The sequence below is a fragment of the Talpa occidentalis genome, unplaced genomic scaffold (genome assembly GCF_014898055.3).
Source record: "Talpa occidentalis isolate TD23 unplaced genomic scaffold, MPIMG_talOcc4v2.1 talOcc4.4, whole genome shotgun sequence".
NCBI classification, from domain to species: Eukaryota; Metazoa; Chordata; class Mammalia; order Eulipotyphla; family Talpidae; genus Talpa; species Talpa occidentalis.
This window is the reverse complement of record NW_023604295.1, coordinates 143,674,730-143,818,908: the sequence shown is the minus strand read 5'-3', so window position 1 is coordinate 143,818,908 and position 144,179 is coordinate 143,674,730. Positions and strand designations below refer to the sequence as shown.

Below are 144,179 nucleotides of genomic sequence, written 5' to 3'. Positions count from 1 at the left end.
CAGCGTTAGGAATGCACTAAAGGCCACGCAACTGTTCACTTTAAAACGGTTCAGTGAAGCAAATTGTACCTCCATCGAAGATCATTAATGATAATTTCAAAAACCTTTTAAAAGAAGTTAACAATGGCAACACGGATGATAACAAAAATAATTAATAACAGAAAGGTAATGCTTTTTGTTTATTTGCTATTTTTTTCTTTGCCAGAAGGCTGAATGTTGATAGGGCATCACAGTGAAACTGAATGACCACATAAAATAACTCATTTTCATGTGGTAAAAAAAAAAAAAAGGTCAGGAGGTAGTTTTAAGTCAGAAAGGGAGTCTGACTCCGGGACATTCATGGCGACAGACATGTCAGCCTCGTGGCAGGAAGACTGGGCGAGGCGGGCCTCCCGCTGTCTCCTCAGCCTCACAGTTCTCACTGTCTTAGTCTGGAAATTGAGGGGCCAGGGCCAGGGTGGACATGACAGAACTGCCAGGGAGAATTCCAAGGATTCTCAGGCAAAATCTCAGCCCCTTGGCATGTGGGCCACTGGGGGCGGGGCGAGCACAGGCCAGGCCAGCAGCTGATTGGCCACGGCTCTGCTGAAGGTCTGGCTCCCTGCAGAAGGCCAGTTGTTTCAGCCTCATGAAAATCCAGTGGGGAGCCCCAGCCAGGCAGTGTGGGGAATGTTCAGGCGACCAGCGTCTCTAGAGACGCTTTGGCCAGGACAACCAGGCCCTGGATGTGGCAGTTTTCTATAGAGCAAGTGGGGAGCAAACATGTTCCTGGGCCCGCTATCCCGGTCACCTCTGTTCTCAGCAGCCTCTGCAGAGGGCCAGTGGATGGTGACACAGGTGCCACGCCGGGGCTCGGCTGCTCTTCCTGCCCCTGCATAGCTAGAGCCGACCTATTGTGTGGAAAGGCCTGGAATGCAGGGCTGGGCCTTCAGGATCAGCTGTGTCATCCCTCTCTGCTCAGCATCTCCTGAGCCCTTTTCTGGGTGGGTGATGTGGAAGGGCTGTGGCTGACCACCATAAGGAGGGGAGTAGAGGTCTCAGGTGAGCCCCCACGGTTGGAGCTTGGAGAGCTTGACCCGGGGGTGTCAGAGGTCTCCTCCTCCACACACAAGGCCCTACTAGGGCAGGGTGTGCAGAATGCCTACTCCCTCCCAGGAGCTTTTCCATGTGACATGTGGCTAAGCCCTCTGCCCTAGAGGCTTAAAGCCAAGCCAAGCTGCCCCATCAGGGCCTGCCATCGCCCAAGCCGGAGAACCCTCTGCTGTCATCCTGCTAAATACCGGGACTGGGTCTGGGAAGAGCAACCTCATGCACAGGTGCAGGTCAAGGAGCTGATGTGACATCTCTGTGCCGATAGCAGTGAAGGACACCTGCAACCATGGCAGGAGCCGGGCAGGTCCTACATACGCTGCCCGCTAGAGGCACTTATAATTCACCTGCTGAAACGTGCCACCCAGAGTCTCCAGAAAGAGATGCACACAGCAAGCCGCCAGGTTCCTGTTCAGACTTCAAATGACCACAAGTCAGGGTCAGCTCTAATGGGAACAGGGTACCCAGGATCCAGAAAATCTTGAACACTGAACATTACCTTTCTTTCCAGGCCTGATGACCTGGTAACAGGGCGGCAGCTTTTAGATGTGGCTAGATTCAGTCCTTCATTTCCCAATATCCATGTGTCAAGGTTTGGGATGTGCAGATTGGTGGGGGGGGGGTGGGAACACAGAGATGAGGGTCTCCATGGCCTGCCCTGAGAGTGGATCAGAGGGAGTGGCTCCACTGGGGACACAGGGTAGCTGACCCCCGCAGACTGGACAGCACGCAGTAAAGACATGGGTGCAGGCTGCAGCGAGAACATGGGGAAGAAGGATCAAGCCCTTACTGAGTAGGGGAGAAGCAGGGATTCCTATTCCTAGGAAAAGAGACCCCACTTCTGAAGGACCTAACCAGGCACAAGTGGGGAGGTTGACACAGGACCCAGGCCCTGGGGCTAGACAACACTGGCACCAAATGAGGACCCAGCAGTACAGTACCAGGATGCGCAGGGGGTCTGATTAGTTGGGTGGCAGATCTGGGCTGCAGATCTGAATCTTTCCAGAGCTGTGAAGATGGTGAAGCTAAACCTAAATTCAAATCCCATCACAGCCACTTGTCAGCCATGTGAGAAGCTTCCCACACACCCTCAACCCCCCATACACATATTGTGATAACATTAAAAAGTTTTCCTTCTTCACTTAGAATTAAGAGGTCTCAACAGCACCCAAAGGACCCAGGCAGCTTCCTGGGGGCTGGTTTTCATCACAGTGAATGCCCTGACCCACCTCCTTCCAGGTCTTCAAGTGTCACCAAGGAACTGAGTCTTGTGCACTTTTCAAACGCTGTTGTTTGGGTCATTTCACTTCCATGACAAGGTGCTTACTAGGGAATGGTGGGGTGAGGGAGGGAGAGGACAATGTCCGGAGTTGTATTGTTCCTGGAGCTAAGTATATTCCTTTTAAAAAGCTGCCCTAAATTCTAACAGTGTAGGATGACCCCTGGGAGAGAGGTCTGCAGTGCTGCATGTCCTTTCTTTCATGAAATGATTGTAATAGCAGAAGACAGGAATTTTTCAAATGCCTTTTCTTGGAAAAATTATAATTTGGTCACTTCTGTCAAGCTTTCAGTTTTTATTTTGAACTGTTATTAGTTGGTGAAATCTCCAAGACTGGGGCTCTTGCATAGGTCATCTGGAAAAAAAGATGTGAGCTGTTTTTCAACTTTCTCTCTCCCCTGTGTCAGAAGTAGGTGAACCCTGAGGAATCTGAGATACATCCCCATGGGTATTTGCCAGAGTGGCGGAGGCTATGCCAGAGTAACAAGTTATCCTGCTAGGATCTCTATTATTAGGAGAAAAGAGGAGATAACAAATTTGGTGAGAATATGGAGAAAGGGGCACCCTTGTTTCCTGTTGGCGAGAATGTAAACTGGAGCAGTTGGTGTGGGAAAACTGGATGGATGGAGGGCCCCCGAGAAATTTAAAACACAATTACCATATGATCCAGAAATCCAACTTCTGGGTATATACACAAAGGAAATTAATCAGTGTCTCAAAAGATGTCTGCACGCCTACTCACGCAGCGTTAGTCACAATAGCCAAGGTATGGAAAAAGCTGTATGTCCATGGACAGATGGAGAGATAAAGAATGTGTGATGTGTGTTTGTAATTTATGAGTATATTATATATATTACATTGTGTTGTTTATATACATAAACAGACATACACACAGTGGAATATTATTCAGCTTCGAAAAGGAAAGAAATCTTGTCATTTGTAACTGAATGAACCTGGAGGTTACTGTCTCTAGTGAAATAATCCAGAGACAAATGCTGTCTGCTATCACTTAGCAGTTGAATCTTTCAAAAAGTTGAACTCAAGGAAGGTGCCAGGAGTTGGCTGCAAGGGAAATAGGAAGAGGTTGATAAAGGGGTATAAAATTTCTAGTATAAGATGGATAAAGTCTAAGATCTAGTATCTAACATGGTGACTGCAGTTGATAACACTGCGTTATCTAATTGAAACTTGCTGAGAGTAGAACTTAAATGTTCTCACACACACACAAGGTCAATATGCCAGGAGATGGAAGTGTCAGTAGTTCATCAGTGGAGGAATCCTTTCCCAGTGCATATTTACATCAAATCATCACTCAATAAATCCGAAGGGAAAAAATCCAGATCCTACATATTCCTCTACTTGAGAACACTGATTTGGGATGGTCTGAAGCTGGCCACTGATATCTCTCACCTCGTAGTTAACAACTCTAAATGATCAAAAAAAGAACAATTAATCTATTTTAAAAGCTATCGAAAACACAACATCCTCAGATTTTTTTTTTTACAGTAGGAAATGCGATGGACTGCTAACTTCCTGTCATATAAAATAAGAGTATATTATATGCTCAGTGCCCAGAGAGATTTTGAAGCTGTTTTCCATTCTACCCACCTTCACTGAGCTCTGTTTTCCTTCGGCTCCAAAAGAAACATTTGACTTCTTTCCATCTTAAGGGTATGTAGATGCCAAGAAAACTTTTATTTAATAAACTAAAATGAGTTTAGGAATATCTCTAATCCAGTTAAAATCAATATGGGCCATCTCAGAAGGCAGAGACTAGGATGTGATTTAATAAGGGAACATGTAATCAATTGTAAGGTGCCTTGATTAGAAAAAGCCCTTGAACCAAAGCTTGACAGGCGGTGCTAAATAAATATTTTCCTGTGCACGGCTCTGCCACTGGGTGAACACAGAGTCCAGAGGAAGAGGAAAGGCCAAGCAGCCAGGGGTTGACAGGACGGATGGGGCACCATTCGCACAGAAACGAGGCTCCATAAACACATCCAGACAGAAGAGCTGTGAGGTGTGGCCTGCAGACACAAGTAACAGGCCACCTCTGGTTGGGGTGCAACTTCTCCCAAATGATTCGAATCCCTTGACCCTGAATTCTTGCTCATCCTCCTGTGACTCTGTTACTGCAATTCTCAGTTGAAATCCAAACTGGAAAAGAGACAGGGGCAGATGCACTCCGATCCCTGCAAAGGGAGGAGATTTGGGGAAGCGCTGAAAGATTTCACTGTGAAACAACTTCGGAACCGTGACCCAGACGCCTCTGTCTCCCCGTGTTGCTCTTTGCAGCTTTGAGGGCATGTAGGTGCCACATTTGTTTTCATACTCCCTGCAGACAAGTGTTGATTTCCAAACCAGCTCTGAACTCTGGAGGCAATTTGTAGGAAGGTGGACAACAACAAAATCTGACTCACCCTTTTAACCACTTTTGCATCTGGCCTCCCTCCGCAGGTAATCTCTCTTACTCCAACAGAGGATCATGGTTTCTGTTCCCTTTTCAAGAACGGCCTATAACAAACACTTCAGCAGACGTGGCCGTGTGTGAGCTCTGGCCACCTGCTGCGGGACGGAGTTGCTCAGCGCCTCCCACCGCACACTGCGTAGCCACTGCCGCCCCCGTGCACCACATCAGACAAGTGGCGAGTCGGTCCCTACAGATCTAGAACATCGCTGCTCTGGCCCTGCAGTGAGAAAGGCACGTTAATTGCCTTGCTCATGGCCTGGAAAATGACTCAGATGACCCGCACAATGAGGATGTCAAACTGTCTTTTTTAATCTGACACCAGCCCTGGAAATGCTGGGAATCTGTGACACTCACAATTAAATACCTAAGATACCAACACAAGCCCAGACAGGGCTAATTCAGAAATTATTGTCAAGACTCTCTGAGGAACCATCATCATTTGGGAGAAGAAAAATGTTTAAAATAGCAAAACGCGCCACAGAGGGACCGAGGACATGGTTTCCCCATTTAGAGAATCGAAAGTCAAAGACATTCACTTTCTTTAGACTAATAAGTCACAAAATTGAAAGACGTGTGTGGTTAAAAAGAATCTAAGGAACAGGGATGTTTCCAGAGAACTACTATGTCTATGAAGGAAAAGGAGAAAACTAAATACCAAATACTCTGTTTTGATAAAGAACAAAGAATTCACCTCTGACTAATGTTTGGTGTTAAAGTCGACTTTTTGCTTAACACCCATGTCGACAGTTTTTGTGGCCCACACAGAATAAAATTTGAGGCAGGAAGTAAAAGACAAACGTGCCAGGGTGTGGGCTCAGACATGCTCGGAGTGGCAAGAAGCCCCCAGCACATCCCACCTCGTCCTGCAAAAAGCAGAGTCGACAGCCCCAGAGCAGCCTTGCACACCTTCCAGGTGACGGGCACTGATCTCCCCTGCAGCCTCTGGCTTGACCGAGCAAAATCTCAGACTCATTTCAAGGCGATTGTCTGTGTCTGTTGCAATTACTCGTACCCAGAATATGAACCGTATTTCTGAACAAGCCAACACTGATAGGACCGAAAGATCTAATCAAGGCAGAGGGAGGAGGAAGATTAATAACAGAACGTGACATGCCACAACCCCGGAGCGAAACCTGGCTGGGATCAGGGTGGGGTGGGGGAGCAGAGCCGGGCGTTCAACAGCGGAGCTGCGTTTTCAGCTCAGTAGCTCCTGTTTGGACAATGGCAAGTTCAGGCCCATGCGGAAGGCGGGTGTGGCGCTGGAGGAGAAGTCGGAGGGGGGATTAGAACATGAAACCTCTTGGCATGTGTTCAGTCATGATAGCGCCTTAAAGGGGAAGGAGACACTCGCGCGGCTGAGGGAGAGGGAGGCAGACCAGTGTGGGAGGGAACCCGGCTCTTTTTTTTCCCCAGAGATTTACCACAAAATACCAACGAGGAGAAAAAGACCCAGGCCCACTGGGTGTCCAGAAAGGGCCTTCCGTTCCCAGGAGGGGCGCCCTGACCTGGACCCCGGGGCACTCGGAGGTTGGGGTGCCGGCAGCTAGGTTGCCTGTTTCCCCACGAAAACCATTAAAACGGATTTGCTACTTGTTTTTAACATTCCTGTGACCACTTTAAAGCCACGGCGACTCGGTTTCTATCCTCAGAATACCAGCTCAAATATCAAAATGCGGAGCATGCCGGGGGCAGAATCACCCACAGGCCAAGTGAGTTTCTTGGGTGGCCCCAGCTGTCTCTGTCTGAGATGTTTTCATGATGCCTCTCTTCTCTTGACTTTCAAATTTGTTGGAGTCAGCCTGCAGCACCCGGTGGCACTGGAGGACCCCGAAGGCTGAGTGGGGTGCGAGCCTTCGTGTTGCTTCTCTGCTCATGCGCTGTGGTTCTCAATCTTACAGCCGGGCCCCTCTCTGCAGGCCAGGGGCCGGGGGGAAGAGTCGGCCCGGGGAGGGTGTCAATTATGAGGGGAGAGAGCCCAGCGCTCAATTTCAATGTGGCATTTGGAGGGAGAGCCTCACACAGCACAGAGAAAGGGACTCTAGTTCTTTGGGCCACGCTCTTGATGAGTGTGCCTTGTTGGGGGACTGTGTCTTGAGTATGAATATGTCTTGTTGGGTGACTGTGTCCTCCAAAGATAAGCCAAGAGCTGGGACTCAAGGACCCAGACAGGAGGCCTCATTTGTGTGAGGCCATTTGAGCTGGAGCGTGATTAGTTCTGCCTTTCAGAGAAGGGAGACTGCGTGCCGGCCCCAGCCTGCTGGAAAGGGATCACAGGGAAGCCAGTTGGGGTCCAGGCTTGGGCAAGAGCCTTCCAGCCCGTGCACAAGGGCCCTGCCCACCGTGTGCACCAGGGTCAGCAGCAGAGCTCAGGGACACGAGACCCCGCAGAAGTTGAAACTGCAGAGATTCCCCTCTGGGTCACAACCTGGATCCTGAGCTTGAGATTCAGATTCTCAGCTCTGGGTTGGGTTTTATTAGAAGCACCTCCCACCCCTACCCCCTGATATTCCAGGCCCTTTTCCCCCAACTTCCTAACAAAACTCATACCTAAGGGGAAAATACTACACCTATTTAGTCAGCAAACAAGTTGTAGTCAAAGCTGACTGACAAGGCTCTGGGAATGTTCTGGAGTCTCTAACAGTGCTCACTCCTGCAGAGAGGCAGGAGACTCCCAATGGGGGTGCTACCTCCCCAACCCCCTCTGTCAGTTCCTGTCTAGGCCCTTTCTTGGTTGTGAATGAAAGCATTTTGTCCTTCTTTAAAGGAATATCCAATGTCACCAGCATCCGGGGCCAGTGTTCTGGACGCTCAGATCTTTGCAGGCCATTGTGGCCACAGACCCCAGCCGTTCCATTTCCTTGCTCCTCAGCACTCATCAAACGATGGTATTGAGCACGTTACCTGGTGGCTCGTTACCCGTGAGTAATTAACAGGCAGAAACTTGCCACACCCCAATGCCAGGCTCTTGGGTGCAGGAAGTTAAATCTAACAACTGCCAATCTCTTGCCACTAACAGATTGAAAACGACACAGCACAGCACAGCACAGACCTGGGGTGATACCCCGTACTGAATTACAATGACTTTCCTAGCCTTTGTCAGATACACCCCAGCAAAGCTCCATTCTGAAAGACAGGAGCTGAAAAGTAATTGTTTCCAAAAGGCAACACCCAGAAAGGAAGAGAGGGAAAAGGCAGGACTTGAAAGTCAAGAAAACACAAAGGTATCATCGCTAGAGATACACATCGAAAACCAGGACACCCGCCCCCACGTGAAGCCTAGACTTCCGCGCCTCCCGACAGCCTCTGCCCATGACCAGTTCATCAGCGCTGGGGCACCTCAGGCTGGATGCCCGGGCCATGCAGATGCCTCTGCCTACAGAATGCTGAGAAAGTCAAAGAAAAATCCACGGCCATGCAAATACCAAATGAAACTGCACAGCCGAAATTAATTCAGGCCCATTAGATTCCTATTGTATTATTCTGCTAATACCTAACAAGTGCCTCAGATTTGGAGCATGAACACAGAAAATTTTTCTCACAGTTCTGGAGGCTGCCAGTCCAAGATCAGGCGTCAGCAGGGTGGGGTTCTCTGGACCTCTCTCCTGGATGCAGGCTGTGTCCTCCTGGATCTTCCAGGGTCTTCCTGCAGGGGTGCGTCATGCTGAATCAAGGCCCACCCACCTGATCTCATTTTACCTTAATCACCTCTTTAAAGGGTCCATCTCTGAAGAGTCACATTCTGAGACACTGAGGGTTACAACTTCAGCATATGAATTTTGAGGAGACAAAACTCACCCTATAGTATTTACAAAATATATTATGCTCCCATGTTCGTTAAATCTAGAATCCACAAACATTTATTTGAAATACTTGAAGGTTAAAGATCTTACTTTATAAGAATTCCTGGATACTCCCAAAGATTCCTTAAAAATCATACCTAATTAAAAATTAGACGAATTACCCCAGTCAAAGTTTTGCAGGAACGATTTTTATTTCTAGCCCGCACGTCTCTACTAATGTTCCCCAGTCTAATCTCGCTGCCTGTTTGATGTATGAAGCGGAAGTGACGTCTCCACCCCAACAGGTTCGAGCCCTACAACCTGCCCCACCTGCAGCTTCACTCTCAGCGGCACCTGCAGCTGTTTGGCTCAAAAACCACGGCGCTCGAGTCTGGATCTGCAGTTTTCTCTGAACCCAAACCTTATATGTAAGGAAATCCCACCGACTCCAACATCAAAGCATGCTGGCATCTGAGCACTTCTTGCCACCGCCCCCAGGGATGGCTCACGTCCCTTGCCACCCTGCCTGATGGCTGCTTGGGTCTCCTCTGAGTCTCTCTGCTCTCATCTCGTCCCCCTCATTGATTCTCAACACAGCAGAGTCTGTGTCCTCACAAATTAATGGTGGTACAAGGGGTTAAGTCTCAGCACTATGAAGCTACCAGCAGCCACTGCAGCACGAGTGCGAGCCCCGGCAGGGAGCTACCCACATGGCACAGCAGGCCTCTCCTGTCTTCCCTCTGCTCCCCTCAGCAGGGTGTTTCAGTGGATCTGCCTGTTCTGCTCCCCACTCTGTCTCTGATGAGTCCTCTCAACCCCACACCTCTGGCCTGTACCCCAGCTCTAGTATGCATAAATAAATAATCTTTTTTTTTAAAAGCAGGTTAAGTCAGACCAGGTTAAACAGTGCAATGCTTTTCCATTTTACTCAGCATCAGAGCCGACACCCCAGACAGACCTAAGGAGCCCAGGTCCCCTGGCTCCCTGCTCGCCAGTGCCAACTGTCTCCCTTGCCCAGTCACAAAGACCTTGTTTTGCAGCATGTCAAGTGCGCCTGCTTTCACAATTCCTTCTGCTGGGAACATCCTTCCCTCCACAGAGCCAGGGCAATACCCTGATGTCCTTCAAATCTTAGCTCAAATCTATCCTTGTCCAACAGGCTGATCCTGACTGCCATGTTGCTCTGGTAGCCCATCCCCAACACCTCATTGGGCGCCCCAATCCCCCCAACCCTGGGCAACTCTTCCTTCGACTTCCACCTTCCAGCATGATAACCATTTACCAAGTTTATTGCTAGGGCACCTCCACCTACCCACTCCCCACTTGAGGGGGTCCACATTTTGTTCATGAATGTACCCCCTACCCTGACTGAATTCAGCACAGTCAGCACGCAATCAGCATCTGCTGGATGGAAGAGCAGATGAGTGAATAAAAGTAGAAATTCTTTTCCACATTTTGGATATCAGAAAGTGCACTGCTATCCTATTTACTGCAGGACATGAAGGAATTTTAAAACATTTGCAGGAGGGTCTTGCTTCTAACAGCAAGAGGCCTCAGTGTCTGCAGCTTCATCTTAGAATCTGCTCTCTGCTCTGGGGTTTCATCTACCTGGTTCTTTCTATAAAATATTTCCAAATCCTAACAAACTGTAGTATCATCTTCTCATTCCTGAGATAACCAATCACTTTCTCTCTTTCTTCCTATTTCTCTAACTAAATAACTCTAGGGTCCAGGGTCCATCCCTCTTTTTTTTTTTTTTTTAACACCTTTTTGTTGGAAAAAAACAGGTGTTGAAAAAAACAGCTTTGAAACAAAGTTGAAAAAAACAACTTTGCACAAAAAACATCCATCCAGAGTCACACCTCCTGGGTGTGTCCGCTGACTTCACTTTCTCACCCGTACCATGAAAAATATAACAATGATCTTCACATGACTGTGGGATAACATCAGTTAATGCAATTAATTAACATAAATTCCCTAGGATGGTATCTCCCCTCTAAGAGTTCCTAAGCATTGGTTGTGTTTCTTCTCCATATAACTGCATCACGATGAAGTTTGTGTACATTAGACAGCCCCTGCAGTATTCTACATTGGCTTTAAATAGTCTGGATCGACATAACCCAAAATAAAGCAAAACAAAAATAAAATATCTACCTGCCTCACACAAACGATCTAGACAGGATTTCGGGGCTCTGAATTAACTCTAGATTCAGTGGCACGATCAAAATGCATTCTGGGAAAATGCCAAAGGAAAATTCAAAATAACAGGCAGCCTTTGCCCAGAACAGCAGAAACACAAGTACAACAAAAGATTCATAGGTCTGAAAATTGGGAGGGACGTGCTACACATATTAGGATGCCATGATAAAGAAAATCAGACACCTTTGAAATAAGCCCCAAACTGCAAGCCATGGGGTGAATGCTCAGAACTGCAGGCAGTGAGCTGCTTTCCAGCCACTTTGCACACACATCACTCCACGCAGGCTGACCTGGGGGGAGAGGCTTGTTTGATGGCAGGGAATGCTTCTCCAAAGCGACTCCAGAGAGATCATGTAGCAGGTAGACATAAATCAGTCCCTTTAGAAAAAAAAATTTAAATGATTCACTCACCATTAAGTCTGACAGGACTTGCTGAAAATTGGTGAAACCCAGGCATTTGGGATATAAGGTCAACTCACAAGTAGAGGGGTGATTTATAACAGAATTTTTAAAGAAGTGACTAGCAACAATCCTTTTTGCAGCTGAGAAAAATGGAGAGTTAGATCTACAGCAAAAAAAAAAAAATTAGAAATTTCCATCTTGAGACACTACTATAATTAAGGATGATTTTTTAAAAGGTATGTTATTAACCTACAATGTCAGAGAAACTAAAGAGAGGCCATTTGCAGATGAGTGATTTCAGCAGAATTCTGAAAAGCACAAGGTGTGGAGAAGGGAAACGAGGTGGAAGGCAGCGGGGGTGCCTGGCAGGGCTCGGAGGAGCAGGAACTGGCCACTTCCATCTGCTAAAAGCACAAGTGAAACTTGAGGATGCAACCAAGGGGATTTTTTCTAAAGACGAGTAAATTAAGCTCTCAATGTTCATTGATTACATGGAATGTGATTACATGGAAAGCTTCTACCTTGCAAAGCTGACGAAGCTGAGGTTTCCTTTATTGAAAAGTTAAACCAGCGTTGGGCCTTCCTGATGGCACAAGGGGTTAAGCACTGCACTATGAAGCAATCTGCAGCCTCTGCAGCATGAGTTCAATCCCCGGCCGGCCAGGGAGCTACCCACATGGTGCAACAGACCTCTCCTGACTTGCCCACCGCACCCCTCAGCAGTGTGTTTCAGTCAGTCTGCCTGTTCTGCTCCCCACTCTGTCTCTGGTGAATCCTCTCAACCCCCGCATCTCTGGCCTGTACCCCAGCTCTTGTATGCATAAATAAATAAATATTTTAAAAAAAATTAAACCAGCATCTTCCCTCCAAAGATCCACCTGCCGGCACTGGTAGGCCCTCAGCAAACCACGCCCTCCCCCACCCTCCATGGTTCTAAAATTAAACCCAAATGTACAGAATTTCCAAGCGATTTCAGAATCAAACTTTGAAATATGAACGGACTACCTGGAATAAATAAAAATATATTAAAAAGAGAGTTCCCGATAAACAGTAGAAACCACAATCCCAGGAAGGTAGGGTAATATGGAAAACAGGAAAGAACTGAATAAACACAAACTGGCATCTCCAAAAAATTAAAGAATTACATTGTGTGTATAAAGTGGATGTAAGATGTTCTATCAAAGGACAGGTTCATTATACTAATCTTACTTTTGCAATCTTTTTTAAGTTGAAATATTAAAAAATCAAAAATATTTGTAAGAATCACCCAACAAACGACAAAATAATTCCAAGTATATTTAGTTATAAAAGATTACAAAAATCAAACTGGACTCGTCAACTGACTTAGGTTGTTTCTCATTGTTATGTTTTGCACTGTACCAGAAGAAATGAGACAATAATTATAGAAGTTTAGGGTAATATACCCAGTCAAGAAGTTGTTTTTTTTTCTTTTGTGAAGGCATCAGAAAAACTATTTAGTATACTAAAAGATTCAGGAAATAAATCATCTATATGCTCATTTTAAAAATGTATCTGGAGATGCATTGTAATAAGCAGAGACAATTATAATTCGGTTCTAACATCAGTGAGTTATTGAATAAAAGAAACCATTAAAACCATTTGCCATTAAAACCAATTGACAGTATTGGAAACTTCAAGAAGTGCTCACCCATTACAGAAAGATGATCTAGATACAGGCCGAGGCCTAATCGTTCCTGAAGCTCATGTCCTGAGTGACCCGAGCAAGTCACTCATGTGCTAGGTCCACCCCGGCAACCTCGGTCTAGACCCAAGACCTCACGGATAACTCCCCATGACCCAGTGACTCAAGAGGAAAACAGTTCAAGCCAGACTGACAGAGGGCTGTGTGCCATATGCCAGCACCAGACCAGGGAGGACGGCTGTGCCTGCCAGCTGCATCGGGGACAGCCTGGGCATGGAGGGAGGGGAGCCCTCCTGCAGGCTGCTTGTCCCTGTGAGGAGAGCATCTGGAGTGAGGCCCCCGTTGACTCAGGGTGTGTGCCTAAGGCTGGCCATATGGCCAGGGGCTACGCCATGGTTTAAACACACACACGCATACACGTGTGTACGTATACATGCACACACGTGTATATGTAGTAGTAATCTCATTTGATTAAAATACATACTTTTGTGTGCACACCGTTGTAAAATTGAAACTAGCTATGCCGTAATGTTACCATTATGACTGGTCTTTAATTTCTTCTATTTTCCTAGAATTTTTTAAATGGCATATTATTTTCATCAATAGGAGCAACGTTAAGTTTTATTTTAAAAGGACGCCTCCCAAGGCTTGGCATCGGAGGCCACACTGAGCAAGACTCTGGAGCTGATTTTGCTCCAAGTCTACCTCCATCCCCGCCTGGCCAGTGTGTGGGCAGCTTGCCCCCGAGCCCGGGGACCGTGGCCTGGCGGGCTCCACCCCAAAGACAGCACATCCTGACCTTCCCAGTCCAGGCCGTCGTGCAACTAGGACACAAAGTGAGAGGCTTTCTGTTGATGGAAAAACCCAGGCGGCAGCCTGGTGACACCCAGACATGGAGACTTCGGGGTGTGTGGCTGGTGTTTGATGCATAACCCCGCTGTTTATTTTCCACGTGGCTTTGGACCACCGCTGACCTCCAAATCCATATTTCCCCTTCTGGAAAAGGACAGGATGCCCATAGTTGCATGTCCTTAGAGTGTGATCAAAATAATTCAAGTGTGAGTTCAGTGGGATATCAAGACCGGCCCTGGGCAGGCGGCCCTGGGCATTGGCAGGCACACGCACGCGGTAGGGAGCATGGCCAAGCAGGGTTCCAAGAGGCCCCAGGGGAGTCCATGTAGACTCCGCCCTTCTCCCTGGGAAGCCCTGATTCCTCGGTAGGTTACGCCCAGATATGGGTGAGAACAAATCTCCAGTTACCCCTAACACTCCAAAGTGTTTACAGATTTTTTTTTTATTTTATGTATTTTTTACATCATTTTTCATTTCTGCACAATGTATACATTTTCATCTTGGTTATAGTCCCCATACAGTTCCCACCCTGCTTATTTTGACCCTACTCCCTTCTCCCGCCCTCCCCCACTATAAACTCTGGTTTATAGTTGCTTGTTGTAGGGTCAGGAAGAGCACAGTGCGGGTTTTCTGATCCAGCAGACCGGGTGAAGGAGGAGTCAGAGTCCTGGACCCCTCAGTGGTTTTTGCAGGCTTTTATAGGGGTTTACCAGGTACACAGCAGGCAGGGGGGCACATCTTCACTCTATCTGGGCTCTCCGGCCTTCTCTGCTTCTCTCTCGGCTTCTGCTGCTGCTTTCTCGGCTTCTCTTTCAGCTTCTACTTGGCGTCCCTGTGATGCTGCCCTTAAAAGCCCAGGTGAATCCCATCTACCTAGGCCCACACCCTGCTCCAGGTGCCGCCATCAGGCATGCATTCAGGACCGCAGGGTTCCCTCATCTATCCTAATGGTGGGAGGGCAGAAAAGCCAGATACTTTTACCTTACCCACTTGTTGATTCTGATTTTTACTTTATTATAATTAGTCTTTTTCCTGGTCCCTTATTGAGGTTTTCTAGATTCCTGCTATGAGTGAGACCATCCGGTATTTTTCTTTTTCTTTCTGGCTTATTTCGCTGAGCATGATCCCTTCCAGCTCCATAGAGGTTGCTGCAGATTGCATGAGTTTCCAGATTGTCAAGATTAGGAAGCAAGCTCCAAGCAAGCTTCCAACGCAGGAAGCGCTCCACGTGCCTCTTGTTTTCCTATTTGGGAAAGGCTTAATTTGAGAAAGATGCATTGGAGCCTGCCCCTGAGGGTGACGCCTGAGGGCAGTGAGAGAGGGGCTTGCATTTATAGAGGGGCTCTTCTTCACCCTGTGGGTCCACCCTCTCCCCCTCATCACAGGGCGGGGACCCCATGGGCAGGGCAGGTAGCCCCACGGTGGCCCTGGGTGGGTGCACATCTCCCCAACGTCTCAGCGTGGGTGAGTCAGGTGCGCTGGGAGTGCTTCCTAGACAGACCAACAGCTGTGTGCTTCACAGGTAGGCTGGTCTGGATTTGTAGTGAGGACTCAATCTCGTTAGCTTTGACCTTGAGTTAGGACAAGGTATTCCCTTGAATCTTAGGTCCGACATCGATGAAATCAGGGTGATGGATTTCTCTTGAAGGGCATCACCTCTAACCTGGAGCATGCCGAGCACACCACTAGAGGGATAAAGAAAGTTCAAGTATTATGAAGTTCACTTTCCCTAAGGTGTCTTGGAGACTCTGGAATTTTCTAGGGTGTTGTGTAGGCTTTCCGGATGATTTTAAGGCACTGAGGGATAAAGCAAGTAGGAAATAAAATCCACCACAGCTCTTATCTCCAAACTAGAATGGATCACAGGAGGCTCAGGCAGGAGCAAGACAGACATGGCCGCGGCCATTCTCTGCCCATCGGGGTCCCCTCGCATTCCCATGTGACGTCCAGAGTTGTGGCAGCCGGAGTATCTCCTGCCCACCCAAAGCCGTTCTGCCTTCTGCACCAGTTGTGGTTCCTGAAATGTGGGGCCAGTTATTTCATAAAATGAGGTTAACTGGGCAATCTTCACACCCTCTGAGCCCTTTGGAAAAGAAAGGAAAAGAGGGAGTGTGTGTGAGGGGTGTGTGTGTGAGGGAGAGAGGCAGAGGGTGAGGGGCAGGAAAAGGGAGGGAGAATGGAGGGAGAAAGAGGCATGGAAGGAGAGCGAGCCCACGAGCATGATTCTTTCTTGTTGGTTTCCCCGATGTAATCTATCACATCTGGGACTGACAGTCTTACCGAAACATCTGGGACTCATCAGTGCCTTCTGCTGCACCAGCAAAGAGATGATTTCTGGATATTAATCTAACATGGGGGCACTGGCTAAACCTACCAAAGGGAACAGCAGGCTTTTCTTATTTATTGTGCCAGATGAGAGAAGTTAGGGATTTGTGGGTGTGTTTTCATTGTCGTGTCAAGGTGGGCGTCCTCGGGTCTCTCCCGATGCAGAGCAGGCCCAGCCCCATCTGTTCCCGGGAAGACTCCTACTGCGGCAAACACGCTTCTGGTCTGGGGCATCCACTCCAGAGAAGAGGTCAGCTTTCAAGGACTTTGGGCACAGGTCAGCTGGAATAAAAACTAAGCTGCATTTTCTAGACTCAGTCACTAACCGTTCGAAAAGAGTCACCTATTGGGCAGGTTGACAATCAGTTAACCTCGAGGAAAACAAGTTGTTTCAGATAGAAAAGCCTGGAAGGGATAACGAATTTACCTCCCGTTTGATCGCATCTGTCTCAACAGGTCTTGGAAAATTTTGAAATTATATCAGGGATGCCTTGATTTCCTTTCTAAGGAAGGAAGTTGCACATTCAGAAGGCCTCTAGGGATGTGGCCGATCTCATGCATAAGTAGGTGACAATAACGAAACGACATCAGCATAATTACCAGGAACAATAGTCTTTGTTCCTTGTGTAGCTGGAAAAGATGGTTTTAAGTCAAGAAACAGTTGAAAGATTACATCGGTCTTTTCGATGACTTTCAAAAATGAAATATTTATAGGAGTTTTGAAAAACCATCATTTATTTCTTGCCAAGAATTTCACTTGATGGTTACTTTAAATTCGGAATAAAGATCTCCAGCTTTTATGTGTTAAAAACTGTAACTGTTTATTGGGGGCAAGGGACCAAAACTTTTTATTTTATTGAAGCTTATGACATATACTCACTTATTAGCCTTTAACAGTGAAACCCGAGCATTTCTTTCCAGTTCTACAATTCAGTGAGAATCTAAACATTTTCCCCCAGTATTCTTTTATTACAGACAATTTCTGGTTCAATGGAAGTGCAGGGCATTACAAGACAACACTCAAAATACTGGGGAGAAATATTTTTTAAACTATTTATCATTCCGTGGGGTTTTCATTTTCTGCTGACTGTTATAACTTGAGAACAGAGGGCCTCACTCTGGCTGGGGGGAGTGAGAAGAAAGCTATTTATGAATAGTTTGTGATTTGCAGCAGCTGCTCCTAACTATATATCATCCTTTTTTCTGATAACCACACTTGCACAAAAAGCGCCCATTAATAAGCTGGTGCATTCCAAACTAACTGTAGCAGCACTGTTACCTTGAAAGAAAGACGTCAAATAAAAGGCTCCTCCAGACTTAAGAATCCTTGAGTTTCTTGATTACAGGAGAATAATAAATCTGAAGACCTGTTGCATCTTGGGAATCTTATGTTACCAACAGAGAGAAGACTGTCCAGCAGCTTCTATGCAACTTTCTTTCTGTGCTCAAAGGGAAGACATCGTCTAAGAAAGGTTGCATGCTCTGGGGAATTAGAAATGCTTTCATTCAACACATCCGAAGAGGACCAGGATACCTGAATTGTATTGTAAATGTCTCCCTGCGGCACTGGAGACCAAATTGTACTGGCACTGTGCTTGAGTACTTGAAACTGAGAAAATGGAAACAATTTTGGATTGGAATATGTTGTTGCTGGCCAGCAGATGAAAAAGGTATAAAAGCAACATAGTCACTGTGTCTCAAAATATTTATCCTCCAAAAGAACTAACTCAGTTTCCCCTGGTGTCTTCTAGAGGCACAAAACTCAAGAAACCCTTTATCGTAATATCGTTTCATAAAACTTAATTCAGAGATGTGCCATAGCTGACCTGCTAAAGCCTCTACAACAGGCAGAATAACTGTAGATCGGAAACTTGAACCCAACCCTGAAATCCAAATGGGAGAAGAATGAACTCAGTTGCAAAAGCTCCCATATGAAAGTGACCTTTAAATAATGTATTAGAAAGTAATTGTATGATAAATGTTGCAGGAAGCTTGCGAAGGGTCAGCTGACAATGGGCTACCAAAGTCTTCAATGTACCTGTAGCTTCTGAGTAGCAATTCTAATTCCAGGAAACATTCAGATTTCTTCAAGGATGTTCATTGTGGCCTGAAAATTCAACAGCAGAAACATGTTTAAGCCAGTGTCCGTGCATGAGGAACAGAGGGGAAGAGATTCAAGGAAAGAACCTCCATCTTGCTATCGAGAGCCATGCACAGAAGGATAGTTAAAGTCCTGAGAAATGATTCTGAACACGATGGGAAAAGCAGGTTACGAAACAGTTTGAACTGTATGGTAGCAATTTTGTTTAAACACATAAAAACGTGAAGAGGAAATAGGACATATTGAAACACTTGGGATCATCTTTGGATGATATGATGAGGCTGATTCTTGGTGATTCTTTTCTACTTTCCTGTAATTTTCTGATTTCCTGTAATAAACATACTTTACTCTTTAACAAAACAATTATCAATGTTAATATCAGTGGGACCTAAAACCAGAGAGTCCAGTGTTTTCCTGTTCCCCACCTATGAACAGCCCCCCTCCTATTTGTCTAAAATGCCCCCCATTGTCTGTAGGTGTGAACACAGGGATGCCTGTTAAATCTCCTGGTACACACAGTAGTCATCAGGATAAGGGGTCAGCAGTTCAAAGACCTGTAGAGATGGTTTCAGATTTCGATTAGTAGTAGAAGGCTATTCTGACTTGACTCAAAATCGTTATTTTTAAAGCTACAGATACATTCCTTTTGCTTTGTTTTAAAAATACTGATAATAACGCTCCCCTGCGATTACCGATAAAAATGCCCAGTTAAAAATACGTCAGTACCGCAGCCATATGATTTCACTTAGATGTGCCTCGAAAGAATGGATCTCTAGTTCCTAGGCCTTTTCTTTAGCTATCCAAACTTTAAAATGAAAGGAAATGAGTGCCAGGTGACTATTGCAGATCTGCCACCCTGTCAAAGAACATCCCACACCACCACCCCCACCCGGCGCCTGCACCCCCCACCCCTTGGCACATGCACGCGTTCATTTACCGCTCGATAAAACACGAAGTGTGTCCACGGAAAATATACAAAGATGTATTTCCCCTTTTCCTTTTAATGCAGATAAAATTTAAAGATGCACGAGCTGCCTCTCTCAAGAAGCTTACTATCAGCCAATAGGCCAGAAAGACACACAGACCGACAGACAGGGCTTTCCTCAGCTCCACCACATTGAACCTGGGCGTTGGGACAATTTGCTGGCAAGGCTGATGGCACCGCGCCGTGGGCCAGCCTGTTCTCCTGTTGGGCAGAAACCACAGTGCGAAAACCGCCTTCAACAAGGCCATGGAGCCTTCTTCACCATGTCACCTAAGCGCCAGAGAAGGTCGCTGTGCCGTTCAAAACAATTGTCTCCCATATATTTTTGATGAGCATGAGTGACTGCTGCGTCTCTCCCAGACTTATCCTCATCCTGTTCTCGTTTTCCTTTCTGTCTACACTTCTATTGTCCGTCCGTCCATCCATCTGTCCAGCCACCCATTTATCACCCACCTGTCTACACATCTCTGTCTGTCTGGGTGTATCATCCGCTATCCGCCCATCATCTATCATCTATTTTACCTAACCTGCGTTTCCTGAAGTTATTTGTGAATAGAACCCCCTGTTTCATTTTCTAGCGTCGCCACAATTCCTGCTACAAAATGAGTTTGTCCGAGTTGGGACACTTTGGGGGAATAGATGAAAAATGTTACCAAGAAAGCAGAATCAAGGACTTGTTTTAAAAGTGTGTGACAGGGCAGGAGGAGAGAAACGAGCACATTAAAATGAAAAATTGGCTTTAGTCAAAATCACAGATGCAGAAAGAGAAGGGACTAGAGTTTGGAGGGAGAAATGACAAGAAACAGAAAGAAAAACATATGGCTGAGATGGGGGAAACCAAAATCAAGCGAGAAAGTAAATTTCTTGTTATACTTATGTGGAAAGTTCGCATAAACAATAGTCTGCTGCCTTTAGATTTAAGATAGGGCTAAAAGGAAACACACTGTGACCGTGTCATAAATACTCCGACCACTTTGGGGAACCCTCCCCCCAAGTCCTGCAGCACACACAGCCTCTCACCTCCCCCACAGAAGGATGCAGCACATCCTGCTGAGCACAGAGGCCTCAGCACACTCACCTGTGGTGTCTCTGCACCTCACCGGGCCGCCTCCCCGGGGCACCCCACTCTGATGGCTGGGTTTCTCTTGAGATGGGGAAGACGCACCAGGCGAAGGAGCAGCCACAGCTGGCGAGCGCGTCACCAGAAAGCTTCTCAGAGGAGCGAGGACGCAACATTTCTGAAATCTTACTTGGGCATCACAGAGTCCACTCCTTGCAGAGCTGAGGCTACGAAGCTCGCCGGCTCTCACGGGCCATGGAGGAGGAACCACAGGGCAGGGCCCAGCAGAAACCCAGCCCATAGTGAACAGCAGCGTCCATTGTTGGGCTGAGGTCATGCTCTTGGGCAGGGGTCTGGAGGCCTGACTCTCAGGCAGAAAGTGAGAACACGGACCTAGAAACAATGAAGGTTGTCCTGGAAGGGGGCAGAGAGGTCGGGCGGGTGTGGAGCGCAGCCCTTGGGAACAGAGGGCATGTGCTCCCGGCCCCGCAATAGGGTTAACATTCAGAAGGGCAGGAGTGGAAGCGGGGAAGGAAGCAAGGGCTTAGCAGACATATGGCGAAGGGCCATGAAGCCCACATATCACTCTCCTGCCCTGCACTGACAGCGCGACATAAGGAAAGACACAATAAGTAATATCAAGGCTGGCCTCTCCCTCTGAACCTGGAAACAATCTTTAGAACAACCCTATTAGTATGTTTGTGGTCTTCATTGTTCTGCCCGTTACTAGTCACCTACTTAGGCTAAATTCAGAAACATGCATTTTTTTTTTCACTTTCATGTCATATGAACGGCCATCAAATAACGTATCTATTTAAGATTTGTTGACCTGGCACTATCTTGTCAACAATGACAGGTCATGTGAGGCCATGTGGCAGAGCAGAGACACCGACACTTGCAATCCGATGGGATGAAAAAAATGGAGACATGTTACATTTGCAGAAGGTATCAAGAATGAGATTTTAATGCTAGAGCCAAATAGCTGTCAACTTTAAAGAAAGTGCCGCTCAGGGGAGAAACTTTTCCCCACAAAATAGGTTATTGTAAAGAAAGATGGTTGCTGGCTTGAAGCACAGATATGAAAAGGCATAAATGTAATTTATCAAGATAAATTCGCAACACATCATTAAAAGGGCCACACCGAAGTCAAACAATAGTCTTGTGCATAATAGCTCCTTTTGTTTCTTTGGCATATGCAGAGAAGACTGAGGTCTTTTGTCTGTTGCAATTGCCAGCAATCTAGCACCTATCATCTGTCTGTCTATCTACCCTTCTATCTATACCTGTCATCTGCCTATCATCTATCACTTGTCTATCATTTATCTACCATCTATCTATCTATCTATCTATCTATCTATCTATCTATCTATCTCTTTATCTACCTATTTGAATGTTACTAGTGACTTATGAGAATTCTGATGACTCAACTGGTGGTAGATTTCTATACAAGTATTGGAGAATAAGGGTTCTTAATGCAAAGGTGAGTCCAGTGAGACAGAGGGGAGAGAGTGGATGATTGCCAACAATGACAATCATCACTGTCCGGAGTGACGGGGCCCAAAGATAGAGGGTAAGGCAACAGAAAGACAAAATGTAAACTACTTCCAATCAATTGCAGTATCCATAATAGAGACCAGCATGTGTCTAAACATTAATAGACAAGAAAGCATCGAAACCAACCAAACAACAAAAATTCTTGGTTTTGTGTGGAGAAAAGAATAAAGTAAAAAAACCCAAGGTAACAACAACGACAAAGAAGCAGTGCTAAACCATAAAGAGAAACGAAAGCGATGTGAGGACGGTGGTCTGGGAGGAATGTGTTTGACAGAATTTGGGGGCTCTGACCCATCTGCATGGTCACCCAGACACGCCCATGTTGGCCGGAGGTAAGAACATTCACTGACATGGAGACCAGCCCCACAGACCTGGCCCTGAATGGCAGGCAGGAAATCATGCTCCCCGGAACTCCAGTGGTTGTTTGTCCTTTGAATTTCACCTTTGGCCTGACCCCACTTAGCGCATGTTGCCTCTCCTCCCCGCTCTAACGCACACTTCTACTACAATTCTTCTAAGGGGATTCACCGAAGCACCCTACTCAGCCTGTCTGATGCAGATGCCCTGCTTCACCTTGAAATGCCCGCGCATGCTCTGTGAGTGCTCCCCACGCACTGTTCCTCCACGTGTGACATGATTAACTGTTCGCTATGCAGGAAAAGTCTGGAGCGACGGGGCCCGAACAGGGGAAAGAGCCCCAATCCGAGTATTCCCACAGCAGGGTTAGGATTTCACAGTGAAATAAATTATTAAAGTCAGGTGAATAACTTCTTTTTATTCAGTGGCTCTCGGTTTCACAGCTGTAATAGCACAGGAGGCAAATATTGAGGACTTGGCTTGGATTTTCTTTATGGAGGAAAAAAAATCCCGCCATTCTAAACCCTTAAAAATAAGTTGGAACCATACCGTTGCCTTTGGAAGGTAAGGATTTTTATGAACTTTGACCATTCTCTGAAAGGAGCAAGCGTCCTGCTTGCCTTCTGCCTTCGTCTTAAGTCACCTGGTTTCCTCCACAGGCCAAGGTCTAGAGATTCTTCTGAAAGCAGCAGACAGGTACCTTCCCTTCGTGCTGGAGCTGAAACTCACAATAGGCCTCCAGCATTCTTGTTCTTTCCAGCTTCAAGCTTAAAGAATGAAGTGTCTGCAGATTGAGAAACTTTAAAATGATATCGACAAACTTGAACAAGGAAATTACTTGTCCCCCAAAGACATTCCAGGGCTCTGCATGCTGGTCCCCATGACACTGTCATTCTCCACACTGGGCATCTGCTCCGGATCAGATGGATCCACACTGGGCATCTGCTCCGGATCATTGCCTGGATCAGAAAAATCAGCCTCCACTCACTATAGCACTGCATTGTTTTTAAATAAAAAAAGCCATTTCCTCTTTTCAATGAAATTATTCGTTGGATAGAAAACCCCTTTCAGTTTAACAAGTGGAATCCAGTCTCCAAGGACAAAGATTTGCCACCATTAAGGAGAGTCAAACAAACACCTGAAAACTACATATTATAAACCAACGTGACTTCCACCCAAAAAGGGTAAAAGTAACAAATTCTGAAGACAAAGACATGGAGAGACTCTACACTTGTGCAAGCACCCCATTCTAGACTTGTGCAAGCACCCCACTGCAGTGAGCAGCTTCTGAGCGTTACTGGGGGGAGGAGGGGTCGCATTCCTTTTGGGGAAGAAGTTGTGATATGAATGCTCACAAAACACAACTCCCAAACCCACATTATTTTATACTTTCATAGAGGAAATTGAACTCTGTCTACCTCTCAGGCTCATCGGGTTTAAATTTGAATAGCTAGCTAAAAATGCGATTTTCCCAGCCTTCCTGGAAGCAGCTTTTGGTGAGAAATTTCCACGTTTAGCTGTTTTATTGCAAAACCTCTAATAACGATTGCACAATAAAAAGTTGTTATGAAATCATGTTAATGGAGGAGAGAAATAAATTGATCTCATGGACTGCCTCTCAAGTACCAAAAAGAAATCCACTTAGACGTATAACCAAATGTTATTTAATATCTTAAAAAGTAACACAATCCAAAATGGATATTTCACACAACACTACATAAACAACATGAACACAATATTACCGTATGGAGGGACTTTCAAATATAGACTTACAAAGATCCCTGTGCTTTTTTCTTTTAAGTTATTTTACTAAGCATGACAAGTAATCATCATTTACAATGTGGTATACTCACACGATAAAAACCATGTTACAAATGTGCTGTTATAAATCAGTAACATTAGGGAAGACATTTCATGAACTGTAATTATTTCATATGAAATACTATACAATATAAACAGAACATCCATCTTGGATGACCTTTACAGCAACCAGAGACCAAGTAATTTAAATTTTTTTTTCAGTGCAAACACATTTTATTCAAGGCAGTCTCGGCTGCAAAACTCCTTTCTAACATACAGTAAATCCCACTTGCACTTCTTAATTCATTTACCCTAATGCAATAGTCACATTCAGTCACTCAGAGAAAGATACCTGCAGAATTATGATCCCTTTAAACTTAACGTTGAGATTTAATTCTCTTCTAGAAAGTAGTGTCTACGCCAACTACTCTAAGGACCTTAATTTGTCGCTGTCGAATACTTACAGGAAGGTGACCCTAGGGCACAATACCACACACCGGTTTGTCCTTCCAATGTGGAAAACGTGGCAGTGTACTGGTATCGGGGGGGCACGGGAAGGAGGCGGGCAGGGAGGTCCTCGGAGGAACGTACTTCATGATCAATTTCCCGTGTCTGCGGAGACTGACACTGGAGATCTCGGATCTCAAATTTGGTGCTTCTTTTCAGTGGGAGCATCGAATGGGGGCAGGGGGCAGAGGGTGTGTCCAAGGTCAGCCTTAAGGACCAGGAGATAGGCAGGGGATGTGGACCAGCCAAGCTTCTAGCCTTCTATTTGCTTCCAGAGTCTTAGCTGCCTCACTTGGGGAACACCCCCCTCCCCGAGTGACAGGGTGCATTCACATTGGAGCCAACGAGGCTCGATAACAGCCCTGTAACTGATAACAGACAATCGTACGAAGAAGACTAAGTGCCCCTTGAGCCTTGCAGAATTCAGAACCTTGCAAATCAGCAACTGTAAGTCATAGGATGAGTGTAAAGACAGGATTGTGTTGGAGGAGCAATCACTGGAGAATCTCTCTCTGGGCGGCTGCTGCGAAAGACACAGGGATTAGCTCAGTTAGGGAGCTGCCGATGTGCGATGCGAACACACCAGGAGTTTAATGACGTGCTCCTATATGCGTGTGTGTATATATATATATATATACACACACACACACACACACATATATATATATATATCATTGATGAAATGTCTCCTAAATAAAAATCTACAGGCAAATATTGGGTGGCTCCTTAACACCATGAAGACTCCTGGGAGTGTGGAGAGACAGCTGATTCTTCTATCTTGCTTGGCCAAGATCAGCCTGACAGTCATCTCTTTCCTGTTCAAATTACACTAATGCAAAGCCAGCCGATGTTTTCTGAGGTGTCTGCACTCAACTTTCCTGTGCTCTAGTTTCCCCGAGCCCCAAACACTTGCAGTAAGTGACTTGGGAAGAGCAGGGGCCTGGGTGTCTGGGCAATGGGTGGGTCCGTAAGCACTGGGGAGGGGTGGGGGGAGCAAAGGGTCATTTCTGCTGGGGTTCCACTGTCTCCTGACAGCAGGGCTGCCGAGCTGGTTCTGGGACTGGCCTGTGGCAACAGAGAAGGTTCCCCTGGAAGCTCTTGCATCTCAAAGTTTGAGACAACACTTAAAGCTAGTTAGCTCCCTGGGAAGTCCAGACTCTTCGAAGTCGGGCTCAACCTATTGTACCGAATTTCTGTGGTGCTAAGGAGCACTATGAAAGGTACTTAAAATTTTTGATTCAGATTTCTGTGTCAGCACCTTTCCACTGCCAGGAGCAGCCATATTCCTGAAAGATGGTGTTTTAGCACAGGAATTCGAGAAGCCCAAGATGGAGCTGTAAACAGGGTGTGTGGGGACCACCTGGGCGGCCATGGCGTCGGGTGGCTGGCTCACCTCCCGTCAGGCAGTCCACGCCTGGAGACGTGCTGAGGTCTGAACTTTTTCAATGAAAATGGACAAAAGTGTCAAGTTGCATTTGTTTTCTTTGACTTTATTAGCACACATCAGAAAAATAGCATTGTATTTCGTGATTTCCATGATGCTCTATCAAACAGATAGAAAATAGATCGATAGCTGCCACTGTTTCTGGGTAACGTGGAGTCGCTCCTCCTGTTTGTTATGGGGCCTGCTTTCGTAACGGGTTGTGAATCTGAGCACTTGGGAAGCACTTTGAGATCCCAAAGGACCTTGCAAAGTCAGTATTGGTAGCAGTTGGGTTTTTGAATCAAGCCCCACTACTGCCCATGTTACCAACGGTGAGATTTTTCCAACCATGGTCACGATGGCATTGTGAGCAAGACGCTTATCACTTACAAGCTTTATTTTTCAAGCACACCTGGTGGTTTACCCTAGGGAGAATTTTACCAAGCCGCGCTTCCGTTTTCATTGAATAGGGTTTTGTGTTTTTTCCCCCTCCCCGGGGTAACGATGAGATAATTGAAATTGACATTTGAGAAATGCTGGTTGGGTGATGAAAAAGGGAGGTTTGGGAACAGCTGGTGTTCAGATCCTCATTACTCCAGATTAACTCTCACTTTCTGCTTCCTGAACTTGGGCTTGGCCACAGCAGAGAAGCAGTCATTTGGTATTTTTATCCAGCTAGTCCCTTTCGGCTCTTCTCTGGAAGGCACCTCCCCTTTTCCTATGCTCATTAAGGTCCCCTGAGAAATGCAAAATCTGTAAAATGCAATACAAGTGATTTAGCAGAAGTTGCAAATACACAGCCCAGCTCTCAATCAAAACGGAGCTGGGGCCACCTCAGCCCCGGCAGCAAGTGCGTGAAGGCAGAGGCCCAGGCGCTTCCAAGCTACAGTCCCAATGTCTGTGTGTCCTCAGCTCCTGAAAACCTAGAATTCAAACCAAGATTTTCATTGGGGTCAACCGCTTGCTAAATTACGTTTACCCACTTTCGGCCAGAGAGAACTTTCAGCGGGAAGGCTGGGAGGGGTAAGAGGAGGGGACACGAAATTTCAGCTTCCGTCCATTCGGAACAAAATCAAGTACTTTTGGTGGGGACGAGAGGAGAGACAGGTTTACATCAGAACATGAAATCATGCGTCAAAGGAAACTATGGCAACGCAAAAGTCTCGAGTCCGCACAGGCTACCACCGACACACACACGCGCGCACGCACACTCACACATACGCACACACAACACAGTGGCCTGATGTTTAAAGGCTTCCACTTCGCTTTTCTGAACAATACACTTGAACGCACTGCTGTGGCTTCATCACATTTATGGAGGTAGTTATATGTAAAAATAAAAATTACCATAAAGTAATATGCTGTATCATAATACATACGTGTGCAAAATGCCGACAGATGGGTTGACCCTTTGGAGTTGAAAGCTACACAGAGATTCAACCAGATTCAGTTTTACAAGCCCTTCTGCTGATAAATGGAGACAGGTCTGGAGCCCGGTACCCAGAGCTATCTATCCTCTCCCCGGGAGGAAAGGCGGCTGGGAAGCTTGCAGAGGGCCTGCGCCATCACCAGGTGTGACCTTCTTAGATCACCTTGGTTCTGCTTCCCGCCACCACGTCTCCCCCTATTCAGGAATCCCCATTCGGTTGAGATGGGGACTCTTCTACCTAGAACTCCGCTCACCAGGAATCCTCCATAAAGTCTACCACTAGGGAGTTATTTATTTTTTCTTATCATCGTGCACCCCGTAGCATCAGGCAGAGTTTACACATTTTATTTGTCTTCTGTAAACCTATGTCTTGTGAACTACTGATAAATTCATATTTTAAAGCTTCTCTTAAAGGTAACGCTTCCCTATCCTGTTCACACAGCATTTGATCATTGTAATGGCTACTTTCAGAGAATCAACTGGGTGGAGGCTGATGGATCGTTTCAAGGGCTATATTATGTATGAACTGATGGAAGGATTAATGCTTGAGAATGGGGCAGGGTGGAGGGGGATTTAGACCGAAAATTTAACTCCCCAAGTAAACGGTCTACATAGATAGTTTACGAGCTGCATGACCCTTCCTTCTGGACATATTTAAGCAAGAAACAAATAGTGCATTTTGGAGCAGTCGAGGCATGCCTGGGAATTAAGGCATGAGACTGGAAGCCACTGACTAAAGCATTTTCAGGACGTGGGGGTTTACCACGTAGAGCGCTTACGTTTCACTGTAAGCACCAAAAAAGGAATCTTCATTACACTTGACGAGTCCAGTTTGACCCAATACAACTTCCAAATATCTGAAAAAGCAGGAGGAAGTATCACAATGTTTGGAGAATTAGGTCAACTATGTAGATGACTGATTGAACCTAAACTGAAGCAGACGTGTTTTTGCACATTTGATGCCAATGGATGAACTCGGAGATGAAAACATTTTGGATTTATTTTGGGATGGACATTCTATGGCATATGGCTCCAAGTATGACACACCACTAAACTAAATAAAATGACATCAGACCTTGGACTGGGGTCGTATGCAACCTTTTTGTAAATAATTGTCCATTTTCTATAGGTTTATTCCACTGTTCTCATTTAAAAAAAAATAATATGGGAACGATGAGATATCTCTTTCCTGTGAGGTTGAATGGAGCTGATTATTTGTAATCCCTTTGCTGCTGAGAGTTTTCTTTGTATTCAACAGACATTATAAAGCAAAGTAAAATGTTAAGAAATCATTTTGAAATCAGTTGGGCTAATAACTATACATCCACCTAAAAATGCCTCCTGAAATTGGTTACAAAGTATCTGTAAACATTACTCTGGCATAGTTCATGTATGCATAATTGTTATTTTGATAAATTTTAGGGGAGTACAAGTTAGGATTATACCATACTTGCTGACTGAGCATATTCTGTTGTTAATTACATGGGCACACATATATTTCTAATCAAAAATTCTTTTAAAGTTTTCTCTATAGATATCTCCCCAGGAATAAAAGGCCTGAAGTTCAACTCTCCCTAAATTTGCTCTTTCCTATAACCACTAAAAATTATTTCCCATAGCCTAATTTAGGCATTCTATTTAAAACTACATAAAATAGATTTATGTCCTTCCATTAGAAAGAATAACATCCGCAGGCCATACTCTTCATTTGTATCACAAAGAACATTTTGCTTTTAAACAAACTAATTATCATATCTATTAGGGTAAGATAGGTTCATCATAAGTATTACAAGGAGGAAACTATCTTCCTTAAATATTTGACTCACACCTTTTCCAAGTCCTCATTACCTCTTCCATCACTTAGGGCCACGGCCGGCCAGGCTGGGTATTCCCTTCTCTGTCCACTTCAGATTCAAAGGCCTATATTCCTGTTTGTGATTATGGGAGGTTAGAAATCAGACAAGCATCTGTTACACTTAAAAGCAAAATCCTGAAAACAAACACTCCCAAGATTTCAATGAGGACCCTTCTGACACACTCCCATGGGCTCCTGCAAAATCACAAAAACTCACAGTGAAAAATGACTGGTGCAAAAACCACGGACACACAAAGGCCTGGGGTCCTTTCTGCTCGGTTTGGCATTGATCTCCCTCAAGGTGGACCCTCGCATTTGACATTTTGGGGTGGCTTAGGTGTTTTTGTTTTCCTTTTGTTTTGTTTTGGGGGGGAAGTGTCAAGGATCAGTTCTGCGGCACCATTTGCCCACAGACTGGGAGCAACACGCATCTGTGGCATTTGAAAATGGAATTGGCAACTGCATGACATTGAAAATGCATATCACACTGACAGTGTCTAGACTTCCCTATGTGTGCTCAGTTACAATTAGTGAAGCACAAGTGTACAGATCACCCTACTGCTAGTCTGTTGCTACAGAGCCATAAATGTGAAAAGCAATACTCTGAACTCAAGATTTTTGTTGTGTTTTTTGTTTTGTTTTTTTTTTTTTGTTTTGTTTTGTTTTTGCCCTAGCTTACTTAGCAGCACAGTTTAAGTCAACACAAAAACTGTGATCGAGATGCTTGTCTTTCCAAAGATGTAAACATCAGTCCCAGTGTCGTAAACTTGGCTGTAGCGCGCGAGACAGGAGATCCGAGGCCGCGGGACGTCACACACTAGTCACAGAAGCTTGCAAGCAGCTGGAAGGTTTCTGTGGTTTCTCAGCTTCGTTGGTGGGGGGGTCCGTGCTGGCTCGGAAGTTGAAGGCCGGGCCGGCTCCTCCGTGGGCCGGGCTCAAGGCAGGGTTCTGACGACGGTTACTTTCAACAATGCTTGACGTGTTGGAAGCCAGGCTCTCCCTAGTGCTAAAAGAGTAAAAAGGTTTTGTTTTGTTTCGTTTTGAACATAAATAATTACAGATCGAGCCCCAGAGGAAGAGCAAATGATGTAGTTAATGGATTTCCTCTGTTGGCTCATAATGTCATATATACCATCTTATACTGATTATTCACACATGTTCCTCTGCCGTGCACTCCCCAAAGCGGTCACGAGACATCTCACAAGAGCAGCGAGCTGAATAAAGGGGTTGTCTACAGCAAAAGGCACTTCCCCTTCCCCTCCTGTTCAAGGAGACTGCTCCGGACTTCGAGATCTATCACATTCATTGGCTAAACGAATTTGCAAATACACATAGGGAATTTCTTCAGTTCAGGCTGGAAATGCATGGGTATAACTGAGTTTGAACAAACTCAATCATTCAATCCTAACATTCTGTTTTTATTCTCGATTAGCAGATTTTGACTTTGGACACGCTACTAGCTGGCATTTGGCACAGTGAGAATAACCTCTTTTTAAAAACACATCACACCTCTGCTTCAAATCGTAACACTTTAGTTAATAAACATTATCATTTCAGAGAGGGAATCTTAGTCCCCTCCACCCTGCCTTCATTTGTAAAGTCTACATTTATCTGTTTTCCCTACACACACACTTTGGATAGAAACATTTTACTTTTAAAAGAGTCATATAGAAAGGTGATTTGAAAGCGTTGGCTTTCACTTTCCATTTCTCTTTTAATTTTGCTAAGTTAGAAATGTTTGAATCGGAAAAAAAAAAAAAACACAAATACTTGAATCTGTTATTGGTCCACGAGGTCTAGATCATTCAACATTTTAAATTGTGTTGGGCAATACCAGAAGTGAGCTTACTCGGCCTGACTGATGGGAGCTGAATGGGTTTCACACACAAGGTCCTTAAAATAGTAATAAGAAATCTATCAGCTTGCAGGGATCGAAGAAATCACAATGGCGCACAAAACATTCACTTTTCTGGAGACATCCAGGTTTGTAAAATAGTCTCAGAGCTGGTCCTGGGTGACTGACAGAAGCCTGCAAGATGGGCCTGCAGGCCTTCTCTGATGCCTTTTTCACTCCACCCCAAGACCTCAGCAGCCCTAACCGGTTAGCTCAACCCTGTGGGGCCCTGAGCTGACTTCTCATCACGGGGCCAAGAGTTAATGGTTTAAAAGGAAGTTTGTCCATTGACTGTGAAAAAGTAACCTGATCTTTTTTGAATGCACAGAGCACCTTCAGAAGATTGATAAATTTATAGACATAAGTCAAGTGCTCTCCTACCTGTGGCCAGCCGGGCAGGCCTCAACATCACCATGAAAAGGATGGAAAGAGCTAGACTTACCGACTTACCTGGCTCTTCCCCTAAGCAAACACATCAGTGGCTTGTCAGCAGGGCAATGGAAGCACAGAGCCAGGAGGTGGGAGGAAGCAAGGCAATAAACAGGAGACCCACAGATCTCATGACATGATCCCCAGCGTCATTCTTAATCAAGACAGGGACTTTTTACCAAGTCTGCCTTCCTCATCTCTAAAATGCAGACAGTCAGAAGATTTACCTATTCTCAGAGTGATGGTGAAGAAGAAACAGGCATCACTGAGGAAGCTGTACAGCACAAAAGCTAGGACAATGTGAATTATTTCTGTTTTACCCTGGCCTATGATGAGCTCAGTAGCTATTGTGGGTTTGTCGGGTGGGGGGCGTGGATTGCTCTATTACTAATGACATTTTTTTTCTATGGGAAAATGCATTTTCAGGTCGAAAGGACCCACTTTTAAACCAGCTTTTAAGGTGGAGGCTTAGCATTTCTCAAGCACCTGCTATAAGGCAGGTACCGCGCAGGAAAGGTCACCACCAGCATGGTCGTGGCATTCCCACGGGCACTGCCTGTGCCCAGGGTCCCTCGCCACGGTGACCACCGCCAACTTGTTACAGTGTTAAACACACACAAAGCGCCAGTGTCTCCAAAGCGTGCATCTCACGATTGTTGTTATAACGAGTACCACGTGCGACACTCGCATCGCGGGCTCTGGGCAGCATGATGATAAATGAGTGGGGATGGAGTGTTAGCGGTAGGAAAATCGCCCAAAAGTCAAAGTTCTGACTCCTTTTAAAAGAAAGCTACTAGAGTACAAACTTAAACATGACATTTCCAGGATGGGTACAGGGCAGGGCAGGGGTGACGGATGGGAAGTAGACTCTGGGGGTAGACAGGCGTCGAATTATAACGCCATACACCTGGAACTTGTAGAATGGTGTAAACCAATGCTACCTCAATAAAAAGTTAATAAAAATTTAAAAAAGATTCCAGATTTTACAGGCAGAAGACCTGGACCAGGCTGCTCTGTGGCCGTCTTCTGCAGAAAGCGCCCCCGGGCGCCACTCACACAGCGCGGGGTCATGTGGTCCACGAGGCTGACCACCCCAGGCAGCCTTGGTCCCTCATGATCATACCGGGTTTATCAACTAGTTTGTGGCCTCAGATCTGTCATGTCAGGTTTGCTCATTTTCAGTGTGGGTCTCCTTGCACAGTGGAGTCTGACTTTTCTCTTTCTCATACTCCTCAGTGCCCAACACCAGGGACGAAGGGATTCTGGAAATGTGGCTGAGCCAGCACTGAAGCCTGAGCTTGGGAGAAGATCACCCTTTTGAGTTTTATTGTTATTTGGTCCTTGTTCCTCAGTGAATTGTTTAACATCTGAATAAATAGCCCCAGCCCACTTCAGATACTTGGGTTCACGGGACTGTGGGATTTGGCTAAAATAATTCCTCATGCTGAAGAGTAAAAACTCCCTGTAAAAACTCAAATATTCTCCTCTGTAGACCACCCTCATGCATCAGAAGGCAGCACAGTGAATTTATCGAGGAGTACAGAAACTGGAGTTTAGAAATGCGTATAGAAAGTAAGTCTCTCACCTAGCTCCTAACCAAAGGCTATCAGACAGTAACAGGGTAAAATCAGGGATTGTTCCATAGAGTCTATAACTGCATGAAAGTGATGTGTGGCCAGTGAATTACTGCTACAGAGAAAATTCGACCATAACAACAGTGGGAGTCACCCCCGTAATGCGTGAAGGGTGTCTCCTTCTAACACCTGTCACCTCTACCACGACATTTAAACAATTAAGTACAGGGTTAAAGAAATGCCAATAAACTTATTTCAAGAAATAATCTCATCCCAAATTCTGTATTCTACACCCCAACTTTAGAGATAGTCAATATATTCCACGGAGATACTGGATCAACTACGTCACAAATATTTTCAGGAATAAAAGTCTTGCAATATTACACAGTGGTAGGTTTTCAGTCAGAACCCATTAAATGACACCGAGTGTCCTCTTTGCCACTGTCTGGGACTACAGCATCCTTGGTGGAGGACAGGTGCCTCAGGGAACAATATGAAGGGCTGGGATCTGTGGTGTGAAGGGCATCAGGCAGGCAGAGTCTATGTGCTAAGAAACAGTAAGGCACAAAGGCAGAGGCAAATACCCACACCTCCTGTAAGTGATGGTTTTAAGTTTCTACCAGGATTCTAGACCTTCAGTTATGCTTATCTGGTATCCACAGCTAGGACTTCAAGAGGGGGAGAAAAAGAGTAGCAGGGGGAAATAGAAAGAAAAGAAAATATAAAATAATTGGCCAATAAATTATGACTTGATTTGGGATAGGAAAATAATAAGCAGAAATTATTTCTTAGAAAAAATGACTGTGGGTCATTTGTTTTCAGACTGAGTGGCTCTCTGAGGCCTCTGAGGGCTCCCTCAGAGACAGGCCAAGGAGATCTGGGGCTCCCAGCCTCTCACCCACCGTGACAAGAGTGCCATCTCTGTGGTCGGTTTAGACATAGGACTTGTGCATGTGTTAACTTGGAACAGACATTAAGTGACCACTGTTATCATCAAGAGCCAGTCCTTCACGAAGCAACAGGGGCCTGATATCGGACAAGCAGAGTAACGATTCCCAATTCTGGTTTTGGGATGGTCCGTCCCCAAATCATCCAGAGATACAGTGAAATGATCACGAAAGAATTCATTTTAGATGTAATAATTAAATATACAAAGTACAAAATCACATCTAGGTACTGGTAAAAAATGATGAATATTGTAAAATGTCGGGAATCACAGCTAATGAGAAATATCAAGTTCTCACGAGTATTTCTGCATCTCAGAGTCACCAATCTGGAGTAGAATTCAGAAGCAGAATTAGGTCCCAAGTTGCTCTTTGAGGAGAAAGAAGAGTTAAGGAGAGGAGAAGGAAGATGCATAGACTGTCTCTGGCTTTCTTAACCCTGACCTCTTGAGGGCTCTGGACATAACCATCAGGTATCATACTGTGTACTGTCAATCCTCTGCTGAGTTACTGGACAAAGCAGCAGCTCCAATGAGAATGCCTACATGGGCTGTATTAATTCTGCAGGAAGGGAAAGAAAAGAGTTGCTCCAGGCTTTGATGGAGCAGAGCCCGGGCCACAGCTCCTTCTGAGAGAGGAACTAGGTTCCATTCTCTTTAGACATGAAAGGGGGGCGAGACAGTGTATGAGCCAGGGGGCGGACAGCACAGAAAGTCTGCATTAAGGTGGCACCAAGCTTCTGGTTCCACTGGGAAGGTTTTGCAATCTGCTACAGCATTCTCACTAGAGACACCTGTCTTAGACTCAATTTATTTCCAATCCCTGCCCCCACCCCGCTTCTGACCACTCATTCTACTCAAACAGTCGCTCTTTTTAAAGGGCCTAAAAAACCCTTCCCTGACAGCAGTGTGGCGCTACAAAAACACAGAAGAGAACTGGGCGATGTTGGTCTTAGTTTGATTGGACTGATGCAAGTTTGAGGGAAGGAGCCAACCCACCAGTCCAGATTGGTGATCTCTACAGCTGCAGAAACATTTTTTTCAATTCCTGAAAAAGAAGTCAGAAACAGGTCGTTAACAAAACAACTCGTGTGACTTTCAACCCGCATCCACAGAAGTGAGACCGTGAAGTCAGAAGCCTTTCAAATCATTTGCAAAAAGCCCCAGGCCCTGGCAGGTGCATGTGTGTGCCCACAGACGCCTCTCCCTACCGTGGGGAGTTGAATCCACTGTCCACAGTGATGCTGCTGCTGTCCATGCTGTCCAGGCGCGCTGAATGCGTGGCTCTCTGGTTGCTGCTGCTGTCAGTTTCTTTTGGGGCCAGGAGGGTGAGGTTTTTCTCAAATCTCCTCTGCAAGTCTCTTTCCTTTTCCCTCTCCAGGAGCCACTGCATGGTGCCAACATCCTCTCTGTTTTTTTCCTCCTCCGTGTTTTTGTTTGCCCCTTCCTCGGAGTCGTCGTCATCAGAGACGTTGTAATAGTCAAAAGAGGCTTCCTGGTTGGCCCCGGACTCCTGCTGACGCTGGGACGCAGGCATGGCCTGAGCCACCGAGGTCCCCAGGGATGGTTCCAACTTCTCGCATCGTCCTGGCAGTGCGTCCGCAGGCGTCTTCGGGTGAGCTTTGAGGAGGGACAGGCTGGATTTGTGATAGCTGTTTACAGACAAGGTGCTGTGGAGAGGTTTGAACAGTGTGTCTTTGCTGAATATCTCTTTCCTCTTGTCCAGGCTGCTGGGCTCAGCGCTGTGGTGCTGGACGAGGCGGCCATTGGCCATCCCTTCGGCCATGGCGCCCGAAGGGGCTGGGATCCCACCCGGCCCTTTGGGGGACTCCTCCTTGTGCCCCGCAGGCTCCCTGGAGGAATGTGGGGTCTGCCTATCACACAGGGGCAGCTTTTTCACCCCTTCCGCCAGGGTCAGCGTGTCGTGGTCCTCCTTATTCTTCCCCAGAGGCGAAGGCGCGGTGAGCACCGTCTCGCTGGAGGTGTTGCACTGGAAATAGTCATCCGTAGCTGCTTTTGTTGGACAGGAGCTGAGTTCCCCGTAAGATGGCAAACTCTCGGGCGGCTTGCCTGGCTCCAAAAGGCTACAGGCGCTGGAAGGTTCCTTGCCGCCACCGACGATTTCCGGAATACACACCTCCTTGTAGCTCGTGGCCGAAATGTGAGCCCTTGGATGCCCGAGCGTCTGTGCAGGCCGTAAAGTGCTGTCGTCGATGTAGGGCTGGCTGGGGGCTTGGTCGTCCTGGCTGCAGCCTTCGGCCAGGTCTTCGGGGGTCCCCAGCGAGGACGCCCCCAGGGGGCCCTTGGAGTTGTCCATGGACCTGGACCTCTCCTTGGCTTTGTTGGACCGCTCATTCCTGGACCGTCGGTCCTGGGTATGGCTGTGGCTTCGGTGCACTTTTGAGTGGGAGCTGCCCCTGGAAGGCTCCGGAAAAGGCATCTCAGTCCTCCTCTTGGCCAGCTCCCCGGACACATCCCACTCCGGCGTCATGGGGAAGTGGGACTCGATCACGCTGGGGTTGCTGTGCATGATGAAGTTGTCCCCCTTGTGCTCGATGATGAAGCAGCCCTCGCGGGGGGCGCGGGTCAGCGGGTCGCAGAAGTCGTACTCCCGCTCCCCGGCCAGCTCCCGGTGCGAGCCGTCGGAGGGCTCGCCCTTGGACACGCGCGTCTTGCTGTGCGAGCGCGACTTCCCGTGGGGCTTGCGGTGCGTCCTGCTCTTCTTGCTCCTGCCACTGTGGTGCGCGGACGAGCCCGCCTTGCTGCGGTGCGCCTTCTCCTCCTCCAGCTTCTTCATCAGCGCCGTGTGCCTCGTGACGTTCTCCACCGTGAGGTCCGGGTTGATGCGCCGGATGATCTCCATCTCCACGTCCCGCGGGATGGCCGTGGGGGCGTCCTCGTCCCGCAGGGGCCACTCCTCGGGGGGGAACTGCGCGGAGAAGTTGGCCAGCTGCTTGGTCTTGTCTTTCTTGAAACTCAACCGGAATAACTTGAGCCCGAACTTTTTGGACTGCTTTTCACTGTCTTTAGGCTTGGAGAGAGTTTCTGTCTTGTAGGAAAAGTTGACAGTACTTTTGCTCTTCTCTGTGGGGGGCACCTGGCACAGCGGCGGGGGGCAGTAGGGGTCCTTGCCGTCCTTGGGCTTGCGCTGCAGGGTGGACGCGTGCGTGCTGTGCAGGTCCTCCCGGCAGCAGTGGCAGGAGTCGCAGTGGTTTCTGGGCAAAGTCCTTTCCCTGATGCAGCCTGAGGCGGACGGCGTGATGGTGCCGGGTTGCGGGGAGGCGCACTGGGACCGCTCGGGCACCCTCTCGTCCAGGTGGTACCATTTACTGTTAGTTCTTATGAGGGAAGGCGTGATGAAGTAAGTCTGAGGGGTCACGATGAAGTAGCCGTCCGGGGTGGGGTAGATCTTCCGCTCCCGGACCAGCGTGTTCAGCGTGTGCCGGAGAATTTCTTGGCTGGGGGTGGGAACACCTGAAAGCAAGAGAAACAGCAGGTTCGTGAGGATGAGGAGGGAGCAGGCAGCCCCTTCCCGCTGCTTCTCAACCTGCTACGGACTGCGTGTCCGTGACCCCCCAGATGCTGAGGTCCAAGCCCTGCTCCCCGCGGGAGCTGATTTAGGAGGTGGGGGTCTTTAGGAGGTGGTTTGGATTCCATGCAGTCATGAGGGTGGACCCTCCAGGAGCTGCTTCCTAAAAAGAGGGGGAGACCAGAGCCCCCCTGTCTCCACCCTGGGGGATACCAAGGTCTGTAGGCCAGAAGAGGACCCTCACCAGACACCAGATGGGCTGGGGCCTTGATCTTGTCTTCCCCGCCTCCAGCATTGAGGGCGATAAGCACTGCTTACTTAGGCCCCCCAGGTTGTGAATTTTTTTTCAAATATTTATTTATTTATGCATACAAGAGCTGGGGTACAGGCTAGAGGTGCAGGGGGTGAGAGGATTCACCAGAGACAAAGTGGGGAACAGAACAGGCAGATGACCGAAATACACTGCTGAGGGGAGCAGCAGGCGAGACAGGAGAGGTCTGCTGTGCCATGTGGGCTGCTCCCTGCCTGGGGATCGAATTCACACTGCAGTGGCTGCGGACCGCTTCATAGGTTGTGTCTTAACCCCTTGTGCCACCAGAGAGGCCCAGATTGTGATATTTTGGACAAAGACAAAGTCCTATTAATTCTGCCAAGCTTCAAAGCATTATCGCATGGCAAGTAAACAGGACTTAAAGGTGCTCATTTAGTTAGCGGGATTCCTAGATTTTTCCGATCGCTCTTAGGAATATTGTTACCTATAGAATGGGAAAACTTAAAGGGTAGAAGTTAGACGGCTGCTATGTGACAAAATCTATACTGAGCCAAAAGGACGGGACATTTTTAAGGGGTAGGAAATGAGAAATGTTTTACACGATGGGGTATGAATTGATATAAAAGGAAAAAGAACCCAGGAAATAGTCAAAACAGCTACCTTGTTCTTGAAAACCAAACCTACCTCAGACAGAAGCAGGATCCCCTTGGAGCTACTCTGCAATGCTCGCTTTTAAAGATTAAGTTTATTGGTTACACTTAATTTTATAAGTTATATAAAACAGCAGATAGACTTAGTCACTATTTATGATACATCCTCCAATTGTGAACTGTCACCTTTAATCTTAAAAGAGACCTCACCGGGTGAGATTCAGGTGAGAGCTTCCTCCCCGTGGGCAGAAGTCAGCAGAAGGAGATGGTTTTGCTAATCTGTAACCAGAGGTCTCAGAGCTCAGCCGTACATGTCTGGTCATGGAGTCCAAAATTGCCGAATTTGTGAGAACAGAAATTCCATAAGGAAACCAGCGATACTTTATACAGTAACTGCTGGTGTTTGCGAGGGGCTTTGTGTGTGTATGTATGCCTTTTCACCTTGAGAGACTGTACTAAGAAGATCGTGGAAGACCTTAGGAACAGAACATCTTTTCCACACTGAAGAGGCCTGGGTGTTCTCCACGACTGAGCAGGCACCGTGAGGGTGATTACACGTATAAGACCGGTCGGAATGACATCATTTGGAAATAGACCAGGTTGACTTGCACTGTCACTATTCAATAGTGTCTGACCCACAAAAATGGGCAGTTTTAGTGGAGAACAAACACTTGGGCTTCAGGACCAGACTCTGGATTCAAATCCCAGCTCCACTGCTGTTAGCTGCTGTTATTTGGTTGAATTATGCACCACCAACATCTCCTTCACCCCAGCCCCAATTCAAATCTTGAAGTCCTGAGCCCCCACACCTCAGAAGGTGGCCTTATTTGGAAACAGGGTCTTTACGGAGATAATCATTTTAAAAGGAGGTCAGGGGGTGGCCCTTAATCTAGTGTGATGGTGCCTCTCTGGGAAATCTGGGCCTGGAGACACACATGGAGAAAAGATGGTGTGAAGATGGCATCTGCCAGCAGAGAGAGGCTGGAACCAGTTCCCCCCTCCCAGCGCTTACAAGGAACAAACCACTCCTTTGACCCGGGATGCCCAGCCTCCAGAGCTGCAAGACGACACGCTGCTGTTGAGGCCGACTGCTTCCTTAGGGCTGCCCGAGAAAGCTGGCACAGCTATCCCCTTGGGAACTTAACCTCTCTGGGCCTCCGTTTTCGTCAAAACTCGGGTAATGACAGTTCCTACCCGAGCTGTGTGAGTTTAAGTGAGCGTAATGTGTGTGGGCAGTGCCTGATGCATGGTGAGCGCTCAGTAAGTTTTGGCTATCAGGGTCCCAAGTCTGGGTCATGACCCCTGCAAACTCAGATGACCCCCAAGGAACGTTGTGCAGCCACCCAGAGCAGCTGGCTGAGCTGCCCTGTTCTTCTCAAATGACTCGAGAGGGATAGGAAAGCATGAGCAGGGCCTGGAGTGCTCCGGGGGGGAGAGTTTCTGAATATGATGTAAGATGCCCCCCACTGTGATGCTGGCTTCAGAGGGCATCCGTGGTCCCCAAAGAGGGAGAGAGATGGCGTTTGCAGAAAATGGGTGGTGTGATAGAATTCATTTTTCAGTCACACGGCTGCCTTCTAGTCTGGTGCCCTCTCTTGAGAAAAGCACATTTTCTATGCAAATGACCCCAAAGCTGGTATACTGACAAAAAATGGTTCTCTTTAACTTTACGATCAATTCTGCATAAAATTTTAGGAGTTTCTGCACAAAATTAGAAATGAACGCCAACTGAGTTAGTCATATAACTCCAAAAATAATCTGCAATTCGCAAGCGCTGCTGTGAAACAAAGGTGCTTGCATCTGAAAGAACTTCCACAGCTTCCATGCCCGTGAGCAACCGGCCCTCCTGCTGAACTGTCAGGCACGAGTCCCAGGGAAGACAAGGCCAGGGGAGACACACTGTGGTCTCGTGAAAGGGCCCCTTGGAGTGAGGTGAGAAGGAGCCAGCCGATGACCCCATCTTAAAAACCACCTGTTTCTTATACAGGGCCCCCTTTCAGGAGGATTTTCTGAAAAACAGTGAGGCTGATTTACAAGAATTCATGCTTGAGGAGTCTACGACACTGTGGTAATGAAAGACAGCAGAGGCAAACTCATAAAAGTAGCTGTTACTCTAAAACAAAATGCAAGTATTCTAGAATCTGCTGAATGTAGGCCTTCCCGATGTGATCTCCCTACACCCGCCATACTACAGACCTATGGCTATGATGGCATCGCGGTCACTTGCACCAGTAAGAACAAACTCTCGGCCCCCAAATGAGGGAACAAGGATTGCACAGAGAACGGACACCTAGTAGCTCGATGTTCTGAATTTTCAAGAATATCCATCCAATAATGTGTGATTATTGGATCACAATAATCACGGGCCTCCCCTGGTGGCGCAGCAGTTGAGCACTAGGTTGCAAGGCTGCCCGCAGCCTCTGCAGCGCCAGTTCGATCCCCGGCCACCAGCGAGGGTCCCACAAAAAATAAACAAAAAAACAAAAAAATAAAAAAACAAATCCTAGCAGTCTCCCCAGTCCGCTTCCCATTCTTCTCCCTGAGAGGTTTCAACGCTTTAACTGAAATCATGCTATTTATCACTGTTATGTTATCATCATGCTCTGGGGTGATGACTGATATTTTCCGCTGTCTCTGGCAGCTGGGATTCCACCAGGATCTGCCAAGCCAACTTGAAAAAGAGATGATGGTGATGGGCATTGTGAATGTTTGCACACTCCATCACTTCTAGATTCCGCTCCCAAAGTTCATCATAAATTTGGATTTTGAGGACTTTCAAAAGCAAAGACAAGCTTGGCACCCAACAGGTCGGGTGGCCCTGGCCTCAAACTTTTCCACAAACTTTTGTCTTCCAGAGCAAAACTCGATCTTTCAAGTAGTGCGCGACAATGTGACATTACTGGGCGCATTTTGGCTTTCATCCCGCGATCTAACAATTGTGGGAACAGACAGCACATGTTCTGTATGTTTGAAAAAATAGATGGAAAACGTTTAATGGGCTTCTTTCAACCATCGCTTCTTGTTTGCGAAGAACACTGGCTCAGGGAGAATTCAGCGAGAACTAATGTAAGTGGATAAGTCGGAGACAGAATACGTAAATGATGTTAACGTTCTCTAGCAAATTCTACAGTCAACTTCAGCCCCATAAGCAGCCTTCTAGGTCTAGCTCTGACCTTTCCTTCCAGAAAGATCCATCAGTAGCCACTTAACAAGCACTAGTTCAATTAAATGATGGTGATGGATGGAAGGAAGAAGGGAAGGAGGGTTGAGTAGTTATTTAGAAACCTGAAAAACGAAAACTTACTTTTAAACCTTTGAAAAATTATTCTTGTTTCTAGAATGGAAACTGAAACAGACTTTTCAGCAGAGGATTTTTCACACATACACACACACACACACACACACACACACACACACACACACACAAAGCTTTCATTAGAGTGAGGATATCCAAAATAGGGAGAGATCCCAAAATCTAGACCATTGTTTTTATTTGTAACATAGGCACATTACACATGAGAGTTCAAATGTCTTAGTGATATTCTGTTAGTTTATAGTCTGTTTGGCCAGATGAATGTACTAATAACTCAGTGGGTAGAACAGACATACTCTCTGTAAGTCTCTATGTCCTTAAGTTTAAATTTCTGCCTTTCCTGAAAAGTCTCTGTGCTGTTTCTTGTTTTTAAAAACTATTGAAAAGAAAGTAATAAGAATTTTGAAGATTAAGTAAATCAAAGCTATTGCAACGAGAGCAAACTACCCGGTATCAAAAGAGGTTTACACATTTGAATGAATGAATGAATGAATGAATAAAAATAATTCTGATTAGCAAAACAAAATCGTTTAAACTTCAAAACTTTGGTTTTCAAATAGTAAGATATAAACAATAGACTTTTACCTTCCAGAGTTTGGAATTGTCATGAAAAGTACATTTTTCAGACATAACTCAAGCAGGGCTAAGTTTCTAAAGCCTTGTTCTCACGGGCTGGACAGGCTGGTGCACTGGCCAGCATGGGTCTGGCTCAGCTGTCCCCTGGGGACCCACACACACATGTGAACTAAGATGTGTTGCTGTGTTGTGCTGTGCAAAAGCTAATGGATGCAGCCAAGAGTGTATATTTACTAAGATTTCTCCTAGGTCAAATGAAAATATGCCAACCATTGGTTTTTAAAGCAAGCCTCATGTCAACCTGGGTGTGGGCTGAGTCTAAACCAAGCTGGCAAAACGATGGTTCCAGAGTGTTTTCCTTGATGTTGCTGTCACAGGCATGTGAATTAAAATGTGCACACGCAGATGCCAACATTTATGGAAACAGAGATATCACGTAGAACTGAATTCCAGCATCTCTTGAAAATTTAGAAAATTCGAGCACTCGGGCTAGGTTCTACATGGTTGTTTTTCTAGGGGGGAGGGCAATATACTGGGACTGACTGGTGAGCTGCCTCTCTCGAGATGGGGAATTAATTCTTGGGCTTCTCACCAACCTGCTTCTGGCATTGGAAATATCGAGCTGCAGGGCTATGTCTTCTTTTTATAATACAGAGAAAAGGAAACACTGGTTTGATTTTTCTTTTAAAAAGAGATCTTCACTAATTTATCAACTATCATATTTTTAAAAGCCAACCAGACATGCCACAGCACGCAAGCCAGGGTTAGTTCTGACACGACGCTCTGTCCCTGCTCCCTCGGGACCAACATTCTCCCACAGGCTCCCAGGAATAGTTATGTTGATGGGTTTAAAGAAGGTAGAGCTGCAACAGCTGGATGGCATCTTGGTAGTCTTTGCCAGAATTCTCCATGATCCTGACTGAATTTCTTTTTCTCGGTGCCAATTAAAAAAGTGTCACAGCGGAAGGAGGCAAGTTATTTTTGAAGCAACACAGGTGCTTCATTTCTGACCAGAGCACTAAGACAAACTTCTGGTTGGTTCTGGTCAAGAACTGGTTTCTGTCCTATCTTAAGCATGGGAGAACTGTGCATTTGAGCCCCAGTGCCGCGAGCAGCCGACATTTGGAAAGTTCTAGCTCCGGTTACCTGGGAAACACGTGGTCAGGTGCTCCATCAGCGCCTCCTGGGTGACAGGCTTTCTCGCCGAGTTCATTGCTGAGATGGCCAAGCACAGGATCTCCCCGAGTGGAATAAACTGGGACTGACTGATGGGAGACATACTGATGGGTGATACATCACCTGCCGAAAGACAATTTCCAAGTGAGCAGCTCATTAAAAGACGCAGCCATCGGTCTCACACACCTTCAGGCATGCGCACCCCGCCCCACCCTCACCGAGTCCCCATGAGGAAGGCAACACCCCGACGTCAGTCACTATCGGGCCAAGTCCCCTCGGTGGAAAGACGCCCCAGTGATGCCCAAAAGGCTTGTAACCACGCGGCTTTCGAAAATGGTTTCTGTGATTATCAACTCGGCGCTGATTCAAGTACTAGCGGCCACGCACCTCTGGTCAAGTGCGTTTGTGGCGGGTGAAGGGTTCCTGCTTGCAAAGGTTGGGGGCCCTTTCTGGAGATGGAAGGTGGGGCCCCTCCCACCTCAGGCGTGCCCATGTCAGTGGAGGGACAGGCGGGCGATGTCCACTCGGCGCAGAGAGCAGCCGGAGCAGGGGGCGCCGCAGCACCTTGGGGTGAAGGGGGCTGAGACAGGGCAGTGAGCCAATTTTGGGGGAGGAATCCCAAATCTAGGGCTAGAGTGGTGGGGGTGCAGTGGCGGGGAAGGGTAACGGGACCGGCTCACCAGCGATTTCTGGGGTGTAGGCAGAGGGGGACAGGTGTGCAGGGGCAGCGCGAGGGAGAGCTGCGCCCAAGCCCCTCCCTCTCCCCCAGCATGAGGCGCAGGTGCTGGAGCCGGAGCAGCAACAGAGTCGGGTGGGTTTTGGAAATAGGGGTGAGGATGCGCTGGGTGCGGGCAGGGGTGGGGACAACTGTGCTGCTGGGATGGCCTCGCCCTGCACCTGCAGGGCACTGGCGGTAGGAAGGGGGGCAGACTCCGCGGTGAGGGGCAGCTGCCCAGCACCCAGGAGGTGTTCCCTGCGCCACCTGCCTTTGCCCTGCACTCCGGGCGTCCAGGGTGCAGTCACTGGCAAGTTATGGCCCAGGATTCCTAGAATCCCAGGGGAGGTTCCCCGGAAGGCAGGGGTGTCTCCAGCAGAGGAGAGGAAAGTTGGCTGCCGACACCCGGGTCCCCTGTTCCATACTTTGGGGTTCTGTAAGGGTTCACTTTGACAAAGGTCCTACAGAACAAGGGAGAAGCCCCGGCAGCCGAGTAGAAATACCCATCAGCTTCAGCCTAGTCTCCCCTGGGCTCCGTCAGCCGGGCTTTCTCTCGCGATACGGGGCCACAGCTGGCTTGAACGGGGCACAGGGCAGCCTGTGGCACTCAGCAGAGCCCCCCCAGAAGATGTCTGGGTGCTCTGGGGGGCCCGGCCTCCTCAAGGACGGGGTGCTGTGTCTGGCCCCAACCCCTAATTTGTTTGGTTCTCCAGAGGCTCTAGGGAAGCGCTGGAACCCTGCTCTGGTGGTCTGGGTGAGAAGAGGCTTCATGGATGAAAGCGGGCTTTATGGAAACCACCAGGTGAACTGGGGTAAATCTAACAGGTAAAGCAGTGGGGCCTCGTGCCAAAGGCTCAACCTCTGCCCCCTCAGCCAGGCCCAGCTCAGGTTAATGCTCCCCTCTCTCCTGCATCACTGGGGGCTCCGGTCCGCTCCGTGGTGGCTCTGTTCTCTGAAAGATGGGTCAGGGGAGAGTAAGTCACTCTCCAGTGGCAGGGAGGGGTGGGCGCCAGGGGGAAGGACCCACACCCAGAGCAGAAGATGGCTGGTGGAGGTGAACATCACCAGGATCCGGCAGCCAGTCTAACGTACAGCTCTGCGAGGATGAGCTGTGTAACTGACAGAGAAGTTCTCTGAGATTCTGGCTGACATTGGTTAGGTTGGATGTGGGTAGGAGACAAACGTGGATCATGGGGCTGTCAGTGGGATGTGAATTTCCCTCCCCGGCCAGTGACGGTCCATTCATATTGGTGACTCACACTTGACAGCACTTGCTTCTGTTTAGTGGATTTACATCTTAAGAACAAAAAACCTGTTGTGCCCTTAATTTCAACAGCATCTTATCCTAAAGCCTCATGTGTAGAATATGAGCTAGCGGTGGTGGCAGGAAGCAGGAGAGGTGGGAGTTTGAAGTCCCATTGGTTCAACTGTCCCCTTCCATAGTATCCCTGTAGCTCGGCCACAGTCCCGTGTTCCCTCTGTCCCACTCTCCTCGACAGCAGAGGACCAAGGGCTTTGAGGCTAGGCTACTCAAGTTGACCTCAAAGTCACCTGGAATGAATTGAAAACTCGGATGGATAGGAATGTGGAGGGAGCTGGCAGTAGGAGACAAATGTTTCAGGGGCTCTGGACTTGGGATCCACTGGGGAGGCGCACACCTTCTAAAATCTGTCTATTGTAATTAAGAATTTATCAGAAGTCTGAAGATACACCAACACTAAATATGAGTCTTTAGAGCTGCAGATGTGACTATTTTCTACCTTTGTACAAGTCACAAGAGGTCATTTGTAAAAAACAAATGACCATCAGCAAAATTAACTACTTTAGTGTAGGTCACGCCCGTCCTTTTGTTTTCAGCTGAAATTGTTTCCTTTCACAACCATCTACTAAGTTAATTTCTTTTCATTCATTACAGCTAAGAAAGAAGAGGCAGCAGCTGTAAGTCTGAATTGCATTTGCTTAAAAAGAGAAAAACTCAGTGTCACTGTAATAATGAATCTGTGCAATAACTTTTAACTCAGGATATGGAATGAAATGGAATTCCCACGCGCTAAGTGGCGATCGCCGCATTATCTCATTTTTATATTGCACTGTCATCAATTATTGTCGCCTCCCTGCCACTCCCCGGTCCCATCGGCAATCCAGTCTACTCCACACCCAAGCTTGCTGGATGTTTCCCTCCAGCTCTCCCCTTCTACCAGCCACCATCACGCTCCCGGGCCCCATGGAATGGCTTCATGGCTCTGGGCTTGCCCCGCTGCCCCCCCCCCCCACGCCCTCACCAGAGCAGGCAGGTTTTCTTAGAAAAACATAAAACATGCCCTTTCCCTGCACAAAGTCCTACTGGGACTACCGACTGCAGCTGGAAGGAGACCCCAGCAATCTCAGGTCTGAGCCCATACACCCACCTCAGGGACTATACCCCTGTAGGGTAAGGAAAAATGTCAGGCCTTTATATAGATGATGGATAGATGATGGATCCTTGTGGCGCTGAATGCATGCCTGATGGCGGCACCTGGAGTAGGGTGTGGGCATAGGTAGATGGGATTCACCTGGGCTGAGACCGTGCTTTTAAGGGCAGCGTCATGGAGATGCCAGCAAAAGCCAAAAGAGAAGCCGAGAGAGAAGTAAGAGAAGCAGAAGCTGAGAGAAAGCCGGAAAGCCCAGAGTGAAGATCTGCTGGGGGCTGGGAGGCCTGCCAGCCTCCCGCCCCCCCCAGCACCCCTGCCTGCCATATGCCCAGTGAACCCCAATAAAAGACCTGCAAAACCCCTGAGGGCTCCAGAACTCCTCCCTTACCCGATCTGCATGGGATCCTAGAAACCCTGCTCAGTGGCCATTCCTGCCCCTATACCCCCCAGCCATCCTCTTCTCCTACATGCCCACAACCTGCTATTCTTTGAATACACCAAGCTTTTTCTCAGCTCAGGGCCTTTGCAATTGTCTCCCCCTGCCATGATGCTCCCCACACAGGCCTCCATGGGGCAAACTTCTTTTATAGGGTTCCATTTACAGGGAGCCCTTCCCTGACCACCTAATCCAACATGGTTTGGGGAGGCACTCTCTCTCTCTCTCTCTCACCCCCGGTGCCCAGAACAATGCAGGACTTACCTAGACACCCAACAGATGTGTGCTGAGCAAAAGGACATTCACTTACAACATTAATATCTAAGGAGTTTCTCAAGGTATTTTAAAAGGCTGTGATTTCATTCCTATTTTTTGCTAAGTAATTGCAAAACAAACCAAAAAATTAATGAGACCAAATATATTTAACCAGGCAATTTCTAAGACTCCCTCTATGAACTTCATGAATGATCCCCCAAACATAGCAGTTATCACAGAAAAGTAATTATATATCAAGTGAGGTCTAACGTGTGCATTTAAGATCATTATTAAAGGAGTGCTGTGGGTAGCGCTCAACACTGCATACACGAGTCAAATTTACCATGATTTTCTGTGGTTGTCCTATCAGGGCTGCTTAACAAGCCAACTACTCACTCTTGAAATACGCTGCTCAACATTCTTCCAACAACTGGACCGCATTTATGGTCCAAGAAGAACACTGGGAATGTAAGAACTGCTAAAATACTGCTGGTCACCATAATCTACAGAAACTACCACAGTTTGCACAACTATGATTTGCAACTGTATAATTTGGGGGATGGCATTTTCTGTCTTCAGAATTAGTTGTAAGCACATTCATAAAGCCCACTCTGCTAAAAGCTCATCGCTACTTTGTGGCCTACAAATTCTTTCTAAACTGCTATAATTCTGTCCCACTGTTCCAAAAAGAAGGGGTAAAGAGATTTCATTTCAGCTTTATCTTCTTACAAACATCTACTGAAGTGCAGTCCTCACAGATTATGGTCAAGCCCGTGGTGATCCAGATAAACCAAGCACAGCGCCTTGGACAGAGTAAGCGGGCAGTAAACTTCTAAGTGCATTTAAAGAGGGAGAACACATGAAAATAATACGCGGTATGTAAACTTCTCGATTTTAAGAACATGTGCCATTGTATTTCAAATATTTCTGTGAACATTTGGATATTGTTTTCACCACTGAGAAACATGAGGAGAGAGGTAAATTTGCCTGGTGGTGATGAGGGGAGTGGAGGATGGAGACTCTACGGAAGATGCAGAGAGAGAGAAGTGGAGAGCAGAGAGGCTGAGCCTGCGGGGACGGGGCATTCAGCACAGCTGGGGCAGGCTGGTGTGAGGAGGCCAAGACAAGGGAGACGAGGAAGAGATGCATCCTGGTTGACCAGGGGCTCAGATCTCATTCTTGATATTGATTGAGAACCACTGCATGTGTTTGTACAGAGGCTCACAGGACATTATTTGTGTTAGAAAATCCCTCCTGTGCCGTCCTCACATCTTCTTAGGGAGTTTTACTGTCATCCCTCATAAGCCAAGGCTGGGGAGGACAGAGAACTTAATTTAAAGACTGAAAATAAATGGCCTTCATATAGGACAGTGCTTTATTACAGTCCTTTTTGGGGGGACCAAGGCAAGTGATGAGGAGGATCCAGAAGGACAGGCAGAAGCCATCGATATATCGACTCTTCCTGTCTACAACACCTTCTTCTCAGAGAGACCTTTATCACACACACACATTTACCATTTAAGTCCTTTATTTGTTTTCCTTCCAATTTTTGGTCAATTCCTTTTGCTGGAATTATTTCTCAAAAATTCTCACATAATTCTCTTTTCAAAAGAAATAGTTGAGGGTCTATTTTATACCCAATACCTTCAAAGGTCTTGAGTTCCCAAATGGTTCCTATCTTGGTTCTATTTGTGGGCCCCCAAAAAGGACTGGGGCCTCCCTGGTGGCGCAGGCAGTTGAGTGCTGCACTGTGAAGCTGTCCGCAGCCTCTGCAGAGCAGGTTCAATCCCAGCTGGCTGGCAAGAAGGCCACATGGCGCAGCAGACCTCTCCTGTCCCACCCGCTGCTCCCCTCAGCAGTGTATTTCGTCAGTCTGCCTGTTCTGTTCCCCACTCTGTCTCTGGTGAATCCTCTCACCCTCCCACACATCTGGCCTGTACCCCCAGTTCTTGTATAAATAAATAAATCTTAAAAAAAAATCAAAAGAAATAGTTGAGGGTCTATTTTATACCCAATACCTTCAAGGGTCTTGAATTCCCAAAAGGTTCCTATCTTGGTTCTATTTGTGGCCCCCCCAAAAAGGACTGTAATAAAGCACTGTCCTATATGAAGGCCACTGATTTTCAGTCATTAACTTAGGTTCTCTGTCCTCCCCAGCCTTGGCCTACGAGGGACGATGATAAAATTCCCTCAGAAGATGTGACTTTTGTGACAATCTACATTCATCCTTCCCAGATGCCAGCAGGAGCTTTCCAAAGACACCTGCCAGCAAAACAAACATAAATCTGTTTTCTTTCATCTTAAAGTACCCATTTTCATACAAGTGCCCGAGAAGAGGAAAGCCAGCATGTCCTTTGGCTAAGTCACAGCATCAACTACAACCTTGAAAGTACCCTCAAGCCCTTCTTCTGTCTTCGCCTTCTTTAAATAAGTCTGTGTTTTTCAAACACCACATTCCCCTTGAATGATCCTGTTTGCCCGTTTATTTTCAAATATGACTTTTTACTGTAAATGTCAATTTAATCTGGACTCTGGGTTGAAGAGTTTACCTCTGCCCCTATTTGATTCTGTAACCAAAGCAACCAACTTACAAATGCAGTTCTGAAACTCTACTAATTTGTAATTGGGAAATTTCCAATACAAAAAAAATCTATGCACAAGATATTTTGATAAGTGTTCAGACTCTTATCACAAAATACAATTACCCAAACTGTGTCTGTGTCCTCATCTGTAAAATGAGGGTTTGGATGAAATGGTTTCAAAGATTCCTTCAGGCTCTCAAATTGTATGATTCTACATCAACACAGCAGAATTCTGGCATAAAAGCATGATAAAGGATTCGTGCCTAGCTCCACTTCCAACTTGCTGGAGAAACTACTTTAATTCTCATCTGATCTGAAAGAGCAGACTTTAATTCAAAAAGAATAGCAAAATGTATTGGCTATTAATTTTCTTCCCTGATAATAAAGGCTTCAGAATTTACTCTAATTGAGAGTCTCGCTCAGCTTTGTTACTCAGGACTAAAGTATGCCTATTTTTGTTCTCTGTTCTGCCAAAATTAACACGAATGTTAACATTATAGATGCCAATAAAATTACCACATGCAGTAGATACTGTGACTCATAAAAATGGTTCAACATGCCTGTAAAATGTACAGTGGGCACAGCGACAATACAACCATTCCTTTCAATCAACTAGTCGTGGACCACTCACACTCCAAGTTTTATCTGAAAAGCCCCCGGACTTGGGGAAACCAGAAGGTCTCTGAGGTTAAGGAACTACTACTGCTCTGGTGCAGGGCATCAGGCAAATCTTATGTTTCACAATTTAGTGCAATTTATTAACCTCAATTTTATGTATAAGTGCTGTTTGGTTCTTTCACAGAGAGTTGCTATAATGCTTTTTCAAAAGTTGTTCTTAAGAAAACACAATCCCCTTCCGCTACAGCCTTTTGCAGAGAGCGAAGCCCTTACAGGAGAGTGGAACTTGCAGCTCCGATTAACCCCCACACGGCTACATTTTAAGCAGCTTTCCTTTGAAACCAAATTACTATACTTGACTTTCAAATATTTGCATCTGAAATTTAAAAGAAAACTGGCATTGAAAAAGGCACACTTACCAGTTGACTGTATGTTTCGTTTAAATGCCACTGATTTCAGAAAAGCAAGGCTGAGCCCTCGTGACAATAGTTGATGAGAGGAAATTAGATGGAAGAAAAAGGAATTTTACTTTTCAAAATTCTCTAACCACTCTTCTACAGTTTCCTAGTGCTTCATTTCAACAGTTGATGGAGATCAAAAGAAAGTTCAATTCCTAAGTTATTCAAATAAATTGTTTTTGTTCAAAAGAGAACATAAATAAGAGGCTCCCACTAATAAAGTTGGTGGTGTCCTTCAGCTGTGACTCACTAGAAAGTTTCTACAATGAGAATAGAGTCCAGCAGCAGCCAGGGTGGCCATGGCACACACAATGGGTGACCATCCACCTTACACCCGCATCTTTCTACTGATCAACCTATGTAATATAGAGATGCAGCTGAGTGAAATGATAAACCAATTGGTTCAATGGCTTATACAAAACACTCATCAGCTTCCCTGGTCCTCAAGCTTTCACTAGTCATATGAACCATCACTCTCGTTACTGAGATGTAACAACTGATGAATAATGGGCATAAAATAAGCCAGAAAGGGTGGAGAACCAGGCAGCAAAGGGCAATCAATGGACAGTGATGAGTGAGCACTCCCTAGCCAGAAGCTGTCTTCACCCTCGCCAACGATGAGCGCTGACTGCTTCCCTAATCATGAACAGCCAATACGTTTGGGTCATTCTGCTATTTGCAATACAGATGCAGGAGAAAAGTTAGGTTGGGAAGAATGAGCTATCAGGCCAATTCTGTGCTTCAGTAATTCAAACCATAGCTATGGCTCCACATAATCACCCAAGTGCGATATATGTTTAGCATGATGGAATAAAACCTAGCAGCGAGCTGATCGTAGCACAGGCATGCCACTGTTTGTTGAATAAACAGACAGCACACATATCGACAAGGCAGGTAGCCAAGTTGTTTCCATTACTAGCTGCCACCTTGCTCTCCAGTTCTTCAACAAGACTAAGCAAAAGTCATTTACCACCAGGAATAAAATAATTATGAAATACCAGTTCTGGTTGACAACAATGAATGAGATCTCTCAGGTGTCATGCAATCTGTAAGACACCTGGGAAGCAGGGTCTGTCCTATGTAATAGTGTCTTCCGTTTCTTTATTTTAAGTGTGTCACACAGGACAGAATCTAAACATGAAGTCATCATGTGCTTATCTTCCATCTCACTCTATCAGAACCCAGCCTAACAGCTGCTGCAATTTCTGTCCATGGTATTTCTCAGCTCTACTTGAATGCATCTATCTCAGATCTCCAGGATCATTCTCTTCCACCCTTCCTGAGTTAGAATCACCAAAGCTGTTTCTCAACCTTTGAATTCTTTGCTTTTATCAGTTTAGGTATCACAGCGCGACTGTGACCGGTTTCTACACAGTACACTGGGAAGAGACCAAGAAGCCCTAATTAAATACAATCCAAATATGCATGTGCTGACAGTCCCCAAATTACAACAAAATCACACCATAGGGCGGCTCCCAACTCTCCAGCAACAGAACACCATCGCCTCTTCCAACTTCCACGGAGGCTGCTACGAAAGAATTGCCCAAGACTTTAGAGAGATCATGAACACAGAGACCAGAATATACCCACAAACTCCCACTCACCGTCCCCGATCCCACATTCTCTCCGAGGTTGGGCATGACGTCAAGCTGTAAAGGTCTGGCCTTCATAGTCAGAAATTTAGCTTCAGAGTCTGGTTATGCTCTTCTCTAGTCATGCCATTTGGGGCAAATTATTTAGTTTTTGGAGTCTCCATTTCTTCTTTTTTTAAAAAAAAGATTTATTTATTTATGCATACAAGAGCTGGGGTACAGGCTAGAGGTGCGGGGGGTGAGAGGATTCACCAGAGACAGTGGGGAGCAGAACAGGCAGACCTACTGAAACACACTGCTGAGGGGAGCAGCAGGCAAGACAGGAGAGGTCTGCTGCGCCATGTGGGTAGCTCCCTGGCCAAGAATCAAACTCGTGCTGCAGAGGCTGCGGATAGCTCCATTGTGCTGACACTTAACCCCTTGTGCCACCAGGGAGGCCCCTCCATTTCTTCTTTTGCACAGCGCACATAGTGATGCTGACCTCGTTGAGACATTGAGGGGATTAAATGTGATAATGGGTGTTGAATGCCTTTGACTGTCTCCGACACCTAATAAATATTTAAGAAATACTGTGAAAAAGATCTTCCCCCAAGCAGATGTAAATGTACTCCACTTATTCTTTTTATAATGCTTACATTTCTACCAATAGGAAGATTGTTTGGTCCTGAAGAGAAGACCTTTTAAAAACTAGCAGACACCCGTGGGACAGCTAGGAGGGCCAGGGTCTTCCTTACAAGAGCAGGAAGCAATTCAACTGGATTGTTTTCTTCCTGTTTCTTAGTTGGCAATGCACACACTGAGAGTCTGGAATATTCTGGTGGGGGAAGGGCAGCATAGTTAAAATGTATAGTCCCCAAATTACAACATATAGCATTTGGATCCATCAGTGGGCCGGGAGAGAATAGCCTGAAGGTCCATGGGGCTTCGAGGAGAGGGCATGAGCTGGCAAGCAGCATGCAGACAGACGCCAAAGAAAACAGGCCCATTTCACACTTCCGCCAGTCTTTTACCTAAGAAAGGGATGGTAAACCTCTCGCTTAACTAAGGACTCTTAGCACTAAATGTCAGCGATACCAGGAATGTACGAATTCCCTTTGGAACCTGGGATGGATCTCTTAAGGAAAATGTCCTATAGGAGTGGAGAAAGTAAATGCCGCACAAACTCACAGAGTTTAGCCTCCTCCTTACTTAAGGATGGCTTGTCCGGGGGTGTCACTCTTCCTCATCAAGAAAGCCATAACCACAGCCTTAGTTAAGGGCTTCACTGTCACTTTGTCCTTAACAACCCTCTGCAGGCAGAGCAAGGCATGGCCTATAACCCCAAGGTCAAGACAACCATTCTAAAGATCATCGTGTAACTCCTGCCTCACCCAGCATTCACCACCCTGGGGAGACTCCCCAGACAGATCATTCTCACCCTTTATGACAAATGAACACTCTTATAAATTGTCTCTGTATTTCTTTTTCCTTCATGAGACATCTTCCTAGATATTTTTTCTTTTTTTTAATCCTTTACTATTTATCATTTTATTTATTTTATTTATAGATGTTTTACATTATGGGGACTACACCTGTTGGGGGGGATTGTCTCTCTTTTTAATTAACTATCTGGCAAGTAGTTTCCATATATAGGGAAATGCGTGGCATAAATCTTGATTCCCGCCTTCAGTGAGCTAATAATTCAGGTGGGGAAATATGATATAAATGTGTGAAAATACAAGCAATTATAAAATATTCAAATTACTCCTTAAAATATCCTTGAAGAGACAGAACAATACCTAAGTGAGTAACAAATTCACTCCATAAGAGGAATTTATGAATTTATAATCTCTCTATATCCACATAAGTATGTACGTATGTGTCTAAGTAGAGAGGTATAGATAATAGATAAATGATGGATAAATATAGATAGATAACAGCTAGATAGATAGATAGATAGATAGATAGATAGATAGATAGATAGATAATAGAGAGCTAGATAGGTGAGCAGACCTCTCCTGTCACACCCACTGCTCCCCTCAGCAGTGTATTTTGTCAGTCTGCCTGTTCTGTTCCCCACTCTGTCTCTGGTGAATCCTCTCACCCTTCCACACCTCTGGCCTGTACCCTGGTTCTTGTATAAATAAATAAATAAATCATTTTAAAAAATAGATTGCTAGATAGACAGACAGATAGAGACAGGTTCTTTAACAGAACTAAGAAATGACCTGTTGGAAGAACCAGAGAAAATTTTGAGACTTTGAAGAGGGTCTTTAAGGATGAGAAGACTTGTGGGGGTGAGGGGGGCATTATATAATTGTAGTCTCAGAACACTATGCTTGTGCTTTCCCGGACCAAACATCATTTAAAATGGACTCAACACCCTCAAATTTGCATTACAGATGCACAAAGGAAAGACATCTTTTTGATCATGACAAAAAGAAACAAACTTTTTTGTCCTTTGGTGGAGAGTGAGCTAGGGGGATGGAGATGAGAGCAGAGCGGGGCGTCTAGCAGAGTCTACACTATTTCAAAATGGTCTAATTATTATTACAAATGACATGTGGGATTTAACACTCTCCAAAATATCTTTAGTAAAATGGTACTTGAGTTATCAATTTGATGAGGTGGTAAATCCATGCTTTCAGATTTGCCAAGTTTCACTTCGGAAATGCAGCATGTAATGGGCTTTGGAGGACCAAATTTTACCATCTCACTATTTTAAAAAAAACCATCAGCGCTTGTGTGAGCAGCCCACGGATGTTGTAAGAAAGCAGCCTTGTAATGATGCGCGTCCTCCAGCAGAGTATGATAAATACGCCTGCTTCCTCCGTACTCTATAGCAGCCTCAACACGACGCTAGTATTGGAAATGGCCCCTGAGCATATAAGTCAGGCTTTCTTGGATTTCAGGACACTCACGTAGGTTAACATGGCAACGAACACACAAAATATCAGGGACTGTATCAATTGAGAAGGAAATATTTCAAATGCTTCCATCAGAGGAGTGAAAGCTGCTGGAAGTCTGGAGCAGTTGAATTATTTCTCTCGTGAATCCTAAGCTGTGGGAGGTTTCAGCGCTGATGTGACACACTGGGGTGACCGAGGCTGGCAGGTCACCAGGTGGACACCAGCTAGGTCTCTTGGGCTGCCTACGGCTGAGGCTGCAGGAGGATCCGAACACGATCACCTTCACAGGACAGCGCCCCCTTCCCGACAGGGTGGCAGACATTTGAGCATATTTCTTTGCATATAACAAGTCTTGAAAGAAAAGCAGGGGAACCTACCTGACCCTTTCTGGACTGGCTCCATCCCCCACGCAGCTTTGATGCTAAAACCTGGTGCATGCTAGGGGGCTGCATCCAGGCGCAAGAAGGAGCCAGTAACAGAAATGGACGTCCTAGAATCTGGAATAAGAAGAAAGAGTAAACTTTCGAGTCATCATCCAGAACGAGCATTTCAGACTGGCTACTGAGGGCACGTGGCACCCAACAGGCATCTGGTAGATCTTACCTGGGCAGATCTACCTAAAAAAAAAAATATCAGTTCAGACCTCTCAGCTCTTCTGACAATTCAGGGCTTGAGGTCCTGGTACAAGTTTGATTCAAAGGCTGCCAAAATCACCTTAAAAAGGCTCTTTCAATGTACTTGCTGGTAATGACTTGGTGGGGGGGGGGATCTTTATATCCTATTTGCATGGAAGAGCTGGACCCCTGTCCCCCTGTCCCACGCCTGTCCCCTCCATCACGGCCACTAGCACTGAGCCAGCATCCCGCTGCAGTGCCTTGGGAATCTGCAGTGTCACCGGCTTCTGCCTTGTTCTCTGCAAAGTGAAGTCATAGGGACGGATCAGCCAACCTGACTTCTCACTCCCTGCCCAGAATCCTTTGTGAGCTGAAATGAGTCATCGCGCCAGGAAAAGCTACAGCCTCCGTCTGTCTGTGCAGCTCCTTTGTCTGTGCAGTGTGGAGATGCACCCCGATCCCCGGGGCTACCGACACAGCCCTCTCTCGGGGAGCCCCAGTCCCCTGGGCATGCATTAGCACCGACTCCTATTTTTTTTCAGCCATTAAAACAGGAAAAAGGGCACATACCTCCAGCCGCTTGAAGGAAGAGAAACACACACTGAAATGGACCTCACGTCATATACTCACCGTCATTATCAACCTGACACATTCTCTCTCTCTCTGCTTTTTGTTTTTGTTTTTGTTTTTAAGGCTGGCTTTTCATTGTGATGAAGGACGAAGCTCCCTCCTGTGTAACAGGCGGCTCTACTGCACACTGGATCAAAGTTTAGCTGCAGTGAGCAATTTGTCATAAATTCCCGGTGCCCGGCAAGTCGCGGCAAGCCTGGGGCTCATCCCGGACACATCCCCGGCAGGCTTGCAGCAAAGGCAAGCGCCCGCCCATCCATCCGCCAGCGCAGCTTCTGCTGCTGGTGATTAAGGCGGCGTCAGGAATGAGGTCACTGTGTCAGGAACTCACCCTCAGCGTGACAGCTCCTGAGCTCACGGCACAACTGAAACCGCACGGGCGTGAGGACTCAGAGGGTTTTACAGCGCTGCTGCCGCTGCCTCTTTAGCTTTTTTTTTTTTTTTTTTTTTTTTCCTTTTCATTTTTGTATCTGAGATCGGTAAGGCAAAAAAAATCAATGACATAGCTGGGTAAACATGTCCCTTTCTCCGCGCCGTCTGCCCTGGGTCTCACACTCACCCCCAGGCTGCAGAACTCATGCACACATGTGTGCACCTCTTGATGTCCATGCACATGCATGTGCACACGCGCACACCCCAGGGAGCTTGTTTCAGCTGAGCCATCAGCCCGTGATGCATCTCTATTTCCAGTACAAGCAGCAACACGTCAACCTCTCACAAGGCCAAAGGCTGGGAACAGCGCGATCACGTTAAACCATTGAAAGATGGAGTCCGAGACGACAGGATGGAGCAAGAAATAAGGGCACTGCATGAGTGGCAACACTGCCCACACCCCCAGCTCAGAGGCGCTCCAAGACAGGCTCCTCCCGCTGTCTCCACTGAGGAGCATCCCCCACTCAGACGGCATGGGCTGGGGAGCAGGGCGGTCTGCACAGCCAGCGCTCCCACGCCTCTCCTCGAATGCAGAGGTGAAGACAGTGGCACTCAGAGTGGGCAGCACCCAGGGCTGGGAAAAAGCACAGGAATGTAACGGAGCCCTCGGTGAGACCATCCGAGAGGCTGAGTCAGGGGACCCCAGGGCTCAAACACCTTCCTCCCTCACCTGGCTGGAATCACATCCTTTCTTGACTCAGTGATGTAGCCTCTTGGAGTGCCACAGGCCTCAGCCAAGCAGGGGTGCTCCCCTGAGCAAAGGCCTTCCCTCCCCCAGTTTCACCCAATTGGTATCTTCTGCTACCCCATACAGTGATTCCCCTTCTGCCCCCGGGAACCTGAGAAAGAAGTAAAACTCATCCAATATCAACACATAATCACCCAGCTTTACCTTCCAAGCCATTTCCTCCCTAGCCACCCGCAGTGGTGAGCACACTCAGACATTTAGATGGTGAAAGATCCATACCTCGTTCGTGCATTGCTAAGGAGAACTTCTTCAGCTCCTTCAACCACCTGACACTCTCCCCATCCTGCACCCTCTGATTCTGCTCCTTGGTGCCTACTTAGGACACCCCCGGCTGGGGGCTCCCTACAGCCCAGCCCATCTCCCTAGTTCCGCTTCTAATTTACATGGTTTAAGATCAAGGTGAGTTTCTGGCTATTGTGTCACACTGTCGACCCCCAGAGAATGTTCTCACATGGCTGCCATTTAGTCAAGTCACATGCACCTGTAAGAAAAATCTCAACTTGCAGAGAAACGGTACAGCCTCAACCTTCCCTCCAGCATGGTGTCTGAGCTCCTGTTCGCTAACCCTTGCAGGGTGATGCCCGTCCCCTAGAACTGGGCCCGTGGCCGCTGCAAGGTCTCCTACCCGAGCTGCTCACCTCTCACCAGCCACAAACCCACCTAAGTCCACCCAAGTCAGCCCGATCCTGCTGGGTTCAGTTAGGGCCAGCAAGAATGAGTCTCTGAATGCAGACATCTAACTAAGAAGTGTGTTAAAAAGTAAGATGTGAATAGAGATTTCTCAGCCCTGGAAATTAAGGAGGCTCCGTGGAATCTTTGGGTCACTGGACCGCCCTCGACAGCTAAAAAATCAGGTTTCTTCCATGAGAGAGAAAAAGTTAAAGAAGTGAATTTTCAAAAATATGGAAAGAAAAGGGATAGAAAACTAGAAATAAAAATATATTCCAGTTTCCTTATACCCAGTCATGCTTGTTTCCATTTACATGGCAGCTTATTAGGCCCACATAGAGAAACTCATCTAAGCACTATAAGGACCAGCGCGGTAAGACTTTATTTTCTCTGTTTTAAAAAGAGATCAATGGCAGAGGCAGGATTTGAACCTGGAGCAAGAGGCTCCAGCCTCTGCGCTTTCCATGACCACAGACACTGCCTCTCAGTTTTTATAATAAAACCACCACTGGAAAGAAAATTTTACCCCAAAATCCAATACCTTAGTGTCTTTGGGGTTTTTTTTAAGATTTATTTTTATTTATGTATGCCTACAAGAACTGGGGTGTAGGCCAGAGATGTGGGGGGAGGGAGAGTGAGAAGGTTGACCAGAGGCAGAGTGGGGAGTAGAACAGGCAGATCTACTGAAACACACTGCTGAGGGGAGCAGCGGGCAAGGCAGGAGAGGTCTGCTGCGCCATGTGGACAGCTCCCTGGCCGGGGATCGAACTCGTGCTACAGTGGCTAGTGATCGCTTGATAGCGTTGACTTAACCGCTGTGCAACCAGGGAGGCCCTATACCTTAATTCTTACATTAAATGGGAGCTAATTAATTTCTTCAGCACACGAGGCCAGTGAGGCCAAGTCACAGGTTAGGTAACTTTCCTAAGAGCTGCCTTGGCCCGGCCCTTAAGCGCTAATACACGGCCTTGGTCTCCACCTGCAGACTCTTACTAATAGCCACGCAGAGTGCAATGGGCCCAAACCCATTATGGGCAGCTCGCTCTGCTGCCCTGCGCTGCTAGGTGAGCGTGATGTTGGACGCCCACGAGCTCCAGCAGGAACCAAGGTGCGGGCCCTCTGCTGTTGTAGGGGCCAGTCTCTGGGGGCAAAAGGAGCTTAGGAAGCAGCGCAGACGTCATCGGCAGCCCCTCTCCTCCCCCATGCCTCTTGCTCCTTTTAAATACCAGCTTTGGTGTTACAGTAAAGATTTACAAACATCATACAGAACATCACGGAGGTGATCTGCTCAGCTGACGCAGTGTGGGCAGCGGCTGTGCCTGGCACTCGACTGAGTCCTTGGCAGGAGATGAAACAGTCACGCTGCACAAGGTGGTAGAACAGGCGTCGATGACTAAGGGTGTACAGGCTCGAGCTCCTGCACCGGATTGAGCAGAGAAGGACAAATAACTTGAATTCTATTGAAAGTAGCTATTGGGTGCCTGCCGCGACGTCCTGCAGGGAGGGCGGGAAGGGGGACATGAATACAACAGTCCACAGAGCGCGGGCTGTCCTGTGCTGTGTCGCTCGGGGTGGGGACACTTCTGAAAATGGCAGCATGTAGGACACACACCGAGATGACAGGGCCTATGCCACACCTGGGGCCAGGTGACAGTCCTGCTGGGAGCGCATCGGACCCATGCCCTGTCGAGCACCTGACGTCGCTAGGCAACACAGGACTCACATCTGTCCATGGACTCTCTCACGGATACGCGGCATGGTCGCCATCCTCAAGAAGGTCATAATGCCCTCGAGGAGATGAGAAATCCGCACGTGAAAGCTCCAGCAGGACAAGACGGTCTCTGTCAGCGGGAAGAGCAGGCAGCGGGTGCCCCTAAGAATCCAGGAGAAAAGAATCTGGGCTGAAGCAGCCAGGCTGTGGGAGAAACGCCGCTGGGTCCCAGAATCAGGGCGGGAGAGCAGAGTGGGCAGGACACACGTTAGAGCGTAAACTCCACGAGTTTGCACACCTGTTCACACATGTGCTCCCCGAGAGCACCAGTGCCTGACCCGGAAAGAGGAAGAAAGCCAAGGTGGGAGGGAAGTGGGGGACCACAGGGGTTGGGGGCAGGTCAGATTAAGAAAAGTCTTCAGTGGATGAGATGGTCCAGCTTACATCTGCAATGAATCTCACCTGGCACTTGGCAGAGCCACTGGCAGGTCACCCCGCACACACAAGCCATGATCCCTCCACCAACCTCACTGCCCAATCAAGGATTTATAAGCTCATGAGCCAGAAGTTATGCAGATATCATCAGATGTTGCTTCTCCCGGGGAGCTCTGCCCTCCCGGCCCCACGCAGACGTCTGTGATGCCAGGACTCACCCCTTTGCAAGACTGGCCCATGGTGGAGGGGACAGTCCCGGGGCGCAGCAGTCCTGCACTGGCGCGACCCTGATCTGGTCAGCCCAGCCGAGTCACCCCACAGGCCCGGGGGCCGCCCGCGTGCAGCGGACGTCTGCATGAAGAGGGAGACATCACAGCTCCGCTCTCGACTGTGCGTCCACGCCTGAGTCACTCCACACGGAGAGGGACGGAAAACCATAAACACAAAGATGCCAAGAAGGCATGGCAATCCCCGGGCAGCCCCCCGAGCGGCAGGCGGGTGACCCCCAACACGGACAATGAAGGCAGCGGAGAAGCGTGATGTCTTCCCAGGCTGCAAAGCAGGGGCCAGAGGCCACGTGTACTGCAGAAGGGCCGGCGGCCTGCTCGGGCCGGCAGGAGCTGAGTCGGGCAGAGATAAGACTTTGAAGGGCGACAGATCGCAGGGGCAAGGCCCTGGCGTTTTTACAGAGGAGGGGGTGCCCCGAAGCCAAATGTGCAGGCGGGCGACGGAGCGTGGGGGCATCCAACGAGAAGCCGGCGCCGAGAGCAGGGAGAGGCCTTCTGGGAGAGCCTGGACAGACCCGCAGAGAACAGGCGCAGAGGGCAGCGCAGGGACGCGAGGCAGGCTCTCCCTTCCACCCGGGGCCTGGCGGGTTCCCAGCGTGGACGTGAGGGAGCCACGGGAAAGGCATCCCTCGGAGCATCACGCACGGCCGACGCCGCTGCCCAGAATCTCTCCCAAGACCGTGTATGGTGACAGCTTGGCGCTGGCAACAGTGAGTGTCCAGGGTAGGGTATGAAACCAAGAAATAAAGGGAAGAGGAGAAAGCCTCAAAACAGAAATCCCTGAGCACCATTAACAGATCGGACTTTCCTGGTGGCGTGAAAGCAAGTAAAAAGGCACAAATTAAAAATTTAAGGGAAGTGGTTTCAAATCAGTGAGTTCTGAAGTCTCCGATGCCTGGAGAGCCCAGCTTTACCGAGTTAAGTGTATTTTTGATAGGATAGAAGAAACTACTCCATTTAATGTTCATCAGATGCAATACAGGCGAGGCTAGGCAACCAAGCATTTGAAAAGCAAGTACACTTGGTAGCCGCCAGTGCTGGAGAAGAGGGCCTGAACACAGAGTGGGGGCTGCAGCTATGCGTGTCACTTGCTAAAATTCTCAAAAGGGGCCTCCCTGGTGGCACAAAGACGCAACTTATGACGCAATCCGCAGCTGCTGCATCACAAGTTCGATCCCCGGCCGGCCAGGGAGCTACCCACATGGCACAGCAGCCCTCTCCTGTCTCGCCCGCTGCTCCCCTCAGCAGTGTGTTTCAGTAGATCTGCCTGTTCTGCTCCCCACTCTGTCTCTGGTGAATCCTCTCACCCCCCCCCAACACCTCTGTCCTGTACCCCAGTTCATGTATGCATAAATAAATACATCTTAAAAAAAATAAAATTCTCAAAATCCCTTGCATCAGATCAATTCTCACAGGATTAAGAACAGAAAAAATGGCATTTTAGAATGAAGGGAGAAGCTGAAAGTCATCAGTATGGTATGTTTGACGGAAGATAATCCTGGGCTCTCAGTGGAGGAGGTGACTTGGGCAACATTACGAAGAGCTAACAGCAGAGCAGAAGTCCACGTGGCCCCCCCTGATTCTCAGAGCGGACACCTGTTACTCCCTGATAATGCAGGTCAAGAAGATTAAACTCAAAGGCATCCCCAGGTGCACTATGGGTAAGATATTGTAAGGGTAAGTAAGATATCATAAATTAACTAGGGAGGAATCCAATTTTCTATACTATGAACGACTTTGCTGCTCTCAGTTCCTTTGATCTATGTGCAAAGAAGACAAGGGAGGAGAAGGTGAAAATAAAGTGAGAAAAACTGTGAGTTTTCACTTAAAAAGACAGAGTCTAAATTCGATGTTTTAATATTAAACAGCAAGACAACCCTGGGAGAACGTGAAGAAAAGTGAGATGTTACCCTTATCCATCATAATTTTATTCCAATAGAATTTGAACTTGTTGACAGTTCGTTTCCAGCCACTGGATGAAAACAGACCCGGGTATATTTCAGACGTTTCTGCTTAGTGTTTCCCACTGCAGAGGGTCGTGATGGTGCAGTGACAGCGCTGCCGGATAAAAAGCCTAAAAATCCCACAACAGGCAGGAAAAAAAGATTCTGTTTTAGAGTTACCCCGAAGTTCACGCAAGCTGTGTACTATACTCAAACATATTGCTTTTTGTGTTAGCAGTAAAAAAAAGCCTTTGTTTACATGGACTGCCATTTGACATTACTTTCCAGAATTTACATGTGAACGACCTTCTGGGAAGAGGCTCAAGACAGTCACCCTGAGGTTAGGCACATCTGCAGCACGGGGCCAACCCCCGCAGGCAAACCCCCCACAGGCCCAACCCCCCCAGTTGAGAAGCAATAACTAGATGTGCAAATACACCTGAAAGTGGAATTTCCCAATTAGTTTTCGAACTTCTCAGTATTTCTGTGGCTTTAAAGATATCCCATATTGAGTCCTGCAGCTCTTTGAGCTGGAATTAGTCAGAAGGTCAAGGCGCTGAGAAACTGAATTACTTTATCACTGGCTTATTTTATTATGGCCACGCTACCCTCTCTGTGGGCTGTGTTCCTCCTCTGTAAGATTGAATCAGGAAAAAAAAATAATAGGAAAGTTGCACAGGCTGCCATATTTTCAAAAAGGAGACCTAACTATAGAACTAACCTCTGACCTCGACGTGCTGCCATTGAACTGGGGAATGAAACGTAAACACGCATGAAAAGAAGGTCTTACCACACTCCCCCGAATGATGAACAGGAGGGGAAAATTACTGCAAACTAAGTCCAGACGGAATGTAACGTAAAGAAATACCAAACATTTCCATCACGAAGCTGAACTTGGCTGGTCTGGGCTGCCCTTGAATTTCTTACAAGCCCCAGTAGGACCCAGGAGAAGGGCAAAGCCACTAGGCCTTCAGGAAGTTCAGAGGGGCCTCCAAGGTGCCACTAAGCTGACATCTTGATATACTCCCTACGGGCCCCTAAATCCCCTCTAGCTCTGCTCCTGCTGACCAGAATTCGAACATATTTAGTAGTGGTCTGAGCACCAAAAACAGTCCAATGTCTGTTGACGTAACACATACCACCAACCATGATGTGGGCTTTTCTCTCCCCTACACGTTCGTCATTACAAACTTCTCCTTAGCCACTGACACCTTCAGTGTCATCTCTGCACATCAGTTCACAGCCAGATTCATACAGCTTCATTAATCAAGCATGTATAGAACTAGAAAAAATCATAAAAACATGATTCTGTCTCTCCATCATGAGTGGGAGAAAGGAGTAGATTTTTTTTTCGCTATCTGGGATTATATGATTGTCGATATTCGCTCTGTCCGAGGTAGTAGGTACTGGCTACTTGTTTCAAGTGCTCCGGAGTTCATGGGCCCAGTATTCCCGCATGGGGTGAGTACATTTAGACCCTTGTCTTTGGCTCAGGGAATTCTACTGTCTGGTCTGATTAATCAATAAGCCATCACGAGAACATCAGGTACCAATCTTGCCATAATACCTAACTTACTGATCCTCATTTCAAAAGTTTACATGTAGAAAATTAGAGGTTTTTTGATGCACAAGTTCTATGAATTTTAACACATATGAAGACTTGAGTCACCACCATTCCAGCAGATATAGAACATTCTTCATCCCCAAAACCCCCTGATGCTGCCCCTTACACACCCCTACTCCCCAGAACCAACCATATGCCTTTGTCCCTATCATTTTGTCTTTTCCAGAATGTCATACAATGGAATCACGGAGAAGGGAACCTTTTGAGACTGGCTTCTTTCACAGAGCATAAAGCTACTGAAATTCCTCTATGTTGCTGCATGTCCTAGGAGTGGGATTTCCGGGGCACGTGATTTGGGGGTATTTATTTATCTTTATAAGAAATTAACAATCCACCAGCAAAGTAGTTTCAGGAGCGCTTTAATTTTTTTTTTTTAATTTTCTACATGGTTAATCATGTCCACAAATAGTTTTACTATCCTTGTAGGCGGCTGCTTAGTTCTTTCTGTCTTGCCTTATGCCAGTGGCTAGGAATCCCAGTATGATGTTGAGCAGCAACGGCCAAAGTAGACATATTGCCTGTTCCCTACCTTCAGGAGAAAAAATTCAGTCTTTCTCTAATAAGTGTGATGCAGAGTTTTCTAGATGTTCCTCATCAGGTTAAGAAAGTTACTTTTTATTCCTAGATTAAAAGCTTTTATCATGAGATACATGTTGGATTTTGACAATTTTTTTTTCTGAAAAAGTCAATTGATACATGATTTTTCTTCCTCAGTCTTAATGGGGTGAATTACATTGATTGATTTTTAACTCTGAATTAGCCTTACATTCCAAGCCCACCTCCTGTGCCTGTCACGGCAAGCTAGTCTTTTTATACATTGGTGGATTCAATTTGCTAATATTTTGTGGAGGATTTTTGCATTCGTGTTTTTAAGAGACATTGATTTGTAGTTTTCTTTTATTGTTTTGTTGTCCGATTTTGGCACAAAGATAATTCTGGTTTCATAAAATGAGTTTGGAAATGTTTTCTATTTTCTGGAAAAGATCACATAGAATTGATAGTATTTCTTTCATACATGTTTGGTAGAATTATTTAGTGAAACTACTGGACCCAGAAATTTTGCTTTTGTAAAGTTTTAGCTATATATTAAATTTATTTAAAGGATATAGACTAGTCACATAATCGATTTCTTCGTGAATTTTGATGATTTTTTTTCTGGGATTTGGTCCATTTAATCTAAATTATTGAATTTAGGTGCACAGAACTGCTTGTGATCTTCATTTATTATACTTCCAATGTCTGTGAGGATTGTCGTGATATGCCTAATTTCACTCCTAATATTGATGTTTGCCTGCCCTTTTCCTTGTCAATCTGGCTACACGTTTATCAATTCTATTGCTATAAGCTTTTGACTTCATTGGTTTTCTCATTAATTTTGTTTTCTTTTTTTTTTTTATTTTCAGGCATTAGGTGACAGTTATTTATTTTTCATGCATTTCTTTTTTCCTTAAAATGTTTGAATGAAATGTCATTGTTTCACATCCTTGTTAATTGTTTTTTTGACAGTACAGAATCTCGCCCCACAGGAGTGCTCACCACAGCTCTCCCACTAAATCCATTGGTATCTACTCTTTGTATCTTCTTTGCCATGATCTTCTGTTTGACGTGGATTTATTTCATTTATTTGGCTCTTCTTTTTCTAATTCCTTTAAGTGGAAATTTACATTGTTCATCACCGATCTTTTTTTTGTTTTCTAATATGAGCATTTGCTCTTTAAGCTTTGCTTTGTGTCTGCTTCATATGAATTGTGAAGTTACATTTTCATTTTTGTTTACCTCAAAATACTTTCTACTTCCCTTGTTACTTCCTCTTTGATCCATGCGTTGCTTAGAAGTATGTTGTTTGACTTCCTAGTATTTAGAGATTTGTAGCTTTCTGTTACTGACTTCTAGTTATAATCCTTTAGGGTAAAAGAACACACTTTGAATGACTTCAACTCTTTTAACTTCTTTTAGATTCATTTTTTCACCCTAGGATATCACGTGTCTTTATGAATGTTCTCTGACGATTTGAAATGAATGTGTCTTCTGCTATTTTAAAGAGGAATGTTTTATAAACGTCAATTAAATCTAGCTGGTTGATGTTATATTATTGAGGGTTCCATGTTGAAGTACCCAATTGTAACCACCACCCATTTCTCTTTCAGTTCTATTTTGTCTGACATTACTGTGAAGCTCTGTGACTAGATAATACACTCTTAATAAGCTCTTTAAAAAGTTTTGGGTTTTTAAATTTTTTTTTTTAGTAAGAACACTTAACTTGAGACCAAGTCACTAAACAGATCTGTATTTTACAGTATGATTAGCTATAGGCACAATGCTGTAATTCAGACCTCTAGAATTTATTCATTTGTGTAACTGAAATTTTATACATATTAACAACTCTCTAGTTCCCCCTCTCCCTAGCCTCTGGAAACACCATTCTATTTACTGCCTCTGCGGGTTTCACTGCTTTTTATATCTCAGATAAATGATCTCATGCAGTATCTGTCCTCCTGTGGCTTGAGGATATTAGCATAATATGCTGTAGCATACTGCAGGGTTTCTTTTTACAAGGGTAAATAGTATTCCATTGTATGCACATACCACATTATTTTCTTGATCCATTCACCTGTCAACAGACATATAGATTGTTTCCACCTCTTGCCTATTATGAAAATCTCTGCGGGAAACAACAGCGTGCCACCATCTCCACCCAGAGGTGAGACGGCCAGTTCTATTGTGAAGAACACTCATATTGTTTTCCACAGCAGCCAGCACCATTTTGCATTCACATCAGCAGTCTCCTGTCTCCACATGCTGGCCAATACCTGCGGTGCTTTTGTTTTTCATAACAGTGACCCTAACAGTGTGAAGTGATATCCTGTGGTTTTGATTTGCATTTTCCCTGATCATTAGTGATGCTGAGTACCTTTTCATATATATATGTGGGCCATTTGTGCATCTTCTTCGGAAAAATGTCTATTCACAAGTTTGGCCCATTTTAAAATCAGGTTATTAGCTCTTTTACTATTGAGTTATAGGAGTTCCTTATATATTAACCTTTTATAGATATATAGTTTATAGATATTTTCTCTGTAGGTCACCCTTCTATTCTGCTGAGTGTGTTTTTGTTTGTTTGCTGTGCAGAAACTTTTTAGTTTGATTAGACCTACTTGTCTAATTTTGCTTTTGTTGCTGTGTTGCTGGTGTCATATGCACAAAATCATTGCCAGGTTCAATGTCATTTAGTTTTCCCCTGTTTTCTTCTAGATTTTATAATTTTAGGTCTTCCATTTAAGGTTTCAATCCATTTTGAGCTGATGTTGTGTAAGCGCTCCATACACTTTTGTATGATTGTTACGTCTTGTTGGTGAATTTCCCCATTAGTTTTATGTAATGTTCTTCTTTACCCTCAGTAATTTTCCTTGCTCCAAGGTCTATTTGTTCTGATAATGATATGGCCACTCTAGCTTTCTTTTGATTAGTGTTTGCATAGTATCTTCTTACCTCTATTTTTTCACTACTCACACCATTGTAATTCAAAGGTATTGCCTATAGACAACATCTCTTTTGACAGTAAAAAAAAAATTACCTGTTATTTGGTTACATTTAAATCGTTTATATTTAATGTAATTATTTACATGTCAAGATTTGAATCTACCATTTTATTATTTTAATATCTTCCCTCATTTTATTCTTGTTTTTTCCTACTTTTATTTGAATCACTTGAATAATTTTAGTATTCTATTTTAATTCATGTATTGAATTTTTATTATATTTCTTTGTATAGTATTTTTGTTGTTTTTCTAGACACTTCAGTCAATATACTTCACTTGTCATACTCTACTCAGAATTAATATTCCAGTACTTCAAGGGGTAAACTCTATCTCCATACTGATCCCTTCACCTGCCTTCCTCTATGTTAGAGTTGCCATAAGCATCACATCTGCATACACTGAAAACTCCATCAATATCACAATATTCTCCATCATTACACATATCTTAAAGAACGTAAGAGAAGAATGATTAATTATATTTTCCCAAATATTAGCCATTTTTGCTCTTCCTTTATGCCTGATGGTCCAAGTTTTCTTCGGGTATCATTTTTTGTCCATCAGCATTTCTTTTCCAGTAGGTCTCCTGGCAGTGAATTATTTCAGTTATCTTTTATCTGAAAATGTCATTATTTCACCATCATATCTGAAGGATATGTTCACTGGATACTTTAAAAATATTGTTCCACTTCATTCTGACCTTCGTGGTCACTGATGAAAAATCTCTAATTAATAGAATTTACTTTTCTATTATTACTTTTCTCTAGTTGCTTTCAAGATTTTCTCACTTTAATTTCCATTAGTTTATGATATCTCTGGACATGGATTTCCTTTGAGTTTATGTCTGCTGAGCTTCTTGAATCTTAAAGATTATGACTTTCAACAAATTTAGGAAATTTTCAACCACATTTCTTCAAATATTTTTAAACCACACCAGAACTGTAATGGCACAATGTTAGACATTTTTATCTTGTCCCACATACCCTGAAACTGCTTTATTTACAATCAATCCCTTTGTTGCTGAGACTGAATAATTTCTAGTTATCTCTAGACAGTTCATTGACTCCTGTTATCTCCATTCTGTTAAGTTCATCCATAAAGTTTTAATTTTGGGTATTTTACATTTCACTTCTAAAATCTCCAGTTGGTTCTACATTATGTCTTCTAATCCTTTCTCTGCAGTCTTTTCAAGGCCTTAGATCATGATTATAGAAGCCAATTTAAAGTATTTGTTTGATAACTCCAACAGGCAACACCTCCTCATTGGCAACTGCCGACTGTCCTCTCCCATACAAATTGAGACTTTCCCGGTCCTTCCTATGTTGAATAATTTTGAGAAATTGTGTTCTGGATTCTGAGTCTTTAAATCCCAAGGGAACTTGACTTTATTTTTCATCAGGCGCTCAACTTGAAGTCCAGGCTGCAATTTCCAAACCACCTTCTGTCGGGTGTGATTTGAATGTCAGGGGTTCAAAGCCTTGGCAATACAATCTGGACCTGTCCCCCCTGCATGTACACTCAGTGGTCAACCTGAGACCTGTGTGCGGGCTTCATATTTCAGGTCTCACAGCATCTGGCATGTTCTGAGGGTCAGATCTACAAGGCACAGCTCAGAAGTGAGGCCGGAGCGCACACAGCATTTGATGTGATGGCTCTGAGCTCCACCCCTTTGTGATCTCCCCAGACCTCCCAGTTCCCTGGGGCACTTTCATGGCTCTCCCGCCAGAGACCAGGGCTTTAGTTTCCTTGCTCAACTGGGTTCCTCCAGCAACTGTGGCTCAGTCTGGTGCCAAGTGACGGAGGACAGAGAGGGAGCTCAAAGGCCACAGGAATGCACCCCACGCTGTTGGTACCACACTTGCTCTCACTAGGGCGAAGCTCAGATGACTGCCCAGCCTCTGCTGTGCTGTGCCTCCAGAGGCTGACATGGGCAGGGGTGTGGGGAGAGGTCAATGGAACAGGAAACCTAAGCAGAGCCCCCTGTCCCCAAATCACTCTGAACACAGGAGTCTCCCTTCCTGCCCCTCGGGCCAGAGGGCCAGAGGGTGGGGGCCCACCTGCCAGTCTACACCAGGTGATACCAGGTGGGGAAGCCCAGGAAGCTCACAGCCAGGCTGCGGTACTTCCCCCTCTGGTCTCCTCCAGCCTATTTTCACCACTTACTCTTCAGCGACCTCAGAGCGCTGCGTCTGCTCTGTCTAGTTTGCAGCCCTCAGTGGGGGAGACAAGAAGGAGGAGGCAAAAAAAACCTTCTTTTCTTTTCTTTTCTTTTATATCTATTTTACATCATTCTTCATTTTTGTACAATGCATGCTTTCTCCTCTCAGGGACAGTCCCTGTGAAATTCCCACCAGTTCACCCGTGCACCATTACCTGGTCCCTTATGCTCTTCCAGCCCCTGTTTTGACCCTTCTTCCTCCTCCTCCTCCCCTGCAGAATGCCTCTGATTGAGAGTTGCCAGAATCTTCTTTTTTTTTTAAATTACTTTTTATTGTCCAAATAAACATAACAGTAAATAACAAATAAGCCCTGTCAATTATAAAAGCAAATTTGTTGACTGTGGTCTTTGTTTTCCCTTTATGGGCTTATTTTTCTTTCAGGAAGGATTTAATTGAGATGGGGGATACTCTGATTCAGTTTGAACAACATAGAAAAACTTAAATCATAAACTATTAAAAATGCATTTAAAATATCTGAAAGCCTCAGAAAGACACCACTTCAGCTCATCCACTCCCCCTCGGTGATAACGGCCGACACGCTTGGGTAACAAGAACTTACTCCCTTTGTCACGGTTCTGGCCTCTGTGGCACAACACGTCCTCTAGAGCTAGCAATGGGAAGCTGAAGGGGTCGGCAGGAGCACCTCCTTCCCACATCCACCCCCTGGCACCACCAGGACGAGCAAGCTTTGTCCTTAGCACTAGCAGGACCAGAACACGCGGCCTCACACGGCCCACAGAGCAGATCGTTAGCATCAAATGTGATTACTGAGTTCACGCTCCCCCTCGGAGCCCCTAGCTTTCATCTGCACCGCACGAGGAGGAGCCGGGGGGCCCCTCCAAGGCCCCCGCCTCAGTCTGGCCGGCGCCCTCTGCAGCTGCGCGGGGAAGGGTGGCCGCGACGTCCACTCACGGGGTCCGGGCTCCTCCTTCCACTGGGACTGCGGCGCTGTGGGCCCCAGAGCAGTGCCACTCGCAGGCACGGCGGCACGGGCAGGACTGGTTTCTACTCTACCAGCTCGAAAACTCCACCAGAAGCAAATCCCTCGTGACCACCCAACAGCTACAGGCTCACCCACAAGCCACTGGAGCCAGGAAATAAAAGGGCCTTCTTGCGGCCACGGCCACATCAGCAAGACCTCCGTGAGGACGACATTCCTGGCGTGGACGCCAGTGGGCACAAGCAGCGGGGCCGTCGAGTCTGGCAGGACGAGCCCTCTGTGGGACGGGTGAGGGCCTGGGCAGCAGCGACGCCCGTCTGTGACCCACAAGTGGCGCCTGCGGCACGAGCACGTGCTACCTGCACGGTTCAGGGCCAGGGCTAAAGGCCTCTGCTCAGTGCAGACGAGGCTTTTCACTCTGACTACTGGGCAGGCACTTTGGGGCGAGTGTGCAGGGAAAAGCCACTGAGCTCAGCCAGCGCGGGTGGGCACCCCACAGGCAGTGGGGCGCCACCGTGCACTGTCCTCTCCTTGCATCTGCTCCGCTCTTCCTTCTGCTCGGCTACCCCAGACACCTGAAGGTAGCATAGGCGCGGGGCTGGAGGTAGCTGGGGTGGGGGAGGCTAAGCTGGGTGAGGGGACAGGTCCCTTGGTGGGTGACAAGCTGTGTGGGTCTGCGCCTCCGGTGGACTCTGCAGAATACCACACATCTCGCGTCGGCCAACCCGAGGCTGAGGAATCCTCCAAAGGGCATCATGGGGCCGGGGCCTCCGAGGGGCTGAGCCACTCCGTGCACAGCACTGTCTGCTGAGATGGGCATTCTAAAGTGAGTAAATCTGATTCCTAATGCAAACTCGGGACAGAAAACTCAGGTGAAAACACACACACACACACACACACACACTCGATTACAGAAAGAGCAGGAGAGAGATGACAAGGTGGAATAAAGTATTTCCCAAGAGGGACGAGTTATGGGACGATGAGCTAAATGGACAGGAAATGCGGGACCTGCTCCTTTACACATGGGTTTGTTCAAATCCGTGCACCGACATCGACAGCTTCTGCAACGCCAGTTACATAATTCTAACATCTGAAACTCAAACCCTGCAAATTATAACCCAAGTTACTATATCAGGAATTAGCACAAATCAAACTAATTTTTAAAAGCAAATGTTTCTGAATGTATGGAAGTTATCTGTCAGCTCCTTCATAATAAAAGAATCATGGTGTATTTTTTCCTTCCACATTTTAACTTTTATCTTTTTCTTTGATGGTAAATCGCAGCCAAACCCAGTTTTGAGACTTTATTCTTTCCTTCCCCTTTTTGGGTTATTTTTTTGCTCATGACTTTGTCAACTAAGACACACAGTAATGAGGACCACAAGATCTGCTTAGCTTAGTAAATTTTTCTGTTAATGTCAAAAACATCTGCTTGTCTACCACGTTCCTGTTTTGAAATAACAGATTCGATTCTCACAGAAATCACAAAACTTGAGTTGCACACCCCACAAAATGTTCATTTTAAATCCAACCAACCGAGGAAGAAAGACATAATTCCCATCATGACTCCATGGTACACTCTAACACAGCCTGGCCTAACAGCTTACGGTCCCAAGCACTTAATCATTGCATGTATTTAACATTTCACCTTCTTGGATTATACTATTTACCTTTGATCTCTTTACCCTCACCCCTGCCCCAAGCCAAATTAGTCTCAAAAATGAAGAAAAAAAATCCCCTGGCAACAAAGATCCTTTTTATAAATCGCTTTGGGGCACAAAATGGTCCAGGAAAAGTGTGAGTTCTCTCAGCACTGGGTTATGAAAGTGGGGGTCTCTGAAAAGGAGTCTCCCCAGCCCCTGAGCTGCTCCACCCCCGCCCCCAGAAGGAGAGGCACAGCTGGGCCAGCACTTTGCAAATTCTGGCCCACAGATCTGTGCTTTTGCAGACAATTATTTTGCCAGTCTACAATGCAAAGAATGAAAACTGAGGACAACATAGATTTTTTTCATTAAGACAACTCTTTGATTGAAATACTGTTTGTAGTTTAGGTATATCCGTGTGTGTGTGTGCGTGTGTGTGCGCGCGCGTGCACACTGTGTTTTAAAGCTAAATGTCCCCTCTTCTAGGGTGACAATATTTTTCAAAAAGTTCTTACTTCCAGCACTGCAAGTTGCTGATCTTATGTGGGTCCACATCCATTTTATTGATATGCTTTTAGTCTGAGAACCCTCAGATGAGATTTCAGGCCGGCGGGGTGAGGCGGTGAGAGGGCATGGGGATTCACCATCCAAATAACATCCTGAAACCTCCCCTTGCCCTACTAGTGGTGTCCATAGCTCCGAAAGCAAAACACTACTGGACCCCACCTTCTTGACAACTGAAAGGCAGTGTTTCCAACTACTCAATCGGCACGTAGCAGAGTTTAACTGCACTTCCTCGTGTGTTCCCTTAAACTTTGTCATCCTTATTTTGTCTTCTCCTGTTTTGGGGGAAAAAATGGACTTTCACTTTTCAGTTTCCAAGATTCACTTTCTGCATCACTGGCTGACTCATCTGAAAGGCCCATACTTGTTTAGCACTGATCGTCCACGATCCAAAGTCAATGATCTCTAATCCAATATGGAGCTCCACTCTCCATTTCATTACGCCCTACAGACATCTGTGTCTCATTTCACAAAACTCAAACAACTAAAATACAAAGCAGCCCATGTGAGCCTGGAAGCCCCAACATCAGGTGTAGATACCCCCTCGGGGGCCAGTGTAGGCTCCAGTTACCATCAGGCTCCCCGTTCTTTCTCTGGCACCAATAACACCACCATAAGCATTTCCACCATGTGCCCCAACCCCATCATCTTTAACCACTTTCCATTAGTGTCTAATACCTGCCCAGCACGTCAGAATATTTCTCCCTTCCCTGCTCCTGTCATAATAATAACTACGGTTCTTCCCTGCTCCTGTCATAATAATAACTATGGTTCTGAGTGTGGCTATGCAGGAAGCTTATCGCAGGACCTTTGCACATGCTGATCCACTTACTGATGGAATAAACGCTACTGTCTCCAACTTATGGGCGAAACCCAGTTGAGTTAATAACTTTCACAAGGTCATGGGAAGTCAACAGATCTAACGACAAATAATCATAATAATTATGACCTTAACATAGTTACTTTGAGGGGAAGAAAAAGGTTTCGAAGCAAAATTTGATAAAGTGAAGAACAATGCATTGGTTTCAACAGCTCTCGAAAGGCCTCAGATGAGTCACAATTTCCACAAGTGCCAGGTCATTCCTGCTCATTCTAAACTTATTTATGCATTTGCACCGAAGGTGGAGGAGAAACTATTTTTTATTCCACGTGTCTGTTCTGCTGTTTTGTTCTACTTCCCACAGCCATGTGCAGGACTTTCAGCTCATGAAAGTGAATTGTGTGGTTTGGTCTGAATAGAGAACCGCCACACAGTGCAGCTTCCGGAGACGTGTGTGCGGAGGGGTGCTGGGGTGCAACGGGAAGGTCCCCATCCACTCTGGAGACCCCGCAGTCTGGCCATCCAATGCAGAAGAACTGAATTACACAACAGTAGTTCTTTCCAGTTTCGGCTTCTCTGTTACTAATAGTTGACTTCTCCATTTCTTTGGGAATACTGGGCATGTGTAAGTCATTAAAAGGAAACTGGGATTCCACATTCACATCCAGGATCTGAGTTTCTTCTTCTGTTGTTTTCTCTGGCTGCCTCCAGAAAGGAGGACATCAACCATCGCCCTGTTCTCTTCTCCAGCTGCACCCCCAACAGAAGCTCTCCCAGCGGGGCGCTCAGCTAGATTCAGCTGATGCAGCCAGACCAACCTCTCTCTGCCCTGGAAACTCTCCGCTGCCTCCCAGGCCCGCTCGTCTCATCACTCTCCTGGTCAGACACCCCATCAGCTGTCCCCAGAGCCTCACATCAGTAAGTCCCACCAGTCCTGCTCTCCTGCACCTGCTGGTGGAGACGGCCACTCCCCCAGACACGCCGCATGGGCCAGGGAAACGCGCCTCCCTCTTCCCTTCACCAGCCACTCCCTCTTCGCCATAAACTAAGCCAGTCGGTCCACTCACCGGCCGAACGGCTCTCAACCCGACCCTTCTCTTCTGCTTGGCTGGTGGCCAGGCGTCCGCCCCTCTGATTTTCACCTGGACCCCTAGAAATGCCTCTGGCTGGTCCCCTCCACCGTCCTGAGCATGACCACGGAGAGCATGGTCTGCTGACTGCTCCGGCGTTTATGGAGCAGCCTCGGTTTCATCAACCTGAACGTCGGGATGTGCTCAACATCAAACACTCCGAATACGTGGCTATCAACCACATCCCTGTTTTCAAGCTGAGACTATCAAGCTCGCTATATAAATACAGGTGACACACTTTTCTTCTGTCAGAAAGATGTTCTTGTAAAATCACTTATCAGAGTTGGAAAAAAATCATTTTCCTCCTGTCCCAGCAGGAAAGATTTCCAACTCAGGCTGAAAGGGTTTGGTCATTTCAGCAATGAAGTAAAAAAGGAGAAAAAGAATACTAAAATAAAGGCATAATATTTCAATTACCTAGACGTTGTGAGGCATCGTGATAAGAAGTACAAGTGAGCACATCACCTGCGATACAGGTGTGCCTCACCTGCGATACAGGTGCTACAGAGCAGGCACCAGAGGCAGGTCACCTAGTCAGTGCCACTCTGTGGTGCTGGGACAATCCTCATGTCAAAGGCTAAGATGACAGAAGGTGTCCTATGCCTTCCTGAAGCAAGTGGGACATGGGGCATTCAACTGCCTGTGCTCAGCACCCAGCCCCGGCCCCTGGGCCGCATCCCTCTCACCGAGGAAGCGCTGACACGCAGGCGCCAGCAGTTAAAAGATTCCTGCACGCAGCACCATGCTTGACTATATTCAACCACAACATTTCCACTTTTATTTTCAAAGCAAAAACAAAAGAGCATGAAGCAAAAAAACCCACCACCACCCCTTCCACCTTGCTCCCACCTCCCACCTCTCACCTCTGGGGATATCATTTCAAGTTTCAATGCCATTTTTATTTTGTTTTGTCCGCTCAGACCCTTGATTTCCACACAGAGGGGAAATCATTCAATATTTGTCTTCATCTTTCTGACTAATTTCATTTTGCATAATCCCCTCCAGTTCCCTCCATTTTGCTGCAAAGACAAAATTCTCTTTCCTTATGGCTGAGCATTCACTGAGTGTCTACACAGCACACCTTCTCTGCCCAACCACCTGTCAGCGGGCACTTGGGGCATAATAACTCCCTTTTGTTGAAATTTCAAATTGCAAGACTAAAAGACTTTTATATTGACCGAAAAAGAACAGGGTCAAGAGGAGACACACTATTTGATGCTAGGAAAAATCCAACGGGCACCATCGCTCACGTTTCATAGAACCTCCGTATTTCCTGTGCCTGAGGTCAAGAGTAACTTTTCATAACTTTTCCACATAAAAACCCATCGATTTTCTAACAACTAGATAAGACATACACAACAGCCAGATCAAATAAATGCAACCACTAGATAAAATATGTATGCACTTTACATTCTGCCCCGGGCTGGGCAGGTAAAATCAGGACAGAAGGAAGACAAAGACACCAACAGACCACCAGCAGACCAGCTACCGGCGTCGGTCAAGATCAACCTGCAGTAACAGGGATGTGCCTGGTCCAGCACGAGGCCACCCCACATAGGAACAACCTCACCATCTACTCAACAGCCAGATCAAACAATCATCACCCTATAAAGATAGGACTCGACACATTAAAACCATACACAGTGTAAATGACAACATACTTCACAAAGCTCCGGAAAATAGGCCTCTGTAAACATAATTTTGAATCTTAACTAATAACTCAAAATGAAGAACAGAAAAGACTTGGAAGTTTGCTCTCCAGAGCAGACCCTCCCCTTGCGCATTGTCCAGGACTATTCATTCAACGAGAAAACCCTTTTTCTTACGGCTGGAAGAAAGTACATTTCATACTAGGCCCTCCTTCAATTCTTAAATTCTGAATGAGCACGCTGTCCACTTGCAAATCTTTGTTTTTATCTTATTAGAAATAACGTAGCATTTTAATGGGAGAAATCAACACTCAACATGGAGTTCCCTACTACAGTAAGTTGTCCTGTTTCCAAAGTTTACTGGCACTTTATCCATGACATTACATGTTAGACAAATGCAAGTCTTTTGTAGATCATGTATTCTTCAATTGAGGGTAAAAGTTACTCCCTCACCTCCTGATTTCCTGCAAAGGAAGGTCCCTTATACCAAATCCAGGGGTGTACAGACACCCACCCACTCCTGGGAGGAGCTGACTTCTGGGAAGTGAATATAGAACAATTAGGATTTTATCTAATTCCAAAGCCTTGATACTTTTGATAATCTATCTTCCAGAGCTCATAATTGCATTCTCCTCTTCTAAGTTTACTTTTCCCACCACATCTACTATTCAGTAAAGCACAGTTTATCAATGCAGTGGGCTTGTGATTTATTCACAAAGGGTTACTATTGATGGAAAAATGTTTTTTAATTTCTTAACTCCCTCATATTATCTAAAAGCATTTTTTTTTCTCTAGGTTTCTCCAAGGGTCCTATTTCTGAAAACCTGACCCACATAGGCATGAGGAAGCATGTGTTATTTCAGAGCAGAGCCCCAAGCTGGCTGCTGGTTTAAATTTGAGGATGTTGGTGACGAGAGCCCCAGGGCTGGCCTGGCCTCCCCTCACAGCACCAGGACCTCACAGCAGTCAGAATCACCTACTGTGGGCGTGTCACAGGCCGGCTCACGCACGTGTGACTTGCGACGTCCCCTCTTCAAGGGGGCTTGTGAGCCCATAGACAGCTGGTCAAACAGCAAATGAAACAAACTGTCTTGAACTTCCATTTTACTTAATCTTTAACGTGTTATTTCAGGGAGTGTTAAACACCCTCGATTGACTTCATAATGGAGATTTTGCAATATCATGACCTGGCCGCAGAGACAGACTAAATCACCTCCGGAAAAAAGACGCGAATTTTGTCACTAGATGAGGAGAAAGGGGTCAGCACGAGTGACACAAAATAAACAGTCCTTCCTGGAAGAATTAATAAACGTGATTTCTAAATTTGAAAGGAAGGAACTTTTTACAGCTTGCAGGACAACAAAGGGAATAATCCTGCCAGGATCGATGAGGCCGTGGTACAGAGTAGCCAATCTTATGAAAACTCTGACTCATTAATGAACCTGAAAAGGGTTTAAATTAGGCAGGCATGCCTGCGATTGGAAACGACACAATTAGCTTAGCCCCAGAGAAATGAAGGCAACAGACATCAGATTTTTCATGGAGAAAAAGTGCCTGTCTTAGCCACAGGTGGATTTTTCTTGTACTTTTCACAGGGGTCACCCCCAGGACCTCCCCAGCAGAGAGGTACAGGCTGGCTGGTCCCAGCATCTGGGTCACTAAATAGAATCAACATGTGGGTAAAAAGTCACACCCCAAGATCCTATTGTGCCGCCAGTATTTTGAATTGATCGTTTAAAACCTGGATAGACAATGACATTTATTTCTCCTTGGCAAGGTCTTTCATCACAAACACTTATAAACACAAACCATATGGACTAGAGTAAAATTAAAGCAGGCTCTCAATTCCTTCAGGGAACAAGAAGGTGCAGCTTGCGACGAGACCACTGCGGACTGACTCCCGCCCTGTGGCCTTGCCTTTCATGAACCGAGATGACCGGGCTGGTCATCATCCGGTTCCAACCACATGCCTGTGACCTGACCTCAAATAAAGCCAGGTCGCTGGCAGAGCACACTGTCCAATGCAACAGCAACCATTCATGATTGTTCGGGGTGTGTTTATTCTTTGTTTGTCCATTTAAAGGCTTGTAAATTTTTATGAACTCTTTGCAGAATAAATACAACGGGGTGGCGATATGACAGCTCAGCCGGTTCTGTCCCAAAGCCAGCTCCCACGCTCCCCATGAGTAACACGAGGCACCAGGTCCTCACTCGGCTCCTCCCCACACGTCTCAGACCCACAGCACTTAGAGACGCTGCCCTAACCCTGCAGGGCACTAGGAGACTGGTTATGCATTGGATAAAAATTCTCTAAGCAGCCCAGGAAACCCTGGAGAGGACCCAAGTCACTGGATCGGCGACTGGTGCTGAGGCTTGAGCTCAGGCACCCCATCACATCAGCACCCTAATGATCTGTTTCACCCACCCCTCAAAACCTGCTCCAGATCTTTGCATCTGTAAACACACCCTCCCTTTCAAGCTTTAAGTTTAAACTGTCAAACCATTATTCAGCAGATCATTTTGGAGCAGTCAGACATTATGTGCAATTAATGAAAAAACATAAAAGGTAAATACTAGGACATAAACCGGCCAATTTCAAGGAATCTAAAATGAACTAAACCTCCTGACCAAGCAATTCTGACATTCTTTACAATCCCATTTATACCCATTAGACTCACAAATAAAATACTTTAAAAACTAATCAATGCCAAAATATGCTCTAGAAATGAACAGGTTTGCTTACCCAACATAAACGCACTTTATTATGTCACTTATCCATCAATAGATAGTGTCACTGCTGCCAGCACTCAAAAGGGATGCTGACTCTAAGCAGAATGACTAATATGGAGGGATCTCTCTCTCTCTCTCTCTCTCTCTCTCTCTCTCTCTCTCTCTCTCTCTCTCTCTCTTTTTCAACAACGCTGGAGATTCTATAGGCAACATACACACGTGTTAAGTTATCTATAACACACACATGCCCGTATAAAGGAATGAAAACCAGCAGCTGTAGAACTTCTTAACATGGTATGGTCGGTAATTAACGCAAACAGGAATGAAAACACTCTAGACTGCAGTCTTCTGGAGGCAGGAGCTCATAATCCCCAAAGATTCAGACGCATTACCTCATTGCAGCCTTGAGACAAGCTGAGCATTCACTCCAGGTCTTACCCAGCATCCACCGGTCCACACAAAGACAACAGAGGCGTAACCAATCACACTGGGGCTCGCAGGCACGGTTTCAAAGCCCTCTCCCAATATTACCCATTGACATGCTCGCTGGCAGCCTGCTGAACTTGTCGTCATGGCAACACCTCCCAGCTGCTCACCGAGGCTTGTTCTATTACTTTTCCTTTCACCACTCACTTAGCTAATTAAAAATTTAGGACGATGTTGTACATGCCGGACGCAGATTGAAACAATGCAGGGTCCTTTTTCCCTTCTCTGTCTGGCTCGCCTTTTTTTTTTTTCAATGGAGCTTTTAAAAATGCTGGGAAAAGCGATTTGAAGGACACTCCCATGAAGTCCCAATATAACCAATCAATAGCAAGACTGCATGGAGCTCCAGCCAGATGGAATTTGTCGCTAAACCTAAAATGCAGCAAAGCAAAACCAAGCCATGAACATGGGGAAAGATGTGCTTCCTCTTCGGAGCTACCCAAGCCAGTTCTGCCTGGATGATTGAGGGTGAAATATTCACAACATTCTCGGTCCAAAAGGTGGCTTAAATATTCCTATTTACCCTGATTCAGATTTAAAGCAGTTTTACCCATAATCCCTCAATGCCAGCACAGTAAATAAATAAATAAGCCCAGAGAAAAAGCTTCTGCACAAACAGCCAAGGTGGCCAAGTGCTGAATAAAAGAGCTTCCCAGCCACAAGCAGGTCCTATGTTTGATCTGATGCCAAAATGTGCCACCACTGGGGCAGGAGGGACACAGCAGCTCTGCAGTAGATAACCCAGGGAGAGAAAACGCCATCGTTTGTTCCCCAAAACACAGAGGGAGAAAGGAACCCCCCCCAACTGTTTCAGAGGCCACCTCACAGCGCCCTGAAAACTCCTCCCGCTCCTCCCCTGACTCACACCTGGTTGCTGGGGCTGCTACCAAGGGCATTCTTAGAAGCCTAAGGTAAAAACCGCTCATAGCTTTTCTGCTTTCCACTTAACATACTTAATTGAGTGGAGAGAAAATTGAAATTTGAAACTCATTCGTTGCGAATAAACAGAGATAACAAACATCAAAGTGGCTTGGAAAATCCAAGGACTACAGTTTATGGGAAACGTCTGCACTCGTTTCAATTAAATGAGAAAACCCAGATATCAAAACCAGGCTTGGAGAGGCGGCTCGCCCTGGGCCTCCCAGGGAGGGCTACTCTTTTCTCGTCTGAGGCTGCCCGGGCCCCCTGACTTGGGGCATGGAGTCCCAACCCCACACAGAAGGCCATATTCTCTGCAGTGCTCAGGGCCAGCTCAGGGCTACCAGCAAATGCCATGAGAAGAAGTCCCACCCGCTGCAACAGAGAGAAAGAACCATCTAGAAAAGAACCATCTAGAAAGTCACAGAGGGAACTATGTAGCTTGTGGGTGAGGGATACTGGAGGAACGCCAGCCTGGGAAAGTCAGGGAGACGTGATTGGCAGAGTTATTTTAGGCATTAAAGGTAAATTGTTTATTTCCTGTCTTCTCACTTCAAGCAACACACAGATGGGAGGAAATCTACGATGAGGCTCTCCATTGAATATGGCAGACGGTAAAAACTACCTCGCGACTCCCACTAACATGACAGTAAGAGGAAGAAAAAGGAAGCGAACGAGAGAAGATGAAAGCAGACGAAACCATCAGCGTCGTCTGGAAGCAGGAAAGCAGATGGATGGGAGGCAGCTGCATTCAGAGAGTGAAGAGGGTTTAAATATACATCCACGAGGAAAAGCCAGCCACGCCTGGTGGTGTAGGTGTAGGTTCTGGAGTGATTCTGTGTGGATGGTGAGACTGAGAAAATTAGTAAACAGAATGTAGGAGAAGGGAGGTTCAAACATGCCTTGGGCAAAGAATAAGAAGAACCCTGTGATCTCAGTATGAACTCCTGATTTGAAATTTAAACAGAGAAGCATAAATACAGATTCCCCTCCCCCCCCATGGCGCCTTGGAAATCTCTAGAAGCGATGCTACTCCAGTAGCAATGAGCCTGCATAGTACCCATGATCTTCTCTTGTGAATACTATTCCCCACTGAAAGAAAAAAAGGGTTCCCCAAAGAGACCCGATTCCAGGTCACTAGCAGGAAACGCCTAAGTGAAGACAGAACATGTTTTTGTACCAGAAAGCAAGAAATAGCTTAAAAAAAAAAAAAAAACTGATAGGGACACCTCAAAAGATTCAAGGACCAGATTGAAGGGATTTCCATGGCCAAACTGGGACAAGTTGAAGATCAAATGGCATGTATGCAAAAGAATATCACACATTAAATGAAAGAGAATTCCTCAATCTATTGTGATGCAAAAACAAAAAAAATCACAGCATCTGCAGAAAAAGACAGTGGTCATTTTCCCCCACAAATGAACACAAATTTCTAACTTTAGAAGAAATTACAGAACTAGAATTCACATTATAGCCACCAGTGTAATAAAAGTGATGTGAGCAAGGAATATTAATGCATGATGAAACCACAGGTGAAGAATGTTGGCGAATCAGCTGCTCCTGCAGTCTCAAAATACCAACAAGAGAATTATAAAGGGAAAAGACAAAGAGGCACCAGGCAGATGCCACAGTAAGAAAGTGATCAAATTTACCATCACCAACGAGACATAGAGCTTGAACACATCTAATGTCACACACCAGAAAGAACACAACACACAACCTGTGTCGTAGTCTTGCCAAAAAAAAAAAAAAAAGTGCAATCTAAATCTAATGAAGAAATAATCAGGCAAACTCCAGATGGAGAAACATTCTGCAAAACAACCCTAAAGTGTTCAGAAAGGTTAGGGTTACAAAAGACAAAAGGGGAAGCATGTTCTAGCTTGAAGGAGACTGAAGATGTGCAACGCCATGTGTGGTTCTTGATTAAAGCTTGGAACTAAAAGATAAGAATTTATAAAAACAGTTCTAGAGGACATTTTGGGGATAATAGGAAAAAATCAAATATGAACTGTACTCTAGGTAATAGTAATATTTCAACATTCAGCTTTCTGAATTTGGGTAATTCGAGTTTCATTATGTGAGAGCTGATCCTTGTTCATGGGGAATGGACCTTTAAAGCATTCACAGGTGAGCTGACATGATGTTTGCATCTGCTTTCAAATGTACATAAAATAGAAACATGATGGACGGATGGACAGATTTAGAACAAATGTGTCAAAATGTTCACAAATAGTAAACCTAAATAGTAAATGTTCACAAATAGATTTGTCACTTTTACATTACAAGAAGGAAACTAAAAACTGGCAGAGAAAGAAAGCCGGACAGTTTCTAGAAAGCAGGTGCTGTTAAAGGTGAGGTAAGAAACAGACCGACAGCAGGTCTACTGCGTGAAAAACTTTGTAAGGAGCATTTAGTCGTTCAGTCCCACACCCTATCTAATATAGCTGCCTCTCAACCTGGAGAGAAGACAGAAACACTAGGTTTTAACTTAGGGATCTCAAATTGAGGAGGAGGAGGGAATCAGATATTGCATAAAATCGGATCTTGTAAAATACAGTATACTTCACTCAGCTTCCAGACCTGTGGCAGACACTGCGGAGATCAGGAGATTATTTGGGGGAAACTTAACAGTGCAAAAGAAAAGACCCACTGAAGCCCCTCTCTGCAGGAAGAAACAAGAGTGGACAAGGCCCTGATGCCCCACCCTCAGGATTTCCAAGCAGCATTTTATTGCCCCTCAAAATCAAAACAAAAACTAGAAAGGGAAGTTTAAAGGAACAGAGGCAATGCATAGAGCAGAGAGTTCTCCCCTAAAAGTAATATTCTCAAGAAGCTACTGAACATGTGACCCAACAAAATAAGGAAGCAAAGGAATCGGAAGGCATGGAACCCAGAAAACAGTAGATATAATGTAGAAGCAGCGTGAAGAAAACTTCCAGATAATACTATTAGTCACCCTAGAAAGCAATAAGTTCAGAGAGGAAGAAAAGAGCAGCATTTAATTACTATAGCACTTCGAGAAATAATGGTGAGTGTACATGTTTGAAACACTTGGAATGAAAATTAAAGACTAATAAAAATGTATGTAATTTAAAAAAACGCAATCATTAACTCCAGGCAAAACAAATGGCTATAGGAGAAAGCAAATGTACTCAGCACAATTCTTAGTCCTTCAAAGAAAAAATGCTACAGGAGTCATCATAACATGAACCCCATCTTTAAATATCTTTAAATTCTTGTATATCTACTTTGAGAAGATAAGAGGAGGGCAAGTGAGTCTATAAGGAAGATCAATTTTCATTTACCCTATCAGGAAGACAAAAGAGAAAATCTAAAACTAGCAAACAGAGATACAGCATTACAAGTACATCATTAAAAATCAAGCAAATACCAAAGATACAAGTAAAAGAGTCTAAAGGAACCACCCCAGTGAATCAAGATCAGGAATGTGGGGGCAGCATGGAGGATGAAAGGGGATCAGTAGATCTTCTTCACATCCAGTTTTCTTTTCCCACCAGCTTTTGATTTATTCTTTGTAATGTAAGTTACAAAAGCAATGAAACCAGCACCCTGGAATTGGCAGTCTTCTGCAGTACAGTATAATTCAGACAGGAGGAAGAGTGTGCATGTGTGTTTTTACTATAATAGTTGTAATATTTGACTATTTTACTTTGTAAAGTGAATATTAAATTTTAGGAACAAAATTGCAATGAACAGCATCGGTTCCATAGAGCAGAAATCAATTCATTCTACCCATTCATCAGCTTTATTAAATACCTCCAATGGAGCCAGCTCCGGGAAAGAAACATTCCACAGTGTTATGGTGGGTGTTCTTTGACTTTCTATCTTTTTCTTGTTATCTAAAAAAAATAAATGTGAACTATGAAACTCGTTTTAATTAAGATCCATTAAAATTTCTCCCTTCAGGGTTACGAAGGGGTATTTGTGAACATGAAACTACCCTTAAATATCACTTATAAAAATAGGAAGGCTTAGAATCCTAGTTATACAAGAGCAAAACAGATTTCCATTATTCATTTAGCAAACATTTATTGCGGACTGCTCTTCTGGCTCCTTCACTTATATTGGGCAAATGTTTACACTCTGAGTGTCTTAGTTTCCTCCTTTGTAGAATCGGTGGCACCATCATCATCACCTCATTAATAGCATGGCATGGCACAGAAAAAATAGTCAGGTAAACTATGACTCATACTGTCATGAGACCATGAGCAGAGCCTGGGTTTGTCACTAGAGAACAAAATGATCAAGAGAAAAAAGTTTTGTGGTCACAAAAACACTAGTTAGAAAGGAAACCTGCCCTCCTATGTTCATTGCAGCACTACTTATAATAGCTAAGATATGGAAACAACCCAAAAGCCCCAATTAAAAGTTTGGCCTATATACACAACAGACGACTACTCTACAATCAAAAATGATAAACTCATGCCATTTGCAGCAACATGGATAGAAGGGATTATGCTCAGTGAAATAAGTCAGAAGGAAAAAGATAAATATCAGATGTGGATATGTGGAATATAGAGAAATATATGTGGAATATAGAGAAACAAAACAAAAGACAAAACTTGCAGGCTGACCAGGGAGAGGAGTCAAAACAGGGGAGTGAAGAACATAAGGGACTACTGGGGTGGTTCACGGGTGGAGCTGTGGTGATGGAGTACAGAGGGGCTACACCTGAGGGGAGAAACCAAATACTGTAAAAAATGAGCAATGACATAAATAAATAAAATAAATAAAAAATGAAAATAATTACATTTTGTGATCAAATGAGTGAGGGAAACAGGACATGCTTCTACTCCAATGGGGTGAGTCCACCCTCATGTTAGCATGTCGAGACGCCACACAACCCGTCAGTATAGAAAACTCACTTCAATGTTGCTTAATCCAGCATTTACCGAACTCATTTGGCCATGAAACTCTTTTCTATTCAAAAGGACCAATTGTCACAAAATTGACACATTCTGTGAGTTGAAGACAGTCAAGAAGAAGAAACTTTTATTCTTCCCTAATATTTCATAGCCATTTAAATTCCGTTTTTGTTTACTCCAATTGTTTTGGCCCTTTTGGAAGCCTCCAAATTTTTATGGCATGAAGACACTGTTAACAGAAAACTTCCTTAAATTATTTTTACTAAAAACACTATTAATTTTTGTGAAAAGGAATATAACGTGTCTTTTGAAGACGACTGTGCTCTGGAACCAAGAGAACACTACAATAGAGTTTTCAGAGCAAAAGTAAAATCCAGAGTAGATTCTCGACTCTTCAGCTTGGAAGAACACAGTGAGTCTGAGTAGCCTGGAGACGGGCACAGGTCGTGAGGTGAGGGTCTGCGTGACAGGCGACATCCTGAGCTTCATCGGGACGCCCTGTAAGCACGAGAGGCAGCACGCGTGTCTGCAGAGTCTCCCGGTGGAGGCTCGCATCCTCCATTCACCTGCCTTTTGAAAAGCTCATAAACAACTTCCAAGGTTTCTGAGACTGCTGTGGATTTCGCAGGAAGCAGAACTACATGCATGTGTCCAAACTAGAAAAGGTTCTAGGAAAGCACTGGGCGGAGAAAGCAGCCCTCACCTACTTGCAATAACTGCCTGAGAGACTCCGGTCCTCCCCACGTTGGCAAGCGTCCTGGAAGAGGCGGCCAGGGCGAGTCCCTGCCCACACCCCGCTCCTGCCCTACTGAACCGAAAGGCCCCACGTGGCTGTCACCTCCCTAAATAAGGCCTTTCCACGCTTGCACCCCTTTACCCTTCTTCCTAAAGGGAGAAACTGTCTCCCAGGGGTGGGGGGTTCTCTGCCAGGAGGCCCCCTTCTCCTCCCAGCTGTGTTTCTGCAGACTCGGCGCTCCTCTGGGTTTTCTAGATTACTCTCCCTGCACCCTGGACACCACCAGTTTCCTTGTCCCGGTGGGCCCCCTGGGTCTTAGGTCTTACTCCCGGCATGGTGATCATGCGCCAACCCAGCTGGTCAGGGCGGCCCGGTCCTCACCCTGCCGTGCCCTCCTTTCTGGGGCAGCACCCCTCCTGCCGGCCTCCCCCTACTTTCTGGGGCCCACACTCCTGCACCAGGTCCCGCCGCAGGTCCCCTTCATCGGGCCAGGCCACCTGGTTTCCTTCCTGCGGACTTCTGCTCTCTCTCCTCCCCGAAGGACCTGGGCTCACCTCGCAAGACCTCCTCAGAGAAGCCCCCGCACCGAGGCCACTGCCAGGTCCACAGGGAGTCCCCAAAGACATGCTGCGTACATGCACGAGTGAGCGAATGAATGACGTGTTCATCTATCTGGAGAGAAGAAACTGAAAAGAATGGCAGCTTTAGCCACGCTTTCTACGAAACAGCCCTGCACCTGAGGAAGCGTGGCGCAGTAGGCACGTCACCAAGTGTGAGAAAAGTGCTGCTGCCTGGTGAGAGAGCGGCCGAACGGGACCACTTCATGGTTCAAGGGAACAACTATCTTTGGGAGACCTCAAACCCCTTAGAGGTCTGCTAAGTGGGGCAAGGGCCGGGGGGCATGCCTGGGGGGACATAAATATTGACTAAAAGGAAGCCCCCCCAAGGGAAAGCACAAAGAGTAAAGGAGAATTTGGCTAAATGTCCAGGCCCCTCAGCCTGAAACAAGAACCTAGCACAGAAATATGATTTAAATATAAAAAAGTTTGTGAAAATCTGAAATGGACTGATATCAAAATTAAGAAAGTACAGCAAATCGCAGATCCAAAATATGGGGACTACAGTGGCAGGTTCTAGAAATAAAAGGCAAAGGACAAGAACAGGAAAACAACCCCTTTGGCTTCCCACATGTAAAGAATTTATTGTGATTCTCTCAAAATTTGACGGGGGGCGGGAGAGGGGGCCATTTGTTCGGTAATTGGTTTCTGAGGTTTTGCCATCATCTTCTGCCTTCTCCCTCGGTGCCCGGCCCTGAGCTCTGGTTGGTGGTGGCAAACACTGCTTCCTCCACCTGTCACACCTCAGGAGGACATTTAAAAAACGACCAATAATGATGTCCAATTGCAAACAAGAATGCCACCGGCTGCCCTCCCCATCTGGAGAGGCAGCTGCCACCCGACTGGACCTTGTGTTGCTTCAGTCTTGAACTTTCTCTTCTGTTCCCATAGAAATGCCCCTTGTGGCTCGCCCAAGGCAGGCTGACCTGTGGCCCCGCCCACCAGAAGGCCTCCAGAAATTGGACACACTGTGGAACAGGAAGGATCTACTCTCAGGACAGAGAGGCTCTAAGAAATGATGGGATGGGGCCTCCCGGGTGGCGCAGCGGTTGAGCGCTGGGTTGCGAAGCTGCCCGCAGCCTCTGCAGCGCCGGTTCGATCCCAGGCCGCCAGGGGAGGGTCCCACATGGCGCGCAGACCTCCCCTGCTGTGCCCGCTGCTCCCCTCAGCAGTGCACTTCGGTCCTTCTGCCTGCTCTGCTCCCCGCTCTGGCTCTGGTGAATCCTCTCACCCTCCCACACCTCTGACTATACCCAGTGCTTGTATAAATAAACAAATAAAACTTTATAAAAAAAAAAAAGAAAGAAAAGAAATGATGGGATGACTCAACTTCTGAACCGAGGAGCAGCTTGGGCCATTCTCATGGCGGGGCTGGGGGGAGAAAAATCCACCACACACGACATGTCTTTGGCAAGAGGAGGTTCTGAAGGCTGGGCGGAGGTTGCTCTTGATGATTCTGTCTAAACATCTCTTTATCTCTAATCCCTTTATCTCTTTTCCAGAGAGAAGGCAGAAGTACCTTTGACCCAATAAATGCCTTAACTGGATTTCCCCTTCCTTCCTCAACGCTCCTTATCCTAGCTGCGTAATTGAAGATGATATCTTAGAAACAAACCCGTGAAAGCTGCTCACAGAACTAAGGCCTTGGGGGTGGGGGGAGCAGCAGGTGGATGTGGTGGTGGCCTATGGGCACTTTGGTGGTGGGCGCACCATGGAGACTGCACCTCGTGGGGGCAGGGGGAGAGAATCCTATACTTACAATACACTAACAATCATGTAAACCAACGGTCCTTCGGTCATTTTAAAAAAGATGATGCCTGAAGCTACGTGGGCAAGTTTGTCATGCAGGGTCTCCCTTTGTAGACAGCAGGTATAGGTGCTATTATTAAATTTCTATATGGTTTTTTTCTCCTAAAAAGTTAGCAAACAATTACCAGCACCATAATGCCACTCCTTGATGGGAATCCGATTAGCAGACATCACTTATTTTTCTCCTGATCTCTAAGAATTTGTATCCTCAGGCCTCCCCTGGTGGCGCAGGCAGTTGAGTGCCGCGCTGTGAAGCTGTCTGCAGCCTCTTCAGTGCCGGTTCGATCCCAGCCGGCCGGCGAGGGTCCCACATGGCGTGGCAGACCTCTCCTGTCTCGCCCACTGCTCCCCTCAGCAGTGTATTTCATTGGTCTGCCTGTTCTGTTCCCCGCTCTGTCTCTGGTGAAACCTCTCACCCTCCCACGCATCTGGCCTGTACCCCAGTTCTTATATAAATAGGTGAATAAATCTTTAAAAAAATAATTTAAAAAAAGAAAAGAATTTGCATCCTCATTCCGGCACTGGGTAAGCTGGGAAGAAGAAAGAGCTAAGGGTCACTGACCATCACCCAAGTACCAGGGACAGCACTTCACATGTTCTCCCAACAGCAACCCAGTAGCTGGGTCTCATTCTCTCCATGTCGAGAATAAAGCATCACTAAGTGAATCCCTTGTCCAGAGGCCACACAGGCCCTAGAGAAAGAGCCCAAAACCACCCAGTGCCTGCTGGGTAACTGCTGATTTTTCTCCCCCCAGGGTATGCTGATCTCACTCACAGTGATATGAAGCTGGACCGGAACACACTGCCCCTGGGCACTGTGACAGGCTACGGGTCTGTGTAAGGGCCAATAATAAGTGAGCCACCTAGAAACAGTCCACCTATTGGCTTCTGCTCTTGAAAGAAAATAATTCTTCACATACGTATCAAGCTTTGCTCTCATCCTTCAAGGGAAGCTTGTGGATAACAACTTGGGCTAACACAGAATCAAGTCAGAAGCCGGCTAATTGGAACACAACACACAACAACTGCTGCCTTCATATGTTCACAGGTGGTGCTAGAACACGGAGGAGGGATCGCTGCTTGGAAGAAGCCCCAAAAATGCAACAGAGAAGGTGACAACTAAGGCCTCAGGAAAGAGTAGGAAGAGAAGCACTTGATGCAAAAACCAGAGCGCGTTCACTACAAGAACAGATTGAAGGTTTGCAGGGTACCAAAGGGCAAAGCAACGATCACTCTATGTCATCCTCACGCCAACCCAGTGAGATGCAACTACTATTATCTACAGATAGGGAAACAGAAGCACAAAGAAACTGAATAATGTACACAGTTAGTGGCAGAGTGGAGGTCTGTGTGTTACCAAACAGCCAAGACAATAGGGCATATGGGGGGGGGGTGTATTTTATGAGAAACAAAAGACAGGTCCGTGCCACAAACACACCTAACAAAGCACTAATACTGAGACTAACTGCCAAGATTACTTATCAAATTCTTGCGATGAGCTTGGCACTTTTCACATATATAGTCTCACTGAGTCCTCATACATCTCCATGAAAGGGAGAGGCGCATCACACTGCAATAAATGGGCACCATCTTCCCAGCTGCCACTTACATGCAGTCACGTTGGACTACAATTCCCAGCATGCCATGCTTGAATGGGGGTAGCTGGAAGGCACACGGTGAATATAGATATATATGTCTATACAGAAGGTGGAAGAAAGGAAGAAAGAGAGACACTTGGAGGAGACACATGGAAGAGAGACTCGTGTTGAGGCACATGGGGAGGCTGCTCCTGGTCCTTGGCAGAGACAAGGCAGCCATTATCTTGAAATCATGGTGGATTATAAGGTACATTTTTGAATTGTGGGTTTCTCCTTCTGTCCCAGCTCTCGACCTACCTATGCCCTGGCTAGTGGCTCCCTACTGGTAGGTACCTTAGACTTGGGGCCAGTTTTCCAGGCTCAGATGGCTCCTTCAGGCTCAGCCTGTTTGGCATTTGCCCACCAGGGGGTGGGAGTTTTACTGGGAAACTGTTATTTGAAATCCCCTTTTCTCTCTTTCTCACTAAACAAATGATTAAAAATCATTCCCACTAATAGTCTGCTTTCTTTGCCTCTATGCATGCAGATGGCCATACCCTTTTAGAATGAGCTCCTGAACAGTTTGGGGGGTCCCTGGACACCTATCAGTCCCTAACTTACATTCACAACAACAACCATCTCTGAAGCAGTTAGTCTTCCAATAGCCATTTTATAATCAAGGACAGGAAGGTTAAGAAAAGGTTTGACATTTGCTGAGGTCACATAGCAAACATATGCTAGACTCAGGCCTTGAAATCAAGTCCGTGACTAGACAGCCCACGCCTTGAACACTGTGCTATACATGGCAGGTCATCTGAAACCGCTCAAAAGCATCTGTTACCTGGGGTTCAGCTAATACATTATATTTATTTGTTTTAGAACAGCAGTTCTTGGGCCTCCCTGGTGGTGCAGCGGGTTGAGCGCAGTGCTGTGAAGCTGTCTGCAGTCTCTGCAGCACGGGTTCTATCCCGGCCGGCCGGCAAGGGTCCCACATGGTGTGGCAGACCTCTCCTGTCTTGCCCGCTGCTCCCCTCAGCAGTGTGTTTCGTCAGTCTGCCTGTTCTGTTCCCCACTCTGTCTCTGCTGAATCCTCTCACCCCACACCTCTAACCTGTACCCCAGCTCTTGTATAAATAAATAAATCTTTTAAAAAATAGCAGTTCTGCCAGGGAAACACTACTGTATCCTTTCCCAAATCATTTACCCTGCGTGCCCATTTACATAGAAAATATTTTAAATTGTTCCATTTAAAAAACTGTAATCCTAAGGGGGCAATGCAGCTACATTCAAAATGCATTATTCAGATTTAGAACATTAAGCGTGTCCTGACTGAATTTTTTTTTTAAGAACTTAAAGAAATATATTCTAAAAGTAGGAGAAGATGGCGATGAGGAGAGGGGAATCGATGTGCCTTTGCAAAATAAACCAAAGAGAAAAGCACATCCTGGAGGAGGACGAGAGAGCATGTCCAAAAGTCTTACGTCAGAACCTAAATTACAGGCTCCTTTATTCTTCCCTAAAATGATGTGCTTGGACTTGAGGGATATGAAACAACTTCGCTGAACCCTGCCAGCCAGTTTCCCTCAACCCTCTGCAACATTCTCAATCTCTCATCACCAAAAAACAAAAAAAAAACAAAAAACAAAAAAAATCTGAACCTTCTTTGAGTGCACAAAACTCCCAAGAAGTGCCACGGGTTCCATTTTTAATTGCAGGTCTACAGGTCCTCCGAGAAACTGGCCCACATCCCAAGCCACTTGTACACGACTAATTTTTGCTCAAAATACAGAAGCAACCTGGAGGTGAGCTATAAAATCTAAAGGACAAAATTACGATTCTGAACAAAGAAACCATTGTCATCAAAAAAAAAAAAATCAATCAGTAGCTTTGCTTTTGCTGTCTCCCCACCTGCAGGAGTCTCGCCAGCATTGTCACATCCTCTCCTCACCATGACCTCATGCTCACATGAGCTCTGCCTCCTGTCTCCCCGACCCCATGCCCCCAAATTCTGCAACTGGGATTCTCCTATAGCTTCCCTTTCTGGAGAAACTTTCAAAACACAAAAGGTCTCAGAGACGTAACTGACAAACACCTGTGCAGCCACCCTCCCAAAGGGACGATTGGTGAAGACTGTACGATCTTTTTCACAGAAGCAATAAAATCTTTCTGGAAGAGTCGATACATTCCTTGTCTCCAAACCAGTACATTTGCAGCACTTTACCCATGTCAACGCACACACAAATGACGTCCGGTATTCTCAGGTGCGTCATGAAAGACTGAATGAAAGAGTATCCTACTGAGCGTTCTTCCGGGCATGCATTCACCTCCTCTGCTGATATGCCCAGTGTCTAGCACAGGTCTGGGCATGGAAGCTGGTAGGTAAATATTTGTTAAATGAATCACAGATAGGGTGACAACAGGGCAGGGCCATAATTTGCTGAATAAATAAATTCTTCCAAATATTCCTTACTAGTAGATATCTTGATGTGCAAATGCAAATAGGGAGTTTATACTTAATTCACCCGTGCATTTTAAATGCATGTTCAATAAATACCTGATGAGTAATGAGATCATCCAAAGGTAGTATTTGAGAATTCACATATCAGTACCGTGCGGACTCTTCTGGCTATGCATGGATGCTCGCAGAAAGGCTTCCTTTCCAGGACGTGGTGGGCAGCTCCTGTCTCATTATGCACAACCGGGCCAAGATACTCGCTTTGCAAAAGGGCGAAGTCAATAAACAGTTGCTACTTCTTTCTGATTTAGTACTGTCAACTATATTCTGTGATGGAGTCTCTTACTTCTTGGGAAGGTTTTGCTTTCTGCTCTCTATGTACATGTCTGTCTGTCCGTGTGTCTATGTGTCTATCTATCTATCTATCGATCGATCGACCAATCAATCTATTATCTATCTATCATCTCTGCACTGTGGAGCATTTATGACATCACTGTAATTCTGGGGCTTTCCATGTCTGTCTTCTTCACACATAATAAAGGACAGCACTGTTTATACTGTTTATGTAGCTTGGAGTCCACCTAGCTCATTGTTCAGTTGTAGCTACAATGGAGTGGGTCTCCTGGGTAGATTTTTTTAAGTTCATAAAACCCAAAGAATGCTTTTGTGTTCCCATTTTGCCTCAGATATTTCTAATTCTTGATCACTTTATTTATGCTTTCATTGGGGAAAAAAAAATACCCTTAACACAAAAAATTCCTAACGCTCTTAAGCTGACAGATTAGTATACTGACACCCAAGTATCTATCAACCAGCTCTGGTAACTAACTCATTTTCATCCCTCTTCACAGGAACTGAAACTGGATATCACAGATGACATATTATAGGCAGGATTTAGTCAAGAAAAACTATGCAACAGTTGTTGGCCCGACATCAAAAAGATGTTTTCAGTTCAAATAAAATATTTTGCATTTTTAAACAATGACTCCCTGCTTTAAGTTTACAAACCATTGAACAACTAGTTACTGGTCCTGTTCATGAAGAGAATATTCTGGGCTGTCAAACATCACAAACACAAGGTCTTTCATTGTCCTATAATATCCTATACAATTAGTGCCAGTTAGATGATGAAATAATGTCAAAATGAAAGATCAGTGTTTCTTCCAGCCTAAACTTTCATGTGGAATAATGAATCTTACAAATTTGAAAGCTCTCAGTTTTTTTGTAGGACACTCTCAAAGCTGATCACTACCCAGGTTTACATATTTTCCTAGAAATTTTAACTGACTTTTGCCAGAATTGGAATTAAAGCCCCAACAATTAGAAGTACTGATAGGTTATGTTAATGGAGCCATCAAAGACAGAGCCTATTTCTTTATGAAATGAAAATATTTTAACAGGATAGTAAAAAGTGACTAATTTCAGATCCGCAAGAACTGCTTTCGAGAGAAAAGCACTAAAAATGAGAATTTTCTTTTAAGAAACAATTTCATGATAGAGAAAATCCTTGCAAACTTTACCTGTGCCCTCACTCAGACCTGTGCCAGTCTTAGGTTTCTACAAGGGGGCTGTCATTTGTTTCCTCAAGCTGAAACAGTAGTTGACTCATTTTACAAACAAGCAATTCCCCCCATCTTTTTGGAAGACCTAAAAAGTCATTTTACAAATGTAAATTGTGCAATATGGAATTGCCAGTTTTTTTTTTTTTTAAGAAAATGAAGACTATAATTGAAAAGGAGTCAGAAAACTAGAGGGCTTTGCATATAGGTTACAAAAATGAAGGCGGAAGAGCACGTGTCTCATCGATGAGTTCAGAAGAACTTGATGCCTCTCGGTGACTCTCCAGCAAGTGCAGGAGGCGAAGTCTAATCTGATGCAGTTGAGTCTTTCACGATTATCTAAGTTTTCTATTTTGTGGTTTCTTTTTCCAGCAAAATGTTTTGCACACATGTCATAGGTAGGTAGAAAAGTATTTTACAAATAGCTAACTAAAAGGAAATTAACAGGTTGATTGATCAATAGTAAATTAGATTGTGCCTTTGTTGACATGTCTACTCTCAGTGCCAAAGTTTATTTAACTGCTGGCTGCTGACCTGTTAACATCAAAATTACATAGATTGAGTCAAAATCAAAGATTCCTCTGCTGTTTACACATTAGGCATGAAGGCTAATTACTCACTAATCCTTGAGGGTTTTAAATGCTTTTGATGTACTAAATACCCCCGAGGACCATACATATTTTTTAATGGGTTGAGGACAGATCCTTCAACACACACGCAATCTAATAACGGAAGAGCAATATTATATCGCCAGGCGTGACGAAGTGACAACTGTCAACCAGGGACTCATTATGTCTCTTGTCAGAGAGAAATGTCTAATTCTCTCTCCAGCCATAGTTTATAATAAGAAATTCACAATCTATTGATTTATATTTCATTTCTGTGTACTGTCTGGAGGAGGGGCTTTTAATGCATAATATAGAAACATAATAGTATTAATTCCATGTACCACTTGCTCGTGAGTTATTATGTTATGTGGGAATCAGAAAGCAAAATTTTAAAACATTTTTTATGGGGTAGAAATTCATAAAAAGGAATACGTTTAGAATAAAGTATAAGATAAAAATTAGTGTAGTGAAGACTGGGAAATCCTTAAAGAAAACTAAAGGTTTTTCCCATTGCTGATTAGAGAGCCAATTCACTGTAACCAACTCAGAAAATGATACATGACCTCTCTCAGGCATCGTGCCCACAACCAGTTGGGTTGTCTTAGAGTTTCAAATCAGCAACATCTCTGAGAAGCTGGCTTTGGGGTGGCTGTGGTGATATAAAGCAGTATTGTGCAAAAATCAGTGTGGAGCATAAATAAGGGGACCCAACCTAGCTCCCACATTTGAGGGGCTGTGCAGTACCCAGCATGTACACACTTCCCCTTAGTAATTGGGTGATTTAAGAATAAGACAGTATTTTTTAAATTGCTACCATGTTGTTAAAATATCACTTAATATTTAGCCACTTAAACCTATTTAATGAGTAAACAGAACAAGGGGATTTCTTTTCCCTCCAGTATCTCATGAAACATCACTGAGGCATGAGTACCATATATCCACAAAGTCAAGGAATCAGGGGTTGATCTCAAGAAATGATAAAAATACACATCTTCAAATAAGGGAACAGGGTAATTATGATTACAACTGACATATCTAACAGACTGTTCAGAATTTTCAGGAATATCCCATCTCTTCCCCACATCATCTGCAGATGAGGAAGGATGCAGAGAAATTAAGAAACATGGTTCAGGACACAAGGCAAGGGGAATACAGGACCTTGAACTCCAATCCAGAACTGTGTACCCCAAAGTCTACCCTAGCTCACATCCCTCCAGCAACCTCGACAGCAGGTTAGAGATAACACTCAAGAGATGCTCAGCAACTATGAAAAAAATCTGTTACCATCTGCAGTGGATTGGGTGGTGGCCCCCAAAAGGCGATATCTAACTCCCACCCCCCAGAACTAGTAAATGTGTCCTTATTTAGAAAAAAAGTCTTTGTAGATGAGATTAAGCCAAGGACCTTGAGATGAGAAGATGACCCTGGATTCACTGGGTGGATCCTAAGTCCAGTGACAAGGAGACAGAAGACAGAAGTGAAGAAGACACAGAGAAGAAAGTCATGTAGTGACAGAGGCAGAGATGGGAGGGATATGGCCACAAGCAAGAGACACTTGGGAGTGACAAGAAGCCAGAAGAGGCATCGACAGATCTACCCTAGAGTCTGAAGGGAGAGAAGCCCTGCCAATACCCTGATCTCAGACTTCAGGTCTCCAGAACCATGAGACAATAAATTTCCATGGTTGTAGGCTACCTAATTTATGGGACTTTGCTATAACAGCCCTTGGAAGCGAATATTCCATCCTTAGGTCCAAGTTACCAAATAATTAGAAATCCAAAATTACCTGGTTAACTAGCTTTGACAAGTCCAAAATCTGAAAATAATCTTGCATCCAGTAAGATGACTCTCTTGATCTATGTTATCACACTGCTCTCATTTTTAAAATAATTTACCAAAGCTAAAAAGTGTTTATAATCAGTTGGCATTTTAAAGACAGGCATTTGTAAGGAGAGCTGATATAAATAAGTGATATTTCAAGTTCAAGAATAGAAAATGTATTTCCAAACAATCGTCCTAAAAATAATTGGCCAAGATAAGGTTGCATTATGGAAACCAAATCTATCCCACACCAAAGTTTGAAAGAATGAACTTTGAGAATAAATTCGATTCTTAATATAAAACTAAGGATGGGAAAAGGACTTGAAAGAAAATGCTGTGTATTTCTTTATAAAGAACAGGAAGAAAATGGTCGGGACCCTAAATGTCACAGGGAAATCACGAGATACAAGCATTCATTAAAACTCCTAAAAGACAGGCTTATGAGTCAAACAGTTGCTTGTTTCCTCAGCTTCACTTGCCAGTGCTTCTCAGACGACCCACAGCAAAGAAAACTTTTATAAAATAAAAAAAAAAATGGATTCCTGGGGGTAGGATAAACAAAAGCGCAAACCCCAATTCCCGAATTCTTTTTTTTTCCAAATATTTTTATTGCAAGTAGATACATAATTACATTTCAATAAATATAATCAGGATATACAGGGAAATAAAAAATAAATAAAATTTGGGAAAAAAGAAATAAAAATTGGGAAGTAAAAAGTAAAAATTGGGGGAAAAGAAGACTCCGTACCACATGTTGCTCATTGAAAGTGCCTTTTTGACATCAAGTTAGAGAAATTCGATCCCATTTGTAATTTTTGTCTTTTTGTAATTGTGATGAAACAGCTTTTATGAGAGAAATGCCTGGATGCAAACTTGAACAAACTAAAGATATCAATAAAGTTTTAATTTGGCAAATGGGCTGGCTTCTCGCATGATCATGAACCTGCTCATTTATCCTGGCTGGAAGGCAAGGCCACTGGCAGGGATAATGCCTGTCCAAGGGCTTCTGTATTTGTTTTGGTAATGGTCAGTCATGGTAGAAAAACCAGTCTCCCAAAAAAAAAAAAAAAAACATGTTAAAAGGAATAGAAGAAGATTTTAAAACAATTTCAGCAAGCGTGGCGTTTCTTTCAACTTTTACTCAAAATAAAGTCAGGGAGACTGTATTTTCAAAATTCACATCTTTAATCCTTCACCAGTCATCATTGTAAAGTCAGCTAAGTTTAAAGCATTAGAGATTGAATCAACCTAAAGTTGATACTGTTGATATAGCTGAAGACATAATTGGGAATGGCTTTGCTTAAGCAGCACATGTAATCTTATTGCAATTCAAGTGATGACTTAAAAATATCTGCAAAAAAAAAAAAAAGGCAGGGGGTGTTTTTCAGATTTCCAGATTTTACAACAGAAACTTATCTTCAAATGGGGGTGTGTGGTGGTGAGGGCCTAGCCTGCAGCCCATGGGAGGGCTGGGCCCAGGTAGACAGTCCAGGACTCACAAGCCTGCCCCTTGCTGAGATGCTGGGTGCCATCTGCTTTTAAATGCCTCCTCTTAATTTGTTATAAATATCTCAGACTTGAGTATGTATTATGGACAATCAAAAATCGATACACAATGAATATACACATCTCCATGACTCAAGAGATAAGTACGTGGGGGAACAAGATCTGCAGTGAACAACACTGCTGTATACTTAAAAATACGCCACAAGGGCAGGCCCTAAGTTAGCAATCTTACCGCACACACAATAAAAGAGGGCAGGAGGAAACGTGGAGTGATGATATTTTCCCAACTTAGATTTCAAATCCAATAGGCATATAACTCACAAACCATGGAGTAAAATCTACACGGCGGTAAGAGACGAGACCAAGTATGGGGCAGCCGCGACGAACACCATCTTCAGTTCTGCCCTCAAAAGATTTGCTTGTATCTCAGTTTTTGGGGGGTATAATTGACTTGCCTCTCAGTTTCTTAGGGCAAGCCTTCATGGTCTGTGCACCAGTTGCCTCAACCTAGGCCACCACTCCTAAGCAGGAACCGCAGGAAAAGGCAGCCAGAAGGTTCAGCGCACACAGCTTCCTCTGTGCCGGGAGGCAGGCAGGAAGGCCTGTTCTCCAAACAGAAACTTCTTCTTCACGTCTGATGAAAAATTTATTACAGCCTTTCAAGAAAGCCACATCTAAATGGGGAATTGAAATTCACTAGGAAAATACGGGATGAAGCATTTTTTAGAATGACAGGTTTTTATCTCGTGGATGTCTATATGAGATAAGCATCATGTATGTTAAATAGTTTCAATGTGTTTGGGATTTCTCCTTGCATGTTGCTAAGCTGTCTCTCAGACGGCGTGTGACATGGGGAAGGAAAGACCCCGGGAACGTCCGAGAGGCGGGATGGAGGGTCCTGCCCCCTGCCGGGGAGGCTTCGCTGTGGGTCAAGGTAGCCGCACACGGCTCTGCAGGCACAAGAAGATCGGCCCTGTGAGCCCAAGCTACCTCTGACTCCTTCCCACCTCACTTACCACGTCTGTTTCAAAGTCTGTGAAAATCAGTGAGAATGCCTTTGGGAAGAAAACCCATCATTCTCAAAGATAGCGCTCCTCTGGCCACCCAATTGCATCTGCAAATGTTTCAGGAGTTGTTCATTTGCACAAAACTCTTCTCAATCACGAGTTGCACGTGGAGCTACGGGGACGGAGCATTTGCAAGTGGTTACAGCGGATAACGTCGCATGAAGTTAGGGAATCACTGAGACCACAGCTCTAGGAACGCGGCAGGCTGGCGATTCTAAATATTTGAGAATTTCATGCATCTAGAGTCCTTCTTTAAATACATAAATTTTGTTTAGGGCGCGATGCACTCGGGAGCATTCTGAGCATCTCATTATCTACTTTTTTCACGCATTTCCCACTTTTAAATCACCTTTCTTACACAAAGGAAGAAAAAGAAAAACACAAAATATGAAAAGACTCACAATAAAATGAAAGCTACTCTATTCAATCAACTCATGATTCACTGGGGAGGGGCAAACAGACAGAGAGAGCATGAAGAATCCCTACAGGAGAGAGAGCAGCGGAGCGAATCCATCACTGGGGCAGACAAAGCGGAGCAGCACCCCAGGATCAGACTGACGAGAAGCAAGCGGCCCCCAGCGGGATGGATGAAAAGTCCCATGGGGTCGGCGCTGAGGGTCTCCAGGGGGGAGGACAGTAGTTGCCCAGGCAGGAGGAAGACTCGGAAGCCCCCCCGTTTAAATTTTATTAGCAGCCGGCTGCCCTAAGGGAGTGGGATTAGGAGTGGTGAGGGTTTCAAGAATTTTAGTCCCATGTGCATTGTTTGAAGTTCCCACCGCAAAGGATTTCTTATGTAATTTGACCAAAACAAACAAAAAAAATCCCACCAAAGAATGTTTTTGAATTATAAAATCTCAAGCTGAAATGCAGAGGGTTTGTTTCAACAAAAATCAGGGTGCTTCAGTGTATATAATGTACCATACACTGCTTTTCTTTCTTAAAAATTAAGGGCAATTTTTTCCACCTAATTATTCCTCTTACAGCCCCCTTCCTTGCAATGCAAAGGGATGTATTCTAAATCTCTGCAGGAGAAACTAGCTGTTACGAAGGGCATCCCGGGTCCCAGGCACAACGTCAGTTACTTTAATATATTATTGTCCTATTAATTCCCATAATAACCCTCCACATGGAAATAAGTCATGGTGTTTACATGTGGAGGAACACACTGAGAGTTGCAAAGGATTTTTCCAGATCGCACAGCTCCCAAGTGCCACAGCTGAGTTTGCTCTGCCTTCCCTGCAGCACCAAACAGCGGTGCCCTTCCGAGCCTGCTTCAGACCATTCACCCCGCCTTCTGCGCCTCTCTGTCCCTCAGTTTCCCTTCCATTTTTTCTGTACAGGGAGACAGATTTCTTCACCAATTTAATTCTCTAGGGAGCTTGTTCCAAATGCTGCTTTTGCCCCAAGGGAACGGACCCTAGACAAAACTTCCGACGGCTGTTTTGCATCTTCACACTGGTCTGCAGAGTGAGGAGACCCCGTCTTAGAGGAGTTTCCCACACTGGGAGCTGACTGTTTTGCCACCACTTGAGAGGCCACCACTAGTCAAGGCTCCAGGGCCACTGGAGGTCCTGGGGACACCAGCAGATCCCCAGGGCAAGGCATCCCTATGGGTTCCTGCACATATAATAATTATTTATAATTATTGACTCTACATAGAAAGCTGCAGCTATTCCGCTCGGTTTCAACAAATGCTGAATTTTCTAGGATCCACACTGAACATCGAAGAAACTTTGCTATGTTTGAAATGGGGCCTGAGTCACTCCTCACTTCAGAAATCTATGCCCTCAGGCCCACATGGTAGTTGTTTGAGCCACCCCAGTAGATGGTTGGATCAGCCAGGGAAGGTGCAGGTGTCCAGCAACTTCAAGAACCTTCCATCCAGCTGTTTACATACTAAAATACACATTATTCTATCATACATTACATTCGTCTTGCCCTTACAGTCAGGTGACAGTGACTTTTTTGAAATGATGGATGTAGATATATTTCTGGGGAGAAAAAGTAGCATCACCAAGTGGCTATAGAAAGGGAGGTCTAAGAAAGCTAAGAAGGCTGAGAACTGCTTCTCTAAATCAAGGAATGGCGGAATAAAAGGCTAAGGCTATTTGTTTTCATTAGCTCTGTCACTAACTACGAGCTAACTGGATACTTCAGTAAAGGAGATAGAAATGGAAGTTAGACTATATAAAAAGAAAGATGAAATACAGACAGACTGAGTAAAAGAGGCCTATGTGCTTAATTAAATCCAGGAGCTGAATTAAGTCACTTTCTGATTTGAGATAAAGAGGGTTGAGCAGAGCATTCGGGAGAGAGGCCAGAAATCAGTCAGTTAAATAGCATCTTTATATTTATATTTGAATCTTTAACTAGGTAGGAATCAGATTTGCATTTCTTGTTGTATCCAGCACTACCTCTTTTCTGTCAATTCTGAAACACCCTAACTTTTCTACTTCGATTCTTTCTCCATTTTTTCCTTTATCTCATTTTTAAAATCATGTTCTACGTAAACATCTCCCTGAGGCATGGCAAATCCTTTGTGGGGAGGGCAGGGATAGGGGATAAGGGCAAGTATAAATAATAAATGCTTTTCAAAACATCAGACACTACAATGTTAACTACCACATTGGAAACTGAAAGAGTAATAACTAAGTCAGACACCGTGTACTTTCATACAAACCTCCTCTGCATTTTTGCACAGATTTTTATGTAATCACTTTAATTTCAGTAAGATTAAACACGCTCCAGAAAAGTAAACATCCCCAATTATGTCTTTGCCACATCTACAGTACCAAATCTCAACCTTCTCAATCTCCAATAAAATACATGGGAGAAAGGAACGATATCTGTATCTGCCCACAAATTCAGATAAATGGTGGCTGTAACCCCGGCTATCTGCTTCTGAAAATACCCAGGAGCTTAAGGAGAAATCTTGATATGGATGCACATGAAAAGTGTAAATGTTAGGATTTCATAAACACAAAGCATTCAGAAAGCATTGTCTTACTTTACATGTTCGTAGTCATTTAGGATGCAAACCTGCCTCTTGCCAACTTCATATGTATATTTGAAAGATAAATGGAAAAATATAGGCCGTCTCTTTAGAACAAGCGCTTTATAAATACGAGGTATTTTTGAAGTAGTATCTGCACGAGGCTATAAATACTGCTCACGGAGGAGCTCTCCATGCGGGACATTTCTTTAGTTCTAAAGCTGCAGAAACGCCCACACCTTCCCCGGTGCTGACAGGCACTCCGGCAACACTGTGGGGAGCTGGGTTCCCCATTTCAGAGCCAAATCTGAATTGCTTCAAGAGAACAGGCGTCCTACTTGTCATAGAACTCAGAAGAGGAACTAGATGATTCCAGATTGAGATGCCATCCCTGGAGTGAAAGGAGGCAAACCCATGTGTTCAAGACCTTCATGGGAAATTAGATCAGGAAGGACATAAGTACATAGCAGCTGGTCTCGGCCAGCACGGGTGACAGAGCAGCTGTGTGAGCACAGCCACCTTCTCAGGCCGGGGTCCTGGACTGAGCCTCGCCTTTTGGCTTCCACAATGCAAATGCTGATTACATCTTTCCAGATCAGAAATCTTCCATGACTCCGTGATGACTGCCTCTTGAGTAACATGCAAATTCCTCAACCCTGGAGTTAGGTAGACATGTGTCTCTGTGGGGCTGGAGGCTTGCAGCTATGCCTGCTCTTCTGGCGTATTTATTGATAACGCCCCTCTGCCTGGCCTGGTGTTCCAGCTTTGGTGATACAATCCATGGTTACCCTAGCTGCAAAGTCCCTCCTGATCTGCCTCTGCTCCAGCTTCTCCTTCCCCTGCACATTATCATCCAGACTCGGAGGATTCCTTCTAGCGCCTTTCTTACCCAACAGTTTGTGGACTCGGAAAGAACAGGAGGCTGTGTCAGCCTCCCCAGCCACCTTGCACCTAATCCACACAGACACCAGATATCACTGCAGAAACCTACAGAAGAGAGTCCTGCGTAGGCAGGCGCATGATGGTGAGCACCCTGGAGATGACCCATGAAGATCTTCCAAGAAATTAAAAGCAAAGTCATTCAGCAAGGTCTTGGGTTTCACACAATCATTTCAACAACAAACTCTGATTTCTAGAGGAGTTTTTTTAAGGGCTACTTTGATACTAACAGACACTTTCATGATTCCCCCTCCCCCAAGAAATGTCTATGATGGCCTAGGTGCTTCCTCTTTGATCTGAAGACATCTGTGGAAGCTGCACTGGTGCCCGGGACATCACGCAAGGATAAGAAACCTGCTGTCACCTGGATCCGTAGCTGCATCAGGTACTCACAAATACCAATCAGTACCATTTTAAAAATGGCTTCTTCCTCAAAAAAAAAAAAAAAAAAATGAACTATAGCTTCGTATTATTCCATTAAGCTTTAAAAATTCATATGGAAAAACCAATTTCCTTCTTTAAAACAAGTTATGCAACTAGGAGAGTGAGTAGTGATTTTTCTAGATGCACAAAAACAATCCAGGAGCAGCGAACAGAACGCCAACCAGATACATTAACTGCGACCTCATCCATGCCAAGGCCCTGCCCCAGAGTTACAAATGGTCTTTTTGGGGGCGTACATGTGGGAGTAGCTGTAAGAGGGGACAGTGATGAATCCTTAGCAGGAGTTTCTTCATTCAATTGACTTTAATGCCTACAAAAGAAGAACCTGGTGTGATCACCAGCCAGAGATTCCATCACTTTCTCAGTTCCAATTAGTAAACTTGAAATACGCTCAACAATCAATTGGTTGATGATATAAATGACACCTCGGAATTACCTGGAGGCATGCCAATGAGCCGACACGTGTGCACGCACAGAGTATAGACACCTACGACTTCCAAAAGCATCCAACCAAGATCACTCTCTTCCTTGAATTCCTAAACACATGTACCTAAATATGGACTAGATGGCTAATGTCACCACAGCATGGAAAAGTAGCATTTGGCTTAATTATAGCTCATCCCTGAGGTCAGAGAAGGGCACCACATTCCTGTGGCCTCATGTGTCAACATGGTCACCAGGAACGCAAGACGTGAACACAGCGCTACATTTTCAAAGTTTGAAGTGACCTCCTTTCATCTTGAGCGCGGGTGCGCAGGAAACGTCAGGCAGCAGTGACAGGGATGCACCTGTTCTCAAGAAGGCTGCAGAGGCTCAAGCCACATTTGGTATTTTTCGCTGTTTCTTCTCTGGATGGGCAAGTGCTGTCCCAGACATCATTTCCTTTCCATTCTGATCAGCAAAAGGAGTGGCTGCTGCTCTTTTCAGAGAGCACCCACGCTTTCAACCCCTCCCCCCTCAGAGACATTGAGAATAGACCCCCGGAGGCGCCGGGCTGGGCGCTGGGGACAGGCAGGACACCGATCAGGACGGGCACCTCGGCAAGATGACCACTTTGTTCCCGCCCTCCCTTCTGATCACCCATTAGTAACTAAAATCCCTGGTGGATCGCTGAGCCTCCAGCGCGCCACGACATCCTCTCCGTTATATTCCCCCCAAAGCACAAATTTCTCAAGAATCTTGAGCCTCACCTTCATCCTCTCTTTCCTGTGTGTGTTTTATTATTGTTTCCCGTGACCCAGGAGCTTAGCTTCTGCAAAGCAGTGCCGCAAGGGAGGGGGCTCTGAGCACTGAATGCAGCACAAACGGGGGGCCACCCAGATGCCAAAACACCCCACGGTGGGCACCACACCCCTTCCGAGCCCAGGGAAAAGAAGCAAATGCACTTAACGCGGAGGCACCAACTACAGAGGAATCTGCTGGAGCGACGCTGTCACAAAGCTGAGAAGCCAACGATGAGCAAACAAAGCAAAGGAGAACCAGGACCAGGACCAGAACGCGCGGTGGCCCCGGAGTAAACCCTCAATGGCGGCGGCAGAGAATCAGACCTGGGCGCGCGGGCCCATCCCAGCCTCGCAAGACGACCCGTCACGTGGAGAGCAAGGAGCCAGCCAGGCTCGCCTGGACCCCGGGTGGGAGGCCTGTGCCCCACAGAGCTGCGGGCTCACTTACCTGCAGGAGGCAGGGTGTCTGCTCCGGAGAGCTGAGAACAGCTGATGCAGCTCCTCGCAGATGCGGAGCCGGGTAAGTCCCAGAAAGGGCAGGACAAGGCAGTAATTAGGATGTCACCCCAGCACACACGCACACTCCTACCTCCTATCAAAATCATCCGCTGGCACCCTCATGCCTATTAAGTCCTAATTGCTACTTCCAGATCAGTAGCACGTGCCCTGGAAAAGCATCACGTCGATCCCGCAAAGCCAATCTATTTTAAACACACTATTTAAAACTGCTCCCTATAGGTCAGGGGCATTAAAATCACTGACAGATGAATTTTTCCTCACTCTAAAAAAAAAAAAAGGAAAAAGTTGTGTAAAATAAAGCAAGGGTCACTTTTAGAGACCCAACACTGCTGACTGCTGGACTGAGATCATACGTTTATTCTTCACAGTAACTACTGACAGCTACTGAGCACAAACTACGTGCCAGACACTATTCTTATAGAACCATGAGAATAGTGCCTGGCACATAGTTTCTTAATATCTTAATAAAGATATTGAATACCCAGAAAGCCCTCATGAAGTGCATTAGGATCCCATTTACACATGGGACACAGAGCGGCCAGGCACTTGGGCCAGGTTGAACAGTGGGTTACGTGCAGAAAGGGCATGTAAAAGGCACCCATTTTCCAAATCTGGGCCTGCTGGCTCTAGCTGGCGCTGGCTCTGCTTTCAGAAAAGCAACCGAAAATTCAGTTGCTGTGTGTGTGAAGAATGCAGAGCTGAACAGGAAAATGTCAGGGTCCATGAAAGCACAGCAATTGGTCTGGACGCCCATGAGGAGCCGCCATCTTGGTGCACTAACTACTTTCTTTTTCGTGAAGAGCACATGGATACTTTACTCTGCCTTTTACAAATCTGGTTAAAAACACCACTTGCTGAGACAGTAACCAAAACGCAGAGACATCCTACTGAATGGGAGAAAATATCTGCACACCACACAACTGCTAAGGGGCTGATATCAAAGATCTACAAAGAGCTTACAAAACTCAACAAAAACAACAACAGAAAGCAAATAACCCAGTCAAAAAATGGGCAGAAAAGCTAAAAAGACACTTCTCCAAAGAAGAAATGCAAATGGCCAACAGGTATATGAAAAAATGCTCAGCATGACCTATAATCAGGGAAATGCAAATCAAAACAGATGCGATACCACCTCACACCTGTGAGATTGGCCCATATTAAAGAAAAAAAAAAAAACTGGCAACAACCAATGCTGGCAAGGATGTGGAGAAAAGGAATCCTGTTACACTGCTGGTGGGGATGCACACTGGTCCAGCCACCACGGAATGCTGTGTAGAGGATCCTCAAAATACTAAAAATGGAACTACCATAAGATCCAGTAATTCTACTCCTAGGAGGCTGCCAAAGGACACAAGGACATTAACCCAAAAGGAAACCTGAACATCTATGTTTATTGCACCTGCCAAGATATCGAAACAGCCTAAAAACCCCAAAGCAGATGAATGGATGAAGCAGTGGTCTACATACACAGTGGAATACTACTCCCGGGTCAAAAAAAGATAAACTCATGGCATTTTCAGCAACACAGATGGAGCTGGGAGGGATTATGCTAAGCAAAATGAGCCAGAAAGAAAAAGAAAAATATCGGATGGTCTCACTTACAGGTGGCATACAGGGACACCCAACAAAGGGTCAGGAAACAGACAAAACTTGCAGGCTGACCCTAGACCTGAGGCTCACAGCAGGGAAGGGGCAGGGAGAGCATCGAAAGAGAAGAGACTGTGGTGGCGGGTCACGGATGCTGTGGTGGTGGGAAAACTATGGGGTCTACACCTGAGGGGAGAAATCAAATATTATACAAAACTGAACAATGATGTAAGAAAAGAAAAACTTACATTAAATTAAAAAAAAAAAAAAAAAAAACACCACCACTACTTGCTGGCTTCTAATTCTAAACTGGAAGAAGAAGCACGAAAGACTCCCCTAAGGAATCTCCGGTCTGGACTTGAACCCCAGCTCTGCATTCATCGGCCAGGTGCGAGTCACCCTCAGATTCCTTATCAGTCAATTGAGATAATAACAGCACAGACCTCCCAGGATTGATGGTTGTGCTAAGGAATCGGCACCAACAGGTCCTCAGTTAATGAGGGGCCCTCAGTTAATGAGGGGCATTATCTTCACGGATTCTCAAACAGTGTTTGGGGGATACTTGTTTATCATTGTGAAGGTTCACCTTGAAGTTTTTACTTATCTTTAAACTTCTATTACTTATTTCTTTTTTATTTTGAATATCTTAAATTTCAAGCAATTTTTGCTTCTTGACTATTTTATTATCTTAAATATTTATTGTTTTATTTAAAGAAAAAGATCTGAAACATTTTTAAGAACACAGATTCATCCTCCCACATATTAAAATATCACTTTCACTTGAAATCCACCAATTTGAAGTTTGGGGATTATGGCATAGAACCAGGTCGAAGGTCATCTTTATTTTAGCTAATACAAAAAAGTGTCCTAAATAGGGTTTGGGGGGCCATATCAATTACGGAAGAAAGAAAAAAAACCTGTTTTTAAAAACAAAAGGAGTAATCTTACACGGTAACAATTGATATGCTAATTATAAATAATTTATCCATTCATTAGAGAGCCTGAAGACATGAAAGTAATGACTCCATTTCATTAAACATTCTATAAAATTTAAATCTTTCACTTATTTAGACAAGCCTTCCTCCTAATTATCCCAAATTAGTGCAATTCTAGTTATATTTATTACATTGTCTAGTGGAACATTATATACACAGCAAGTCCCATCTGACAATGGCCTAATTACATGATCAATTTTTCTTGACTAGAGAGCTAGAAAAGAGCATGATAGTCCTTAAGAAAATTCTTACTGATAATACTCATATTTGAGTTCTTCTTCAGCCAACTGTAAAAGTGATTCTGTTTCTGGGTACCCAGTGGAAGGATGAGTCATCAACTCCAGAGTGACATGCACCTCAGTGCTGACTGTAGCATCATTCACAATAGCTAAGTCAAGGAAGCAACCTAAGTGCCCACTGACAGAGGCTGGATCAAGCGGAGACCGTGTCTATATACAGTGGCGGGCCTATTCCGCTGCACTTCAGATTAAAAACGTTGCCATGTGCAGCAAAATGGAAGGCACTCGGGATGATGCGAAGTGAAATTAGAAAGATCAAGATAAATAGTGGATGATCTCACCTGCATGTGCAATATAAGGGCACTAAGTGGATAAATGGATACAAACAAAATAAAAATAAACTGATGGACACTGAGAACTGACATAAGGTCACCAAAGGTGGACAGGATGGAGGCAGGGAGTTGGTGCCAAGGTAGAGAGGGCATCATGGAAGGCGGTGGTTATTTTATGTTGTTCTACATCTGAAAAGGTGTGAACCGCGACCCCTAGGTCATACGCAGTATTGTAAACCAATGCTACCTCAATTAAAAGTGATCTACCAAAAACAAAAGAAATTAATAAAAAACAAAAATTTTTAAATAAGTTTTAGATGGCTTAGTTTAAGAACAACATTCAAAATTCTGCCTGTAGTAGTTCTAATTTGGATACATTTTTTTGAGTGTTTGGATTACCATCATCTGAGAACTCTCCAGAACATTAAACAGAAAAGCAATGGCTTGCTTTCTTCTACACTACACCTGCCCTTCCATCAAAACCAAACCCCCAAATGAGAGGGGCCACAACCACCTCCTCACCTGTGATCCTGCTTGGCCAAGGACCAATCGTAGAAAAATCCAAATATCTGGTTTTTCCACTTCTGCACTTCAGACTAAAGAGCACTATTTGTGAAATGCAATCAGACAACTTAAGTGCCAACAGATATTCATGGAATTTGGCCTCAGCTGGACTCTCCAAGCTGCTCCCCAGTTCAGCTGCAATCCCCGTTACCCACGCAGCTCTATTTACTCTTCCCACCTTGCCTGTCACCTCTTCCCTCACATGAGGGGCTCGACATCGGCTCCAAGGAAATGGACACCGCGGCTGGCGACTCCTCGACAGCCTGGCCTCTGGGGCCCTGACAAGTGTATCTGTGTCCAGTCTCCTCCCATCAGTTCCTCCTTGTAGGTCCTCCGGATGGCCTCTCCTCATGCAAATCCCGCACATCACACCCCGGCTAAAATCCTTGCGTGACTCATACCTTCACAATAAAACAACAGCTCCTCAGCTTGACATTTAAGATCCTGCTAGATGTTGTTCAGTCTCTGTCCTCCGGGCCTCCTCCGTGAGCCTCCCAGCCAGGCTGACCCCCTGGAGTCTCCGGACCCCTGGGGCAGGGCCTCCGCTGAGGGCCTTCCCCACCTCCCCGGCCCAGACCCTGACTCAGCTCCACCATCACTCACACTTCTTGCTTCCCGTGTGTCTCAGGGAACTGTGGGATTCTTGAAGGCAAGAAGGAATCTTAATCCTCTAACCAGATGCCCATGTTGAGGCATGGAACCTTCCATGTGGCTTGTTGATGTGAGAGGAAGAGAGTGACTCAATGAACAATGCGCTGAGAGGCTTGTGGTCTTGGGCCGGAGACTCAAATTCAGTGTCGAATAAACCAAATGGGATGTCAGGATCGCCTGGGGAGTTTTTAAAAACACAAAAATCTGGGCCTTGTTCCAAACCAAGAATCAGCATACTCGAAGCCATGATGTGTGTCTGCTTAACAATCTGGGTGATTCTGCAGGAAGAGCCAACCCGACGCCCGTCTGCAGTGCCGTGGAGGGAGCTTTGTCGCCACAGAACATCCCGGCGGGGTGCTGGGGCTGAGGCGCCGGGACAACCACTCAGCCCACCGCGCGCAAAGCCTGGGCATCAGGCCCCGGACTCCCCACAAGCCCACGTTTAGCTTTCTCCAGCTCACCTGGCGCACCTTCCAGACTCTCCATTAGGGCTCAAACAACCTACTGGTAAGGGCTCATTTCTTTACCTCTCACGGCACCGCCTCAACAGGCTGACGCAAACAGAAGCAGCATTCGAGTCATCAGAAGTTGCTTCTCCCTGTCCTGAAGTAAGCGGTACTCAAATAAAAATACAAAGTACAAGGGGGCTAGGTGGCCTCGTCTCCACCTTTACATGCTACTAACCAAGACACTGCGGTCTTCTCAGAAGGAAAGTTTTCAACACGCAGCCTGTTTCTCTGGGCAGCAATGACCATACAGAGATAACTTCCCTGCAGCTTCCCACAGACAGATGATCCAGGGCAGAGAGGCGCTTTGACTATCTGCCCTTCCTGAAACACGTGACTCGCACCCCTGAGGGGCTAGTATCAAGATAAGGAAGGAAAGAGCTAGTGTTGGTGAGGTACGGAGAATGTGCAACTCTATGCACTGTTGGTGAGAACGTGAAGGCCACAAGAGCCGTGGAAGATGGTACAGAGGTTCCTCAAAAAAGTAAGCCTACATTTACCAGGCCACCCAGCAAGTCACTTCTGGGTAAATATCTGGAGGAATGGGAAGCAGGGGCTCAAACTGCTATTATTTGCACTGCTGTGTTCCTAGCAGTATTATTCACAACAGTGAAAAGGTGGAAACACTCCAAGTGTCCATCAGTAAGTGAATGGACAAGCAAAAAGCGGGATACATCTACAGTGGAATATTATACAGCCTTAAAAAGTAATGAGATCCTGATGTGCTCCCACATGGTGAACCTTGAAAACGTCGTGCCAAGTGAAAGAAGCCGGTCTCCAAAAGATAAATATTACATGACTCCACTTATATGGGGCCCTGAGAGTAAGCAGTCAAATTCACAGAGATGGAAAGCAGGAGAGAGGCCACCCAGGGCTGAAGGAGGGGAAAGTGGGGAGCTAGAGCTTAATGGGAACCAAGATTCAGTTTTGCAGGATGAAAGGGCATGTGGATAGTTGTCAGTGAGGGCAGCACAGGAACAGGAATGCATTTAATGGCACTGAACTGTACAATTAAAAATGATTGGGACAGTCAACTTTATGTTATGTGTCTCATACCACAATTATCTTTAAAAGGTAAAAAAAAAAAAAAAACCTAAGAATGAGTCTGTATAGTTAAATATTTACCCCCAAGGAGCAAACTATTCATCTTTCAAAACAACAGGATGGTGAATTTGTGGAATGTCTTCTACTTCCAAAGAAGGTAATTTCTGTAGGTTTAATTTACCGCATATTGCTAAACTCTTTTCTTTAAAAATGTAGTTTACTAATCAGATCTCTCTCAGCAAATCATTTGAAAGAGGAACGCAACAAGAAGTTAATACAACAGATATGCAAATATTAAGAAATTCTAATCTTAGGAAACTGAATACAAGTGAATTTGACCTTTTTTCATTCTGGGAGCTCATCTATTTTAGTGCACTGGTCCTGAAGTTAAAAATACAGACAAACTCTAAATCACATTTTGTAATTTAAGAGCTGACAACTTTGTGTTATATTTATTTAGGATATTTAAATCTAGTATATAGAAAACTCAAGTGTTCGTTAGCGAGTCATAAAACAGAGGAAGACGCTGAGAAGAGATATAATTTTAAACTATTATATATGGTCTCAAAGCTATTTAAGTGTTTTTGAAAATACACTGCAAATCATAGAGCTTTGGGACGATTCTTAAATAATTCTGAAGAACACGAGTTTGCTTTGTCTGTGGTACATGAATGTTCTACATGCCAAGAAGTCTACGCTGTTAGATTTTGCAAGCCCTTCTGCTGGCAGAAGGACGAAGTGAAGATGATGCTTTCCTGCCACTCACAGTCAGGATGTTGCCATGGGTAACTGAACCCATCCTCCGTGACCACTGAAAAACTTGGAGAAACCATGAAGGATTTTCTCAGAGATCCTCCTGCGGAGAATCGCAAGGACATTTTCTTCTTTCTTCCCCCCAGATGGAGATTTTATAATACAAATCTGATGTACTGGAAACCAGTGGACTGTTTTTTATCAAAGATACAGCCCTTTTACCAACTTTTACCATCTGTACTTTTTCTAATTACATTCACCAAGCTTCGTACTTGATGAATTTCTTGATTACCTAAAACTCAATCCTATCTCGTGCCATTCAGACCTTCGTAACTTCTCCTCTTTGCCCTGATCCCGTTGTTTTCTATGACGGTGCCAGGACTGTCACATTATTCCATTATTTGGATCCAGGCTTACTGTTATCCTCAGAATAATATTCAGTCTAAACTCTTACAACAACAGATGGCGACCGCTAGAAGACACGAAAGCTAGAATTTCCTCAGCGATCTTACAGAACGAAGAAAATAAAGAACAGGAGAAAATGAGATGCAGAAGAAAAACATTTACAAATGAGTGAAATTATATTCATGGGGGGGAATCTTTCATTGGAAGTTTCATATTTTGTTGTCAGACACTTTGGTGCCCCTCAAGTTAAAACCTACGAATGGTGAAGCCCCATGCTTCCTCTCCTTCGAGAAGGAGGGATGCTCCCTGTGGGAAGGACATTTCATGCCAACAGAGGAACACGAAATAGAAGGATGAAGAAATCCAGTCCAAGGTGTCTGGCAAGAGGAAAGTGAAAACAGCAGTAGCCCCTCCCTCCCACAATTTTAGGAGACCCCGCTGTCCTTTGGGGGAGGCAAGGTAACTCTTAGAAGAGCTCCGGCTGGCAGAGGGGAGGTTTTTTTCTGATGGCATACACAAATATTTGAGGTTAGACTCATTCACAGACGCAGAGAACTCTGAAGTCTATCCTCAGTATAGCACAGGCCTCTCCAGCAGGGTCCCTGGAGTAAATGCAAGATGAACCCCTGGGGAGGTGAAAGGAAACACAAAGAAGTCCTTCGTGCACAGGGAACACAAGACTAAGGTCGAATATATACAGGAGTTAAAGCCCATGTAGGACTATGGCCTGTACATGTATAAAGCCTCAATTTTATCATCGGTGCTGCTGACAGTGGGAATTAGTGGCTGCCTCCCAGGACTAACAAGGCCATTCTGAGGCACTGGCTGGTACTAAGCACGTGACCAATAAATGGGGTCCCCTTCCTTGGAGGGAGAAGGAATTGTCTTATTGTCTACATTTCAGGGTGCGCAGGAATGATGAAAAGTTAAAGAAAGTACCTCAGGAACTCTGTTATCTTTTTAGGAAGCAAGTTCTCCGACAGAGAGGAAGCCCGAGCTGGTGTCCCAGGCCCTCTGACCTCTGACGCCCCGTGAGAAGCTGGCCCTAAACCTTCCAGGCCCTGACAATACAGCGCTGCATAACCACTAACCACACCCGCATGGACCCAGCCCACGGACATTAGCCCCTGGAGAGAAAGCACTTTCACGTCTCTGGCTGTGGGTGACAATAGAAACTTCCGTTTCCGACTCCCAGACCCAGGATGCCGCACCGCTACTTGTTTTGCCTTTGGCATCCCAAACAAATGTTCTTTGAATTTCTCCATGTGTTAAAATCACCCACATTAAACAAGGGACGACATATGGGAACACAAGATCTACACTCTTCAAAAACGACGCTTTGACCCACAAAAGCCAACGTTTTTGTCATATTTAGAGTCATAATTAGAGGTTTCTGAAGTTCATCTGCTCGGCCAGCGCCTATAAAGTCAGCCGCCAAATACCCTTTAGGTTCTCCTTAAAGGAAGAGAGCACTGGGGGGGAAGGCGAAGAGATGCAAAAGAATAGCTAGATAGGAAGCTCAGAAGCAGACACAGCAAAAGCAGGAGGCTTTGAACTCCCAGATCCTGGCTGGCCAAGCTCACTTGCCTGCCTGGAAAGTGAGCTGAGGCGGAGCTGGTGGCAGCTTTGAAAGCTGCAGAGGACGGGAAACCCTTTCTCCTCCCCCATCCCAGGCTGTCAACTCAGGGCCCAAATCTTGCTGCCGAACCATCTGCTCTTAGGAATGCTGCTGAAATATTAACACGTGCAAAAAGTGGACCCCAAATGATGCCACCCCCTCTACCTCCTACACAATCCTCTGGACCGTCTCCCCGGCAATCCATGGGACCCTGACTACTTTTTGAAGGTCAGCAAAGGAGGTAATGCACTTGGTTTGGAGGAGAGAGGTCCCTGCGTTTCACCATCCTTGACCTTGAAGGATTACCTTCGCCCCTAGCATTCCTTTCCCAAGTGGGGTGTCTCTGATACTCATATTTACTGCAGATACAAACAGGTACACACAGCTCAACCCTCAGCTCCAGAGAGGGTTTTCTTTGCCTTCAGATGAAAAGTTAAAATAAGTACTAAGATGAAATTGCGTCTGATTATATGCAGCACCATAGCCCTCATTTTGGGGAAAACCAAATTCTCCTAGATTTACCAGAATATCAACTCTACAACCATGCTGGGCCATTTTTCCCAAGACAAAAATTCTAGGACAAGTGAGCTCGCTTAAGTAAATGAATAATTATGTAGATTTCCTAGAAGATCACACACCAAAATCAATCAGAAATGGAATATCAGATTTCTAATTAAATGAGTACCCTGTATAAAAATCAGGTGTGAAGCTATTTTTAATTCTACTTGACCCCTGCACAAGTCATCTGTGGTCTCCCTTCCTGCCTCCTGGGGAATAAGACATTTCAGAGTGTGTCAATTCCATATAGGTAAGTCCCAAAAGAAGTAATAATCCAGTAACAAAAATGTATTTGTTCTTAGTGTGATTCAGACACTATGATAATTATTTGGCATGTATATGCTCATGTATTCCACACGACAACTACAAAGTACTATTTTATCCTCATTTTACAGATGAGAAACAGGAGATAAACTGGTTATATAAATTGCCAACCAAGCAGGCCAGCAGTGACGGCCAGAAGGCCAACACAAGACTAAGCCACAGCGCGCTGCTGTTAAATAAAGGCATTCTGTGACCCGAGCCTGTGGCCACTCTTACGAATGTGGAAAAAGTCATCTGACACTCACCATCCCATCATCCGGCTCTTTGGGACAAGCTCTCCTAGCCCAATTCAACATTTTAAAAGCATTTTCTAAAGTTTATCAACAGCTGCCCATTATCCACATAATAAATAACCAGTTTGTAAGAGTAGAGGGAAAATATCCGAATATTTCTCTCAACTAATTAAAGCCAATCAAAATGAAAATTCAAATGATTCACTAAGTTAAGGGGAAGCCCCACTCTATTTACAAAGTCCAGCACCTGATAGCAAATGATATTTTAAATCTGAGAAGTTGGATGGATTAAAAAAAATATATTGTTTTAGGATTTCACCAGAGATCTATGCTGGAATTTTTTTAAAAATCCAACAAGGCTTATTTATGGGTGACCCAGCCTGCTCTTGTGGGAGCAAGCGATCGAAGTTATGGGGGGCCGGGGCAGTGGGTGATGGTTCCAGATCACTGATACACCATAATCACCTCCAGAAGCCTCTTATCACCCACCTCTGGGGCAGCCACCTGAATGTGGCTAAAGAAAGATGTGAATCACAAGGGTCAGAGACTTTGCTGGAGCTCTCGGGAATGTCAGCAAGACAAGGGAACCCCGAGCTAAGCATTTCAGCTCCCACTGCAAACCCACTTCGTACCTGGCACTTGCATACGCCGTGTTCTCAAAGCAGTCTAGGAGGATCAGACAAGAAAATGTGCAGATAATTTCTGAGGTGTACAAAGGAGCAGCTCCAGCAGCTCACCCTCTGCCAGAGGCTTTCCTCCAGCAGCTAACCTCAGCTGGATGCTAACTATTAAGGGGTAGCTGGATGCAAGATGGGAGAATTTGGATGTTACTAGGAAGAGGAACCAAAGGACCTTGGAAACTTGTTGCAAAGCAAAACTCAACCAAGCTTCTTTGGGTCATTTACATGCAATTTACCCTTCACACCAGTATACCTGGAAGTGATAGCGTAAGAGAAACCAAGCTGGCTCTTTTAATAATACTAGTGACATGTTACATACTTCCTACATGCCAAACCCGGTTCTGCTCATTAATTCACATAATTCACCCAAAACCCACAACTTAATGTTCCTCTAGCTACTATTAGAGGAACAACTCTCTCCTGACTCCAACGACATCTCCATGATGAAGTGCCGCAGGCACTAAGTATGCAGCTCCCAGCATGCCATGAACCTGACTTCCTGCGTGGGGTTCGCTAGGCACAAGGGGTGGAGTGAAGCAACCATGACTAGCTTGTAACTGAGCACATATATGCTCACATATGTAACTGAGCACATATGTGCTTTTCTGGCTTCAACTTGTACCCTGGTATTGCTGGAAGAAGACACAGGGAGGAGAGACGTGTGTGGAAGATGCTCCTGGTCTTTGGCAGAGACAATGGCAGCCATTATTGTGAAGTGGTATTTTTTTTTTCATCTTGAGTCCCTCTCTCTATCCTGACTCTCTGGGACCTGCCTGATCCCTTAAGGTGCCTTGCCAGAAGGTATCAGACTTGTGATAAGCTATCAGGCTTCAGCAGCCCTGTTTCAGAAAGACCCTGTGTGACTGGGCATTTGCCCATGAGGAGATGGGTCATTTTTGAAATTTTACAGGGAAACTATTATTTGAAGTCCCTTCTCTCTCTCCAGACCAATTCTATTAAAAATCTATCACAATAAGAATGTTTCCTTTGCCTTTGTGCTCACAGATGGTTAAAATCCTTATTAGAGCATGCACCTTTTAACAGATTGGGGCCTCTGGGGACCCCTCAGTCACCTGCTAGCAGGACTATTATTATGCCCATTTGCAGGGAAGGAAACTGAGAAAACGTAGTTTATCCGAGTTTATCGAACTAGTGATGGGTCGACCCCACTGCCCCTGAGTGCCATCTTGCTACCCCACCACCACCATCCCAGGGGGAAAGCCTCACCGCCTCCCCCCACTACTTGGCCCTAGGAGCCCCAGATTCAAAGTCTGGGGGTGTGTGCAATTGGTGAATGTTAGGTCACATGCCCAGCTCTGGATGTCAGGCAAGCCAGGAAAGAAATTCCATGACAAGGTCGGGGTCTACAAAGAGAAACAAGAGCTCTGCTCCCGCCACGCTTCATAATGCAAAAGTGTCAGTTCCCAGTTCCCAGCACTGCTGAGACAAGCACCAAAAGGGCCGGCTTAAAAGAAGAGCCAATTTGCATGAAAAAATGCTCATCATCACTTATCAGGAAAATGCAAATCAAAACCACACTGAGCGATCACCTCACACCTGTGAGAACAGGGCAGTCTGGAAAAAAAAAAAAAAAAAGAGCCAGAAACAACAAGTGTTGGTGAAGATGTGGAGAAAAGGAACCAACAGGAACACTGTTGGTGGTGGACGCGGGGCTATGACATTCACCTGAAGGGATGTGAACCTGCACCCCCTTAAACCACGTATCGTGTTGGAAACCAATGTTATAATACAGTCAACTGACCAACCAGTCAGTCAGCAAAGACAAGAGCCATTTATTCTCTCACAGGTCTGGAGCCAGAAGTCTCACACCCAGGTGTGAGTAGGATTGTTTACCTCTGGAGGGTCTGAGAGAGAACCCACTTCTGCCTTTCTCCTGCCTCCTGACGGTCACCAGGAACCCTTGGCCTTCTTTGGCTCATAGACACATGAGTCTCTGTCTCTGTCTTCACACGGCCTGACCCCTGTGTGTCTGCGTCCCTTTTCTTCTTAGAAGGACATCAGCCATATTGGATTTAGAACCCACCATACTCCACCTGACCCCATTTTAACTTAATTACATCTGCAAAGACCCCATCTCCAATAAGGGCGTATTTGCAGGTGACAGGAGTGAGGGCATGCACAGATCTCCTTGGGGAGACATTCATCCCCTAACAGTGGGGAATAACAGACCTGGGAGGGGAAGCAAGACAGCCAAAAACTTCACCAAGATCCATGGTACCTCTCTCACTATGGGGGCCTCCATTTCATTTAATAATGAAATCATTTCAAAGCAAAAGCTGGAGATGCCAAAAGCAGTCTAGCTGTTCTCTTAGGGGCATCAAGCAGACAGGCACGTGCAGAAAGGGTGAGGGGGTATGTTAGTCGCAAAGTAAGACGGTTCCTCCCTCTAAAACTATGGCCATCAGGAAAACGGGGCCAGGCACAAGGCTGCCACCCTGGTGCCCACAGGCATCTGCCAAATAGCTCTCTTTTCATCTTCAAAAAGAGAAAACTTGGCCTAGAGGGGCCATTGTGGATTTAAGTAAGAAGATAAATGGAAATTTTTAACTGCGTGTGTGAGTTACCTAAGCTGTAATTTTTCAACTGAATGGGTATATGACAGGCGTTTGAAGTGCACGTTATTTACATCACTGCTCTGGCCTTTTGTGCTGCCACTTGCATGTTTTCTTTTCAAACCTGACTCTCGATCTCGAAAGCATGTCCATCCCCTTCATGAACCACCAACATCCTCGCTTCTGAATAAATGAAAACACGAATGAGTCAAACCCAAGAATTGAAAAAGCACGTTACTGTAAGGAACAGGAGAGCAGATGATCTCCCAGCAGTCCCAACTCTGATTCAGAAACCCAAGGAGGAGTCAAAGTTAGGGGCATCAAGTCACCCTCCATCTGCTGGAAATGAAAATAGACGTTTCTGGTGCCCTCCAGAGAGCAGAGCATAAAACCTAAGAAGCTAAGCTACTGTCGTGTCTGAAACTGCCAGTGGGTGAGCTCCAGACTGTGCCCGCTGCCCCTGTTGTCCACGAGTGTGTGCACAGAGCGCTGCTGGGACAGCGACCGTGATGTGCAAACGGCCCTCGCAGGCGCTCCGCCGCACCCCGGCTCCCGGCCACACACCTGCGTCCTCCCAACGACATCTCTGACCCACCTTTTCTCTCCTGTGCGGTCAGTCCTAAGGAACCTCTGTTCTCACAAGCTCCTCGGTTGTCACGGAGAACAGAGACTCCTGTCCTTACTCCTTCCCGGGCTGCACAGAATTTCCAGCCAGTGTCATAAACACCCCCAGGTACCCGGGTTCATTTCAGATGGTACCTACTTGAGTATTTTTATTGAAAGAGTTAATATTCACTCTAAGGGGATTAGAAAAATACAAATTCAAGTGAAAATTTCACAGGTTAAGAAAATAAAATTTTCTTTTGAATTCCTTCAAATAAAAAAGGTCAAAGTGAAAAATCTGGTTGAATAAATAACAGCCCAGGTGGTTTATGAGTCTGTGCTAGGAAGTGCTAGGAAGTCATGAAGGTGGGTTGTGAACCCCTACTCGAGGGGTCCCTCCTCATGTTCTGGGTCGCCCTGTCACCCATCCGACCTCCTCCCTGCCAGTTCCCCAGCCCGGACCTCAGCCCTTCCTCTCACTGCAAACCGCTGCCAGACAGGTCTTCCTAAAATGCTCCTTTCACCATTTCACTCACCACACTCACCTGCACCATCAACTCTAAATTCCACCAACATTTCAAGATCTCACCTGGCTGAGCCACACAGCTGCTAGGTACACCCCAAAGTGACAGCAAGGCCAACATCACACAGATTCAGAGCTGATGCTTCAGCTTCCATCCTCTCCCTCACTCCCCTCAGATGCCACCCAGCCCTTCCAGGCCCAAGCACATCTCCTTCCAGTGGCCTTCTCTACTTGACATGCTTCTTCCCTCTGAGCCCCTAGCAACTTAGACCAAGCCCGTCCACCCCTACATGGCCAGAATGCGCCCTGTTATTTCCTGCGCTCTGAGGGTCAGCTCGCGGTCCTGGACGAGCAGAAAGTTCCTTTTCCCGTAGATGCAGACAACCAGACCATAGAGACAGCCCAGAGCTGAAACAGGACAACTCACACAAGAGGCCAAGACATCGCTTCATCCAAACTTTTTATGAGAAGTCCTCTTTTCCTCATGCACGCAATAAACACGGCTGCATACTTGACAGGGGCCAAGTTCTGTGGTTGTTGCCAAAATGGAGATGGGAACAAAACAGGGCCCAGGGCCTCCCTGGTGGCGCAAGGGGTTAAGCACCGCACTATGAAGCAACCCGCAGCCTCTGCAGCATGAGTTTGATCCCGGGCCAGGGAGAAACCCAGGCGCAGCAGACCTCTATGACTCGCCCGCTGCTCCCCTCAGCAGTGTGTTTCAGTCAGTCTGCCTGTTCTGCTCCCCACTCTGTCTCTGGTGAATCCTCTCACCCCCCACACCTCTGGCCTGTACCCCAGCTCTTGTATGCATAAATAAATAGATCTTCAAAAAAAAAACAGGGCCCACCACTGAGGAAGGGCCTTGGGGGACAGGAGACACACATGCAGGTCACGACACGCCACGGGGCTGGGACTGTCGCACATGCACAACATCAGCGGGGAGGATTCGCTCTAGAAAGGACCTGGAGGAAGACGGAAAAGGTAGCGTGAGGGTGGGATCTGGAAGGCTTCCTGGGTCCCTCTGCTCTACAGAGGCCAAGCACATTGTCAGCGGTGTGATGAAAGCTGCAGAAGGCTCGGAACAGGGACCAGGCAGTGCTGCAGGGGAGCATCTAGGATGGGGGCACAGGGTGGTGGGGGGGGGGAAGGCCAGGGCGGTGGGGAGAAGGGGAGGGCGCCCAGGAAGTCTCGGCCTTCACCCACAGGCAGGAGAGACACTGGAGAGAGAAGCCACATGACCGGTTTTGCTTTAGAAGAGATTAAAAAACAAGACAAACCCAGCGCCCGCACCCCTCGCGGGGCCACGCAGACGATGAGCTGGACCGGTCGGGAGGTCCCTGCAGAAATCACTGTCAAGGAAGAGAAAAAAGTACAAACAATGGGGGGGGGTGCAGATTTTAGAAGTATTTAGGGGGTAGAAATTAATAGTATTTTCTGACCAACTGGCTTACACATTCCAATGTCAAATGAAAATAGTTTAGGGATTAACGACTCATGGAAAAGTTTATTATCTGCTTAAAAAATTACCCATGTCATTTCTTTGTTGTGGGGCGGTCGCCAGGGTCGGCGTGGCGCCGGGCACAGCCTATGTTCGCACGAACCCCCAGACCCTCTGCTTCACACCCGCTGGGCGGGCATCACGCCGTTGCTATGACGCGCTCCAAGCGCCTCTCCTGTCTGCAGGCCAGGACGGCACCCCACGCGCCAAGCTCCGGCCAGCCCTGGCTCCCCGCCGCCCCGCACGGGGCACCGGCAGCCTCCGATCAAGGCCAGGCCGGGGTCTGAACTGTCCGAGGCCTCCGGGGATTCCCAGTTTAAGTCAGAATAGCTCTGAGGGTGCAAAGACGCTCAGGTTTTTAGACAATACGCTCATGTTCCTTCTTTGCCAAATAAAAACGTTCACAAGAGTGGGAAAGAGATTGAAATACCAAGAGAGGCGACCTTTCATAAGCACATTCGTGTTCTCCCGGGAAATAAAGAATAAAGTCATTCACCACCCAGTGCAATATCCCGCACTTCCCCTTGCGTGATGAAAGGTGTCCACACAGGTAGTTTCAAATTAAAACACGGTTGGCGCCGCCAAGCAGGACACCGGTCTCTGCAAAGAGGGGAGAGGAGGCAACAGGGTGCTGTGTATTAAAATTTGCATGATTAAAACTTGCCAGGCCTCATCTGTCAGCTCCTCCACCTGTGACTCTGGTGGCGAGAGCCTTCACCTGGGGCGCAGACTCCCGAGCTCATGTCACAGATGACGGGACACAGCACTGCCACGCAAGCCCTCTTCCCACGGCCTGAGTGCACGGGCACGAAGCCAATAAGCTGAGAGGGCAAGGGCTTTTCTCTAACAATTTCTGCTCAGAGATCCTGAGATCACTCGTTACAAAGCTGCTATGGTGCCCGGATCTGTCATGGAAGCGCCGACCACAGCCCACAGACCAGCCCACAGACCAGCCCACAGACCAGCTACAGACCAGCCTACAGATCAGATTACAGACCAGCCTACAGACCAGCTACAGACAAGCCTACAGACCAGCCTACAGACCAGCTTTACAGACCAGCTACAGACCAGCCCACAGACCAGCTACAGACCAGGCCACAGACCAGCCACAGACCAGCTACAGACCAGGCCACAGACCAGGCCACAGACCAGCTACAGACCAGCCCACAGACCAGGCCACAGACCAGCCCACACACCAGCCCACACACCAGTCCACAGACCAGCTACAGACCAGCCCACACACCAGCCCACACACCAGCCTTATAGACCAGCTACAGACAAGCCTACAGACCAGCCCACAGACCAGCCCAAAGACCAGCCTTACAGACCAGCCTTACAGACCAGCCCACAGACCAGCCTACAGACCAGCCCACAGACCAGCCCACAGACCAGCCTTACAGACCAGCCCACAAACCAGCCTTACAGACCAGCCTTACAGACCAGCCCACAGACCAGCCTACAGACCAGCCCACAGACCAGCCCACAGACCAGCCCACAGACCAGCCTTACAGACCAGCCCACAGACCAGCCCCCAGACCAGCCTACAGACCAGCCTACAGACAGGAAGGGTCATGTTACTTACCAGAAACACAGCTGGTTTCTGGCCGACCCAGATTAGAACCTCGAGTGTCCACCCCGCACTCCCAGAAAACTCTCAAGTTTCTTAAAATAACAGAACACAGGGAACTGGGACACATAATCAACTGTGGCCCAGAATCAGTTTCTATGAAATGAAAACTAATAAACCAATCAAGGCAGCGTGCTGGGCATTCCTTCCCGCTGATTCTATTAGTCCCATCACCTGACAAAACTGACGGAAATTTTCTTCAGCTGTCACTTGGGGGCTGTGTGATCTTTCTTTGCACATCCTATAAAGCGGTGGTATTGAAAATGTCTGTGTCATGGTCCTTTAGGATGACAAGCGTCCAATCAAAAGTACGGTGACTTTAGGGGTGTCTCCTTTGCAAGCAACACCTTTTAGGAACCTGCCCGATGGAACCTTGACAGTGAAAAAGTGACTTTCGGATGGTGCTGAACAGGACGCCCCAGGCTTGGTGGTGTTCCATGAGGAACATGACTCGGCCCCGGGACAGAGAGAGAGGAGAGGGAGGGAAACGAAGAGATGGCAGCTGCAACGGAGAAGGCTCCAAGAGCTTCGTCAGCTTAGGGTCGTGGGGCCTTGAAAGTCGCTGCATGGAGGCCTGGTGTCCTAAGCAAAGCCCATGCAGGCGCTTTGCCTCCGTGGCGAGCTCCCCTTTTATCTTCAGTTAATTCATATCATCATTCCTAGTTTTAGAAAATGGGGAAGAAGGAAGCTACATCCATCCGACCTCACCTCTTTCCCTCTTCAGATGATGCATGCACATTTTATGATTCACTCTGATTTGTACAAAAGGCAAGATGTTACCCCGGGAAATTAATATTCAAGACGAACCAATGAACTCGCGGCCCATACATGTGTGCCGGTGGCCAGGAGGGGGTGAGACTGAGGATTATTTTAGTGGTGGTAGCTCGGGGGGTGGGGGGGCTTCACCAGTCACGTCAGGGGCGACTGGCGGATATAAAGTGCAGACCTGACCTCTGTGTGCCTGGAGGAGGGACCCCCCAGCTAAATGCCAAGCCTGTGGCTGTTTCAGTGTGTCTATGACTTCTCAGTGGAGCACAGACAGCCTGAGGTGCCATCTCTGTATAAAGTCAGCAGGGAAAGCTACCGCTCTGCCTGAACAACCAGAGTTAAATGTGTCAGACAGACGCCGGCGTGGGAGTAAGCAAGGCCAGAAGGACAGCTGTTAAGATTCCAACGTGCTCTCCTGTCCCAAAGTTTTTTGAAAAAGTGATTTCACCCCATATTTTTAGGACTGTTTCTTGGGGATGGATTTCTAAAAAGTTTCAACTGAAGATACCTGAAGCCCCTAGAAGGCTTTCTTGTCCTTTGAACCAACAGCAAAATCTCTGGACTGACAATGACATCTAACAACACTTCACGGTGTTAGATGCCCAACAACCAAATGTGGGCCGTCTCCCGTGCTTCTAGATTGTTTTTCTTTCTGTTCCACTTAATGTGACAAAAGCTGTTTGTCTCCAGTGACTAACTTGATGTAAGGGGATTTCCTTTATTTTTCTTAAGAGGAAGGGAACTTCTTGTCAATGATCTCCAAGTTTCCATAGACTATTCCTATCCATACTCATATTTGGAAAGGAAATAGGTAAGATAGCCCCAACGCCCCCAAATGAGAGTCTACCTTCTCCCAATGTCCACTGCACTTGTTTCAATATTTGCTATTTCCTTCCATTTGCACTAACACCTTTGTTTTGCATGCAGGAGCTAACATTTGAATTAAAGAACTAACAGCCCTTCTTCCCTGGACAGACCCTTACCACATGTCCCATGAGCATCTAGCGAAGCACTTTGCTCTGACTCTTCTTCCCACACCTTGTGGGTTTCTTTTCTCAATAGGAACCTAACATCTAATCTGTTTGAGAAAACTACCACCCAGAAACAGGTTACCCATAACTATGGTCCTTACCATTTGCAGGTCAAGAAGCAAAATAAAAGATTCAAATTAAATAAAAGCTTCTTCTCCAAGCCCTCAAAAGTGCCTGCAGCACTGGCAAGAGCAGAGAAGTTTTTTGTTTGGTTTGGGTTTTTTTTTGTTTTTGTTTTTTTTTTTTGCAAAGAATGAAAATGTGAGTGTAATGAAGCTGTGTCAAGGCAGATAAAAATAGATTCATGGGTATGTGTCTGAAATTATTAAAGAGCCTTGCAGGTTTGTGGAAGAACTGTAGTCGCCAGCTCTCCTATAGATACTCACACTTGTTATCAGGACTGGTTGCTTAAGGGGGGGCAGGGGGTGCAGACAACAGGGGATCTACTCAGAGAGGAAGGAAGACATTCAACCCCTGTGCTCTATGAACCCTGGGATTATCTGAACACCCGTGCAGACAGGGGTTTATGCACATATGTGTTTTGAGGTTAGGTTGTGTTTTCCGTGTATTTCCAAATACACTGTCACGGGTCTGAAGAGTCCAGCAACCACAGCTGTGAGTGACTTGACTCCTCAAGTATAAACTGAACTTGGTACTTCCTTGACAAATTTGGCTTTCCACGAAAGAGAAAAGCAAGGGAGCCTTCCTGCCAAAACAGTCAAACATCCTTATGTCACCAGATTTTGCAATAAAAAGATGGTTATTTTATTTCGGTTTTACATTCGTGGAAATGTGGTCACGAGACATTCTTAAAGCCTGAGACACTGGCCCCGGTTTGAAAAAATACTTGTTGTTTTTGGAGAAAGATAGCAAGGCTGCAAAACATGAAGTAGCAACCGCAAGCTCAAAGCAATCTTCCCAGTTAAGACGGGGCTTAGAATGATCTAAGTCTGATGTGTGGTTTCAAATAGAATCAGTTCTTCCATTACCTGGAGTTGAGCAGAGAGTTCATTCTTGCAGAATGAAAAGCAAGTAAACACACACTGGTGCCCGCACACCACTCCAGGCAAGTGGTCACTAACAGAGGAGGAGGGAGCCAGCCCCGGGATCTTCCTCCTCTGGCATCTCCTCCAGGATTTCATCCTGGAGTCACCGCCCGGGCCCCCCCGGCCTATTTCCAGAGGGACCCGGCTCCTTTGGAAACGCTTTCTGCAGGCTGCATCCGGACAGGCAGCCCTCTCCAAGCCTTCCCTTCACCGCTCTGTGTGTCCTTCCTGTCCGACATGCACACACGCCCTGCAGCCTCGTTCTTTCCATAGCACCTAATTCAAAGCAACGTATGTGGAGCCCACGCCGGGTCATGTGAGCCCTCGCGCCGCAGACTCACCATCAGCCCACAGAGCGCATTCAATGCGCGCCAGCACAGCTCGGGGCTCCCCAGGCGAGCCGGCCGGAGGCTGAGCTGCTCCACACTCCAGCCATGCAGAACCGGGCTTGGAACCTGTTCCCTCTCCGAACAGGGGGGGCAGTTTAAATACCCACTAGGCGAACTGGGGCCCGCCAGCCAAGCCGGGGCTGCAGGCGAGCGGGGCGCAGCTCTCCACCCGGCTGCTGCAGCCGCTGCGCCCAGCTTGCAGCCTCCACCTCCCGCAGCCCCGGCGCCCGGCTGGTCCCGGCCCGGATTTCACCTCCCCGATCGCGCTCCAACCCCATATTGGGAGGGCCTGCTGTGGATCCTGCGGAGGTACAAAATGGTGGCTGGGAGCGAATTCCCCCCATGCTCTCCCCCTGAGTCCCCGCATCCATCCCCGCCCGGCCTCCCCGCGCCGCGCCCGGCCGCGCAGCCGGCCCGGGGGCGCACCCAGCGCGGGGACCCACCTGATGTCATGTAGCCCCGCGAGGCCGGGGGCGCGAAGGCCGCGGGGAAGCGCTTGTGCAGGCGGTAGTCCTTCTCGCTGCGGGACCGCATGCGGTCCGAGGCCCGGTCCGAGAAATCCGAGCTAGGCCAGGCGCGCCGCAAGGTTGTGCTCCGGGTCTTCTTCATGGTGGGGAGGGCGACCCGCGCCCCGATCCGGGGGCCTCAGCGCCGGGGCGCAGCGCGCGGCTTCATCCGTCTACGGCGGGCACGACCCGGGCGGGCGCGGCGCGCATTTTCCCAGCCCCTCCTCGTCGGCGTCTACACCGCCAGCGGCGGGTCCGGCCCTCCCCACGCCCCCACACCCCCCACGGCGAAGGCTCCGATTTTACACACGTCCCACAATGCATTACACTTCATTTGCAATCCGCCGGCTTATAGCTTCCAGATTCCTGGGGGGAAAGGCACGTTCGGAGGCTCCCCGGCCCGGAGGAGGCGGGTCGGGGGCGGGCGGGCGGGGGCGCCGAGCCTCGCGGCGCGCAGGCAATGGGAGCGCAGACAATGGCCCGATTCAGCGCAGGAGCGCTTGGCCGGCTGTGCGCCCCGGCACAAAAGACCCAAACAAGCGCGGCCTCCGGGGCCGACCCGGCTCGCGCGCCCGGGAAGCCGAGGGCGGCGCCGGCCCCGCGCAGCCGGCGGCTCGGGCTCGGGCTCAGGGCGCGGCGCGGGGATGACAGGGTCCAGGTCGCGTCCCCCCGGGCCTCTCCGCCGCGCGGCGCGCCGTCCCCGACGCGGCCCGGCCCGGCCTCCCCGGCGGTCCCCGGGAGGCGGTCTTCATCCCCGAGGCGCGGGCGGGGGCGCGGGGCGCGGCGGTCCGGGCGGGCGGCTCCCGCGGGTCCCGGGAGCGCCGAGGCGGGCTGGCGACTGCAGCGCCTCGTCAACCTTCCTCCTCCCGAGGCCGGGGCGCTGCGCGTGTGTGCGCGTGTGTGCGTGTGCGCGCGCGCGCCTGCACGCATGTGCCCCCCTGCACATGCATGCTCTACTCCGTGGCCGCGGCCGGAGCCATGGCTGCCGGGGCCGCGATCCAGCCGCCCCCGAGAGCGCAAGTGGCCGCCGGCGCGCGGGACGCAGCGCAGGCGCCCGGCCTCGGGCTCCCGGCCAGGCTGCCCGACTCAGGGCTCCGGCGCTGTCAGGCTTCGCATTTTCATGCAAAGCGCCCTGCGGCCGCGCGGGGACCCGGGCTGGGGCCCCGGCCTGGAGGCTGCGCTTGGAGAGTTACATCATTGTAGGCGCGTCCCTCCCCCTGGCAGAGAGGGGGAGACCCCCTGGGGGGAGTCCGAGGGCGGCCGGGGCCGGCTCGTCCACCTGCGCCAAGGCCAAGTCGGCTGCAGCCCGGGGAGGGGGCGCCCGGGGGGCTCCTCCGACCGCCGCGAGCGCGGGCGCACCCGGCTCAGGCCGCCTGCCAAGCGCCCTGCAAGCGGCCCGCGGCGCCTCCTCGCCTCCCCGCGGCCCGGGTGCCGGTCGGTACCAGCCGCCGGCCCGCTTTCGGCCCACGGCCCTTTACCCAGCTCCGCGCGCGCAGCTGCTTCTGGCCCAGCCACCAGCCGCCAGCCACAGCCGGGCGCGCGCGCGCGGGGGCGCGGGCGGGGGCCGGGGCGCGGGCCCCCCACGCCGGGGTCACGGCGAGTTAAGGCGCGCGGCCCCCACCCCGACGACGCTGCGCCGCTGCCCCTGTTTCCTTTCTCCCCAAAACGCTTCTCTCTCCCCATCTGGGTGCCCCCAATAGCTTGGGTGCCCCAACCCAAATAAACCTGAGGTTTCTCAACACTGTATTTTATTTTACATTTTTGTGCTTTTTGATTTGTGACGACGCAACGCTCCAAGTCGCTGGGACTCGTTCACAGGTGCCAAGGTGCAGGGACAGGGCGAGGAAACCTCGGCGGGGTCGTGGTGATCTCAGACTGCGCAAAAGCCGTGGGGTTCTAGCTCAGGTCTGTGCTATTCCAAGATTCCGAGGCTTTGAGGGGTGAGGGAGGGGGAACCCACGCAAGGTTCTTGGGGAACTGGGCAGAGGGGGGCGGGGTTTATGCCACGGGCCCTATACAATCTAGAACTACAGTTTTCATTCAACAGCTCATGCTGCCCTCTGGAACTGGGGGGCTGTAATGATTATCACTTGGGATACCCCAGTGAACAAACAAAATTAGCAAGTAGCACGTCAAACTTATATTTGCACTAATCAAAATTTATTGCTAACTGTAAACCAATTAGCTAATGTTCAGTGACGTTTTTTAAAGTTACGATAGTCCCCCCAAAGGCACATTTATCTATAAATTGTGTTCTTCAGTGTAAGAGGATTGCTAAGAACAGAAAGGCTAGAGCTTTAGAAGCCACAGAGGCTAAATGTGCAAGGAACTGTAGAGGTGATAAAGATAATTGTACTAAGGAATGCGTGAGATACTGACAGTTGGCTTTCTCGATTCAATTCAACAAGCAATTATTCAGTCCCTCCCATGGGGTCCGAAGGGGTGATATGAGGGGTTGTCACAGTTATGACTTAAGGCTAAGGGTGCCTGCTGTGGCAACTGTGACATTCATTCATTTCGCCAATAATTATAGAGTGTCTAGGCTAGAGCAACACCGGATGGTTGTTGGCAAACAGAACATCACACAGAGCTCCACGCAGCTTATGGTCTCGGGAGGAAGCAAATAAGCACATAAATCATGGTAAGTCCTACAAAGAAGAAAAACCTTCATGAGGGACTGACAGGTCAGCTGAGACAGACAGAATGAGGACACATCCAAGCAAAGAGTGGGGGAACCCTGTTTTAAGAAGCACGTGCAAAGGCCCTGAGGAAGGCAAGACTCTTGACTTCTGTTGGCCAAAGGGATGGGCCAGTGTGGTTGGAACTGGAGCAGAAGAGAAAGGTGTGTGATGACGTCATGGAGGAAGGTCAGCACGGGGTCACCCGAGGACTTGCAGACAGGGTGTTTGTATTCTAGTCCAAGTGCCATGTGAACCACTGAAAGTTGTGAGCAAAGCAGCCACAACAGTTTCAGAATTTCCACTTAGAGGGAACTCGGCTTGAAGGGAGGGATCCGTCAGGAATTTCTGGAAAGGAAGCTTGAATTGCATTTCACTTAGAATATATTCATTCATTGTTCATATGAAAGAATGGGGGTGTATTGATGGCTATGTGGGGAAGAGGACTCTAGCTCCGCCAGCCCCGTTATCCTGCCCAAATACGCCTTTGTTATAGTAAGAGGCCTAAACATGCAGGGAGGAAATCAGTGTTTATCTATCGATGTATGTGTGTGATAGACACACTGAACTTTGTGATGAAAATATTTATTAAGGCCTTCCTGGTGGCACAAGGGGTTAAGACACAACCTATGCAGCTATCTGCAGCCACTGCAGCATGAGTTCAATCCCCGGCCAGGGAACTGACCCACATGGCACTGCTGCTCGCCTCCACATTGTATTTCAGTCGATCTTCCTGTTCTGTTCCCCACTCTGTCTCTGGTAAATCCTCTCACTGCCCCACCCCGCCCCACACACACACACCTCTGGCCTGTATCCCAGTTCTTATATGCATAAACAAATAAATCTTTTTTAAAAATATTTATTAAGAACCTCCCCAGTGGCGTAGCGGGTTGAGCACCGCACTGTGAAGCTGTCCGCAGCCTCTGCAGTGCGGGTTCAATTCCTGTCCAGCCAGGGAGAAACCCACATGGCACAGCAGACCTCTCCTGTCTCGCCTGCTACTCCCCTCAGCAGTATATTTCAGTGGATCTGCCTGTTCTGCTCCCCACTCTGTGTCTGGTGAATTCTCTCACCCTCCTGTGCCTCTGGCCTGTATCCCAGTTCTTGTATAAATAAATTTTTAAAAAATATATCTATTAAATAAAAATAACAGTTTCTGAGCATAGTAGTAATTTATCTTTCTGTTTCTTCCTGAAACATGATTTACAAAAGATATTAACAGTTTAATTTGACAAATGTGCTGATTAGTAAATAATAATAGCAATAATACTACTACTAATAGACGTACACATCATGAGGTCAGGTGGTTGGGTGGCCCAGGTTATGAAACCACATCTGCATTCATATGTTCATCTGTAGACACGTAAGCGCATCTGTGTGGCCTGGGAGATTTGGGCCACCCGGAGTAGCTGGTCAAGAGTGGCTGACCAAGGTTTTGTCCCCAGGGTATTTTTCGGAAGGCACATTTTGTCTTCCTTAACTCAGGTTCTAAACTGCTGGTTTCAATTCTTTCAGAAAGCTCCAGCATCTTTCTTAGAAGATACTCTCTCCTTCCTGCAGACCTCCACGTATCTGCCGTCTGGCATTTAGGTCTGCAGCTCCCAGTAATGTTCTGGGGACACGTGTGCAAGACAGACTAACAGATGTGACTTAAAAAGAGGATTCCATAGTGATAAGTTTAGCAAATGTATTAAAGAGGCCTGCTGGACCTCAATGCCTTTAACATGCTAGTGCACCCAGTAAATATACAAAGGGAACAAAAAACCACTAATCAAGCTCCATTCACAGGACACCTTTGACAAAGAGATCCGGGCACATGGGCTGAATTATGGTCATGGCTGTACAACTGTATAAATTGATTAAAACATATCGAACACTTAAAAATGGATGAATTTAATGGTATACAACCAACATGGATGCCCCCACCCAGGAAAAATTAACACTGTTAAGACCGGTTAGGAGCTAGATGACCCATCAGGAGCACTTACTACAGCAGGGCCATCAGGATGATGAACGTCGGAACCTGAGTCCAGCAGAAAGGACAGAAAGAGTGGACAGGAAGCACTGGCAGGCCAGGACCTGCGGCTCTTGTCACTGACCTTAGGAGACAGGACGCAGAAGGCGGATAAAGTGGGGGGTCACCGACACCTCCAATGTGTAATGACAGGTGATTCCACACACAGAAACTGGGAAGAGGTTTGAATTTTGGATCCTGCCCTTACGTGAACTTTGCAGTACATATTATTTATGCTACTTAGTTTGGTCCTTATTCTCCTATTTTTTCAAAATGAAATGATCCCGCAATATCGCGCGCACACGCACATCTTTCTTCTTGCTAAATGCAACTGACCGTGCTTGTTGCAGCGTCAACAGATGAGCTCGTCCTCGTCCTCCTCGGGTTTCAGCCCTGCTCTGCTCTCCTGCCCACCTGCTGCTCTTCCCTGTGCCTTTCCTTTGTCCTTTAATTGTCCCTCCTCTGGGCTCTCCTCCTACCTCACTCATGAATCCCTGGGTCCCTGGGTGTTCTCTGGATTCCATCCTTAATCACCCTTTCTTCACACCCACAGTCTCACTGGCTGAAGTCACCAGCATCCACTGCTCTGTGGTAACCGGATATGCGAGCGCTTTCACTGTGGAAAAGCTATTATTTTAAACTTAAGTTTGGAAAATTTATTTAATTTTTTTATGCTCCCAACCATCTCCTCTATCCCCCTCCCTCTTAACCACAGAAACTTTAGTTTACGAGTGTCCTTCAGTTTTTACGTGCATCTTGCTTTGTCCGAGCGTCAGCTGTGGAAATGTCCAATAGTTGTCTTTGTCACTGTGACTTGCTCCACTGCATGTCATTGCCGCAATCTCCTCCACGTTGCTGCCAATGGCAACATTTCACCTTTTCTTTAGTCTGAAGAGTATCCACAGTGCGGACAGACCTCGTGTTCCTGACCCCGCCCTCCACCTCTGGGCACACAGCCTGGCACCGTGTCCTGGCTTTTGCAGGAGTGAAGGCACCACCTGAGACATCACCGGCTCCCTCACACCCTTCCAAGCGCAGGCAGGCCCTGGAGAAGCTCCACGGCGAGCTCACCGCAGTCCTCTTCAGGGCGCTGCTCCCGGCAGACGGGCAGCAAATGCCCACGGATTTAGAAAGTGGATTTAAGATCGTAAAGGAATATATATTATATCCACTTCGTTTTGCCTCAGATCCCCTTCCTCGCTCTGGAGGAATAAATTATGCCTGGTGTTTGCATAGCACTTGAGAGTTTATGAAGCCTCATAAGGTCGGAGGTAAGCAAGGCAGGAGTTAATATCACAATGAAAATATCGAGGCCCGAAGTGGTGAATGATTCACCCGAAGTCACGCGGGGAGTGGGGAGCTGAAGTTTTCGGCCCCCCATGGACCTTTTTCGGCCCCCCATGCTGTGTGGTCTCTGGAATCCCTGAAGAACAGTGACTAGATTTAGGGTCAACTGTCCATTGTTTTTGTGTCATCTGAATGAAGTTCATATAACTCTCTATATTGCTGGAATGCTTCCCCGCGCCCCCCCCCAACCCAGTGTTCAAGCTACCTGATGAGTTAAGTTACCTTATGAACATATGTGCATAAAGTAGAAGACAAATGTCTCCAGACACCCCAAATGGCTCCCTCAGCTGGTTTCTGCAGCGGGTGCATGAGATTTAGAGTGAAATCCACATGCCTCCTTCAGACTAATCAATCTTGAAAGTTTTCTTTTCTCAATTCTGTTTGCAGGTCACCACAAAGCTGTGTCTCAAGCCAGTAAAAACCCACACTATGACACAGATGGATTTTAAAGGATGCCTCTTTTTTCCAACATGTGGCTTCCTGTCATTTAAGGAAATGTTATACATGAACAATTAAAATCATATATCAAAAAAGAAGCAAAACTCCCCTGGTTTCCTGTTCTATCAAATTACAGCAATTATTTAAAGGCTCCAGATATTTCAATTCCAGACTCCATTTAAGAAGAACTAAAATAATTTAAATAAATTCTAGAAATTTTTACAAATTATAGCCATCTTAAAAAAGAATAACTACTTTAACTTCCAGCAAATTATAGGACTTTTATATGATATCATTTAATAATTACTAACAGCATTTTTAACTTTAATGAAGTGTGAAAAATACAGAGAAGTTATTTGATCATTTCTGCTATGTCCATTGAAAGACTTTTAAAACATTCAATCTTTAGGAGTTTTAGTAATTATGTGTGTGGATAAAAATCTTAAATCTTCCTGTTATTATTTATTCTATTTTCAAACACAAAGTGTTAGCTATCATCTGGTAATTCCATGCAGTAGCTTCCACTAAGGAAGCTACTTATTTATTTATTATTCATCTTATTTATTATTCATCTAGGGTCCTTTTTATTTATTTTCTCATTTGAAAAGTCTTTCCTATTTTATTTTTCAAAGAAAAGCAAAACATCCACCGCCCTCCAATATACCCTGTTTACCTTCGCTCCCACCCCCAACCTTCTTCACACTGGTGACCTCATTTCAGTTCTCAATGTAGGGTTCTTTCCAAAGTTAAAAATGCCACTAATGATACTAGGTCAAAATACTTCAACCAGTACCCTCCCAGGCAAATGGGGATACACAGTCATACCACTTATAGTTTAAAAAAAGTAATAATGATAATAATAATAATAATGTGTTGCTTTATAAGAACAAATAAATAAAGGTGGAGACAAAAAAAAATGACCAGTAATCTTTAAATCTAAAATAATTGTGTGTGTGTGTGTGTGTGTGTGTGTGTGTGTTTGGGTGGGGGGGTGTTGGCAGGGTGATGCGGGTATCTGTTCTTCGCTCTCCCCTGACCAGCAGAGTGAAGAGTCCAAGATTTGTGGCATAAGGTGATCTTGGGTAAGACACAGATTGATGGATCCGCTAGGACCCATCTCCCAAAAGACCGGCTTAGATAATTGCCCTTGACCCCAGTATGAGCCCGGCTTCACCGGCTGTGCCACAAGCCGTGGGGAAGGGGTGCCGGGGAGGCACCCTCCACCCAGCATGCTGAGGACAGCGCAGGAAAATGACAAGTCCAAATCCTAACATGTGCCATGCAGGACTCACTCGAGGACCCACATGGACGTACCTTGCTCCATCCCCCAGCGCCCATGTCCTGCTACAGGCGGGGTGAAAGCAAGCTCGCCTCTGCGCACCCCAGACGCCGCTGTCTAGCCATAGCGCAGCTTCTCAGAAGGCGGGTTCTGGTCCAGAAATGGGAAAAGACTGAGCTGAACAAAAGCGATGAGCAGTAGAGTGAAGAAAAAGAAAAGCTCAATGGAGAGAGAAGGTGGGGACACCATGTTGCCACAGTTTTCTGCCAAAATCTTAGACGTATCTTCCGATACCTCTGGCTTCCTGTCTCCAGGCACTGTATGTTTAAACATCTCCAAGTTCCTGGAGGCAAGCCTTCTGGAGAATTTTCCAGAGTCATTCTATGTTCTAAAGCCTAAAGTACTAAATTGCTGGCGCAGGGAAATCCAGCCATGTTTGGTATCAGATGACCAGGCCTCACTGCCAATCTGTGATTGCACAGGAAGCAAATTCAAGTGCCATGTCTTTAGTTTAGATCCTGTAACAGGTGGAATGTAACTGCCTTATATGAAGGCTAAGAATGCCCAAGTATGCACCGAGGATGAGAAGACCCAGTTTGCTTTCACATGTCTTTACAGACTTGTAATCACCACCACCACCTTAGCAACTAACACATAAACGTGTAAGAAGTGGTCTCACCACTGTCAGGTCAGGAATGATGGGCTCTAGAAGTGCAGGATGGAGGGGGCATGAGAATCTTGCCCATCTGCCCTCCAGAATTTTGCTCAGGCAAGAATTTCCCTGCTAGGATTTTGCTAGGAGTGAACATTCTGGAATGTTCCCAGTCCCAGCATCGCCACCTCCCACTGGGATGACCGGGACAAATCCTATAAACTCTCTCTTCCCTGGAGCTCAGGGAACCAAAGGTACCAATCCGATGGGCTTGCTCAGGGGATTAGATGAAGCATGTACCTGGCAACTAGCTCAGTAAATGTTTATTTAGTTCCTTTTAATGAATACCCTGTATCTGGTCCACCCCTGAACGCACAGTTCAAAAAGTTCATTATGCCACAGTAAATAATTTAATTGCTCTCTCTCTCTCTCTTAATTCCATCTCTTCCACTCTGGTTTTGAGTGATTCACTGATACTCTTAAAAAATAAACAAACAAACAAAGAAAAACCACCTGAACTGAATCACTATCTCCACACTCTCCCAAACAGCACGAAGACCCTTGAGTCATCCTATTCTGTGCAGATACACATTGGCCCCCAAGTTGGTGTCGCCAGCATTTTATTTCCTGTCCTTCTTTCTTCCTCCTTCTCTCACTGCTGCTCCTCCCTCCTCCTCCTCCCTACCTGTTCTGAACAGCTGACATTGCTGAGATTTACCTGTTGCCCAGTTCCCTCCCTCAGCAGCAGGAGCAGGCCAGTTCCTCCGGGCCTGAGCTGCTCTCTTAATGGTGGACCGAGGGAGCTGGTTTGCATTTTATGATACGGAAGAGCCAAGAAATACTATGAAATGTTTCACCTGGAAATTTATAGATTTTTAATTTAATCTGGGGACTCTTCAGGATATCTAGGTCGCTGTATTGCGAGGAATGAAGGCCAGCAGCAAACTTTCTCCTTTTTTTTGGCCTATAAGTAAGATTTCCTTAGCAATCAATTACAAATTCAGTTCTCTTTCACCAGGAAAAAAAAAGAGAACATTAAAAGCATAAGTGAAATCACACACACACACACACACACACACACACACACACACGGAACAAAAATTCCCAGCCACCATCCATTCATCCTTATATATATTTTTAAATGCCAGATAGTGAACGATTTATTACAAAAAGTTACAACTTGGCCAGATACTGTCCGCTGCCTTGCAAATCTTATGCCAAAAGCCTTGATGAGCGATACACTCTTTGGATCTAGTTGCATAAACACAAATAAAATATAATGGTGGCCACAGAGGAAGGAAAATAACCATCCCCCTCCCACCCCATCTTCCCTGGCACTTTCAAGCTTGACACTGGTCTATTCTCATTGTCAGAGGTGACAGGATTGTCTCACTTTCCATCCCTCCCTCCCTGGTGGGGTAAGGCAATATGGCCTGTCCATGACCTACAGACAGTGCCGGCCAGCAGGCACAGCCTGGCCAGGCTTGGGGGTTCAGGGGGCCACAGAAGGCATGCCAAGCCGGTAGTCCGGGTTCTTAAACCCATGACTTCCTTCTGCATCTACTGCCTCTGGCGCCTGCCACTTCTTCCATCGCTCACCTCAGGACCCTTCCGGAGGGCCGAGGCTCTGGGGCAGGAGTGCTCGCTGTGGGGGAGGCACCAAGGGTGGCAGTAGCGGGCTGACCTCTGTCAGGCTCTGCGCAGAAACTCCCGCTGTCTCGGGCTTGTGTTAGACAGCGGCTCCGTCTCTTTCCTTGCTCACATTCAACATTATTATCAAGAGATAATAAATACAAACACACTTGACGTCTACGCAAGGCGCCGTATCTCACTGTTAAATAGCAACGTTGATAAGGGCCGGAGTAGCAAAGAAAGAGGTAAATCCTTTTCTGTTTCCTTGTGGTTTTGAGAGCGTGGTGTCGTAAGTCACGGCCGAATGCTACTTGGGGACCACAGGAAGAGTAACAGACGCCAGGGGAACCCAGAATGCCTAAGTGAGACACTACCGGCCAAGTCACTTCCACACTCAACACAGAAGTTGAAGTCAGATCTCGGCTTCAGTCCCGGCTCTGCCTCTCGCTCCCTGAGTCCCTCCAAAGTGACTTCATCTCCATAAGCTCAGTCTCTCCTCTTTAAAATGAGACCAATATAGGGGCCTCCCTGGTGGTACAAGTGGTTAAGATGCAGCCTATGACGCTGTCTGCAGCCTCTGCAGCACAAGTTCGATCCCCTGCCAGGGAGCTACCCATATGGTGCGGCAGACCTCCCCTGTCTTGCCCGGTGCTCCCCTCAGCAGTGTATCTAAGTCTGCCTGTTCTGCTCCCCGCTCTGTCTCTGGCCTGTACCCCACACCTCTGGCCTGTACCCCAGATCTTGTATGCATAAATAAATATTTTTAAAAAAGAAAATAAAAATAAAGTGAGACCAATATGCTTGGTGGTGGGAAAACTATGGCGACCTCACCTGAGGGGAGAAATCCTATGCTGTGAAAAAATAAACACGGATGTTTAAAAATAAATGTTTTTTTAATAAAAATAATAAAATGAAATGAGACCAAGACCATATTAGCATTTTAAACAGTACATGTTTAAATAATACACGTAAAACTCCTGATCGGTCTCATACCCAGGAAGTCCCTGCCATGGAAGATGAGCAGATGGGCTAAAACTTAGTAAAATCAAGAATTTTCACTAAGTATTTACCTAATAACTTGAGCTACGCTTACTTTGGGAGAAATGCTTGTTTTATTTTCCTGAGAGCAAAGAAACTATATAGAAGTAGCAAACTGGCTTTACTGCCATGCTGCTGGGAGGTCTGGCTGGGAGGATCACAGCTCGTGTAGACCACACCCCAAAAGCAATGCTCTGGCATCTCCCCGGCTGTACCCCCAGACTGCTCCCCATGCATGCGCACTAACCTGCAGGTGCTGCATCCCCTCAGTTGTGCCAACGCCAGCAACTCCGACCCCCTGGGGGCTCCTGAGGAGCCGCACGCCCTTCTCCATGCCCTGGGCTCTGAGCCATCCTCCACTGTAGAGTAGATTAGGAAACCCTGAGGACTCCAAAGGGAAAACGAGCAAAAAATTTGAAAGAACTGTTGCTGTCGGCACAGCACCCTGTTGCAGAAGGCACCGGAGGCTGCAGGGACTTTAATCCGACATGACACAGCTGCACAGTCACAGCTGCACGGTCTCCAGGTCCCCGGCTCTGCGCCTCCAAGGAGCTAGGCCCCCCCACCATTCCAAGTCCCACTTAATGCCCCATGCGCCCACACCTCAGTCGTGGAGACCGTCTGCCTTGGCCCCAGGCCCGCCCCAATTCTCTGTCCTCCTGGGACTCCGACTCCAATCAGACCCTTGGCCTTGGCGTCTCCCTAGGGTGGATTGCTGTGGCTAACCGAGTTCCTCTCCCCCATACCTCCTACCTCAGCCTCCACTACATGCTTCCCCCACCTCACTTCCAACTTTACAGTGTGAGGCAAGAGCCAGCCAGGCCCGAGACCTCAATCTCTGGTGTCCAGATCCACAGGCAGAGGGTAAGCGGGCTGGAGCGAGACCTAGAACAGGCTTTCTCTCAGCAGGTGCAGGCCCCACCATCAGCCCAGGCAGCTGCACAGGACGAGGGAGCTGGCGGGGGCAGCCTTCCCAGGAGGGACACAGAAGATTGAAGAACACGTCGGTATATCCACCATCTTTTATTTTCTGTATTCTATATTTTTCAATAGTGGGGTGCAGCACCCCCAGGCTGGGAGCCCTCCCGGGGAAGGCTAATTCCTAAAGATCAGCCAACAACTTACCTGCAAGTGTGTGTTTGATTCAACAGTTTGAGTCCACACCCTCAGCCTGCCTCTCCCTGTGGGGCTCCTGCAGGCCACAGCATTCGCCCAGAGTCTAAATCATTGCATGGCCAACAGACAACTAGGGGTCACCCCTCTTTCTTAGAAGCTGCCCCAAATTTCAGACTATCTGATCCTCACCCTACTCAGCTGCCTACCTGCCTCTCCCGTTCCTTCCACTCTGCCCCCAAATCACACACCGTGTTGTAACTCATTGCTGCCTCGATAAAAATAGCACAATAAAAACAAATAAATAAAATTAGGTTTTTCTTCGGAAAGAGAGGGGGTGGGGATTTCGCTTCCAGGCTGGGAAGGCTGCAGGAAAGCAGTCAGCATATTTTTATCAAACCAGGAAGATCCAAAGGAAGGCGTGGGAGGAGTGAGGAAACCAGCAGGCTGAGGGGACAAGCCTGGCCCTGGGATAGGGGCTTGTGGAAAAGCCTAGTGGCCAGCACAGGCGGGAAGAGGCCGGTGGGGAAGAGCTGAGTGGCCAGTGGGCCAGGCCTTGGCCAGGCCCTGCAGCTGCCCCGGCAAGTTCGCGGCCGGTGCCCTCTCTGGACGAGGTCTCTGATAGGCAGTGGCTGAGATGTTGGAAAAAGGAAAGTCTACCTTTTTGCCCTGCTTTGCTTCTACCGTTTGTCTGTTTGTTGACGGTGCATGGGGTTGCCAGGAAGGGCTACCGTCGCAAAACATCACAACTTGAGTGGCTTAAGCAACGGAGTCTTGTCCCTTGTCCTGGAGGCTGGATGTCCAAGCTTGAGGCCCCAGGGGGTCAGCGCCCCCCAAGGCTGTGAGGGAGGGTCGGCACCAAGCCTCTGTCTGAGCTTCAGGGGCTTCTGGCAGCCTGAGATGATGCTCGGCCTCGGTGCTGTCACCCTATCTTCTCAGGGGGGATCCCCCACATATGGTTCCATGTCCAAAGCTCTCCTTCTTATGACACCCATTCATTGGATTCAGGGCCACCCAGCCCGGGCATGATTTCATGTTAACTAGTGACGTCAGCCACGACCTTCTTTCCAAATATGGACCTGTCCTGCGTAAGGGAGTTAGGACTTCAGCTTATGAATTGGGGGGCACACAACTCAGCCCCCCGCACAGTGCTGTTGCTGACTCCTTCAGGCTCTTAAGCCAGAGCTGGATTCATTAAGAAAATAATAAACCAGCAAGATGGTCCAAGGAGGCTCCAGAACGTCCCTGGCAGTGGCTGAAAGCGAAACTTCCCTCTGGGGTAAACCTGTGCCTGTAACTCATACAAGGAAGAGCCAACCTGTTTTCCACGCTCTAGAGAAAGGGAGCGTTTGTCCCTTTCACTTGCACAAAACCAAATTAACGCACAAAACATGCTGTGGATCCATCGGCTCTGCCCTTGGGGAAGGGGCGGAGGGGAGCGCTGGATCTTTAACCTCATTAGCAGGAACAGGGATCTGTCTGCTGCGGGCTGCTCCCCGTCAAGCCCAGGGCCGTCGACGAGCAAGTCGGGATAAGAAGGAAGCACGGGGCTGGCAACGCAGGCAAGAGGACACACCCAGAGCCCAGCCTGGCGCGGCCTCCACTGCACTCTGCTCAGCAGCCAGCTCCCAAGGCCTGGGGACCTCTTTCTGGCATCCCCAAGGCCAGGAGACACCCCGGACCGGCCTCCACAGCACCTGGGGTCCCGGTGCACACCCAGGCGGCCATGGGTGCAGAATCCAGAGCTTCCCTGCCCAGGGACACGGGAGGCCGCTGAGCATCTGTGTGATCCTCTCCTTTCCCTCCACTTAAAACACGGATAAGAACAAGAATTCGTGAAGACGGTGCCCAGAGCAATAAGGGAAGCCCCCGCCGCTCCCCCACCGGGGCCAGAGCCAACGCTGTCAAGGCCAGGGAAGCCAGGCTGGAAGGCTGCGCAGCCACAAAAAGAGAGGATCCGGGCACCCGCCTTTGATCCACACAAGCAGCCGAATAACCCCAGGGGCGCGCTCCCAGGGGACACAAGCGTGGCAGGAGCCATCAAGTCCCCACCTGCTCCCACCCCCTGCGGAGTCAGCCAGGCAGGAGCAAGGACACGCACCTGTGCTCCCGGTGGCCGTCGAGGCCGACAAGCAGCGGTCAGACAGGTGTGCAGAGGCTCCCGGCGCTGACGGACCAAGATCAACGCCCTGCCCGGCCCAAGGAGGGCGGAGGGCACCGCTCCCTGCTCCTGACCTGCTGCCCTGGGCGTCGCCACAAAAGCGGATCATCTAAACAGAGCCCGCTGGCTCCTTCTAAATACACATTTTTCATCATTAAAAAAATAGACGAATCGAGCTCTCAGGGCAGCGCAAGGCGCAGGTGAATGGATGCACGAGGGCCGCCGAGGACAGTGGCTGGCAGAGAGCAGGTGCGGCAAATGCAGGCTCCTGTTATTATGGGGGGGGGTGCTGGACCAAGGGGGAGAGGAGCCCCCCTTAGCCTTGAATCCCTGTCCTCTGAAAAATGAAGTCCCAGCAAGAGAAACAAAAAGAAAGTCTCGATATTTTTCTCCCCTGGGGTAGGCAGCTAGTTGGCCTAAGACATCTGCTTACCACCCTAAGCGAGTCAGCAAAGCACGGCTCTCGAGTGTGGAGCTAACATTTATTAAATGTGCAACCTCGAGCAAGGTTCAAAATCGCTGCTAGGCCGTTATTTCCTGCAAGGTCAAACGGGAAAGGGGCGCTTTCCTGAGGCCACGTGGGGAACAGACAGGAAAGCGCGGGGCCAGCGCTCAGTGGGGGCTGCTAGCAGCAGCCGGGGGAGTGTTCCATCATGGGGTCACCACATGCCATTAGAGAGGAGGGAGGCAGGGAGACTCAGGGCCTCTAAGTTTCTACCTTGCTTTGTGACAAGGGGGAGGAGGCGGCTCCTTTCCTTTCCACATCACTTCCTCTCCCCCAGAATTGTTGCAACAGCTACATAAGCTGCGGCTGTGGAGGCCGCTGGCCTCGGGGTCTGCACCTGAGCAGGACAGGCCAGCAGAGCTCCCGAGTGCCTGGGCCGCGGGAAAGGGCCTGGAACTGGACAGGAACGGGTTCCTGGGTACCTAGCACCGCTCTTCGTACACTGCAGGTATTTAACCAACACTGCAGGAGGAAGTGGGGGAACAGAAGAGAGAGATGGCTGGGGGGCTGCTATCAAAAACTGCTCTGGGGCCTCCCCGGTGGCGCAGCGCGTTGAGCACAGCGCTGTGAAGCTGTCTGCAGCACAGGTTCGATTCCTGGCCAGCCAGGGAGCTACCCACATGGCATGGCAGACCTCTCCTGCTCCCCTCAGCAGTGCTTTCTGTTCTGATCCCGTTCTGCCTGTTCTGATCCCGGCTCTGTCTCTCATGAATCCTCTCACCCTCCCGTGTCTCTGGCCTGTACCCCAGCTCTTGTATAAATAAATAAAAAAAATCTTTTAAAAAAAACTGCTCTGTATTCGGTTCAGAGAAGTCAGCACTTGGGGCTGCTCAGAGGGGAAGCAGAATCAAGAGGAACTGTGCAGAAGACCAAGACTTAGTGCAGCTCCTGCTTTTCTGTCTCTGGCCCTGCTGATGTCGTCTCCTTCCCTTCTTTGGAAAAGTGATGGGGGTATGGAGACCTGGGAGGGAAATCTTAAACAAATCATAGGGTGAGTACATGGCCCCATGAGCACCTGGCACCAGCTCTTCTTGTGCCCGATCCAGTGTCATCAGCCCCTCTCCCTCCCTCCACTGGCAGGACGGGGTTGGGAGAGGCAGGGGGAGAACCCAGTGCTCAGTGTGCTGCTTCGCCAGCACCCACTGGGGTGTTGCCTTGCAGATGGCTGCTTCTCACCCCAGCTCCCAACTCTTACGACTTTCCTCTAAGGAAGAAAGCGTGTCCCAGAGCATTTCTGGGTCCAGCCAGCGGGGCATCCAGCGCTTTCTGCTCCCAGAGCCAGGCCCAGGGACACTCCCGTTCTGTGCTGCCCGCAAACCCCATGCCTGCCGAATGCATCAGGGACCTGGTCATGTCATTTGGAACCTGCTTTTGGCTCTAACACCAAAGGAATGTCAAAGGAGACACTGAAGAAATGAGAAATGCATTGGCAACCATGCCCCCCAAAGAGCACCCCAACTCCCTTGAAAGGCTTCCCCCAGACATGACTGCCAGTGGGGTAGTGAAGAGAATGAGTCTCTAACCATACACTACTTATATCTCAGTGTGAGTGAAGGGACTGCAGAGTTCGTGGCGTTCAGACCGGCTCACACACAACCAGTCAGTGGGAAAATCAGCTAGGGATCATCTCCAAAGGAACCCCAGTGTTCTCCTCTCTTGGTGACATGTTTCTGGAATATTCTGGAATATTAAATGACTCACAGGAATGCAAAAGAATAGCTGTGCTATTTTTGGATAACATTATATTGAAATTGACTAGAGAGGAGAGTGAAGAGACTCCAAAATCAGGTGACTATCTAGGAAACTCTTCAGTGATGTGAAGTCTCCCCTCCTTCATGGTCCCCTGTATGGTCCCCTCTCCTCGTTGACCTGAAACATCCACCATTCTTAACAGAATGTGTTTCTCCTTTGAAAGGAAAAACATCTTTGAAAATAAAATGGTTATATAGTATTTATAATTGACTTTTCAAAGACTACAGGATACTTGAAAACATGATAGAATTATTGCTGATTTATTTAGGTTAAAAGCAGTTCCGTTGTTATAGGTGTTTAAAATGCCAGTCTTTGGAGGCTGCATACTGAAATATTTATGGGTGCATAATATGGTGTTTGAGATTGCACTAAAGTTGTCTGGGGTGGGGATGCAAGTAGGTTTATCTGGAAAATATGGTGAACCAATAAAATTGTTGAAGCTGGTCCTTGGATTGCTGTTTCTGTTTTCTTCACTTTCATGTACATGAGAAATTGTGCAGAATAAAAAGGGGGGGAAGAACAGGTGCATAAGATGGTCTAAATTTCAAGTTTTCAATAACAACGTGCATTCCTGGGGGAATATGCCTCCTGA

The 144,179-nt window shown here is 46.7% G+C and overlaps 1 protein-coding gene across 5 annotated transcripts; it reads right to left on the bottom strand.

Moving 5' to 3' along the window:
* Positions 1-29,797: 29,797 nt before the first annotated feature.
* Positions 29,798-127,191, bottom strand: STOX2 (storkhead box 2). Of its 5 annotated transcripts, XM_037526492.2 has the most exons (5): positions 126,916-126,933; positions 55,817-55,936; positions 43,455-43,607; positions 35,181-37,443; positions 29,798-30,135 (listed from the first exon to the last, which is right to left on the bottom strand). In XM_037526492.2, the coding sequence occupies exons 2-5, from the start codon at positions 55,839-55,841 to the stop codon at positions 29,940-29,942; spliced, it is 2,637 nt and encodes an 878-aa protein (XP_037382389.1). In that variant the 5' UTR covers positions 55,842-55,936; positions 126,916-126,933; the 3' UTR covers positions 29,798-29,939. The 5 variants fall into 5 exon arrangements, with proteins under 5 accessions (XP_037382389.1, XP_037382388.1, XP_037382390.1 ...); XM_037526491.2 differs by lacking the exon at positions 55,817-55,936 and having other exon boundaries at positions 126,916-127,191; XM_037526493.2 differs by lacking the exons at positions 55,817-55,936; positions 126,916-126,933 and adding an exon at positions 84,945-88,465.
* Between the last annotated feature and the right edge of the window lie 16,988 nt (positions 127,192-144,179).

Bases quoted from the DNA above. Each gene is read 5' to 3' on its own strand.
- STOX2 (XM_037526491.2), bottom strand. From the start codon at position 127,081: ATGAAGAAGACCCGGAGCACAACCTTGCGGCGCGCCTGGCCTAGCTCG. The intron at 37,444-43,454 runs GTAACCGGAGCT...TCTTGCTTTCAG, and splicing joins CCTGACCACGTGTTTCCCAG to GTGTTCCCACCCCCAGCCAA. The intron at 30,136-35,180 runs GTAGGGAGAGGC...TTACTCTTTTAG, and splicing joins AGTGGATTCAACTCCCCACG to CACTAGGGAGAGCCTGGCTT.